Source organism: Grampus griseus (assembly GCF_964374135.1).
Source record: "Grampus griseus genome assembly, chromosome: 3".
Taxonomy (NCBI): domain Eukaryota; kingdom Metazoa; phylum Chordata; class Mammalia; order Artiodactyla; family Delphinidae; genus Grampus; species Grampus griseus.
In genome coordinates, this window is record NC_139019.1 from 164,248,713 (window position 1) to 164,354,473 (window position 105,761).

The following is a 105,761-nucleotide window of genomic DNA, read 5'->3' on the forward strand; positions in this document are numbered from 1 at the left end:
TCAGCACCGTCTTAAACATTTTAAGGGCATCATTTTATATAATTTTTGCAGCAACCCCATGAAGCCTCTATGGTGTTAGCCCCCATTTTACAGATAGGGAAACTGATCCCCAGGTACATTGAATCCCTATTTCACTCAGCTGGTAAGTGACAGAGCTGGCCCAAGTGGCCTTTTGTCACCACTGTGGCTACTGGTTACTGATTTCCCTGGTGACAGTGTGTACCTTCCATGAAATACATGCGGTCGTTTATTTTTTCCCACAACCCTGCGAGGCAGAAATTACTCTCATGTCATAGATGAGAAAATGAGGCAAGGAGAGGGAAAGTGACTTGTTTAAGGTCACACAGCAGGAGTCAGAGTGGGGATGTGAGCCGAACCTGTGAACTCTAGGGGACCACAGGCTCCATCACCTGGTAAATGGAGTGAGGGTCCCCTCCAGCCCAAGTGCGGTTACACAAAGTCACAGGGCCTGGGTCTTGGCCTCCCGACTTGGGGCTGGGGAGCAGCCCCGACTGACAGAGGCCAACCAGTGGTGCCATCTGTGGGTCCTGCTCTTGAAGCATCTTAGGACTGGTAGCCCTTTCCCATCCCAGGCTCTGAGCACCACACACCAGGGACCCAAGTCAGCCTCTAGGTCTCTCAGAGCTTGGGGACCCGCAGGCACCACCCTCACCTCGCAGGGGGTAATTAATGAACGCTAATTAGTATCTGTGTTCACAGAGCCAGCCAGGCCCCTGGGCCTGGAGCCTCCAAGGAAGGAAAGCATGAGAAGGCTGGTACCCTGCCAAGCAACAGGGATTATTCAGACCATCACGGCGGGCGAGCAGGGAAGGGCTCACGGTAACCAGCTGACCAGTGGGAAAACGGAGGCGCAGGTGAGGACCAAGCAGCGACGGACAGCTTCCGAAGTGGTTTGCCACTTGAGAGAACAAGGAGACAAGCCTTGGAGATCCAGCAGCTCCTGGCTTCGCATGAGCTCTGGGTCCCACCCCTGAGCTTCAGTTTCCTCATCTGTAAATGGGCCAATAATTTTTTTTCTATTGTGTGCGAGGAGATTCGTCAAGCTTTTATGCATGTGAAATGCTTTGCACGCAAACTCCCTTTCCCCGGCTGCCTACGGGAGAGGACTTCTGCTTCCACTGGCTTAGTTTCCCTCTTCCGCATACAATGAGCAGGCAGGGCACCCCCTTTGCTGCTCCTCCCTTTGGAAGGTTCCCAGGGGAGGGCCCGACTTCACAGAAGACTCTGAAAGATCATTTCTGATCGGCCTTGAATTGATGTCGCCGTCGTTGACGTGGTGATGAGACAGTTCCCTGGCCCCTGATTAAAAACAGAAGTTTCCCCCCCACGAGACAGAGCAGAAGGGAAAACAAAGACACGCACGCTCGCCGCCAGATAAATACAGACTCAAACACAGGCACGGCAGATAAACACACACTGGCACACCAGATATACACACAGCCGGCTGCAGAATTCCGGTGGGCTGGAGCAGCCTGGCTCAGACAGCCCAGAGACCCCCAGGAACGACCACACGGAAGGTAAAGAAACCCACCTCCCACCGCACACCCCCAACCCGACCCCTACATGGATGCTGCCAAGCCTGGACCACATCCGGGCCCCTGGCCACTGCAGTGCCCCTGGCCAGGAGCCAGACATGAGGGAACGAACGCCCCTGGCAAGCAGTCCTTAGTCCAAGGTGGAAGGGACTTGGTGGATAGATACCTCTGCTTCCTCTCCCGGCAGCTGCATGGGCCAATGGTCTCCCAGAGGCCCCTGGAGCGTCTGCAAGCCCTGTCTCCCCTGCCTTCTCCCCGCATGCCTACCCTCAAGTTTCCCCCATCATCTCCTGCCTTCGTCTGTTCTGGCTGCTATAACAAAAATACTGGGTGTCTTATAACACCAGAAATTTCTTTCTCACAGTTTTGGAGACTGGAAGTCCGAGATCATGGTGAGGTTCTGGTGAAGGCTCTCTTCTAGGTTTATAGAAGGCCACCTTTGCGCTGTGTCCTCACACTGCCAAAAAACGGTGAGGGATCTCTCTGGGGTCCCTTTTATAAGGCGCTGACCTCATTCACGAGGGCTCCACCCTCATGACCTAATCACCTCCCAAAGGCGTTGCCTCCTAACACCACCACGTTGAGGGTTAGGATTTCAACATAAGAATTGGGGGGAAGGGAATCCCCTGGTGGTGCAGCAGTTAGGACTCCTCACTTTCACTGCCGAGGGCCCGGGGTTCAATCCCTGGTCAGGGAACTAAGATTCCCACAAGCCGCGCCGCCGGAAGCAAACAAACAAAAAGAATTGGGGGAAAACACAAACATCTATCTTATCTCCCAAACAAACCATGTGCCCTCCACCCTTGTGTCATGGTCCGCTTCTGGAGAAAGCCAAACCAAGGCACCCACAGAGAAGCACAAATGTACAAGTGTACACCCACCGTGAGCGTGTGTGTACCTATCAAAAGAGCTGCAGGTCTCAGTGGGGGGGATTCTGCCCCTCAGGTGATGTTTGGCAAGGTCTGCAGACATTTTTGGTTGTCACAATTAAGTATGTGCTACTGGTGTCTAGTGGGTCAAGGCAAGTGAGGCCGCTCAACACCTACGGGGCATGGGACAGACCCCACAGCAAAGAACGATCTGGCCTCAAACGTCAAGAGTGCTGAGGTTGAGAACTTCTGGTCTACTGGAACCCAACTGCCTCGTACACCCTGGCACCCAAACTGACCCCCATGTAGAAAGAGCTGCACGTACATCACAGACATGCAGTGGGGTTCACAGGCCTCAGACCACAGAGGTGCACTACGCACCAGGCCCTCATACTAGGGAAAGAGCAGGAACGTTCGAGAACGGTGTGTTTCCCACCAGGATGTATGGACTGCCAGAAGGGACCTTCACGATCTGGGAGTAGTAGCCTGTGTGCCAAGCTCTGTTCTAAGAGCTTTTCATGGGAATAACCCATTGGATCCTCACAGCCATCTGGGGAGATAGTTCAGTGACCGTTAAGCCCATTTTACAGATGAGGAAACTGAGGCCCAGAGAGAGGAGTTTATGCCCAGTGACCCAGCTAGAAATCCAGGAGCCCCCAGTGGTATGTGTAGACACCTGTGAAGACGGAGAAAGCAGGGTGGACGGGAACCCTCCCCACCACCGTCTGGGGTCTGAGGTGAGGAGGGTCAGGGAAGACTTTGACTTTCCAAATGGATTCCTACATCACTTGGGGTAACCAAGAAATCCATTTTTAATGGTTCTGTTTTTAAACCTTTTGACCCTGGAGTTGGACACACCTGTGGGTCCAACCTCAGCCTCACTATTTTTGGGCTCTGTGAATCTGGGCCTCCCGGAGCCTCAGTTTCCCCATCTGTAAAATGGGGATTCCCCCGTTCACGATTCCACAAGTATGCTCTGAGGGCCCACCGAGGCCAAGCACTGTGCCCAGCTCTAGCCCATAAAGGGTTAAGACAAGACATGCGCATAGTAAGCACTTTTTCCCCCACGTTCCCCTCCCCCAGGCATGGGGCTGCTTCACTAGTTTTGTGTGGAATGGGAGCAAACTGTAGGGCAGAGGGGCGGAGGGGCGGAGCCCTCAGCTCCTTCCACCCCTAGCCCACCATCCCCGTGCCTCTCAGAGCCCCAGAAGTTGGGACCCGAGGAGGCATCCAGATTGGGGCCAGGGACTGACCCCAGGTGGAGGACTGGGGAGGGGTAGCTGCAGGTGCCTCCCCAGCCACCAAACAAACGCTCGGGTTTTCCCACCTCTCCTTCCCGCAGCTAAAAGCACGCGGAGCGAGCGCCACCTGTGGGCCACCGGAGGGAGGTGCATGTGACTCCCCGGAAAGTGAGTCGCCCCTCCTATCTCTCCTCACCCAGGACACCCGCGGAGGGGGTGGGGAGGGTTGCTCAGCAATTTTGGATGCGACTTCCCCGCCTACAAAATTATCCACGTTCCGCTTTTCCCAGCCGCTGTTTCCACGTTGTAATCTTGTCCCCCGTGCATTCCCCTCCACCATCACTAGTTACCGAACACCTGCTTTGTACCGGGCTCTCTTCTGGGTTCAGAGAACACAGAAGGAACATAGTAGGTAAAACTCCCTGGTATTCTGGAGCCTATAGTCTGGGGGGACGACAGACGAGGAACGGGACAACCACCAAGGAGGCCATTGCTGGTTGAGGTAAGTGTTCTGAAGGGGAAAGTAAACAGAGGGATGTAACAGGACAGGGAGCCTGCTCTGGGTGAGGGGAGTAGAGAGGGCTCTCCGAGGAGGCAATATTTGCACTGAGGTCTGAGAGGGATAAGCCCCCGGCCATACCAAGACTACAGTAAGGCGTCCTGTGGAGGGCACAGCAAGTGCAAAGGCCCTGGGGCAGAAAGGAGCTTGGGGTGTGTTACAAGAAAGGGTCAGGGTGGCCAGAGCTGAGAGGTGGAGGGAGAGGTTGGGTGGGATGTCAAGGCCCCTTTTGAGGACAAACCTGACCCTATACTCCCCCTTGAGGAGTTGTCTCCTAAAAGCCTGAGAGGAAAAGAATAAACCTCAGACTGAACCAAAAGCCCTCTATCACCACTCAGCTCCACACAGATACCATCCTCCCCACCCACCACGAAGACCTGGGAGCAAGTGTTCCCCACAGAGAAAAGCCCCAGACCATGTGTCCTGCCTCCCCTCCCAGGCCTTTGCGTCTGACGATATTGGCTTCACTGTGCCGCCAAAGGGCACGTGAAGTGGAGAGAAATGGGACTCGGTGACTGACCTAGGGGCGGGGAGACCTAGAGTTGGCCTCAGAAAGCTCCTTGGAGGATGCCAGGGGCTAGATTGTTGGGGCAGGAACAAAACAAGGGGGTCTATGTGGACCTGCATGTCCCAGGGCTCCTTGTGTGCCAGCTGCCCCATGCCAGGTGGGCACTGGGGCAGGGGTTCGTCTCTGCTGGCAAAGCCCCCTCCTTGCTCCCTGGCTGCCTCCCTCGGGGACCCGGGAACCATACAGCCAGTCTGACTTCTGAGTCAAACGCCTCTCGGCTGTGTTGAGTGCCCCCACCAGAGGGCATCCGCTGTCTTCACTGAGCGCCCCCAGGACTGCCCTTATCCTCCCTGTGCCCAGCCCCTGTCCCTGGCATCCTCAGCCCCTTTGAGGCTGGGTTCTCTGCTTCAGCTCCCCTCAGCCAGAGAGAAAAACCCTTAAGGGTTGTCACCAGCCCCACACCCCAGACCCCTGCCCAGCCCCATCTCCCTGTCTTCATGCCCCCCAAAAGCAAAGTCCCCTTGTGTGGCCGGAAAACCCCAAAAGGGACTGTGCAGGGAAATGCCCGGGTCCCATAAGCACTGTTCCCGGGGTCCCTGCTTTGAGGGGTGGGCGCCCTGAGGGAGGCCGTGGGTCTCCCTCAGCCTCTGGAGGAGAACAGAGCCCTGTCCCGAGTCCCAGCTGGCCTCAGCTTTGGGGACTGCCTGCAGCTTGGGGCGGGGGCGGAGCCTCCCGGAGCTTCTAATTACGGTTTCAGAAGCACAGACTTAATTACTGCCTTGTGAAGGGTTAATTACCCCAGTAGGCTGGGAATCAGACAATTCTCCTGCCTTCTGAGAACCAAAATATTTCCCCTCCCAGACCCCCCCCACTACTTGGAATCTTCTCAGTTTCCCGGCACGGAGGTGTGTGGTGGGCTAGGGAGAGTGGGGGCAGGGGGCGAGCATGCGGATCTGAAACCACCAGTCTGCTGGCAGAGAATCCACTTTCTGGGCAGAGAGGAGACCCAGGGGGGCCCAGAGGTGGCTCGCTCAGCGGGAGCTCACTCAGCACCTGGGGCCACTCTGTTCCTCCCAAGAGCCCTCTGCCTGGGCTCCTGGTGACATGAGTATCAGGACCTGCCCACCTCCCTGCTCTTCTCTGGACCCCCTCCTTGGGCCCTAGATACACCCACTGCTTCCCGCCTCAGGCCCTTTGCCCTTGCAGGTCCCCCTACCTGGCTTACTTTTCCCCCCATGATGCTGTGTCTGAGAAGCTCTGGCCCTAAAATGTCCTCTCCTCCAGGGAGCCCTCCCTGACCACTGTCTCCCCAGGCACCCTTCCTGGGAGTTCTCCAGCCTATCACGCTTTAATCCCTCTGAGAAATTGCCTTGTTTATATGTGGGCCGAGGACTCTGTTTCCTCATCTGTAAAGTAGGGGTGATGTCAGCAGTCCCATCAGAGTCCTGGGCCGTGACTGTGGTGACCCCAGGGGTCAGGGTGAGTTGGGACCTTCTTCTGCAGGGTCCCATGGGATAGACTTGGAGGTTCTGCGCACAGCTCAAGGGCAGTGAGCCGAGGGCAGGTAAGAGTGAGCTTCAGGTGAGCAGTTCATCAGAAGAGGTTAGAAAGGAGGCCGACCTGGGAACAGTGGTCAGGCTGTTTGCCCCTGTTTTACAGATGGGGAACTTGAGGTTCAGAGAGGTGAAGTCACTTACCCAGGGCACAAAGCTGTCTAGTGGGAGAGCTGGTATTCACATCCACATTCGGCAGGTCCCACAGACACTGAATTAAGGAGGGGTGAGCCTGGGGAGGCAGTGATTGGAGGAGATTTGTTTCAGGGAAGGTAAAAAGTGCAGTTTGACTCGGCTGTGTTGGCTGTATTGGGCGGTGGTGGTGGGAGGCAAGAATGGTGGTTTAGGCCAGGATTGGGTAATGATTCAATTAGAGATAGAAGGGAAGAAGGGAGGGAGGGAAGGAGGAAGGAGGGAGAAAGGAAAGAAAGGAAGGAAGGAAGGAAGGAAGAAAGAAAGAAACAAAGAAAGAAAGAAAGAAACAAAGAGAAAGGAAGGAAGGAAGGAAGGAAGAAAGAAAGGAAGAAAGAAAGAAAGAAAGAGAAAGAAGGAAGGAAGGAAAGAAAGAAAGAAAGAAAGAAAGAAAGGGGAAGAGGGAGAGAGGAAGGAAGAATTGGTCAGGACTATTTCAGTTTCAAGTAAAAATCCAAACCCAAACTGACTTGAGAATTAAAATAATAATAATTTCTTGGTTCACGTAACTGAAAAATCTAGGGTATGTTGGCTTCAGGCACAGCTGTATCCAGGAGCTTAAACAAAGTAATCTCTCCCTCTCAACTGAGCTCTCCTCTAGGGAACTTCATTCTCAGGCAGCCATTTCCCATGGGGATTAAATGGCCTCAGCAATCCCTGGCTTATATCTTATCAGCCCAGAAACTCCAGGGAAGATGGCCACTTTGCCAAGAGCTCTGGCAAAAAGCCTGGACCTACCTCTCCTTGGACAGACCGAGATCCATGTCATTTAGGAGTCAGTCACTGTAGCCAGAAAAAGTGGAATGTGTCCATTGGCCAGGCCTGGTCATGTGATCACTCCTGGTGATGAGGGTGGGCCTGGCCCCATCAGACCTAAGTGGACAAAATGTGAAAGAGAAGAAGACAACTCATTCGACAAACATTTATTGAGCACCTACTGTGTGCCTGGTTCTGGTTTCGGTGCTGGAAATACAGCAGAAACACCCCTGCTCTCTTGGGGCTGGTAAAGACGTGAATTCCAGTGATATTAGGTGTGAAAATTAGAGAAAATTAGAAAAAAATTAAGAGAAAATTAGAGAAAATTAAGGCAGGGGAAGAGGATAGAGACTGCTGGGGAAAGGTAACTGAGATTTTTAAACAGGAGGTGGTGTGTGAGTAAAGACTTGAGGCAGAAGGAGTGAAAATATCTGGGAAAGGGTATTCCAGGCAAAGGGAAAAGCCCGTGCAAATGTCCTGAGGCTGGACTGTGTCTGGTGTGTTTGGGGAACAGCGAGGAGGCCTGTGTGGCTGGAGGGAATGAGTGAGGGGGAGAGTGGGAGTTGACGGGGCAAATTGTGCAAGGCCTTGTGGGCCATGGGGAGGACTTTGGACTTTACCGTGAGTGAGGTGGGAGCTGCTGAGTGTTCTGAGCAGAAGAGAGACAGGACCTGACCAGACTCAGGTGTTCACAGGAAGCGTAGATGGTCAGACCCACAAAGTAGCCATCATATATACACAGAGAGAGAGGCTGGGTCTCTACCCATCATGATCTCCGCTGATCTGCCCACAGCCATCCTCTCCTCTGTGTCTCCCTGAGGTTTGGTGTGCTACCTTTTCCTACGACCCACCGGGAGAGGAACAGGTAGGGTGAAGGGCTGGGAGGACAAGGTACCTCGGGCTTCCCCTTCCCAGGAGGACCCAGCCCCACCCTGATCCAGGATACACTTGGGCAGGACTGCTGGGCAATGTTTGCTTTTTGCCCTCTCCAGGCTTGTGGGAACAGGCGTGGCTGGAGGCACAGAGAGGCATAACCAAGCTTGGCTGGGGCAAGGCTGAGGGGAAGGAAGCTGGGTCACAGAGAGGTCACCCCAGCCCAGGAAGCCCTATGGAGACAGGGGCTGCTCCCTCAGACGAGGCACAGGGGTCCGGAGGTCAGTTTGGGCCTCTCTGGCACCTTGCTCTGTTTGAGTCTCAAGCCCGGGGCTGTAGGAAGGAGCAGGGATGGGGTGGCAGGCTCTGTGTTTGGGCTGCCAATGCAAGTGACGATAAGGACCCTTGAGGTTGGCTTTCAGCCCTGAGAGGCTGGGCAACATCCTGTTTGGGCAGGCTCCTATGGCTTTCTCTCCTGCAGCCCTGCCCTGACGCTGGTGGGAGAGTTACAGACAGGGAAACAAAAGCCAAGTACCCAGTCAACCAGGAACAGAAATAACCTCCCCTTGGAATTTTCCTAAGAATAGGATATACACATGTAAAAGAAAGAGGAAGGAGAAGAAGACGGGTAGGAGAGGAAGTACTTATACACTATTTCACATTCTACACAAAACGTCACTCTAAACAGATTGTAGACCTAAACATAAAAGCTAAAACTCTAGGGAATTCCGGGGAGTTCCAGTGGGTTAGGACTTGGCACTTTCACTACTGGGGCCTGGGTTTAGTCCCTGGTTGTGGAACTAAGATCCCACAAGCCGCACAGCGAGGCCAAGAGAAAACAAAAAACAAAACAAAATAAAAACCCCGAAAACTATCAAACTTCTGAAGGCTTTAAACAGAGACTTCAGCAAAGAGGATATCTGAATGGCAAATTAGGATAGGAAAAGATACTCAAGATCATTAGTGGTTAGAGAAATGCAAGTTAAAACCACCATGAGATACCACTACACACACCTTTTGGAAGAGGTAGAACAGAAAAGACTGATAATACCTAGTGTTAGGATGTGGAGGTACTGGAACCCTCAACCACTCCTGGTGGGTATGTAAAATGGTACCATCACTTTGGAAAACAACCTGGCAGTTTCTTAGAAAGTTAAACGTACATGTCCCCTGTGATCCAGAAATGAAAGTAAACTCTAGACAAAAACTTGCACACGAGTGTTCACAGCAGCCGTATTCGTAATAACCAAAATGTGGCAACAACGCAAATGTCTACTGACAGAGGAATGGATACAGAACGTGGTAGATCCATAGAATGGAATACTACTCAGCAATGAAAAAGAACAAAGAATTGGTAAACACACCAACGTGGATGGACCCCAACAACATTACACCAAGTGAAAGAAGCCAGATACAAAATACTACATCTGGAGCTTCCCTGGTGGCGCTGTGGTTAAGAATCCGCCTGCCAGTGCAGGGGACACAGGTTCGAGCCCTGGTCCGGGAAGATCCCACGTGCCCCGGAGCAACTAAGCCTGTGCGCCACAACTGCTGAGCCTGCGCTCTAGAACCCACGAGCCGTAACTACTGAGCCCGTGTGCCACAGTTACTGAGCCTGCATGCCTAGAGCTTGTGCTCTGCAACAAGAGAAGCCACCGCAATGAGAAGCCCGCACACCACAAAGAAGAGTAGCCCCCGCTCGCCACAATTAGAGAAAGCCGGCGCGTAGCAGTGAAGACCCAACGCAGCCAAACATAAATCAATAAATCAATAAAAATACTGCATCTTATATGATTCCAGTTATGTGAAATTTCTAGAGAAGGCAAAGCTAGAGAGACTGAAAGCAGACCAGCGGTTGCCTGAGCCAGGAGGCAGTGGAGACAGACTACAAAGGGCAACGAGGGAAATTTTGAGCTATTGAAACTGTTGCCAAACACCAGACTGTTGTGATGGTTGCACAACTCGGTGAATTCACTAAAAATCATCTGATGGTACACGCACACCCGGTGAATTAAACGATATGTAAATTACATCTCAATAAAGCTAAAAAACGCCACATTGCCCCAACAATCTTCAGATGAGATTGTCACAATTCAGTTGATTAGATCAATAAGTACCTATTCTTCGCACTGGGAACACCACAGGGAGTAAAACGGACATGGCCTCGTGGAACTGATGTTCTCATGAAGAGACCGACAGGAAGCAAGATGAGAAACGAAAATCTATACCGGTGTCGGATGGTGATTGTTACAAAATATTAAGCAGGGATGGGGAGAGTGCAATTTTAAGTCAGGGGATCAGGGAAGACTCTCTGAGGAGGTGATGTTTGAGGAAAGACCTGAAGGAGGTGAAGAGAGAGGCATGTAGAGATCTAGAGAAGGAGGGTACCAGGCAGAGGAAACGGCAGGTGCAAAGGCCCTGTGGTAGGAGCATGCCAGGATCAGTGAGGAAGCCAGCGGGGCAGAGGAAATAGTAAGGGGGGAAGTGGGAGGAGGCGAGGGCAGGGCGGGGACAGGGCAGAGTGTGCAGAGACTTGTGGTCACGGGGAGGACTTTGACTTTTGCTATGAGTGAGGTGGGAACCAAGGAGGGTCCTTGAGTAGAGGAGGGCATTCAAGGGTGTCCTCTGGCCACTGTTGGGGGAGCAGCCTGTAGAGGGGGCAAGAGTAGGAGCTGGAAGATCAGGGCAGAGGTGACTGGTCCATCATTTCCCACTGGTCCAAGTGGGAGATGATGGGGATGGTCCAGGGTGGGGGCCAGGAAGGAGATGAAAAGTGGTTGGATTCTGGATAGATTTTGAAAGTAGAGTCCTCAGGGTTTGCTGATGCAGGAGAGAAAGAAAGAGAGAGGACAGAGCCAGGAGAGACACAGATGACTCCAAGTATTTTGACCTGAGCGTCTGGGCCACTAGGAAGGAAACTAAGACTCAGAGAGGTAGGGGAGGTGCCAGGTTGCACATGGGTCCACAGTGACCCTCGTCCCCAGCTAAGGCAAGGCCCTGATTTGAGAGTTCTGGGGTGGTGGGTATCACTAGGGGCAGAGACTGCTCAGAGCCAGGAGCCCCCCAAATCCTCATCCCAGCACCCGCTCTGGCTCTGTTCTCATTCATTTTAGTCTTCTTTCCAGAATTTCTCCTCCCCGAGGAATCCAGCCCATGTGCTTCTGATTCCTTTGTCCTGAACTCATACGGCAGGAGCACCCCCTGAAAGCCTTATGTGGAAGAGAGTAAAGGCAGAGAAGGAGGTGGGGGGCACATTCCTCCCAGGGGGGCCAGGGCTGTGTCCAGCAGCACAGCAGCATCTCCAGGGCATCCAGCAGCAGGGGAGGCGTATTCCCAGGCCGGACCAGACCAGCTGCCTCCCAGAATAGGCTTTCTTTGGGCCTGGCAGTCACCCACCCACAGTCTGGGCTCCAGCTGTCCTGACCCCCACCGCCCCCCCAGGCCTCCCACGCATTTTCTCTTCGGAGCCACGACTGTGGGATTTGGTTTCCCCCACCCTCTCCTTCTCTTCCCAGCTCTGTCACTCCCTCAGGCTGCCTCCCTGGTGGCCGCAGTGGGGCTGGCTCCCCAGCGAGTCCCAAATAGCCATGGTAGGTCCTGTGTGCGGCCACAGCCACAAGTTAGGCATCCCACCTTCCCTGGCACCTCCCCATCCTCTGGCCTCTGTGTTCCCTCCCCTCCCCCACCACCTCCTGGGCATCTCTGGTCCCCTCCTGCCTCTCCATGTCAAAGGCTTCAGAGGGATCTCCTTAATTCATCTGCTCTTTGCTGACCACTGACCCACCAGACCATGCTCCCACTATTGGGGAGACAGACTGACCGATGCTTAAAAGCTGATATCGGGTTGGCCAAAAAGTTCATTCAGGTTTTTCCATAAAACGGTCCCGAATGAACTTTCTGGCCAACCCAATACTTGTAGAGTCCTTTCTGGTCATCAATAAATCAGCCCACCCGTCTCCTGACGACTCTGTGAAGGAGAAACATGGGTTCCTGTTTCCATTTACAGACAGAGAGGAGATGCTGCTTGCCCAGGGTCACAGTACCAGAAAGTGGCCGAGCTGGGACAAACCCTTGACCACTCTACTCATCTGCTTCTCCTGAGGGAGACAGATGAGGTCTTGACCTTCCAGAGTTCTCGATCCAGGGGAGAGAGACAGGAAATAGCAAATGAAGAAGAATACCGTTCAGCGACAAGGGTTTGAGGTCCCCAAGGTCACCCTCGGGGTAAGTGATTCACTAGGACTCACAGAACTCAGAAAAGTTGTTCTACTCACGGTTGCAGTTTATTACAGGCAAAGGATACGGATTAAAATCAGCAAAGGATAACGGCACATGGGTCAGAGTCCCAAGAGGCCAGGCATACATTTCCAATTGTCCCTTCCCAGTCGCGCAGACAGCTCTCAGCTCCCCCAGTAATGATGTATGACGGAAATGTGCAGGGTTGGAGCACCTCAAGCCCACCGAGTCCGTCGGTGCGAAGGAGGTGAGAACAGAAGGCCTCATGGACAGAATGACAGAAAGAGGGGAGTCCAGAAGGACACCCCCACTTGGAGCTTGAACAACTGAGTCATACACTGAGAAGGGGAAAGTCAGTGGACAGACTCCAAGGCAGCCCCTGTGATCCTCACCTCTTGGTATCCACACCCTGTGTAATCCCTCCTCCTTGAGTGTGGGCAGGACCTTGTGACTTACTTCTAACAGTAGAATAAAACAAAGGTGATGGGATGTCATTTCCAAACTTTGGTTACAGAAGATTGAGACTTCCAAGTCTCTGTCTCTCCCCCTGCCTCTGATGAAATTGTATTGTGAGCTGCTCCGTAAAGAGGTCCACATGGCAAGGAGCTGGGAGCCACCTCCTCAAAAGCCCGTGAGGAACCGAGTCCTTCCAACAACAGTGAGTGAGTTTGGGAGCAGATCCTTCCCTTAACAAGCCTTCAGATGACACTGCAGCCCCAGCCGACATGGAGATGGCAGCCCACGAAAGACCCTAAATCAGAGAACTCAGTGACGCCACACCTAATTCCCGGCCCATAAAAACTGTCAGATGTAACTCTTGGCTGTTATTTTAAGCCCCTACGTTTGGGATAACAGCAAGAAATCACTAATGCAGTAGGTCTGGCTGGAAGTTAGGAGGGGAACCAGATATCATAGTGTTTGTCATGTTGAAAAAAATTGTAATAGGCCTCTGCCTTGACTTTACTTCCCCCAGTTGCAGAGCCTGAAACAGGGATTTGAGTGCAGGTGCTTCCTTCAAACGGGATCCTAGAAAGCATGAGTGGAGAAGAAGGGAAGTGAGATAGGGAGGGGCGGGCAGCAAATACTGAGAGTCTGAAGGAGCACATCTTTGCTGTGAACATCTGGGACTCAGTCCCTGTGGGGCACCTCTGACAGAGTGTAGAGGACACACACCTCAGTTATCCCATATGAGGGGTGAGGGAGCTGGGGTATTGATCCACCAAAAATGATGAAGGGTTATTCCCAGGCATGTTAGCTTCCTATCAATTCAGACCTGTGGCCATGTGATCCATAGAAAGCTCCCAGGCAGAGCATCTGGGGTGTTTACCAGGGCTGGGACTAGACTGAGGTGAGTGAGGTGCACAGACTGATTTTTCCCTCTGCCTCAGGCTCCAATATGTCTTGGTACATCATGTTGACAGATCCCGTCTTCATTTAAAATTTTGCCTTTTTATTCACCCTGGAGGTTTTGCATTAATTTTGATTATTTAATTTTTTTTTATTTTTTGGCCATGCCACGCAGCATGGGGGATCCTGACCAGGGATCAAACCTACGCCCCTTGCAGTGGAAGCACAGAGTCTTAATCAGTGGACTGCCAGGGAAGTCGCCATTTTGATTATTTAAAACATTGCATTAAAATAATATTCATCTTGACTATTGAGTTCTTTGTTGCCCCCTTACATTTTGCTCTCTGTGATGAATGCCTCATGTCTCACCCTAGTTCCAGCCCTGGGGTTCATGGTCTGAGGCCAGCAGCACCCACAGGAGAGGACTCAGATGCCGGTTGCTGTATCAGAATCAAGGCAGCCTCAGTTCTGCTGCAGTAGCATGTGAGCCCCACATCTCAGGGGCTTAGGACATCAGAGAGTTTTACTTCTCACTCAGCCACTGTCTGGCATGTTGCAGGTTGCGCACTGCAGAAGGAAAAGGAACACAGCAGGGCCAGCACCAGTTCTTAAGGCTTCCACCTGGAAGTGTCATAACTGCTCACTTTTTTTTTTTTTTTTTGCGGTATGCGGGCCTCTCACTGTTGTGGTCTCTCCCGTTGCGGAGCGCAGGCTCAGCGGCCATGGCTCACGGGCCCAGCCGCTCCGCGGCATATGGGATCTCCCCGGACCGGGGCACGAACCCGCGACCCCTGCATCGGCAGGCGGACTCTCAACCACTGCGCCACCAGGGAAGCCCCACTGCTCACTTTTAATTGGCCAAAGCAAATCACATGGCCACACAAGTAGGCGGGGCAGTGCCGTCCTTCTGCTTGGAAGTAGAGAGGGCTGGGATGGTAGTGACAGAGCCCAGTGACCACTGTAGCAGCCCTGGGTGAGACTGAGGAGGAGCTGGGTGTCTGAAACTAGGTGGGAAGGTCCAGGTGGGGATGGAAACGTATGAGGTTTCAGGATATAATTGGTATTGACTCCCTGGAGGGCCTGTCCCAGGCTTTGTCATCTGACAGACTCATGGGACTGGTGGGTTCAGCCTCAGTCCCACCTCCCACCCTGGATTTTTATTCAATGTAATGAAATAACAAAATTGACCATCTTAACCGTTTTTGGTGTCCAGTTCAGTGGCATTAAGTGCATTCATAATGTACAACTGTCACCACCATCCATCTCCAGAATTCTCTGCATCATCCCAAACTGATTCTGTCCCTGTTAAACAGTAAGTCCCCATTCCTCCCTCCCCCAACCCCTGGCAACCACCATTCTGCTTTCCGTCTCTATGATTCTGACTACTCTATGTGCCTCACGTAAGTGGGGTCATATAGTATTTGTCTTTTTGTGACAGGCTTCTTTCACTCAGCATCATGTCCTTAAGTTTCATCCACGTTGTACCATGTGTCAGAAGGTCCTTCCTTTTTTTTTATTTTTAAGGAGTAAAAATCACATAACATAAAATTTACCATCGTAACCATTTTAAGTGTACAGTTCAGCAGTGTTAAGTATATTCACACTGTGGGGCAATCAGCCTCTAGAACTTATACGTCTTGCACAAGGTGTGCTCTATACCCACTAAACAACTCCCCTCCCCAGCCCTCCTCTCAGCCCCTGGCAACCACTACTTTCTTCTACGAATTTCACTACTTACCTCACGTGAGTGGAATCGTGCAATATTTGTCCTTTTGTGATTGGCTTGTTTCACTTAGTGTAATGTCTTCATCCATGTTGTACCATGTGTTATAATTTCCTTCCTTTTAAAGGCTGGATAATATTCCATTGTGTAGGTGTACCATATGTTTTGTTTATTCATTGATCCACACTGATGGAAACTGGGTTGCTTCCACTTTGGGGCTATTGTGAATAATGCTGTTATGAACATGGGTGTACAAATATCTCTTTGAGACCTTGCTTTCAAATTTGGGGGAGTGGGGAGTATATACAGCAACCCAGAAGTGGGATGCTCATTCTATGTTTAATTTTTTTTTAAGGAACTGCCATACTCTTTTCCACAGCATCTGCACTATTTTACACTCGCACTAACGGTGCACGAGGGTTCTGATTTCCCCACATCCTTGCCAACACTTGTTATTTTCTGTTTTCTTGATCGTAGCCATCCTAATGGGTGGGAGGTGGCATCTCATTGTGGTTTTGATTCACATTTCCCTGGTGGTTAGTGATGTTGAGCATCTTCTCATGTGCTTATTGGTCATTTGTTCCACCAGGGATTTTAACAACTCGGTTTCAAAGAAAGCCCAGGGCATGGCTGCCAGTCTCTTTGTCAATGCCAGGGCCTCCTGGCCTCATGGGCATCAGGAAGCCTGTGGCGTGCCCAGGGCTGGATCCTTGAGCCAGGCAGAAACTGGGGGCGAGAGGCAGGCATGGTGGTGGCATATTCACAAAGAGATTACTGCTGAGTTTCATCGCTTGGCACCATGACCCACGCCAAAGGCCACGGAAAATCCCAGTGACACCCACATCCCCAGATATGGGGATGCCGACAGGAAATGATCTCAGAAAAGTCATTTCTCCAACCACTCAGAAAAGACAGTGCTGTCTGCCCAGAGGGGCCCTTTCCCCTTCCCTCACCCCGGATCCCAGTGGCTTCACCTACAAGACAATTTGGGCTGAGGCGGCACCACTCCTGCACACAGGACACAGGTCTGCTGCCCCATCCTCACCTCCTGCAGCATGGAGTTGATTGACAGCTCACAAGCATCATTCATTCCTCTCTCCATCGACGACAGGTTGTTCCTTCAAGCAACTTTTCCTTTTTTTAAAGATGTTTTTTAATATTTATTTTTATTTATTTATTATTTTTATTTATTTCGGCTGTGCTGCGTCTTAGTTGTGGCATGCGGGATCTTTGTTGGGGGCACGTGGGATCTTTTTTAGTTGCGGCATACGGGCTTCTTAGTTGCGGCATTTGGACTCCTAGTTGCCCACACGAACTCTTAGTTGCGGCATGCATGTGGGATCTAGTTCCCTGACCAGGGATTGAACCCGGGCCCCCTGCACTGAGAGCAGGGAGTCTTACCCACTGGACCACCAGGGAAGTCCCCCGTTTTTAAATTCTTTATGAATTTATTTTGAAAGGAACCTTTTGCTGTACAGCTGAAACGAACACAAGATTGTAAATCAAATATACTTCAATAAAATTTAATTTAAAAAAAAAAGGAACTTTTATGCCACTGCCACAAAAGGAAAACAAGACCATTTCCATAAGTGGAGGGCAGCAGAAAAAAGAACATTGGCGGGGGCAGTGGGGAGGTGATATTAAAGTCAGCTAATGCTGCTGCCTTCATAAGACTCAGAGCTGGGACTAGGGTGAAGACAGTGAGGCACTCAGGAGCAAAATTTAGGGGGTTGCTGGCTCTCAGGGCTGGGCCTCATTCCCAGGGGCCTGAGAGCCATGGCCTTGCCCTCTAGTCCAGCCATGGATCAAAGACTGCTCCATTCCTTAAAAAAAAGAAAGAAAAAAGAAAGAAAGAAAAAAAGGAAAATAAATGAAAATGGAAAGAGATTACTGAGGTGTTGAAAGGTGTCAAAAACAGCTCATGCAGCTCAATATCAAACAAAACAAAACAAAACAAAACAGGGCTTCCGTGGTGGCGCAAAGGGCTTCCCTGGTGGTGCAGTGGTTGAGAGTCCACCTGCCGATGCAGGGGACACGGGTTCGTGCCCCGGTCCGGGAAGATCCCACATGCCGCGGAGCGGCTGGGCCCGTGAGCCATGGCTGCTGAGCCTGCGCGTCCGGAGCCTGTGCTCCGCAACGGGAGAGGCCACAACAGTGAGAGGCCCACGTACCGCAAACAAAAACAAAAACAAAAACAAAACAAAAAAAAAAACCCAATCCAAAAATGGGTGGAAGATCTAAATAGACATTTCCCCAAAGAAGGCATACAGATGGCCAACACGCACATGAAAAGATGCTCAGCATCGCTAATTATTGGAGAAACGCAAATCAAAACTACAGTGAAGGATCACCTCACACCAGTCAGAATGGCCATCACCAAAAAGTCTACAAATAATAAATGCAAGAGACGGTGTGAAGAAAAGGGGGCCTTCCCACACTGTTGGTGGGAATGTAAATTGATGCAGCCATTACAGAGAACAGTATGGAGGTTCCTCAAAAAAATAAAAATAGAGTTACCATATGATCCAGCAATCCCACTCCTGGGCATATATCCGGAGAAAACCATAATCCAAAAGGATGCATGCACCCCAATGTTCATTGCAGCACTATTTACAATAGCCAGGTCATGGAAGCAGCCCAAATGTCCATCGACAGAGGAATGGATAAAGAAGATGTGGTGTGTATATATATATATATATATATATATATATATATATATATATATATATATATATATATATATATATATATATATACATACACAATGGACTATTAGTCAGCCGTAAAAAAGAATGAAATAATGCCATGTGCAGCAACATGGATGGACCTAGAGATGATCAAACTAAGAGAAATAAGGCAGACAGAGAAAGGCAAATATATGACATCGCTTATATGTAGAATCTAAAATAAAATGATAAAAATGAACTTTTTTACAAAACTGAAATAGACCCACAGACATAGAAAACAAGGTTATGGTTACCGAAGGGGAAAGGGGGGGAGAGAGATAAATTAGGAGTTTGGGATTAACATATACACACTACTATATGTAAAATAGGTAAACAACAGGACCTACTGTATAGCATAGAGAACTATACTCAATATTTTATAATAATCTATATGGGAAAAGAATCTGAAAAAGAATATATATATGTATATATATATATATATATACATATATATATGTATATCTGAATCACTTTGCTGTACACCTGAAACTAACACAACATTGTAAATCAACCATACTTCACTTTTAAAAAAAGAAAGAAAAAAAAGAAAAGCGTCAAAGATATAACTACAATAAACTCAGACTTTGACTAACATCCATGCAACCATTTTTTTTTTTTAATTTATTTTTTGCTGCCTTGGGTCTTCGTTGTACTACATGGGCTTCTCATTGCTGTGGCTTCTCTTGTTGCGGAGCACGGGCCCTAGAAGGTGCGGGCTTCAGTAATTGTGGCTTGCGGGCTCTAGAGCGTAGGCTCAGTAGTTGTGGCGCACGGGCTTAGTTGCTCCGCGGCATGGGGATCTTCCCCGACCAGGGATCGAACCCTTGTGCCCTGCATTGGCAGACGGATTCTTAACCACTGTGCCACCAAGGAAGTCCCACGCAATCATGATTGAGCACAGCTGTGGACCAGGTGCTGTTAAAGGTACAGGGGACACAGCCTTGACCGCAGCAGGTGCACTGGAGTGATGCGGACAATGAACAATGCATAAAACAAGTGGAGGATTCTGGTCCCCACAGGCACTCAGAGGAGGCCCTCAGAGATTAGGGGAATAGGAAAAAACCCACATAGGCTAACACTTTTCTCGCTGCTCAGCTTCCACACCTTGCTAGGTGTTAAAAATATTTTAAATGTCACCTCTGGCTTTATAGCTGCTGCACACAATATCACCCCACGATCTCCCTGGCCTTCTCTCCTATTTCTCTCCCCGCCTAGTCACTTGGCTTCAGCCACACAGGCCTCCTTGCTCTTCCACACCAGCCTCAGGGCCTTTGCACAGGCTGTTCCCTCTGTCTGGACGTCTCTTCCCCAGATCTCCATGGCTCCTCCCTCCTCACCTCCTTCAGGTGTTTCCTCAACTATCATCTCCGAGAGGCCTTCCCTGACCACCCTATTTAGTTCAGCAACCCCCCAGCACACCCCCCTTTCATTAACCTGCGTAATGTTCCCATTCCTAACATTCTCCGTAATTTCTTATTTATCATGTTCACAGTCCTCTCCTGTGATGAAACGTCAGCCCCACAAGGCAGAGATTTGGGTTTGGCTTGTTCACACCTGCACGCCCCCAGTACCTAGAACAGTATGCAATAACATAGTCTGGCATGCTAAGTTTGTTGAGTGAATGCATGACTGTCAGATCTGTAAAAGGAGGAACGTAATGCCTAATTCATCTCAGGGCAGTGGAAAGATGAAATGAGGGGAGACCTATGAGCCACAAAGGAGAAGTTGTGACAGGAGAGATACCCATGGTGGGGTTGGGGGAACACTGCCGTGACCAGCTCAGGATATTTGGAAACTGGGGTGAGATTCACGTGACATAAAATTAATCATTTAAAAGTGAACAGCCCAGTGGCATTTAGTACATTCAACAATGTTGTGCAACTTCCACCTCTATCCATCTCGTAGCATGTATCAGAACTTCATTCTTCTTTATGGCTGAATAATGTTCCATCGTGTGGATGGACCACATTATTTATTTATTTATTTATTTATTTGGTGGCTCCAGGTCTTAGTTGCGGCACGCAGGCTCCTTAGATGTGGCACGTGAACTCTTAGTTATGGCACGCATGTGGGAACTTTGTGAGGAATTGCCAGACTGTTTGCCAGAGCTGTTGAAAGCAGACCCACATCTGAGAGAAGACTGCAGATGGGTTTATTCCTCCCAAAGTCCCTGCCCAGAACACAGCACTTCTTTCCAGGACTGGTCATGACCATCAGCAGCATCTGTGGTCTCATAGTCCATAACCCTGGAAACCCGTGAGGCGGGGGCCCAGATGGGGAAAATGAGTCATGGGGAGAAACTGACGAGGGCACTTAGCCTAAACCCCCTTCCTACCCCGCCTCACCCCACATTCCATGACCCCCTTGCAGTGGCCCTGGGAGGCCGGAGTCCACCCTCACTGGGCATTGTCGGCTCCCAGCCTGCGGCACCCAGAAGCCCTTGCAGAATGGGGAATAAGCCAAGAGCTGTGAGAAAGAGGTGGAAACGGCAGCGAGACTTGCACACTGTTCCCAGCTCAGGACTGCAGACCTTCCTGTTGGCGCCTGCCAGTTCCCCCCTCTCCCACCCCTACCGCCCACCAGCACCCACCACTTCCCCAGCTGTGCCTCCCCACCTCTGGCCACCTCCGGCTGTCTTTCTTTTGCTTCCTCTAAATGCTTCTCGTTAAAGCCTTTAAATATTTTAAAATTTCAAAATATTGTTTGCAGGGTCTGGTTCACAGAATTGATGATATGTCATTCTCATGACCATGGGTCTATCCATGACCCACTTTACTTTACTCATTAATTTTTTTTAATTCCATAAGGTATACCCACAAGCCCTCAACAAGAAGTGGGAGATGGCCCTGCCCTCTCCCGCCACCACCCTGAATTCTGTTTGTTATTTTCTCACTCCTTTATTTTTTTTATAATAATCACTTGTATTTTTATTTATTTATTTTTAATATTTATTTATTTGGTTGCACCGGGTCTTAGTTGCGGCAGGCAGGCTCCTTAGTTGCGGCTCCAGGGCTCCTTAGTTGCGGCTCGCCAGCTTCTTAGTGGTTGCTTGTGAACTCTCAGTTGTGGCATGCATGTGGGATCTAGTTCCCTGACCAGGGATCGAACCCGGGTCCCCTGCATTGGGAGTGCGAAGTCTTATCCACTGTGCCTCCAGGGAAGTCCCACTCCTTTATTTTTTTAAGTTTTCTTAGACATGTTGGTATGTTGAAAGCTTATCTTGTATCAATTTCTCTGTCTGAGCTTTATGACTCGGGTGGCTTTCAGATGGGCTTTGGGGACTTCTTTTTTGCTCAAGATTCGACTATGATCAAATCATCATATCACAGGCTTTAAATATATTACAATTTTATTTGTCAGTTACACCTCAATAAAGCTGGCGGGGGGTGGATAAAGATTCTACTATGAAACCTGTCCAGCTGCAAATTAAGATTTTTGCACTGCATCCAATTTTTAAAATGAAGAAAGGAGTGTGTTGCCAGGACCCAGCCATCTGGCAGCTGACCCCTGGGGTTCTTTTTCACAGCCGTGTAATATTCCACTGTTTCTCCAGTTGCTACTGAGGAAACATGAACGTTCTGTTAGAGTCTTAACAGCCATCTTGTTAATGTGCTGCCTTTAAAGAATCATTGGTGTTGCTCCTTTTAAGCAACTCGCCTCTCTGTTCTCTCTTACTTCCCCAAATCTTGGGGATCGCTGGGAGGGGGGGTGAAGTTGGCTACCCCTGAGGAGCCCTCTCTGACCCGAGGCCATCCGCTGCCCTGTTGGCCCTGCAGCTGCTTATAAACCAGCTATTTATAGCCCCACCCCGCCCCCAGCCCACGTCACTGCCCACTTCCTTGGGGCCACCAGTGAGTTCAATGCTGATGGGGAAGGGGAAGTGGGTTGCTAGGTGCTGGGGTTTGTTTAGGGTTTGAGGTGCCCTTACAGTTTCCTGAAGGTCTTCATTTCCAAGAAGCTGAGAACACTTATTTGATAGCTCAACCTACTTTTCTTACCTCAGTCAGTTTGGGGTGAGGGAGGAGGTGGAACAGGGCGCTGGGACCCCGTGCCCCGTCCTTGGCCCTAAACGCAGCCCTCTAAGGCATCACAGCTTCTTGCTTCACTTCTCATTGGCTTTGGGCTGCTCCTCCACATCTTCCTCTATCCCCCATTCAAATGGGGTACAAAGCGCCCCTGAGACCCCCATAGCCCCAGCCCCTGGAGACTGAGAGGCCTGGGCAGTCTTGGGGGCCCGGGCTAAATAGGTGCTTGTGCAGTGCTCCCCAGCACTCTGCCCCAGGGCCGTGGCCCCAAATAGCTCAGCTTCTATATTTAGAAGTTTGCTCAACAGTGCCAGGGAACTATAAATACGGCCCAGCTCTGCTACTGCCTCCCAACTCCCCAGGCTGGGCCAGGCCAGGTGGGGGCCAGGGCTTAGGAGGATGCCAGCTGGGCCAGGGCTGAGTCTGCACCAGGAGTCCCTGGTCAGGTGGATTCTGGAGGCCTGGGCTCAAGGGAACCCAGGTGTCCAGCCTGCAGGAGGAGACAATGGGCCCATTGTTGGGCCTTTCCCCAGGTTGAAGGCCACCAGTCTCTGGCCTCCCACCCCCTTCCCTCACTCCATGGGGTTTCCTGGCGCAGGGACAGCTGTCTGGCCTCACAATAGCTGTGCCGTCCTCCTGGAGCCAGCAGCTGGGCTCATCCGCGTGGGGGATGGCCCGGCCCCTTCCTCTGCCATTGTCTCCCTTCCAGGGGGCTTCCTGTTATGCCCCCTCTACCCGAAGATCCCATCTGACCCCCTCTCTCAGCCTGGGCTTGCGAGGGTGCTGGGCATGGGCTGCTGGCACAAGAAGCCAGGGGGCAGGACACTGGGGTCCCCTCGTCTCCCTCCCCACCGCAGAGGACAGCAAAGAAAAGGGTATCATCCTAAGAGCCACTGCTGTGGTTCACTGAGTGTCTATTCTCAGCGACATCCCTGCAATCCACTCACTCTCTTATGATCTTCACCAGCCCTGCTGCGAGGTTCTGACCATTTCACAGATGGGGAAACTGAGGCCCAGAGAGGCCACATCACCCGCCCAAGACCACACAGTCCAAAACATAGGGAATTCTCTGGCAGTCCAGGGGTTAGGACTCCATCCTCCTACTGCAGGGGGCATAGGTTCGATCCTTGGTCGGGGAACTAAGGTCCCGTAAGCCATGAGGTGCGGCCAAAAAAAAAAAAAGGTACATGATCTCCCACAGCACCACTTTCATTTATTACTAAATATTTTAAAAAAATAAAAAGAGGAAGAGGCTGGGTTTGCCCAGGACCTCTGCTATGAGATGGTGATGCCCTGTGACTGTGCATGTCATTTTACTACTCTGTGCCTCAGTTTCCCCATCTGCCAAGTGGAAATCACAGCACCTGCCTCCTAGGCTACTGGGAAGATAAGTGAGTTCAATCCCTGCAAAATGATTACATACAGTGGGCGCTGGATGAATACTGTCATCCACTGTGATGATGTGTTACCATGGCAGCTATAAAAATAAAAATATAAATATAATATAATAAATAATACTATCATTATGATTGGCTGACTAGTCCTGGATCTGCTACTTCCTAGCTGAGGAATCTCAGGCCAGTGGCCCAACCCCCCAGGTGCTGGTTTCCCATCTGAAAAACAGGGATGCATGTCCCTACCTCACACTGTTGTGGAACAGAGGTCTCGAGATTGTCCAGGGCTTTGGGGCTGGAACTTCAGGGCAGAGGAAAGGGGGAGAAACACTGTGCCATCTCAGCAGGGGCAAGATAATGAAGCCTGTAGTGGGCTTCCTTCAGTGGAGGGTAGTATGACTAATTATGCAGCCCTACTGGGTGCAGGCTTTGCTCTGGTTCTACAGAGACACAAATGGACCAAAGTCCTGTCCTCCAGGATGACAGTCTAGGGGGGGTGGGGGGCAGACAGTAAACAAATTAAGTAGGTAAATTTCGTGATGGGGGGATGGTGAAGGGCTACAGAGAACTGAGAAAGTAGGGAATATTCGGAGGATTACATTTATGACATGGGGATGGGGGGTGGGGGGTTGGTCAGGGAATGTTTGGGCAAAAACATGAAGGAGAGGAGGGAGCGAGCCGTGAGGTTATCTAGTTCTCTGGGTAAGAGTGCTCCAGGCAGAGGCAACAGCCTGTGCAAAGGCCCTGAGGTCACCCCATGCCTGGTGTTTTCCATAAGGAAAACTGTAGCCAAGCTACCGAGGAAAGAGTGGGAGGAGGTGAGGGCAGGGAGGTGACAGCAGAGCAGGCCGGGCCTTATGGGCCGAGGAAGGACTTGGGGTTTGACTCTGAGTGAGGTGGGAGCCATGGAGGGTGCTTGAGCAGAGGAGGGATGAGATCTGACTCAGGTGTTCCCAGGCACCCTTGGGCCACTTGGAGGGGAAAGGAGTGGGGGGTGGGGTGGGGGGGGGATGTCCCTCTTCGTGCCTTCCCCAATCCTTCTCTCCTATGTCATTCATTCCTTCCTTACCCTGCTCTGTGAGGCCAGTAGGCAGGAATTAAAATCCCATTCACCAGAAAGGAAAACTGAGTCCCAGGATGGTTAGACCTGCTCCAAGGGCCCAAGACACATCTCTGGGGGAGGAGAAGGCATGATTGCAACCCTTGGGCAGTGGCTCCCCCAGGCTGGAACCCCTACCCCCCAGCTTTTTCAAGCACCAGCTGTCAGACCTGTGGGCCTGTGGTGGGGGGAGGTGGGGGCATGTCCAGCCCTGGAATTTCCAGCTCTAAGGGAAAAAAGCCAAAAATCCACCTTGGGCCTTGTCTGTCCCCCTCCCCTCCCAGTCTCCTCCCATGTCCACACCCCTCCCCCTGAGGAAACTGAGGCACAGAGAGACCTCAGTTACCCTGATGGGACCCCTTTCCATGCCCTGTCCAGGTCAAAGGGACAGGAAGAGCAGGAAGGGGTTAATTTTAGGACTGGGGGTGCTCCACCATCCCTGGGATAATGCTTCTCTGCCTCTGGCCATGAGTGACCTTTTTTTTCCATGACTGCAATCCTAACCTTTTAAACTATTATGTACTTAATATTTTATTTAATTTTCTAAGCTTTTGCATCCTTGAATCCATTCATTTAAAAAAGAATCTTTATATTGATGTCCTGATTGGGAAACCCTTCTCACTGCCTCAAATAGTCTGTAAATTTACAAATAAATAAGAACACAAGGAACATAAACCATGGATTCTAGCTGGAAAAACCTCAGGGCCACCAAGGTGTTAGCACCCAGTAGAGACTTTCTCCTGGACCTTGGGCTCATTGCAGGGACCTGGGGACTGAACTGCCTACCTGTGGATCTCTGCTTAGCCACTTGTTACCTGCACCTCAGTTTCCCCCTTCTGCAAAATGGGAATCATAGCAACACCTGCCTCGAAGGTATTTCGAGGAGTAAATGAGTTAAAATAGATAAAGAGATAACGCTAGGCAAATCAGGCCTGGCTCACATTAAGTGCTTTCTAAATAATAGTGTTTTTTAAAACAAATGATCAGAAGGCTTGAGATAAACCAGTCATATGACTTATTTGAAAAGGAAACAACTCTCCTATCATGTGATTCTCTGTTGATTAGTGCAGTACCCAGGAATGCCCAAAATATAAGTTTCCTACCAGGTGAAACGCTGACCCAGAAAGGCCAGCTCCAGGAGCACGGTGGCCCCGAGATTCTGCAGTTTCTCTTCTTGGCATCAGCCTGGCATCCGTGAGGACCCCTTTGTGCCCCTCCCCCAGCTCTTCTTTGGACTCTGGCCTCTCTGTGCCTCAGTTTCTTCATCTGGAAAACAGAGGAGGAAGGTCCTGTTAGCTCAGAGGCTGGCCCTGGGGACTCAGCACGACGAGGCAGCGAGCACAGGGTGGTCCCCCAACGTGGGTGCCCTGAGCTATTATTTCTGACGTGGCTCCTCCCCAACCTCAATGCCAGACAAGGAAGACTTCCTCCTTGCCCCTGGGATCAGCCAATCCGAGTACACAGGGGCCAGAGAGTTCAGACACTCAACGGGCAGGTTGTGCCTCTGTGCCACGTGTGAGTGTGTGTGAGTGTGTGTGTGTGTGTGCGCGCGCGCACCCGCGCGCAACACACAGCGCCCCTGGGTCTGTGTTTTCACTGCACTTTCCTGTTGGTTTTCAGCTGCCCCGCCAGCTCCAGGGAGGGCACTGGGCCAGTGGCTGTCCCCGCCTTTATAAAGGGCTGGCGGGCCTTGGGGAAGCCTGCACAGCTGCCCAGCCTGGAGACACAGAGAAGCCCTGCCCTATCTTCTGCTTGCCCTGCAGGCAGCTTAGACCATGGGAGGCCCTCACAGCGTTGCATTGTTCGTCTTTCATGGTGAGAATTTTGCGGCCCCGTGGGGTGGGGGGCAGGCAGCAAGGGAGCTCCTGACAGCACTATGGGGTTCTCCGGCCCCCTCTTCCCCGGGGAGAAACGCAAAGTGCGGCTGGCAGCTCTGGGGCCAGGCCCGGAGGAAGCCACATGGTCAGGCAGGGGCTGAGGGCACATGGGGAGAGGGGCTGGTAGTGCCCAGCACCCCCAAGCCGTGGCAGGATCCCTTAGGGTGCTCTAAGAGCCTGCCCCCTCTCCCAGAGAAATCTCTGAGCGCTCCCAAAGCGGGGAAACAGGTTTGGGGAAGGAGAGGGGAAAAAAGCGAGTGCTGGGACTCCTGAAGACAGCCGGGCATAGGGGAGCGCTGCGGCGCTGGAGGGCTGGGGGGTTGGGGTGGGACCTCCCCATTGAGGGGGTACCCCCAACCTGTCCCCCACTGTCTCAGTGGCATGGGGCAGCCCCAGAGACCCTCATTCTGGCTCCCCTGGGCCCAGCTTGGACTCAGCCGTGGGTGGAAAGGACTTTGCCAGTGGACGGTTTGAACTTGACTTTTGCTGCGACTTCCCCAGGGCCTCCCTTCCCGCCCCACCCAGGGTGGCTCTACCGGTTATCGTGGGCAGCTGGTTGCCAGGGCGACCAAGCAACAAAGAGAATGAAGAAATGGCATTTGGGGTACCAACCAGAGCTTCCCCAGGCCACAGGGACGGGCTTCCCTGTGCTGGCCCGGGATGGCGGGCGTGAGCCCAGTGGCTCCCAGACTGGGAAGCAAGAAACTGGAATCTGTGTGGGGCACACCTGATGGGGGGCGGTGTGTCACCGGAGCCAGATCTCGCAGCCCCTGAATCTCACTTTCCACATCTGTAAAATGTGGCAAGACTGGTCTTCACTTTATAGGGCTGTGTTAAAGGTGAACTGAGTTCGTATGCAAACTATTCCTGGTTCCCAGAATTAAGTAAACGGTATTTATTATTATTATTATTTCACTGGCTGGTCTGGGGGGTAGACTGGGGGGTCCTTAGCAGGAGGATCAAGGAGAGGACGACTGCCCCATCCCCACCCCAGGAATCTTACGCCTCAGGGCTCGGCGGGGGGAATGCAAACCAGATGGGACTGGGAGCAGATGACCAGCGGCTCCACTCCCAGCTCCTGTTTGGGCGACTTCCAAGGACCCAGATGGAGAAGTCCTGGCCCAAGAGCCTCTGTGGTGGGGAAGCAGTGCCCAGCCTAGGCAGAGGTCACAGGGCACAAAACAACCGTCCCATCCCCCTGCAGCAACTGGGAACCTTGACCCCCATCAATTCCACCTTTTCCAAGCTCCTCTGTTCACCAGATTCTTCCTGAATCTTTTTCTGGGCTCCAAGCCTCAGTCTATCCATCTGCAGAATGGACACAAACAGGGCAGTTGTGAACGTGAAAGTTGCTACCGGGGACTTTGGGAGCTGGGGACAAATCAGCCCAGGTCCCATCCTACCAGGGAAGGCCATTTTGTGGTGTGTCATGCAAAGAAGAACTGAGCCCCAGCCAAGGGGGAAACTAGCCAAGCCCGGTGACCAGAGAGGAGGACGAGAGAAATCCTCACACGAGGGAGGGGAAGGACATTCCAGCCTCAGTTTACCCTGGCTGGGAGTGCTTCTGGGAGGGACTCTTGCCCACCGCCAGCCCGAGGGGTATCAAGTTTGGACCTAGGGGCTGAGTGGTCAGGGGACCCTCCAGCCTGCACCCCTGACAGCCCCGCAAGCTTTGCGCATGATGCTGGACCCCAGAATTCCCCTGGGAGCTCCCTCCAAAGGCAACGGGCTATGAGTCATCCGTTCCCTTGGCCCAGGAAGTGACTCATGCCTGCCCTTCCTCCCGGCCCCCATCCCTCCGCCCACCGCCCCTTTTGGGTCTCCCAGGATCGTTGGGGTCTGCGCTGCCTCCCTGGCATTCCCACGTGGGCAGGGACTGGCCGCCTCCCCCAAGCCCTCCCCATGCCTCCACCTGTCGCTGAGCTGCCCTCACCCCCTCACTCCCTTTCCCTCTGTTTCCATCCCACCGCCTTTCTAATTGTTTTTCTCTATCTTGCTCTCAATCTCCATGTCTGTGTCTCTCTGTCCGATCTCTGCCATTTCTGTCTCTCTCTGAGTGTCCTGTTTCTCTGTCCCTCTCTATCACTGTCTTAACTTCTGTTTCTCTCCATCTGTCTCTCCTCATCTCTCTGTCTCTGTTTCTTTCTCCCTCTCTCTCATCTCTGTTTTCTCTCCATCTCTGTCTTCTTGTCTGTCTCTGGTGAACCGTGAGGAGATCCCCATCTCTAAAGCCCCGGATGACTTGAGGAGGCCCCGAGAGTGGGGTGCCCCTGAGCAGCAGGTACAACCGGGGAGGAGGTGCTCGTCCAGCACCACCCCCAACGTGAGCCCACAGCATCTTCCTGTGCGCAGGGGAGGCTAGGGTGAAATGTCACCACTGGGTCTCAAGACAGCCATCAGGGCTGACAGATATTGTGGGCGTGGTGTGCATGCACCTGCGTCCCCAAGGACGGCTGTGTGGACTGGAGGATCTTAGATTCGGGGGTGGGGAGAATCTGAGAAAACACCCAGTCCTTTTCCTCCAACCCCCTCATTCTTACACAGAGAAACGTTACACGGGGAACTCTACTCAATATTCTGCAATAACCTCTATGAGAAAAGAATCTGAAAAAGAATGAATACATGTGGGACTTCCCGGGCGGTCCACTGGTTAAGATTCTGAGCTTCCACTTCAGGGGGCGTGGGTTCGATCCCTGGTCGGGGAACTAAGATTCCACATTCTTCGCGGTGCGGCCAAAAAAAAAAAAAAAAAGAATGAATATATGCATATGTGTAACTGAATCACTTTGCTGTACGTCTGAAATTAACACAACATTGTAAATCAACTATAATCTCATATAATTTTTTTTCAAAAAGAAAAGAAACGTTGATGACAGTAAACACTTTGACACACCAGGTGATATTCGGAGGCTTACTTCTCACACTACTCTAGGAAATGGGTCCCGTCACCATCCCCATTCTACAGAAGGGGAAGCTGAGGCTCTGAGAGATGAGGTAACCTGACCACAGTCCAGAATTTGAACTGTGGCTGCCAGGCTCCAGAGTGTTTGCTGAACTGTTGCCGACAGAGCCCACAGGTCCGTGGGAGCCAGGACCCCCTCGGTGCTTGGGCCCCTTCTCCATCCCTCAGTTTCTGAAACCCACCTCCAGGTGACAGGTGGCAGAGCCTCTGGCCATGGGTGTCCAATCTCTGGGAGGTGCCACGTACTCACTCTCTCCTTGAGCAACGGACAGAGCCCAAGCCTGGGAGGGGCCAACAGCCCCCTTTCCACAGTTGCTTCTCTCTTAGCATTGCATCTGCCCTTCCCTGCTCTGGTGACCCCCTTGACCCTCCCCTTCTCTGTTCCAGTGCTGTGTGTCTTGCTGACTCTGTCGGAAGCTGGGTCCCGGAACACCACGGGTGAGTCTGCTGGGAGCAACTCAGTCCACAGCCGGAGCCTGGGGAAGGGGCCCTAGACCCTCACCCACCCCCCTCAGCCCAAACAGGAGAGAGGCCTGTTGCAGGGGGAAGGCCAGGGTCATGCCTCCCCAACACCCCTTCTTATGGAGATGATCCTGCCCCCCTCCCCAGTCCCTGACTCAGCCCTCACGTTCTGACCAAGGTCTCCATCCCCACAGCCTGTGCTGGGCGGTGCCCTGCAAACTCCTCATGTGTCCGTGGCATCACCTGCCGCTGCGCTCCGGGATTCAGTTCTTCATCTGGGGGGATCTTCACCGACATCTTCGGCAGCTGTGATGGTACAGAGGCTTGGGGGTGATGGAGGGACATGCAGAGATTGTGGGGTGCAGTCCAATGCCCGTGGGGGGACATGGGTGTTGGTTGGGGGCTTCAGCCTTTCTCCTCAGGACCATCATCAAGGACAGAAAAAAGAGAAAGGAAAAGCTATGAGAGAGGTGGAGAGATGAGACATGAATAAACATGGCCTCCTGGAGAGAGAGAGGAGCTGGGTCTCCAGGAGTCTGGAGTCTGTGCCTCAGTTTGCCCTTTCAGGACTGAGGAGGGGGATGCAGAGCTTCCACCCACCCCCCACTTCAGCACTTCCCACGGTGTCCCAATCTGGGGTGCCAGCCAGAGGGCCAAGAAGAGCAGAGCTGATTGCACAAGCTTCAGGAATGGCTTGCTCCAGCCGCAGCCCAGCCTCAGCAGTATTGCCTGAGAGTCTAATTCTTTCTAAAAAGACACTGATTAGCCATCAGGACCAGTGCTGGGGAGCCAGGTAGGGGATGGGGATCTCTGCCCTGACCAAACTCACGCCTTTGGGAGGTGACCCTTTGCCCTGCTGTGTTCCAGACATCAACGAGTGCGGACCACCCTTGACAGTGTCCTGTGGAAAATTAGCAGACTGCCAGAACACGGAAGGGGGCTATGACTGCATGTGCATCCCAGGATATGAGCTTACTTCTGGGGCAACAGTGTTCAAGAATGAGAGTGAGAACACGTGTCGAGGTAAGAATGACCCTGCATCTTCCACTTCTCCATCCATGAGGTTTGGGGTCACCCAAATACTGAGGCATTCCTGTAGCATCCAGGGGTCAGGGCTTTGGTTACAGGTGTAGCACCCAGGTCTGAGTTGGGACAGATGTACTTGTGCCTTTCCCACCTGCACAGAGAGGCAGGGCGGCATGAGCCAGGGACCCAAATCCTGGCTTTGCCACCTGATAGCTGTGTGTGTGACACTGGCCAGGATACTTATTCAGAAATCACCGTTAACATGTGGGATGTGATAATACTATTGCGAGAGTATGGCTTTTTTTGTTTTTGTTTTTGTTTTGCGGTACGCGGGCCTCTCACTGCCGTGGCCTCTCCCGTTGCGGAGCACAGGCTCCGGACGCACAGGCTCAGCGGCCATGGCTCACGGGCCCAGCCGCTCTGCGGCATGTGGGATCTTCCCGGACCGGGGCACGAACCCGTGTCCCCTGCATCGGCAGGCGGACTCTCAACCACTGCGCCGCCAGGGAGGCCCTGTTTTGTTTTTTTAGAGTCTCTATCTTTTACAGATAAAAACAAAAGGAGCTTTGCCTTTTATTAACTGTGTGATTTTGGACAAGTTACTTCACCTCTCTGTGCCTCGGTTTACCCATCTGTAAAAAGGGGGTGACCAATGGCGCTTATTACCTCATAGAATTGCCAGGAAGGCATAGGAGATCACAAAACACAAAACAGTGATGGCTGTTGGGTTTTTAAATTATAATGATTATGAGTTAATGTACCCTTTCCAGGACGGGCATCCCTGTGGTTTGTGCCCCACGGTGGGTGCTCGCGAGTAGCTGTCCCAGTCCATCTCCTTACCAGGGACCCCGGAGGAGCCTGGTCTCCACACATCACCAGGTTTTGCCCCCTTTCCAGAGGGGGCAGGCAGGCAGGGAAAGGGGCAGATGGGGCCAGCAGTGGACAGACAGGAGCCACGACTCCAGAGAGGGGTCCAGAGAGGGGATTAGACGCGAATACTGAGGACGGGGAGGGGAAGGTGGGAGGTGAGGAAGAGGCTGAACCCAGGGTCCAGAGGACCCTGAGTAGGGTCCACAGGCCCACCCTGCGGCTACCTTGGTCCCAGCGCCTTCCCTCCTGCCCTGCAGAGGGAGGGCGGCAGAGCCTCCCTGGTGGGAGGGAAGAGAGGACCTGCATCTATGTGGAGGTGCTGCTGGTCCACAGGGGCCTCTGTGGGGGTATGCTGTGCTTGAAACCTGTGGCCTGGCTAGAACCTTCACGTGAACTGGAAAAATGTCCCTCATCTCCAAGGTGAATACTGTGTGTTTAGGGAATGGAGAGTGAGCTGGTTTTCCTCTCCCACTTGCCTCCTTGGCTGGACACCCTTGTGCAGTCAGGAACCTGCACAACTGTACATGGTGGTCATGGAGCCCACTCAGTGTGCCTTGGCTGGGGGTGCCACCCACCCACTGTTGTGAGCCCCTGCAGAGACACAGATGAACAAGAGTGAGGTGTGAGAGGGAGCTCTACGGACCTCAAGGAGGGTGACTGCGAGAGAGCAGCCTGCTGGTTTGGACCAGAGTTTGCTGCCTGAAGACCTAGCTCTGTGACTGGCTCAGCTGGACTGTCTGTGCACCCCTTCCTCAGCATTCCAACCTTTGCCACACCTGAGGATGTGTCCGCCCGTGTCCTGGCCGTGGGGTCCGCTACGGGCAGGAGACACGGGCTGCTCCCTGGGTTCCTCATCCCACTTTCTCCAGGCATCAGAGGGCCGTCTTGTGCACGTACCTCATCTCCCAACCCTCTCTGAACCCCAAGGCTCAGAACCCTTTGCAGAGGGTCACTTCCAGATGTTTGGAACATCCCCCCGGCCACCTGGCATCTTATTTGCATGACACAAAAGAGTGGCTGGCATTCAAGATACTCAATGAGGTCACAGCACCGTGTGTTCCAGCACAGTATCTGCCCTCTTCGCCGCTCTTAGTGACTGCTGGGAGGAGACCTGCCCCTCTGGGGCCCTCTCAGACCCCCTGGGCCATGGGGGACCCTGGGACCCTGTCCAGAAATGCGGGAGGAGGGAGATTCAAGGACAGGTCCACCGTCCCTGGCCAGCCCTGCCCTGGCTCAGCAACCTGCCTGGAAGAGATGCCTCCTGGCACCCTGACCCCAATTCTCAGCCACTCAGCTTCCATCTATTTCCCCACACAAGGCTCCACCCTGACCCTCCCCAGTAATTCCAGTTCACGGACCTGAGGCAGCTCTGATGACTGGGGCCTGGGAGGACGTTGTGTCAGGGGTGGGCAGGGTGACATCGAGCCCCCAACACACTGGAAGAATCAGATGAACAAAGAGGCTCCCATCTGGACCAGATGACAGGAGAGGTTGTCATCAGGGACCATTGCCCCTGGCCTGACCCTCTACCGAAGAGATCAACCCAGGCCCCACGATGACCCAGACCACGTGGGGACAGAAGACGGAGGCTGAGCCCCACTCAGCAGGGTCCACGGGTCTACGTCCCAGGTGAGAGGCCAAGGGCCAAGATGACAGAAACACCTGCCACCCTTCATGCATGACACCTGCTCCCTGCTCCAGCCACCCAGCCATTGCCCACTGCAGGCCTTGCTCAGACGTGGATTCTCACCACTTCCTGCCAATCTAGGCGATGCCTTCGTGGGAATCAGAAAAAGGCCCCTTCAGAGGCCCAAGGCTGCCTGGCCAGACGTCAGCCCCACTGTCCAGCACAGCCTGGTGCCCACTGTCCAGGTGGCCCTGGCCTTTCCGGCATCACCCTCATTTTCTGTGCCACTGCCCAAAAGCCTCGTCCTTGAGGGGCGTGGCTCAGGGGTGGGTCTTGGGGCATCTCCATGGAGCTGGAGTCTCAGAGTTAGCGTGGACAGGAGAGTGCTGTCCCGCCAGGGTCACCAGGATCCAAGGAGAACTCAGCTGACAGCACTCCCTCTGGGGGAGTCAGGACAAAGCCCACCACCGGGAGCCAAGATGAGGCCTCCCTGCTCAGGGAACACAGCATTTCTCCTGCACTCGGTTCCCAGGAAGGCACGCCCAGGCCTGTGTCCAAATCCTTAGGCTGGGACACAAGCAGCTGTGATGTCCCCACCACAGCTGGGAGCTTCCCAGGGAGGCTGAGAGAGCCAGAGCCGGCAGACGGGGGAGGACTTGGGTCACTCCTGGCCACGTCTGGACAACAGAACATCTGGGCCACCATGCTCACCCACGGGATGCCTCCATGTGAATTAGAAAAGACCCACTCACCGACGGAGAGAGAGTGGGCCCGGAAGGCTGTCCACAGCTGCAGGCATCCATCGTCGTCTCCTTTCCCTTGCAGATGTGGATGAATGTCAGCAGAAACCCAAAGTCTGTAAAGGCCGCAGTGTCTGCATCAACACGCCGGGCAGCTACATCTGCCGGTGCCCACCTGGCTTGAAGCTCAACCTGGAGGACCCAAGACATTGCACAGGTAGAGGCCCTGGGAAGACAGTGTGAGGCTGGCCTGGAGCTGAAGAAGGAGTCGAGGTGGTCCCTGGAGCCTGAGGAGGAGGGAGAAGAGCCTCAGGTTCCTGCAATGCCAAGGGCCTGCCCGGGCCCTGCCCAAGGATTCGCCTCCCCGAAAGGTCCCACCACAGGCCAGGGAGGCGGCAGAGCCTTCTGGGCCTGGGGTTCCCTTGTGGAGTTCCCTGCCCCTGTGAACATCCCCAGACCTCGCCCCTTCCTCACCTGTCACATTCGAGCAGAGGAAGCTGTCACTTCCTGTTCCCAGAAGGGGAACCTCAGTCCAGGGCTGGACTTCCAGACCCCACGACTCAGTCTCCCTCCTGGTTTTACTATAAAGTGGGGACCATGGCCCCTGCCATGCCCATCTTGCAGGGAGGCTACCTTAAGGTGCTTTGAGGGTGAAGTTGAAGGTCACCAGGTGATGGCACGTGCAATCACAGTGGGGTCCTTGGTGCTGGGCAGTGATAAGCCCAGCTTACAGTGAGAAGTGGAAGTGGGGGCATCTGACCCTCTGGCTTTGTCCTCAGATGTGAATGAATGTACCTCGGGGAGAAACCCATGCCACAACTCCAGCCACTGCTTCAACCTCGTGGGCACCTATAAGTGCCACTGCCGTCCAGGCTGGAAGCCAGTTCCTGGGGCCCCCAGCAGCCCAAACAACACTGTCTGCGAAGGTTCAGAGCTCAGATGCTATGTTCTTGGAGACCCACACTTAAAACATCTGATCACATATTCAGTGGCACCCACCCAAACCAAACAGAAAGAATGCTGGGGGAGCCCTGCTGTGCCAGGCATTAATTTTTGGGGGCTAAATGTCAAAACATCTGGGGGTCCTGGAGAAGGAGCTGGGGTGCCAAGAGATAAGCTCCCAGGGACTCCAGGCAGCAGCTAATTACTGAGACGAAGATACTTCAGTATTTTCACAACCTGCCTATCTGTATGGGGCCCACCTGCTATGTGGCAGAACTCCGCACACTTCCCGTAAATAACCTCAGCGTCCACCGTTCGATGATGTGCAGTCAGCAGGTGGCATCACCTCCGGGCGTGGGAGGGGGCACTGATATGGGAAAAAGAGGGGCACAGAGAGGAGAGGGGCCTCATCAGGGCTGGGACAGAGCCAGACCCCCTTCTTCGTGTCCCCAGATATGGATGAGTGCAGCTCCGGGCAGCATCAGTGTCACAACTCCACCATCTGCGTCAACAACGTGGGTTCATACACGTGTCGGTGCCGCCAAGGCTGGGTGCCCAAACCCGGATTCCAGGATAAGCAAATGGGCACCATCTCCTGCGAAGGTACCTGTCCTGACCTGACCCCAGACCCCCTCCTACAACAAGCACAGACACTCTCACACCTAATGAACTGCTGTCCTGTCCCCTGCAGAGATCTCCTTCCCCACCTGGACCGCACCCCCTGAAATCAAGAGCCAGGTGAGTGGCCCCAGCAGGGAACAGGAGACAGGAAATCTTCCACCCAGCTCACCCTGTCCACCCATTTTCCCCAAGCTCCCCCATCCAGGATGAGGTTCTCTGACCCCCCTTCTCTCCCCTCTCTCCAGAGTCTCTCTGACTTCTTTGAAAGAGTCCAGAAAATGAGCATAGACTTCAACTCAGCCTTGCCTCAGGAAACCATCCAGGTAAGGGCAGGCCCTGGGGGGGAACCCCAGGACAGTATGGGGTGGCTGGAAGATGCTTCAGTGTGAGTGGAGATGCCCAAGCAGGGGCCTCTGTGTCTGTATGCACAATATACACACACACCATATATATACATTGTACAAACACAGACATACATACACACCCCAAAATGTACACACACACACACACACACACACACACACACACACACACACATTTGAGAGGGATATAATGGCAATAGAATGAAGCAGTTGAGAATTTCACCTCTGGAGCCAGGCCTCAAGGTTCAAATACACCCCATCCTACCCGCTGCCACTTCCTGCTGTGTGACCTCAGGCAAGTGACTCCCCCTCTCTGGGCCTGTCTCCTCACTTCATAAATGGTGCCTGCTTCATACAGGTGGTGAAAAGGTTTAAATGAACTAATAGAAGTAAGGCTCAAAGAATAGTGCCTGGCACACAGTATAAGCAGTATACGTAAGCTTTGGCATATGTCCTTAGCCTGGTAGAAATATTGAGCCCCTAAAAAATAATAATAATAACTTTTAAAAAGAGAAATATATGAGGAACTTCCCTGGTGGTCCAGTGGGTAACACTCCACACTCCCAATGCAGGGGGCCTGGGTTCCCTGGTTGGGGAACGAGATCCCGCATGCATGCCGCAACTAGTAAGAGTCCTCATGCCCCAACTAAAGATGCCGCATGCCGTACAAAGATCCCATGTGCTGCACCCAAGACCCGGTGCAGCCAAAATAAATAAGTATTAAAAAAGAGAGAGAGAGAGAGAGAGAAACATGTGAGCCCCTTGTGTCATTTAAAATTTTCCTGTAGCTACATTTTTAAAATATAAAAGTAGGGCTTCCCTGGTGGCACAGTGTTTGAGTCCACCTGCCGATGCAGGGGACGCGGGTTCGCGCCCCGGTCCGGGAAGATCCCACATGCCGCGGAGCGGCTGCGCCCGTGAGCCATGGCCACTGAGCCTGTGCGTCCGGAGCCTGTGCTCCGCAACGGGAGAGGCCACAACAGGGAGAGGCCCACGTACCGCAAAATAAAAATAAAAAATAATAAGATATAAAAGTAAAGAATAAATTTAAGAGTAAAAGTAAACAAGTGAAATTAATGTGAAAATTGCATATAACCCAATAGATTCAAACTATTACCATTTCAACGTGGAGCCATATTTCAAGCGACACCTGTGGCTCGGGGCAACCGTTCTGGGGCAGGAAAGGGCCTGTGCCTGATAAATGTTAAGCGCTGTCGTTGTTATAATACGTGCACGCAGGCATATACTCAGTCCCCTTACTTGTCTTCTGGCTACTGCAGTGTCTTGAAGATTCCCCTGTGTCTGTCCCCCAGGCAACCCAGGTGGTTCTCCAGTGTGTACCCCAGTTGTGGGGGCGGGGTGAGGGGAGGTGAGATCAGGGTCCTTCAGGCAGCCCCTGTGGTGCAATGACCCAGCAGCTGTCACCCAACACCCACAGTACCTCATCATGTCACTGGATGACCTGTTGAAAACCCCAGGGGACCTGGAGGCCTTGGACCTGTCTTCCAGGCACCACACAGCCACCTACCTGTTCTCAGGCCTTGAACAAATCCTGAGGACCCTGGCCAAAGCCATGTCTAATGGCCCCTTCATCTACCATTCTCCTGGGGACACAGGTGAGACCCCGTCCTGCTCCGCCCCAGCCCCAGGCCCCCCTCATACACCCAGAGCCCCTGATCACTGCCCCCTGTCCCCTCAGAGCTGTCCCTGATGGTCCAGGAGCAGGGGAATGGAAACATCACCGTGGGCCAGAGCCAGGCACGGATGCTGCTGGACTGGGCCGTGGCAGCTGGAGCCGAGAAGTCCGGTAATGGCAGGATCCGGAGTGGGCACCTGAGGGAGAGGGATGGAGAAGCTGGGATATGGCTAGGGGTGAGATTCCGAATATGCAGCAACTGAAAACTGACCCATGGGGAGGGACTCCAGGCATCACAGTGGACTGGTGAGCCTGAATTAGACATCTTAGGAGGGAGGATGGGGCACAGAAGGAAGCAGAGCAGAAGGTAGCCAGCGTGTCTGTCCCCCAGGTCCCACCGTGGTAGGAATCCTCTCCAGCCCGAACATGCAGAAATTGCTGGCCAATGCCTCTTTGGACCTGGACTTGGAGAAGCAAACCGAGCTGAAAGAGATCTACGAAAGTCCTGTCCGCGGTGCCCAGCTCAGGCTTCTTTCAGCCGTCAACTTGGTCTTTCTGAGCAACACGAACACAGATAAACTCAACTCCAAGGTCACCTTCGCCTTCTCCCACCCTGTGAGTCCTTGGGTGGGGAGGGGGGTTCAGCCCTACTGCTCACCCCATGGCCAAGGTCACCGTGGTCCCTCTGCAGCCTTTGTTTCCCCACTTCCACCCACTCTGCTCCTTCCTTACAGGTATCTCAGGGCCTTTGCACTTGCTGTGCCCTCTGCCTGGGACACCTTTCCTCCACATGACTCAGTCCTTTACCTGTCTCCAGTCTTTGTTCAAATGTCACCTCCTTTTCTAGGCCTTCCCTGACCTGCTTATTTTAAATTACAATCTGTAATCACGCCTCACCTTTTCCCTTTGCTCTTTTCTTTCTTTCTTTTGAACTCAGCACCTTCTAACACACTATCTAGTTTACTTATTGAAAATTTATTAGGTTTATTATTTTCTGTCTGTCTCCCCCACTAGTATGTCAGCCCCAGAAGGACAGGGACTTGTGTCTGCCCTGTTTACTCCCGTGTCCCCTGGCCTGACGCACACAGTAGGTGCTCAGTAGATAAAGGCCAAATGAAAAACAGCCCTCTTTGGGTTCAACCCAAGCCCAGTACCCAAGAGTGGGATCCAGGCTAACCTCTACCACCGCCCCTACCTGCTCACAGTGGGAGATGCCCGGGACAAGGCAGGAGCTGATCTGCGCCTTCTGGAGGAGTGACAGCAACAGGAGAGGGTACTGGTCCACCTCGGGCTGCCAGACGCTGGGCAGCGGGAATGGCAGCACCACCTGCCAATGCAATCACCTGAGCAGCTTTGCCATCCTCATGGCGCACTACGATGTGGAGGTGAGCAGACCAGGGGCCATCCGCAAAAGCCCACAGGGGGCACGGTTGGCTTCGGTGAGACAGGCAGCCGGTTCTTGGGGGTACGGTCCACCTGATTCTGTATGGCTGCACAGCCCAGGCGGCCCTACACCACACCTCCCAGCGCCTTCCCTGGGACCCCCCCAGACCTCCACATGACCCAGCAACTAAACAGAGTGGCCTGGCACTGCAGGCCCTGCTCCAGCCGGTGCCCCTCTGACCGCTCACCCCCTAACAAGTTGTTAAATATCCCTAAAAGCTCCTGAGGGAGCACAGCTTTCTGTATGTGGCCTCAGAGGGACCCATAGATACGCTGGGCCATGTGAGTACCTGGAATGGGCCAGGCAGAGGAGGGGAGGCTGGTGGTCCAGGCCCAAGGCCCAAGAAGGACAAAAACGTGGGTTTTGAGGAGCTCATAGGTGTGGCCAGGTGTAGGAGGGGCAAGAGATGAGATAGAGATGAGGGTCAGAGAGATGGGCTCATCAGTGTTGGGAAAGAAGGTTGCAGCCATTGAGGCCTCACTGGGGACGTTCTCAGGAGAGCTGTCTGGGTGTGTAGTGGAGAAGCCCATCCGGAAGAACTAGGGATCCCTGCTGCACCCATGGGGGTCGGGGGGGCGGTATTTAGGATGAGACACAGCAGGTTTACTCAGATGTTGATGGCAGAAGAGGTGGGGGGGAGATGAGCCACTGATCAGAGTCCTACAGGCCAGGTCCCAGGTGCCTGCTGGTGGTGGGGCCCACAAGGAGGGCAGGAAGGCCTCAGAGCACTAATCGAGTCCCGCCCACCCCGTCCTGCATCCAGGACTGGAAGCTGGCCCTGATCACCAAGGTGGGACTGGCTTTGTCGCTGGTCTGCCTGCTGCTGTGCATTCTCACCTTCCTGCTGGTGCGGCCCATCCAGGGCTCGCGCACCACGGTGCACCTGCACCTCTGCATCTGCCTCTTCGTGGGCTCTACCATCTTCCTGGCGGGCATCGAGAACGAAGGCGGCCAGGTGAGGCCCCGCCCCGTGGAAGGCCCCACTCTCGCCTGAGCGCTAGACCTACCTGCGAGGGCCCTGAGTGGAATAGCCCCGCCCACTCCCAGCTGGGTCCGGTGGTCGGGCCCGAGAAGCCCAGGGCCCCGCCCATTCGCCCGCTTTAAACCCCGCACGGCCACGCCCTGACTCCGCCTGCCATCCGGCGTCGGGCCCGCCCATCGCTGACGTCACCTGTCCCTCCGCCCCGCCCCCGCCCCGCAGGTTGGGCTGCGCTGCCGCCTGGTGGCCGCGATGCTGCACTACTGCTTCCTGGCCGCCTTCTGCTGGATGAGCCTCGAGGGCGTGGAGCTCTACTTCCTCGTGGTGCGCGTGTTCCAAGGCCAAGGCCTGAGAAAGCGCTGGCTGTGCCTGATCGGCTACGGCGTGCCGCTGTTCATCGTGGCCGTCTCGGCAGCCATCAAGAGCCAGGGCTACGGCCGCCCCCAGTAGTGAGTGCGAGGTGGTGGGAGAGGGCCAGGGCGTGGAGGCTGCACCCAAACACAGTGCCCCTGCTCGCCTGTGACCCCGCCCTCTGGGCTTACTGGGTGCTGACCAGACCCCTCCCTTCTCGCCCAGCTGCTGGTTGGACCACGCCAACGGCTTCCTCTGGAGCTTCCTGGGACCTGTGACCTTCATCGTTTTGGTAACTGCCTCACTCCCCACCCCACACCTGTGGAAACCTGAGGTGCTTGGCTCCACACTGAGCCGGCTCCACCGGCTTTCTCCCTGTGAGCTCCAAGGACACCCCCTAATCCGAATTCTGTGCTCCCCACCCAGTGCAATGCTGTCATCTTCGTGATTACTGTCTGGAAGCTCACTCAGAAGTTTTCTGAAATCAACCCAGACATAAAGAAACTAAAGAAGGCCAGGTGAGAGCAGGGGCAGGGAGGGGGCCTGGCAGGAGTGGGTGTGTGAGGCGAGGGCCTTACGCGGCAACTGCCCGCCTCCCCACAGGGTGCTGACCATCACCGCCATCGCCCAGCTCTTTGTGTTGGGCTGCACCTGGGTCTTCGGCCTGTTCCTCTTCGACCAGCGCAGCTGGGTGCTGTGCTACGTCTTCAGCGTCCTCAACAGCCTGCAGGGCCTCCTCCTCTTTGTGCTGCACTGCCTCCTCAACAAGAAGGCGGGCTGCAGGCCGGGCTGCGGGCGGGGCTGGGACCCTCGTCCCGGGGCCCCTCCTCCCCTGACCTGGCACCCTGTGCCCCACAGGTGAGGGAGGAGTACCGGAGGTGGGCCTGCATGGTCACCGGGAACAAGTACTCCGAGTTCGCCACATCCACCTATGGGTCTGGCTCCAGCCAGAGTCAGACTCAGGTAAGGGCTGAGCCTGGAGCGGGGGTGCAGGCCATAAGGCACCTGGGCCTGGGGTCAGTTCTCACGGGGCTCCTTTCTCTCCAGGCCCTCAGGCCCTCAGAGTCTGGCATGTGAAGGCGCCGTCCTGGCCGGGCCAGCGGCTCCCGTGGCCTCCGCAGCTCCTGCACATGCTGAAGACCTCCTCTCCTCTCCCACTGCTCTGCTCCCTCCTGCCCTGGTCCCCATACGCACCATGGAGAGGAGGGTGACAACTGCCACCTGGCACCGTACTCCAGAATACCCAGCCAGGGTGGAGAGCCGGACCTACTGGGCCTGCTTCTGGCTGCCTCTCAGCTCCACCCTAGCCAGGACCCAGGGCAGGGGCAGAAGCTGGCCCAGGACTGCAGCCCCTTGCCCTGGCACACAAGGCCCAGACAGACTGAGGGCTCCTGTGCCCAGCCTGGCCCTCCCCGCTCATCTGTCTTTGCTACAGAACAAGAGGCCAGGGTGCTGGGGCTCAGCACCGGTTAAGCTAAGACTGAGGTCAGGGGTGGGAGAAGGGCAGGGCCGAAGGCTCATGGTACAGAGGCCCATCTGCCCCCAGGGCAGAGGGTTCTCACTGATGTGAAGGCTGTGGATACTGTGTAATGTTTTTTATCTGTATAAAGCTTTCAGTGTTGACACTTAAAATTAAATATCACGTTGACATAGAAAGTGGCATTTCTTCCTGGCTAAGGGCTCGGAGACCAGGCCCATGGTTTTCCACCAAGTGCCGAGAGCTGACAGAAACAGACAGGGTGGGAGCCAGGCTTCCATAATAAAAATTTATTCTTACACAAATCTACAGCTTTTAAACAGTAAAAAGAAAGGCCCACTGTCACCTAGGAAGAGGACTTGAAGCAACATGTGGGAAGCAGGGAGGCTCCAGGACATCCAGGCACATGGTTACCGGCTCTGCTCAACTGTAGGACACACACAGGGAAGGTCAGTGAGGAGGGGGCGGGGGGAAGAAAGGGCCCCACCGCCGTGGCCCCCCAGCCCCGTCTGAGCCACTTACTGTATGTGGAGATGTCTATTTCTTCTGGAAGCTCTGCCACATTCACTTCAAACCGGTCCTGGACATCATTGAGGATTTTGGCATCATTCTCATCAGACACGAAAGTAATGGCCAGGCCTTTGGTACCAAAGCGACCCGCACGGGCCACCTGCAGGGAGACAGGAGCAGGGGTCAGGCCACAAGACACAAGCTGGGGATCTGAGAACAAGCAGGGAGAGGTCCTCATCCAACACCAATCCTGGGAAGGGGGCACCAGGGAGGGAACACCTCTGGGGGGCCACTCACGCGGTGGAGGTAGGTGTCTGAGTCCTCGGGCATGTCATAATTGAAGACAATGTTGACACGCTCAATGTCCATTCCTCGGCCAAACAGATTGGTGGCCACCAGGATCCGCCGCTGGAAGTCCTTAAACTGCTGATAACGTGACAGGCTGGGCGCAGGAGGAACAAGGGGCGGCCATCAGATACAGGGATCCTGGGCGGCGTTCCCCTCCAAGGGGCCTGCCTGGGGCTCTGAGGGCGGCATGCACTCACCGCTCCTCCTGGGCCATGCCCCTGTGGATGGCAATGGCTGGGAAGTTCTGCTCCACGAGGAGCTGGGCCAAGGCCATGCAGCGCTGCACCGACTTCACAAATATCACCACCTGTGAGGGAGGGGGCGGCAGTCAGGGCCAGAATCCCTCCCAAAGGCTTAGAGCCCCAGGACAGGCCCCAGGAGTGCGGAAGCATCACCTGGTTAAACTCCAACACATCCAGGAGGTCAAAGAGCTTGCGGTTCTTCTCACTGTCCTTAAGTTTGACGTAGTACTGCTGCAGCCCATGCAGCGTGAGCTTGGTTTCGTCGTCCACAAACACCTCCATGGGCTGTGCCGGAAGGAGAGGAGGAAGGGGCAGGCAGGGCTTACTTCTGGGCATCCTGCCTGCCGAGAACTTTCCAGGAGCGACTCCTTTGCTGCAATGCTTCCAGAGAGCCTGCTGTACCCCAGTAAATACTCCTCTCTCAGCAGCTGCATCTAAGGTCTGGTCTGGCTCTAGTGTAAACCAAGCTCTCAGCTCCCAGTGTGACAAGCGAGGAAGAGAACTCCGCTGCCTCCCAGCATTCGTGTGCCGTGAGGGCAGTGTGGGAGTGGGGGAGCAGCAAGGGCCTGGACTCTAGGAGGCCAAAGCTACTGCACCGAGGTCTCGGCCTCTACTCACGTCTTGCATGAACTTCCTGCAGACGGGCCGGATCTCCTTGCTCAGGGTGGCGCTGAACATCATGCACTGCTTCTCGTGGGGTGTCAGGCGGAAGATCTCCTGCACGTCCCGCCGCATGTCTGGGTGGGGAGGGCAAGAAACAGGTGGGCGTGAGCGCCTGCCAGACCACGACCCCCACCCGAGACCAGATCCAGCCCCTCCCAACCTGTGCCAGGGAGCCGTTGGCACCATGACGAGGGCGGTGTGAGCGAGGACTGGCTGGAGGGGAGAGTCCCAGGTGCCTGAAGGCCCGGACTCGGGGTGAGCACAGGCGCGGGAGGAGCGGCAATCCACTTACACGCTGCCAGAGCGGAGCAGCCGTGCCAGCGCGCCTCGAGCCACGCTTCAGGGAGGGGAGCCTGAGGCAGAGACAGCCGCTGGGGTGAGAGCTGCAGCCGCCTCCCAGGACACAAGCCCCATCTCCCACCGGCCCTGTCAGGGCTCACTGAGGGCAGGCAGGGGCCTAGAACTAACCCAACAGGCAGCGAGGCCACGGTACTCTGAGGGCTAACGTGGACATATGCCTGGACACGGCTCATGTGGGGTGCCATGGTCCCACTCAAGCTTCAGCTCAGAAGCAGCAGGTCACTCTGCCGACACCAGAACTCGCCCTAAAATCGCTTACAGGAGACCTGAGTGCTGGCCACCCACGGGATCCCACTTCAGGGAAACCTCCGGCCTGCCCTGTCAGGACCCGCCTAGCTCTGACATCTGGGGGGCTGCGAGGGCGAGGAGGGTGCGGCTGCGTGGGCCTCCACAGCCCCCAGGCCCAGCGAGGACACTCACCCAACTGCTCCAGCATCTTGTCGCACTCGTCCAACACGAAGTGCTTCACATTCTTCAGGTTGAGGCTCCTGTTCCGCACAAGCGCCAGGATCCGGCCCGGCGTCCCCACCACGACATGGGGACAGTTCTTCTTCAACACCTCCTCGTCCTTCTTGATGGACAGGCCCCCGAAGAACACAGACACCTATGCAGGCGGAAAGCTCCTTTCACCATCTGGCGGCCGAAAGCTCACCCCCCCACTCCGTGCCTACGGCCACTCAGCTAACAGCCCGCCAGCAGCCCCGCAGCAGGCCTGGTGCCTGGAGACAGTGGAGGCCTGAGTCTGGCCCCAGCTTCACCGAAAAGCAGCCCCAGGGCTGGGACCGGCACAGGCCTCTGGGGGCCATGCATAATTCATCAAGCTTTTAAGGAGCAGAAACCACCACAAACCTCAAAGGCAGCCGCTGCAGCCAAGCCTGGTTAATGCTGGCTGGGCTACAGCCGAGGCCAGCAAGGCTGCAGAGGACCACATGGCACCCAACCTGGCCTGAGGGGCTCACCTTGACGCTGGGCATGTATTTGGAGAAGCGCTCATACTCCTTGCTGATCTGGAAGGCCAGCTCTCGAGTGTGGCACATAACCAGGACCGTCACCTGTGGGGCCGGTCAGGGAGAGACACTCAAGACAGTCCCCTAAGTCCTCCCCCGGCCAGAGCCCACGCCGGTGCTCATCCCTTGGCGGCCCCCAGCCCTTGGGCCATTGGAAGGCGCAGTCCAGATGCCTCCATCTTCTCACAGCCCGCTCATTCTCTGTGTCTTCTCACAGCTACGCAGCTGTGACTCCCTACGCCAGGTCCTGCACTGAGGCCTCAGTAAGAGTTAGATCCAGCCTAGCTGGTGACACGCCCCATGCTAACAGCTTCCTGAGCCTGCCCTCGGGCTGGCCTGTGACCACCAAGGGGAAGGCTGCCCCTGCCTCTTGGCCCACAACACCAAGCACTGAGACCACACCATGGCCTTGAACAAAATCCTCCTCTCCTTGACCATCCAGCCTAAGGTGGGTAACAAGGGCTCATGCACCTATACGCAGCCCAAGGATGTGTGCCCCAGCATGTCAAGAATGAACACCAGCATGCACCTCAATTATCCCCCAAAACGGGGGACTACAATGTTCACGACATGAGAAGTACAGCTATGGCCTGTCAGCAATAACAACAGGAACAAAACCGTATTCAGTGTAAGCCCACCTTCGTAAGCGTGTACGATCTAGAAGAGCACATATGGAACGAGCAGCCGTCTTGCTGGATGGCCAAATTGTGGGCACTTTTTAGTTTTTTCTCTTGGCTTGTCGTCTTTGGGGCGATTTTGTTACAACTGAGTACTGTGTTTAATTTTAAAAGTCCAGAAAGAGGATGCAGGAACAGGGATTTTTAAAAAGAGGAGCCATGACTCCTGCTGCCTCAGGTAGCTTGGGCCTAGGAAGGAGGGTTCCCACCCACCTGTCCGTTGACGGGCTCAATCTGCTGCAGGGTGGCCAACACAAAAACCGCTGTCTTGCCCATCCCTGACTTGGCCTGGCACAGGATGTCCATGCCCAGGATGGCTTGTGGAATACACTCGTGCTGGACTGAGGGGGAGAGAGCATATGAGCTATCAGAAACCAGATGTTCCCTCTGTGCAGGCCCCTCACCGGGTGGCTGAGGGGACCACACTGAGGCGGTCAGAGGCAGGCCTCGGCGGGAAGGACCAGGGAGGCATACCCTCGGATGGATGCTCGAAGCCACAGTCCACTATGGCCCTCAGGAGCTCAGGCTTCAGCAGAAAGTCCCGGAAGCCAGAGCTGTGGATGGAAACGTAAGAACCCTTGACATCTTTCTTGGGAGCAGTTGGAGCGCTCTCTGGAGGAGCCTGGGGCTCTTCATCTTCCTCATAATCCAGAAGCTCGTTTTCCACATCCTGTTCCGCCATGGTGCTGAGAACAGAGGAGGGAGGGAAGGGCTCAGGGAAGCAACTAAGGTGACTGATGCATGCAGGTAAACCCACCCAGCGTGGGAGAAGAGGGAGATGGCTGCACAGAAGCTGCAGGCTGTTGACACAGGTCCGAGAGGGGCGAGGTGCTGGCGTCAGCTCTTGTGAGCTGGCACAGAAAGCCACCCAGCCACTGAAGTCAAGACCGGACATCGTTCTCCGATCCCTCTTTAGCTCACGCCCGACACTGACAACAACAGCAGGTCCCACCACTCCATGTGTGCAGCACCTCCCAGCTTCTGCCTGTTGTGGCCACATCTCCACCATGCCCCGCCAAGCCACCTCACCTCTCCCTGCGCCCTGCCAGCGACGCCCACACGTGCACCCACACCCTCCGCCTCCAAGGGCTTCCCACTGCTCTAAGCGAACCCCCAGTTCCTCTCCGCCCGCAACCCTCCCCACTGGCCCCTGCCCACCTCACTCCACGCCACCCCTTTCAAACCACCCCCAGCTTTATCGGGCTGCTGATACTCATCGAGCCCCTACTCCAGCTCAGGCCGCCCACCCCCACCCCTGGGAACACACTGCTGCACTGCTTCCAGGTCTCTGCACAAATGCCTCCTTCTCAGCATCAAGGTCAAGGCCTCAGACCAGCTAGCTTCAAGGAGTCCCCTCCCCTTCACTCCCCAAGGACCCCACCCCCACCCCGCTTTCCCACTCCCGACCTGGATATGTGGCTGCCAGGATGCTGGAGAGACAGGAGCTTGTGAGGAAGCAGTGTCTGCCCAGGCCCAGCTACTCCTGCTATTTGTGGTCTGCACAGGGGAACAATTAAGTGCTCTCATGGAAAGACCTCCCGTTGGGCCCAGAGCCAATAAGAATACAGCTGAGATGGTAAATGGAATTAATACAAAGCACGCTCACCGCCTGGCTTCGTTTAATCCAATACATACAGCGCGCCTACTGGGTGCAGGCTGCAAGGGACCCAAACATGAAAATACTGCCTTACTCCTCCCTGCTGCAACCCAGCCTCCAGACTAGGGGCTGGAAGTACTAAAGCAGTCCCTCTTCTTCCTGAGCTGGATGCTGAGCGTCCCGGGCCCAATTTCTGGCCCTTCTGCCACTCATTCTCTGTGACCATCAGCCCCGGCGCTTTAACCACCTCTGTGCAGCCTCCCAAACTGTGTCTCTATGGAGACACAGACTCCATACTCAGTTACCTAGCTGCCTCTTTCACCTCTCCCCCTGGGAATTGAGGCCTGTTTCCCCCATCTCAAAAAAGGCAATTCCATTCTCTAAACTGTTGTCTTTTCTCTCTCTCTCCCTGTTCTATCAGCCAAAAATCCCGCCAGGTCAATCAGACCACTTCTCACCCCTGCTACCTTGCCAGTCTCAGGCTGCCATCTTTCTTTTTAGATTAGAATAGCTTTATGGAGATATTCACATGCCATACAAGGCACCAATTAAAAGGTACAATTCAATGGTTTCTTGTACAGTCATATAGATGCGCAATCCCTGCCACTATCAGCTTTAGCACACATTTCCTCAAAAAGACGACATCCTTTAGCTACCATCCTATGCCACCAACTCCCTTTGGCAACCACTAATCTATCTTCTTCTTAGGAATTTGCCTATTTTGGACGCTTCATGTAATGGAATTACACAACACGTGATGGTCTGACTTCTTTCGCTCACGTTTTCCAGATTCGTCTACACTGCAGCCGTGTATCAGTACATAATTCCTTTTCATGGTTGGATGATATTCCTTTGTACTGCGATACCAGTTATTTTATCCATTGTCAGCTGATGGACATTTGGGCACCATCATCTCTTGCCTGGATTATGCCAAGAGCCTCCTTGTTGGTCGGTCTCCCTGCTTTCCGTCCCCGACTCCCCCTTCCATGCCCCTCAGCAGCTGGAGGGAGCTTATAAAAGCTAAGTCAGAAAACGTCACTCCTCTGCTCAAAACCCTCTACAGGTTCACGCTGCGTTCAGAATAAAACAGTCCTCACCACAGCCTACCAAGCCCCACACAACCTGACTCCCTTTACACTCAGACCTTATCTCCCCCATCACCCTCACTCACTGGCCTTGCTGCTGCGCCTCAAACATGCCTCAGCGCCTTTGCACTTGCTGTTCCCACTTCTTTCAGACCTCTGTTGCTCCAAAAAGGCCCGTTGGCCCGACTAAAAAAGAACCCCCTCCAGTCACGTCAGTCCAGCACCTAGTCCAGGGCCTGACATACATTGTGTAAGCACTCAACAGCAATGGCTGAATCAATGGATTTAGAATCAGGGCCTCAAAGCAGAGTTTAGGGGCTAACGTTAAGCATGTATCCTTATCTGATTCTTGAAAGAAGCAATCTGATACCAACACTGGCAAAGACAGGAAGGAGTCAGTCCCCAGGCATCAGAGAGAAGAACAGGAGCCAGCAAAGGCCAGTCCAGAAACCACCAGACCCTTTCAGGGAATGGAAAGCACTGGCTGCTTGAAGTAGAGGCAGAAGACAGAGCTGGAAGAGCTGGTTAAGCCCAGGGCATTCATACTTAATTTGCTAAACAATAAAGAATCGCTGACTAAGCTTTTGAGTTGTGACTCAATCAGGATTTGCCCAAGAACAAGTGACTCCAGAGAAGATGGAGTCGGGTAAGAGACCAGCAGCAAGGAAAACCAGACACCCAATTAACTACAGTGGTGGCATTGTTAAGTAGGGGAAAAGATGGTGGAACACCCTACAGGGTGGGACCACCCCCTGGGAGAAGCTCAGACAGAAAAGAGCCAGAGTCATCTACTCTGGGCTTCAAATCTGGGAGTAGATGGTGTATTAAAAAAAAAAAAAAATTAGGAATTCAAACAAAGTCTTTTTGTTTTGATGGGGAGACAAATTTGCGGACAGACTAAGTTTGATATACAAAATTTTCTAGACTAAGTGACTAGACAGGATCTAAAGCTCAAAACAAATTAGATCAGGAAAGGATCTGGCGGTGTTTGTTCCACCCAGAGAGGGTGGCCGAGACAGCTGAGGCCCCAAGAGTTGATGAACTTGAATGCTGACACCAGAATAATTAACAACTCTGACTCGCACGCGTACCCTTTCACCCTGAAGTGCTCCCAGCGAGAATTTCTACCTAAGAGTTTGTTCCTTACTGAACATCTTTTTTGCCCGAAATCTCTGGAACCACGAATCCACCCCCTAAACGCGAGAGTGGGGGAGGGGAGAGTCTCTCGAACTCGGAGAAGACCGTCAGGTCTACAAGCTCCGGCTTCTCCCACCGCGGCCCCACACCCCGGCGTCGCCCCCTGACGCCCTCCCCGAATCGCATCGGGGCTCCTCGAACAGGCAGACCTCCCCCAGAATCGGGCTCAGCCCGCGGGCCGCCATGACAGCCTCTGCCAGAAGCGGTCTCCACACCCAGCGCGCCAAAGGCCGGCCCGCCCCTTGCGCGTGCGTCCCAGCACCCAACGGCCGCCAACGCGCGCGCCGGACACCAAAGCCGCCCCGCCTCCCCTCGTCTCGCGCCCAGTCTTCGTCCTTCCCTCAACCCCTGACGTCTCCCATCGCCCGCTCACCCGCAGGTCCGACGTCTCCACACCGCGGGCCCGCACCTGGGCCCGCCGCTCACCTGATTCCTCGTTCACCTCCGCGTGCTGCGAGGACCGCCACCCGACTCCTGTTACCGGTCGCGCTCCTTGACACAAGCTATCGCGTTTCCTGTCTCGTGGGTCCGACTGCGGCTCGGCTCACTGGACCGCTCGCTTTTCATTCAAAAGAGACGGAAGCGATGATTGGATCCTGCGGGAGACGTCTGGAAGCTATTGGTGGAGAGTGGAAAGAGGGCGTGCCTCATGCCTCGGATTCATTGGTCAACCTGAAAGTTGGCGCCCGAGTGGGCTGATTGAGGCGGGCGTCTGCCAGCGCGCTGTCTTGTAATCGAGGTTGTGACCTCCGTAGGTGCCGCCATATTTTGTACGGGCAACTGAAGCCTGGATGTGGGCCCGGGGTGAGCGTCTCGCCCTTATGAAATATGGCTTCTACGCTTTGCTCAGAACTTGGTGTTCGAAGTGGATGTCCGTCCGCGATCTCCTGGTCCCGCAGAGTGGAGGCTCTGAAAGGGTTCTGAGAAAGCTTGGGAGCTTGGAATGACTCCAGCGTGGAGAGGACATTTAGCACCAGCAGTGGGAAAGGGGCCCCTCAGGGCGTGGGAGTGAGAGAAATGGTCCTAGGACACAATTCCCGTTTGCTGAGAGTCATTTCCTGGGTCAGACACTGTGCCAGTGACCATGCAGGTTCAGGCCAAAAAACCAAAACCAGATGTTTTCGTCATAAAACTTTTTTGTTGTTGTTAATTTTACTTTTCCTTGTATTAAATTTCCCCAACCTTTTTCTCCCCGCCCACCCAGTACTTTACTGAGTTGAGCTAAAGTGTATTGTAAAAGGAACGGGTCCATGAGTTTTGATGATTGATACCCGAGTGACAATTGCCTGGTGAAGATATGGAACATTTCCGTCACCCCAGAAAGTTCTGTTGTGTCCCTCTGAAGTCAACCACACCCCTTTCCTCCTGCCCCCACCAGGCAACCGGTATTTCTATCACTATAGTTTTGTCTGTCCTTGAATTTCATATAAATGGAATCATGCAGTAGATTGTCTTTTGTGTCTGGCTTCTTTTGCTCAACAAAATGTTTTGAGATTTTCCACATCGCTGCACATAGCAATATTCCTTCTTTTTCATTCCTGAGTAGTATTCCACTGTGTGGCTATACCAATATAGCTGGTGTAGTTTCTCCACTCACCTATAGATGGACATTTGTTTTTTCCCAGTGTTTGGCCATTATTAATAAAGCTTGTACAAGTATTTTTGTGAACACAAATTTACTTCTCTAGGGGAAATACCTAGGAATGGAATGGTGGGTGGAAGATCATGTGGGTGTTCAGCTTCAGTAGATCTTGACAGTTTTCCTGAGTGGTTGTTCCACTTTACACTCTCACTAGCACCCTGTGAAACTTCCAATTACTCCCAGTTCTTGCCCATACCTCAGTCTTTTCTCAGCTGTTAGGATTGGGGGATTTGGGGGGAGGGACAAGGAGGGAAAGTAAGTAGGACAAACTCAATAAGCCTGCTGCAGCATTCCAGTCTCCCTAAGCCCCTGACACAATTAAATCTTCCTCCACAGTTTTCCAAAGAGGTTCAAGCATTTCATTTTCATTTAGTATAAGCTATCTCAGGGTCCATGTTCTAGACAAATTCAGAGCTAAAGTCATCAGAAGTATGTAACTTCAGCCAAAAAGCCCAATGAAGAGAAACCAGTCAATCCAGAGGGAGACTTTACATAATATAAGGTAAATATTGTATGTACAATAATAATTACATCCTAACACTTATAGAGCACTTCCTGTGTACCCAACAGGGCCAGGATGAGGGTGACGCATGCAAAATTTAAGGGGGCACCAGGGACCTCCCGGGTGGCACAGTGGTTAAGAATCCACCTGCCAGTGCAGGGGACACGGGTTCAAGCCCTGGTCTGGGAAGATCCCACATGCCACGGATCAATTAAGCCCGTGCGCCACAACTACTGAGCCCACGTGCCACAACTACTGAAGCCCCCGCACCTAGAGCCTGTGCTCTGCAGCAAGAGAAGCCACCACAATGCGAAGCCCATGCACCGCAACCAAGAGTAGCCCCTGCTCGCCGCAACTAGAGAAAGCCTGCGTACAGCAACAAAGACCCAACGCAGCCAAAAATAAAGTAAATAAGTAAATTTTTTAAAGGGGGGGGCACCAAATGCCAAACCAAACAGAAAGAACCCAAAAAACTCAGTCATCAACATAAATTATATTTGAATGGACTATTTTAAAATCAAAATTAATTTTAAAAAAATAAATAAAAATAAAATCAAAATTAATTTTTAAAATCTATGATGAACAAAATATCAACATTTTAAATAAACATAGGGTCAGTAACAGTGCTGCGTGAAGCCGAGCCATATTGGCACCTGAGGCAAAAGGAAACGATCAGATCTACTGATCCTGTCTTTCTTTGGATTTTTTGCATTATTTTGATTTTTTAAAAATTGTGCTAGGACTTCCCTGGTAGCGCAGTGGTTAAGAATCTGCCTGCCAATGCAAGGGACATGGGTTCGAGCCCTGGTCCGGGAAGATCCCACATGCTGCGGAGCAAATAAGCCCCTATGCCACAACTGCTGAGCCTGTGCTCTAGAGCCCGTGAGCCACAACTACTGAGCCCGCGTGCCACAACTACTGAAGCCCGCATGCCTGGAGCCTGTGCTCTGCAGCGAGAGAAGCCACCGCAATGAGAAGCCCATGGACGGCAACCAAGAGTAGCCCCTGCTCGCCGCAACTAGAGAGAGCCTGCGTACAGCAACAAAGACCCAACGCAGCCAAAAATAAAGTAAATAAGTAAATTTTTTAAAGGGGGGGGGCACCAAATGCCAAACCAAACAGAAAGAACCCAAAAAACTCAGTCATCAACATAAATTATATTTGAATGGACTATTTTAAAATCAAAATTAATTTTAAAAAAATAAAATCAAAATTAATTTTTAAAATCTACGATGAACAAAATATCAACATTTTAAATAAACATAGGGTCAGTAACAGTGCTGCGTGAAGCCGAGCCATATTGGCACCTGAGGCAAAAGGAAACGATCAGATCTACTGATCCTGTCTTTCTTTGGATTTTCTGCATTATTTTGATTTTTTAAAAATTGTGCTAGGACTTCCCTGGTAGCGCAGTGGTTAAGAATCTGCCTGCCAATGCAAGGGACATGGGTTCGAGCCCTGGTCCGGGAAGATCCCACATGCTGCGGAGCAAATAAGCCCCTATGCCACAACTGCTGAGCCTGTGCTCTAGAGCCCGTGAGCCACAACTACTGAGCCCGCATGCCACAACTACTGAAGCCCGCATGCCTGGAGCCTGTGCTCCGCAGCGAGAGAAGCCACCGCAATGAGAAGCCCATGCACGGCAACCAAGAGTAGCCCCTGCTCGCTGCAACTAGAGAATGCCCGTGTGCAGCAACGAAGACCCAACACAACCTAAAATAAATAAATAAATAAATACATTTAAAAAAAAATTGTGCTAAAACATGTGTATCTTAAATTCTGTGTCTGAGGCAAGTGCTTCCCCTCCTCACCCCAGTCCCTGTCCTGGTTGTTCAGCCTTGTTCTAAGAAATCTAAATATATGAACAGACTAATCACCACCTGGAGCAGATGAGGTGCGTGTATTAGCACATCCATTGTCCATATCCATTGTCGGGTGGTTAACAGGAGCTCCAGAGAGGATTAATCTCAGTCCCAAAGTCACACAGCTGGCAGGGATTCAAGGCCAGGCCATCTCTCATCATTAGACATGGCCAAAACCTCTACAGGTGGAGATAGAGGCCAAAGCCAGGTAAGTTGGAAGCCTGGAGAAAACCAGTCCCCAGGGACAGAGGAGGTGCTCCAGGAAAGCAGGTGGGAGGTGAGCTTGGAGTAATTAGATCATCTGAGATGATGCAGGAGGAGGAGGAGACCGAAGCTAGTTGAGTCCAGTAAAGAAGTCTGAAAAAAAAAAAAAAAAGAAGTCTGGAAAAACAGGAAAAAAAAAAAAAGCCCAGCACACCCACCATCCATGCAGCCATGGGCGGGGCAGGGGGGCAGGTTTCTATGCTTCAAAACAAACAAACAAACAATTACAAAAAACACAAGAAACAAAAAAACCCACAAACTTTAAATCCAGAAAAGATCAGAGCCTGCTAAAGTACTTCCACCACCCAAGATGAACAAATAGTAACATTTGTCACATTGGCTTGATTCACTTCAGAATTATTTTAAGATACAGAAAATTTGAAAACACCCACCCAAATGGCTAAAAAGGAAAAGACTCACAGTACTGAGGCTGGAGGAGAGGCTGTGGAGAAACCAGAATTTTCACTGCTAGCAGGCTTGTAAAATGAGAAAACCACTTTGGAAAACGATTTGGCAGTTTGTGATAAGGTTAAGCAGGGTATCTCAACCCCAGCACTCTTGACGTTTGGGCTGGATCCTTCTTTGTGGTGGGAGCCATCCTGTGCATTATGGGATGTTTAGCATCTTTGGCCTCTCAATGCCAGTAGCACCCACGCCTCAGTGTCTCCAAACCAAAAATGCCTCCTGACGTTGGTAATGTCCCCGCCCCTGGCGGGGGAGGGGATCATCCCAGATCAGACCCATTGGATTGAACAGGCACCTATGTCATGACTAAGCAGTCCTCCTCGGTATAGACTTAACAATCAATGAAACCCTTTTTGTCCACAAAAAGATACGAACAGTGAACATTCTCTATGCATAAGAGCTCCAAACTGGAAACAACCGAAATGTCCATCAACAAACGAATGGATAAAGAAACTGTGCTCCATCCACACCATGGAATAACACTAGAAATAGAAAGGAATAAACTATCGATATACACAACATTATGGATGCATACCAAAAACATCATATTCTTTGCAAACATACTAAAAATCACTGGACTGTACATTTAAAAAGGGTGAATTTTATGGTGTGTGAATTTTATTCTAATAGAAAACAAAACAAATGTATTGAGTGAAAGAATCTAGACATTTAAAAAATTTTTAAATGATTCCATTAGGTATGAAATTCGAGAACAGGCAAAATTAGTCTATGGTGATAGAATCTACATGAGGAGGTTGCCTGGGAAAGAAAACAGGCAAAACTTATGCAGCAGGCGAGTGGCCTGGGTGGTGCCACAGGGGTGTGTATGTATGTACAAATTCACGGAGCTGCACACCAAAAGATTTGTGTGCTTTACCATATGTAAGTTATACCTCGATCAAAATAAAAGACATAACACCTTATTGTTAAAGTGGAAGTCACTTCTGTTCACTTCCCTCACTCCACTCCCCTCCCCCACTACACAAACATCCTCAATAAAAATGATACTGAACAATTACTTAACGCCTATTCTGTGCTTTACAAGAATTAATTCATTTAGGCTCCCCAGCAACCTATGAGGTAGGCGCCACTATTATCATCCCCTTTTACAGATGAAGAAACTGAGGCACAGAGCAGTGAAGTAACTTGCTCAGGGTCTCACTGTTCATAGGCAGTGGTGTCAGGAATTGAACCCAGATAGCCTGGCGGGCCTCAGCCAGGATGCCAGGCATACTACAAGCCTGCTACTCTGAACATTCCACAAACTTAATACACAGTTTCACTTTCTGGTTTTTAGTAATTGATATAAACAATATCAAACTGTATCATTTTTTAAACTTGCTTTTTTATCCCCCCCTCCCAGCCCCCCCACCCCCCACACACATGGTGTTTTTGAGTTTAGCCTTGTTGATACATTTAGTTCTTCTGGTGTCAGATTAATCTACTCCCATTTCTTTTCTCTGGCCTTGACTGGTGGAGACTTGGTTTGCAAAGAACCTTATCTTTTGAGAGATAACCCTCACTCAGTTCCTCCCCTTCTAAGAATCCACCAGTGGTTCCCACAGTCCTCAGGGTCAAGTCTGAATTCCACTCCCACCATCTGCAACATCTGGAGCCTTCCCTCTACTCCAGGTTCATCAGCAGTAAAAAAAAAAAAAAAAAAAATCCAGCCATGCTTTATGATACCTGGTTTGTTCACCCATCTATTCATCCAGCAGCTATTTTTTGAGTACCCTGTTCTAGGAGCCAGGGACCCAACAGTGAACAAGACAATGATCCCTGCCCTCTGGGAGCTGACATCTTCCTGGTGAAGTCAGACAAGAAAGAAAACAGTAAAGTCAAATTTATTAAAATTTGCAAGGAGGAAAAATCAAACTATGTGAGGAATAGAGTTTGGTAGGGATGGGGTGGGCCTTGTTTTAGGTGGAGATGCAGTCAGGGAAAACTTCTCTAAGAAGGTGACATTTAAGTAAAGATGGAAATAAAGTGAGGAAGATAGAATGCCAAGATGAGAAGGAAAAGTACTGCAGGCAGTGAGAAAGCCAGAGCAAAGGCCCTGAGGTAGGAATCAGCATGTGTGAGGAGCAGTGAGGAGGTCATGCAGCCAGGGTGTGAGTGAGGGGATTGGGGTGGGAGATGTAGGCAGAGGAAGTAGGACATGCCGAGTTCTACCTCACCCACCTCTAGGCCTTTGCCCTGTTTCTTCCACCAGACACCCTTTTCCTCTTTTTTTTTTTTTTTTTTTTTTTTTGCGGTACGCCGGCCTCTCACTGCTGTGGCCTCCGCCGCCGCGGAGCACAGGCTCCGGACGCGCAGGCTCAGCGGCCATGGCTCACGTGCCCAGCCGCTCCGCGGCACGTGGGATCCTCCCGGACCGGGGCACGAACCCGTGTCCCCTGCATCGGCAGGCGGACTCTCAACCACTGCGCCACCAGGGAAGCCCTTCCTCTTTAACTATTTTGTAATTTCCTAATTTGTCCCTTAGTGCCAGCCGTTCTGCCTCCTCTATAAGTGGGGCACCTATGTCCTCAAGGCATTCACTGGACTGGGATATCTTTCTCCTGACAGCTCACAGTGTATGCATTCACTCATTCCACAAAGACTGAGCGAGCTTAGGCCAGTTACTGGGAAATTTCAGAGAGGAGTGATATTTAAAATAAATAAAACAGAGCCATGGACCAGAGATGACAGGGCATGGAGGTGCTCTGGGAAGCAGAGGAGGTGACATTTAAACAGAGATCTAAATGATCAGAAGAGGCCAGCCTTGGGGAGATGTGAGGGAAGGGCATTAAAGACCAGGGAACAGCTAGTGCAAAGGCCCTGTGGTTGGAAATAAGGTGAGAATATTTGAGGAACACAGAGAAGGCCAGTTTTGCTAGATGGGGATGAGGAGAGTGGAGGGGGATGCAGCTGGACAGGTGGGCAGAGGCCTGACAGGACCATCCTGCAGGCCAGGTGAGGAGTGGTGTTTTTCTTAAGAGCTCCAGAGAGCCAGAAACAGGTTTTCCAGCAGGCAGAGCTGTGGGGGTGGGTGTGATTTAGGGTTTCCAAGGCCCCAGAGAGGACTGGAGAGAGGCCAGAGGAGCTACAGGGCGGTGCTGGTGCAGTTATCATATTTGGCTGAGATTATACAATAAGTCCTTGGTCTCCCTGTTTCAAGCCCAGAGTGCGACTGTGTTTCCAGTGCTACCAAAGTCCCCAGTGGGTGCTGATAAATATTCACTGAGTAAATGAATGCCGGAAGCTTGGAGAGAGAATTTGGCAGGGTTCCCCAGCTCCATCCGGGGAGGCAGCCTGGAAACCTGGCAGGCAGCAGAGGGCCCATCCTTGGATAAGGTGACCCAGTTCCTGGGCTGGCTCTCAGCCTTGCTTTGCCCCCTCATCCCCATCTGTAAAATGGGTGGGCTGGAGAATTAGAGGAAGACAGGGCAAGGACTATAAACATCCTGACTTTATAATTGGGGTGAGGGGCTTCTCTCTGAGCTTCAGTTTCCTCATATTTAAATCAAGAGAAAAAGAACTAGCTCAAAGGTTTCTTTAATTCAGTGGATGAATATTTGAGGAACTGCCAGGAAGCAGGTGTAGCTGGAGGGAGGGAGCAAGGGAAAGAGGTGGGAGAAGAGGAGAGAGGGAAGGTGAAGGGGGCAGATCGTGCAGGGCCTTGTGGGCTGCGGGTAAGACTTTGGCTTTTACTCTGAGGAAAGTGGGAGCCAAAGAGGGATCTAGGCAGAGGAGGGACATGACCTGACTCAGGTGTTCCTAGGAGTCCTTGGGGTGTTGTGGGGAAAAGAGACTACGAGGTCGAGGGAAGAGCCGAAAGACCTGGGAGGAGGTGACTGCACTGGTCCAGGCGAACGATGATGAAGACTGGACCCGGTGCAGATAGTGGAAGGGTGAGAAGTGGGTGGATTCTGGATTGGTATAATTTCTCCTCCTCCTCCTTCTCATTCTTTCTCTGTTAACCACCACCACCAACAACCAGCCCCAAAGAGTCGCCCAAAGGAAAAAGGGAGAAAGAAAACATCCCGCCCCGGCCTCTGGGACGGTGCAAACCACTCACAGCTGCGAGTAACCAAGGTACCCGCAGCCCTCCACGCTCTGGCGGGTCCCAGGAGGGCGCCAATGAGGCGGCGCTGCCAGGGAACGCTCCCCGCCCCGCGCCCCAGGGACCGCGGCTTGGCCCAGTCACCGGATTTGAAAGGGAGTGCGGGGTCGGCCACGAGCCCGCCTGCGTGCTACAGAGACTCCGGAGACCCTGAGAAGCTCCTCAAAGGTCTCCACCTTCTGCCTCCGATAGGGCAGGAGTGTGCATTGTGGAGCGCCACCTGCATGCAGCAGCCCCGAAGAAGAGGCGGGCCCCCATTTTACAGCAGGGAAAACTGAGGACTCAGCGGCCACGGGGCCCGCAGCGAGTCCGTGACGGATTTAGGGTTCAAATCCCTTTTCATAACAACGGCAAAAACACTAAAAATCACAGAAGCTAAACTTTATTGAGCTGTGTGTTCACAGCACTTGGCATGTATTGTCTCATTTAATTTTGCCAACACCTAAGGGGTGGGTAGGTAAATCCTTCCCGTTTTACAGATGAGGGGCTTTTAGGGCTTGGGGACTCCCCCAAGGCAGGCGGGGATTTGAACACAAGTCTGCTCAGAGCTTGTCTCCAGCCTATGGGGAAGCTCCGGTGCCTTAGAATGACGGACCGTTCCAAGAGGCCTAAAATTGCAAACACAGGCGGGGATGAATTGGTTTTGTTTTTTGAGAGATCCCGGGAGGCCCAAAGGCCTCCACAGCTCCCCGCTTTAACGTGGCTCACTCTTTTCTTCGGGTTCCTGCGCGCTCAAACGGAGCACCCGTGGGCAGAAGGAGGATTCAGAAAGAGGAAAAGGCTGGGGAAGAGGACAACGCGCTCTCGGCCGGGGAGGGGGGCGTCCGGCAGGCAGGACCCCGCAGCCCCGGGGGCCGCCGGGAGCCGCACCCCCTCGGCCCCGCCCCCTCCTCGGGCGCCGACCTAGGCGGTCACGTGACCGAGCCAAGCGGCAGCTGGGGCCGGAGGGCGAGGCGCGCGGACACGGCGGCCAGGCCAGGCGGGGCTAGAGCCGAGCAGGCCGGAGAGGGCCGTGCGCCCGGGGCGGGGGGGTCGCGCCGCGCCCGCCCCCTCCCCGCCCCGCGTGGGGCGTACGCACGCTCCTCTCACCGCCCCTCTCTCCGCGCGGGGACCCCTGGCGGACGGCGCGTGGACATGGCCAGCGATGCTTTGCAGGTAGGCGCACCTGCGTCCTCAGCCCCCTGGCGGCCAGCGGGCGCCGGGGACCCCCGCCCGCGCGCTGCCGGAGCCCCCGGGATCGGGGCGGCCAGGGCGGGTCCCCCCCTCCCCCCCTCCCCCGAGCACTGGGCGCCCCCTCCCTGGGCCGGCACCGTGGAGCCAGCACAGTCCCCTTCTCGGCTGGTGGAGGTACGCACAAGGGGGGAGCGGGGAGGTCCTGAAGCACCCCCAAGCTCCGCCCTTCCCCAAGAATTAGAGGGGGCGCGGCGGAGGCTAGAATTCAGGTGTCTGTGGCTGGCTGTGCATCCCGGTGCCTGTCGACCCTGCCACTCGTTCTCCCTCCCAGCGTTCGGTTCCGGGCAGGTGCAGCTCCACCTGAGCAGGTGCCTGGCGCGGTGCCCCGGGAAGGGAGGAGGCCGCCCGGCCCGTTCCTCTCCCCCGCATAACAAAGCTCCAGCCGCCCCCACCTCCAGACTGAGCTTTACGATGGTCCCGACGCCACCCAGATTGTCACCTGTTGCCGGAAGTGCCAGAGTCACCTCATTAGGTCGGGGGATGGGGGACCCACACGGCCACCCGGCTGCCAGGTGGAACCTTATCCCAGGTGGGGAGTGTCCATGTCAACAGACTGGGGATTCTCTTAGACCTGGAATCCCACCTGGGCATGGGCTGGGTCACCCCACAACACACACACACACACACACACACACACACACACGCACGCAGAGGCACAGCGGACTGACACCAACCTGCCGCCCAGCCAGGTTCTTCCTGTGCCACCTTGTGGACATCACAGCCCTGGACCCACCTTCCCTATTTGTGGCTAGCAGGGCCAGGGTGACTTCTAACACTTCTTTCGTTCAGTGACCCAAATCTGAGACATGTCCTGTACCTCTGGTGCCCCCATTAGCACCTCATCATCCCTCCGTCGTCCTGTGGTTGCTGTGTAACTGGGTTCTCGTCTCCTTCTGCACCTGCCCCCACATCCCCTTTGTGTCTGTCCCATGACCCCCATCCCCCATCCCAGTCCTGCTGATGGCCTGCCAGCCTTGCCGAGGAGCTGGGCGTATCTGGTGTTGCCGATCACACAAGGTCAGACCTTGGGGGCTGGGGAGGGCTGGGGTCTCTGCCTCTACACCTCAGCCCTGGGAGGGCTGTGTAGGAATCCCCTGGCGCATGCATGCGCTTGGCGTGTAGCAAACATGACCTGGACGGAGGCTGTGATTCCTGGAACGAGGCTGGACCTGTGCCCTGGTCCCCTTTCCCATCTCCTTCCTGCTCTCTTCCCCTGTCCTGGTCATTCCTTTCTCGTGGCTGCTTGGGTCTGCTAAACTGTCCCTCTGTCTGTCCCAGTGTGTGCCTGTCCGTTCTGTGTCCAGCAAACGGATGTCCTGTCCAGATTCCGGAAACGCCCAAAGCATTGAAATCTCCGGACATGGGGTCTAGGTCCCTGGCCACTCTGGGAAGAGGGGAATTCTGGAAGATGGACCCTCTGGACCTGGGGTCTCCTGCTTCATGGTGGGAGTTGGGGGAGCAGGGATTCTCCAAGGCCAGGCCAGGTTCCTGATTCATGGGTTCATCGTGCTGGCCCTCAGGTGACCCCTGCCCTAGGTAGGAGTGAGTCACCCAAGAGAGGAGAACCCAGGAGGGCGGGCCTCCCTCCCTCCCTGCTCTGCATATTCTCAGGCCTCAGCTGCTGGAGGAGGTGGGGCTGAGGGAGCCTGCCTGGACTTCCCTCATTTGACCTGGCCCTGCTCCTGGCTGTACCCCTGCTCTGCCTGCTGGGGATAGGGTGGGGCTGGGTGGCAGGTGGGGCCTGGTTGGTAGCAGGTGGTATTAGGTGAGCCTGGGTTTAAATTCCAGAGCTGTCACTTCCTAACAGTGTGTCCTAGGCCCCGTGCCTTTCCCTCTCTGAGCCTTGGTTCTGCCGTCAAAAAAATGTAGCTGGAGGGTTTTCATGGTGGGGAAAGACGTAGACCAGGCCAGCACCTTGCAGGTGGGGCTGCTGTGAAATCCTTCCTGGGTCACGGTCAGCAGCTCAGCGTGTGCATCTGTGTCCTTTAATCCAGGGTTTCTAAGCCTCAGCACTATTGACATTTGGGGCTGAATCATTCTTTGAGATGGAGGCTGTCCTGTGTACTATAGAATGTTGAGCGGCACCCATGGACTCGACCCAGTAGATGCCAGTAGCACCCCCAGTTGTGACAACCAACCAAAAATGTCTCTGGATATTGCCAAATGCCCCCCAGAAGTGGGGTGGTCGTGGAGGCGATCCCCTCCCCCATGGAGAACTGCTGCTGCCACCTCTCTGAGCCTCAGTTTCCTCACCTGTAAAGTGGGGGAGAATTATAGCAGTTGCTCAGGATAAATGTGAGGGGTCAGGAGGATCATGGGAGTGACGCTTTTGGCCTGAAGTAAATCCCTGGGGGCAGCTGCCCTTGAGGTTGGTCGGGAGCCAACCATGACTTTCTTCATCTCTGAAATGGGTTCTCATGGCGGCGGCAGATAATGTCTGTGGGGCTCTTCATGCCACGCTGACACCTAGCTCAGATTCTGGGCATTCCCGTTTGAAATCCTAGCTCTGCCTTCTGCTGGCTGTAGGACTTTGGGCAAGTTACATCACCGCTCCAGGCCTCCGTTTCCTCACCTTGAAAATAGGGTGATAATAGGGACTTCCCTGGCAGTCCAGTGGTTAAGACTCTGTGCTTCCACTGCAGGGGGGGCATGGGTTTGATCCCTAGTCAGGGAATTAAGATCCGGCATGCCATGCGGCATGGCCAAAAAAAAAAGAAAGAAAATGGGGTGATGATAGCACCTCCTGGGGTTGCATTAGTTGACCTGGGAGCAGCTTGCAGTAACTGCTACCATAATTGAGCTTTCATAGAGACACTCTCACCGCAACCCTCCAGCGCTGCCTCCTCACAATGTGGGCCTCAAGGAGGTGCCGCTGGGCTGGCCAGGCCCCTTAGGCCTCTAAGCTGTGGTCAGCAGCAGCGAGAGACCGAGCTGAGAAGAATCCGGAAGCTGGGACAGGCTGCATCTGCAGGAAGGGGGCTGGGCCACCCATATAAGCACTCATGGGTGTTTGCATATAAGTGTGCACAGGGCTAGACGCAGGGGGTGTGCACACACTTGCTAGCCTGCGATGCGTGCACATGCCTATAGGTGTATGAGAGCGTGTGCACACCCAAGCCAGCCCCTGGAGCCTGTATACATGGGGGAGGCTGCTCTTCACGTCCACACTAGTGGGCCTGTGAACGTGTGCACGCTGTGTACGCCTTGGGCATCCTCTTGGGACAGGGAGCAGGGGCCATCCCTGGGGTGCCTCCAGAGAAGCCGGCTCAGGCCTGGAGTGGGGCCTGAGAGGAAGGCCCTCTAGATGCCCCAGAGGCCCAGAGCTGGCCTTTTGCAGGGGTTGCTGGGAGCTAGCAGGAAAGAGGAAGTAGCAGGCGAGAGGCCCTGGCAAGGCTGAGGTTCAGGAAGAGGGCGGGGCCCTCAGCCGGGACCCAGGATGGCGGAGGCCAATCCCCCTTTGGACCGGGAGCTGGAGGTGCGGGCTGGGGTCCTTGTGGGGGGCCAGCAGAAGAGGACCCCAAGTGGCACAGGCCAGAGGCTCTGCCCTCGGTACCTCTCGGTTTTGGACTGAAGGGAGGAGATGAGGTGTTAGACTTGGAGTTTTCTGTTTGAGAGATGAAACTGTTTGGGGCCCTTTGGGCTTCCAGGCTGGGGAGATAGAGGAGGAAAGGGAGAGGCCTCTGCTCTTCAGGGTGCCGGTTGTAGAGGATGAAAGGAGGGGAGATGGGGCCTGTCCCCGGGATCTAGTTTGGGGGTACAGCAGGGGACAGATGAGGCCTCGCCCCGTGTCCTCCTCGTTTGGGATTATAGCAGAGGGAAGGTGAGGCCTGCCCTCAGTACCTCCTGTCCTAGGTTGAGGGCACAGCAGTGAGGAGAAGGGGCCTGGGACCCCAACCTTGTGGTTTGGTGGGGCATCAGAGGCCTGCCCTTGATACTTCCTTGTTTGGGGAGCAGCAGAGGGAAGATGAAACCCGCCCTCAGGACCTCATAATTTGGGGGACAGGGGAGTGGAGATGGGGCCTACCCTTGGGACCTCCTAGGTTAGGGGGGCAGCAGAGGAGAGAAAGGGATCTGCCCTCAGGATCTTGTCATTTGGGGGGCGACAGAAGGGAGACAAGGCCTGTTCTTGGGACCCCCTAATTTGGGAGGACAATGGAAGGGAGATAGGGCCTGTCCTTGGGGACCCCCTAGCTTGGGGGGCACAGTGGTGGGGTGATGGGATCTGACCTGAAGAATCCCACTGCCTGAGGACAGATGAAGGGAGATTGAACTGTATTTGTGGTCCCCTAGTCTGAGGGGACAGGGAAGGAAGAAGCCCCTGCCCTCGGGACTTTGCGGTTTGGGGATGTCTGAAAGCAGGGACAGGGCCTTGCCTCACCTCCCACTTTTGGTGGCGGGGCGGGGGGGTGCCGATCAGAGGACATAGAGCAGCCCTGTGTCAGGAGTTACAGTCTGGGAGGGGACCAGGCCAGGTCGGCTGAGCACGGCTGAGCACTCCGCACCCCAGAGTCCTCCTGGCCCCACTGACCCTGCTCCGTCCTCCGCAGAGCGAGCCGCGCAGCTGGTCCCTGCTGGAGCAGCTGGGCCTGGCGGGCGCCGACCTGGCAGCCCCCGGGGTGCAGCAGCAGCTGGAGCTGGAACGGGAGCGGCTGCGGCGGGAGATCCGCAAGGAGCTGAAGCTGAAGGAGGGCGCCGAGAACCTGCGGCGGGCCACCACCGACCTGGGCCGCAACCTCGGCCCCGTGGAGCTGGTGCTGCGCGGCTCCTCGCGCAGACTCGACCTGCTGCACCAGCAGCTGCAGGAGCTGCACGCCCATGTGGTGCTGCCCGACCCCGCGGCTGGCGTGCACGGTAAGCCGGGCTTCCCCGGGGGTGCGGGACAGCAGGGGGTTCCACTGCCCAGGGCTCACCCGCTGTGTCCTAGAGCGAGGCCAGCCCATCGCCTCTGACCTCCAGGGAGACACACTGGGTCACAACAGCACCGAGCCTCAAAATACAGGCAGACCAAAGGCCAAAAGCAACACCCAGAGAAAGGTACACACAGTCACACCCACACCTGGACAACACCAAAGGGCTTACACGGGGTCACACGAATATCTAGGCTCACAGAGTCATACCAGCACCCGGACAACCCCCAAGACTCTTTCTAAAATATCTTTAATTTTTATTGATTAAAAAAATTTTCAATTGGGATCAAAAAACACATAACAAAATGCGTCATTTTTAAGTGTACAGTTCAGTGGTGTTGAGTAGGTTCACATTATCGTGCAAGGGATGTGCAGAACTTTTTCACCTTGCAACCAAAGACAAAGGTGTAACACACACCACATCAGTAGCCAGAGACATTCACACACGGTCACACCAGCACCCAGACAACTCCTAAGGGCATACGCACTATCATATGAATACCCAGAGACTTGCCTACCGGCACCCAGCACCCAGAGAAATGCACGCACAGTCACACCGACACACAGACAATACCGAGAGACTCGCACATGCTCGCGCCAACCCCCAGAGATTCACACACACACAGAGCTGCCCAACCCCTGCAGACGTCCACCGACCTGTCAACAGCCTGAGACTTATACACACAATCGGACAAGGCCTGAAGACTCAGCACCACTTAGCCCAACACCCATATACCACTTAGGTGTGTCAACAGCTAGAGACCAACATTGTCATGTCAACACTCAGAGATACAGTTCAGCCGACCCCCAAAACCTCATCCGGTCACAGCTGCACCCAGAGTGACCTGGACAGTCACACCACTCGCTAGAGACTCACAGAGCCATGCCAGCATCCAGAGACACGCATGTCCGGCTGTACCAGCACCCAGACACGTGGACACAGTTGTACCAGTGCCGGGAGATCAGAAAGCACAGTTGTGCCAATAGTCGGAAGCATATGCCTAGAGTCACCCCCAGCACCCAGAATCTCACACAGTCCTTCTAACACCTCGAATCTCACAGTTACACTAGCACCTGGGGAGACACATACTCGCTCAGTTATGCCAACACCCTGCGGGTCACAGACCTAACCACCGCCACACCCACGGATGCCCACACAGCTGTGTAAGTAGTTGGGGACTTCCGTATGAAGGTAGATACAGTCACACCAGCACCAAGGACCCAGCGCACACCTGGACACTTGCCTGTGCTCATTCATGCTGGTCCTGCCCCAGTCCTGCAGGGGTTTCCCTACGAGGGCTGGGGTGGTTGGGCCCTCTGGACCCTGGTCCCCAGCTCTTCCTCTCCCTGGCCCTGGGGGTGGATCCTCTCAGCTGGGGCAGAACCACCTGGGCAGATGGAGGTGAGGGCCGTGGTGACTCTGCCCCATCTACCCCCTCCAGATGCCCCCCAGTCCCCCTGTGAAGGTGGCCCAGCCTGCTCAGCCACCAACCTGAGTCGCGTGGCCGGCCTGGAGAAGCAGCTGGCCATCGAGCTGAAGGTGAAGCAGGGGGCGGAAAACATGATCCAGACATACAGCAACGGCAGCACTAAGGTGGGGGCAGCGCGAGTGCACCCCGCCCCGTGTGCATGTACACCCGCAAGCGAATACAGTCTGGGGGGGGCAGGGTGGCACCTACATCTGCTCCCTTGGGAGTCTGGGGTCCTCTGGGTTGGGGACAGAGGGGCTGATGGGTGGCTTTGCAGCAGGACTGGGGTGCGGGCAGCTCATGGGGGCATATGGGAAACAGGGTAACTGTGGGTGATGTCAGACAGACACATGACAGAGACTGTCCCCCCCAAACTCAGTTACCCCCAGAGATGGTCAGGGCAACACGCAGCCTCTCACTGCTGGTGGTCTCTCTCTGACACTTGTACACGCAGATCAACACCTCGGGGCACACACATCATCGTCCTAACATCTAGAGACACAGCCATGGTCACAACAACACCTAGAGACTCACAGACACACATGCACCGTCATAAGGTCTAGAGTCACATCAGTAACAACGCTCATAAGCACGTGGAGGATGACCACCAGAGCAACCTCTAGATACAGAGAGACACACACCATCGTATAACGCCCGGACACACAGCACAGGCCAACACACCGCCTAGACAGACAGACACACACATTATTAAATTCACACTCAGAGACCAGAATTGTCACACAGGCGCTCCCCCAGTTGTACCAGTACTGAGTACACAGTCACAGGTTTGCACCAACACCCAGAGATACACCCACAGCGCAGTCAGACCTACAGCTAGAGACCCAGAGAGCACCCATGCCTGTGTGCACACACAAATGCGAATGTTATGTGGGAGGGCACAAGCCATGCAGAATTTTTTTTTTTTTTTTTACCTTTTATCGATGTGTAACAAATGGACGTAAAGTGCAGAAAACTTAAGTGTACAGACCAATGAATTTTTATCTAGGTACACATCACCCACATCGAAATACAGAACACTTCCTGTCACCCAGAAAGGGTTCCCTCCTGCCCCCTTCAGTCAGTACACAGACTTCTTTGACCACAGGTTAGCAGTGCCTGGTTTTGAAACACAGCACCAGGTAGATGGAAAAATCCACAACCAGTGTCCAGTGCATGTACACAACACGGGGTCCTTGGCTATGCCCAGTCATCGCTGTGCCTTGACCTGCACACACAAACATCAGGACTCCACTTACTGTAACTGTCTCACATCCAGCCACCCTTGGACTCACCCACGTGGCTACAGTCAAGGCTACGCCCACCACGGGGAACACTTACACATGCACGCCATTCTGACAGCTGACACAAACGCAGTGCCTGCTGGTGCAAGGCACGGCTCTGAGCCCTCCACACAGGTTAGCTCCTTTAATCCTCAGCCCAGTGTTGGTTGGTGCTGTTAGTACTCCCCTTCCTGCAGATGAGCAAACAGGCCAGAGTAGTTGAGCGGCTTGCCCAAAGTCACACAGCTGTTAGGCGGCAGAGCCAGGATTCAAATGCCACGGGCGACATCTCCCATCAGCACCCAGGAACACACGGAGGCACGTGTTATCACACCCACACATGAATGCTCTGTCACAGGGTCACCCAGGGCCTGCACGATGTAGACAGCAGGACTGGTGGTCAGACCCTCATCTGCCCAGCCTTTCCCTCATGGCCCATCTCTGCCTCCAGGACCGGAAGCTGCTGCTGACGGCCCAGCAGATGCTGCAGGACAGTAAGACCAAGATTGACATCATCCGCATGCAGCTCCGCCGGGCGCTGCAGGCCTGCCAGCTGGAGAGCCAGGCGGCCGCAGACGAGGCCCAAGGTGAGTCCCTTGCCCTGAACAAACCTCACCTGCATTCCACCCTGGAGAGTTCAGCTCCCAGCCCCACGAGGGGTCCCTCTCTGAGGCAGGGAGGTGGGTGCTGTGACTCACCACGTGACTGGAGCCCATTCCTGACCCTTGCCAGGCCTCAGTTTCCCATTTTGTCCTATTTCAGATTTGCATGTGATCATGTATTGGCAAACTACGGTTCTTGGACCAAATCTGCTGCCGCCTTTTTTTTTTTTCAAATAAAATTTTATTGGCACCCAGCCATGCCCGTTCATTTACTATCACTTAAGGCTGCTTTTGCACTGCAACAGCAGGGCCAAGGAGTGGCAACAGAGCCCGTGTGGTCTACAAGGCCAAAAATATTTACCCTTTGGCTCTTTACGGAAATAATGTGCGGACCCCTGGACTAGGTGGTTGCCTTGTCACGTTGGCCCCTGTGGGTGTCCACGGTGTGTGTGTGTTCCTTTGTGTGTCTCAGTGTATGAATGCCTGGGGGTGTCTCAACCCCATTGTTAGCCTGAATTTGTCACCGGGTCTTGATGTATTGTGTGCAGAGAAGATTATCTGTGCTACTGATGTGTGTCAGTGTATCAGCTACTGATGTGTATCAGTGATGCTGACCATGGGGACACAATACATAATAACATCATGGTGCCGCAGCTCCTCCGTAATAATATGGTGCCGCAGCTCCTCCGTAATAATATCCTGCCCTGTAACTATGGTAGTTTCTGTGTCACTACGAGAGGTAAGTGTCAGCTCTTGGTGGGTGTTAGTGCATTTGGGCTGCTGTACCGCAATACCACAGACTGGGGGTGGGGGCATGTAAGCGACAGACATTTATTTCTCACCGTTCTGGGGGCTGGGAAGTCCAAGATCAAGGCGCCGGCAGATCCAGCGTCTGGTGAGAGCCCTCTTCCAGATTCATAGACAGCTGCTTTCTTACTGCATCCTCACTGGTAGAAGGGGCAAGGGAGCTCTCTGGGGTCCCTTTTATAAGGACAGTGATCCCATGCATGAGGGCTCCGCCCTTATGACCTAATCACCTCCCAGCGGCCCCACCAACTAATACCATCATATTGGCGGTTGGGTTTCAACGTACGAATTTTGCAGGGACACAAACATGCAGTCCATAGCAATAGGGCTTGGAACTCGGGTGACAATGTGTGTGTCTTTGTAGCGGGGAGGTGTTGGCGTGACTGTGTGGTTGTTCGTCTGAACTCTGAATGCCTACGGGGGCTTCTCAGTGACAGTGTGTGATGGTATGATCACGTCCCTGTGCTTTGGGGTGACATTGTAACTTTTGGTGACAGCCTGATTTTGTCCCCATAAGTGTAAAAGCCTTGATGACTGTTTGGGCACATATGACAGCAGTCCCGGTGGGTGCCACACAGCTGTGGGTGACTGTGACTGTCTGAGTGCCCACGTCTGAGTCTAGGTCGTTGTGCAGGACAGCGAGACCGTCCTTGGAATCTACAGCCTTGGATAAGGGTGACCGTGGCCTTGTTTCTCTGAGTGACAAGTTTCCTGCACCTGGGTGACAGTGTATCCTTGTGCCTGTCCCTGTGCCATTGGGCCTCTGTGTCTGTGGGTATCAGTGATGCTGCCCTGCCTATGTGACAGTATGGTGGCATTTCTTTACCTGTCCCTATGCCTTATCCGTGTGGCAGTGTGACTGTGTTCCTCTGATTCTCCCTGGGCTGGAGATAGAGCCCTGGGAGTTTTGCCACTCTGTGACTGTGTCCTATAAGGGCATTTATGTTCTGTGACCATTTCCCTCTGCCCTTGTGACTGTGTCCCTTTGCTGGGGGTTGACAAGGCATATATCTATGTAATAGCCTCATCACTGTGACAATATCCCTATGTGGCAGTGTGATGGCATCTTTGTGAGAGTGTGTGTTCCTCAGCGTGTGTGTGTGTGTGTGTGTTCCAGTGCCTACACTGGTGACAAAGTGATAATGCCACTGTCACCCTGTGAGTGACAGTGTGACGACGTCTGTGTGACACTGTTCCTGTTCTCCCAACTACATGGTATTTCATGGGGTGGGTGGTCACTATGCATTTATCCAGACCCCTGCTGGAGGAAATGAGGTTGTTTCCAATCTTTTGCTCTTAGAAGGAAGGCTGTGAATAACCGTGTAGAGGTGTTTTTTTAAAAAAAATTAATTTATTTATTTTTGGCTGCATTGGGTCTTCGTTGGTGCGCACGGGCTTTCTCTAGTTGCGGTGAGCGGGGGCTACTCTCCATTGCGGTGCTCGGGCTTCTCATTGCGCTGGCTCCTCTTTTTGCGGAGCACCTAGGTGCGCGGGCTTTAGTAGTTGTGGCACATGGGCTCAGTAGTTGTGGCTCGTGAGCTCTAGAGTGCAGGCTCAGTAGTTGTGGCGCACGGGCTTAGTTGCTCCGCGGCATGTGGGATCTTCCTGGACCAGGGCTCAAACCCGTGTCCCCTGCATCGGCAGGCGGACTCTCAACCACTGCGCCACCAGGGAAGTCCCTGCAGAGGTGTTTTTTATGGGATAAAGTCCCTGAACTGGGATTGCTGAATCAAAGGGTAAATACATTTTTGATTCTGATAGAAACGGCCAAACTGCCTCCATTGGAAAGCCACTTGTATTCCCATTAGCAATGAATGAAAGTTACTCTTTTTTTTTAAGTGTTCCTGTGTCTGTGTGACTATATCCTATCCAGTTGCCATGGTATCCCTGCGACAGTCCCTGGGGATGAAGTGGGACCCTGACAATGTATCTGTCCCTAAGACTTTGTTAATGGTGTGCCTGTATATATGACTGTCCCCGGGTGACAGCTTAACTACATCCCTGGGACTGTCCATGTGGGTGTGAGAGCGTCTGGATAAAAGAGGGACAGCATCTGGGTGGAAGTGTGGTCGTCTGCCTGTGGGTGACAGTGTGACTGTGTCACCATGACCCCTCACCTTGGGAGAAAGTGATGCATATTGACGGCCGTCTGTGGCCAGCGCTTGTTCCTGCAGATGGCTGCGTGTCTGGGACCGGACTGGTTGGACCTGGGCCCAGGCTAGCCTCACTGCCTCGTGTCCTACACCCACAGGGAGTCCAGACCTGGGGGCCATGGAGCTGCGCATCGAGGAGCTGCGGCACCACTTCCGAGTCGAGCACGCGGTGGCGGAGGGCGCCAAGAACGTGCTGCGCCTGCTCAGCGCTGCCAAAGCCCCAGACCGCAAGGCTGTCAGCGAGGTGAGGGACGCGGTGTCGACCCAGAGGGGTGGGGCTTCAGCGATGGGTGGGACCTCATTTTCAGGGAGCCCAGGGGTAGGACCCAAATGGCTGAGGGCTTGGGCTTCCAGGGAGGAGCTCCAGGTAGGACTTAGCCAGTCTGGGGGCGGGGCCTGGGTCTGCACTTGGGGAGGGGCGTGCTGGATCCCGCCCCCAGCCCGGCCAGGCTCCTCCCACCGCAGGCGCAGGAGAAGCTGACCGAGTCCAACCAGAAGCTGGGGTTGCTTCGGGAGGCGCTGGAGCGGCGGCTCGGGGAGCTGCCCGCTGACCACCCGAAGGGGCGGCTGCTGCGCGAGGAGCTTGCTGCGGCCTCGTCCTCAGCCTTCAGTGCCCGCCTGGCCGGGCCCTTCCCCGCCATGCATTATAGCACCCTGTGCAAGCCCGCGCCGCTCACAGGTGGGTCCCGACGTCCCCCACCCAATCCGGACCCTACCTCCCGCAGCTCTGGACTCCTGACCCCTCTGAGTCCCCCAGCCCCGAGACCCCCAACCGGGATCTCCACTCTCCCCAACCCTGGACTCCCATCCCACTGTTCCCTCCCTTCTCCATTCACCTCAGCCCTCTGGACCTGGGCCCCATTTCCCATGCCAGACAGCCGTATGCACCTGGACTTCCCACCCCGCCTTGCCCTCTGAGGGACTCTTGTCCCCATCCCCATCCTCACTTTCGCCACCCCTCCCCAAATGGCCCTGCCTTTTTTCTCCAGCCAGAGTCCCCCAGCCCAGTCTCACAGTCCCTTGCTCTCAGAACCCTCAGCCCTGAACCTCTGTCCCCCAACGCCCAGGCTAGCCAGCCCCTCCCTCCTTAGATCCCTCAGCCACTACCTCCCCAGACTAGCCCTACCATAGACCCCAGCCCCAGTGTCAGACCTCAGATCAGCCCGCCGAATCTAAGCCCGGACTCCTAGTCCTACCTGGCTCACCACCGCCTGGACCTTCAGCCTACACCCTGAACCTCTCTTCTGTCACTAAACCCCAGCATCCAGACCCCCTCCCCAGATTGACCCACCCCTCCCCTTGTCCCATGTTTTTCACTTCCGGACACAGCCATCCCTGCATCAGACCCCCTGCCTCACCCTGACAGTCCTTCACCACCTCCCACTTGCATGTTGGCCACTTCTGCACATGCCCACTTTACCTGCAGGCCCTTCCCCTCGTCCTGCCCCAGATGTGACCCCCCCCCCCCCCGTCATGAGCCTGCTCCTCTCTCAGGGACCCTGGAGGTGCGTGTAGTGGGCTGCAGAGACCTTCCAGAGACCATCCCTTGGAACCCCTCACCTTCAGTGGGGGTGCCTGGGACCCCTGAGAGCCGCACCCCCTTCCTGAGCCGCCCAGCCCGGGGCCTTTACAGCCGAAGTGGAAGCCTCAGTGGCCGGAGCAGTCTCAAAGCGGAATCCGAGAACACCAGTGAGTGGGCATTGAGGGTCTGGAGGGATGAGATGGGGTGGGGGGTCCTGGATTTCCCACATTTGTAACATTCTCAAAAATTAGTACATCACACCCGTTAGGATGGATACCGCAAAACAAAACAAAACAAACACAGCTGTTAAGGAGGATGTGGAGAAATTGGAACCCTTCTGCTCTGTTGGTGGAAATGTAAAATGGTGCAGCCACTGAGGAAAACAGAATGGCAGGTCCTCAGATGATTAAACAGGGAATTACAATATGATCCAGCAATCCCGCTTCTGAGTAAATATACAAAAGAGTTGAAAGCAGGGTCTCGAAGATATATTGGTATACCCATGTTCATAGCAGCATTATTCACAATGGTCAAAGGTAGAAGCAACCCAGTGTCTGTTGACGGATGGATGGGTAAACAAAATGTGGTCCATCCATGCAATGGAATATTTCTCTGCCTTGAAAAGGAAGGACATTCTGAAACATACTGCAACATGGATGAACTTGAGGACGTTACGCTAAGTGAAATAAGCCAGTTATAAAAAGACAAGTAGTACATGATTCCACTTATATGATCCAGAGTGGTCAGATTCATAGAGATGATGGTTGAGGGTGAGGGGGGAATGCAGAGTTATTGTTTAGTGGGGACAGAGTTTCAGTCTGGGAAGATGAAAAGAGTTCTGGAGATGGATGGTGGCGATGGTTACACAACAGTGTGGACGTACTTGATACCACTGAGCTGTACGCTTAAAAAGGATTATGACGGTAAATTTTATGTTACGTGAATTTTACCACAGTGTGAAAAAAGCTAATACGTACATGTTTAAAAGTATGAATAAAAGAAGAATCACAATAGAGTAACCATCTGTGTTGCCACCACCCAGGTCAAGAAGTAGAATTCTCTGAGCCCCCTCATGCCCCATCCTCAATTCCAGCCCCTTCCTCTGTCCTAGAGGTGGCTACTCTCCTGACTCTCACGGTTATCATTTCCTTGTTTTGCTTTGTAGTTTTAGCACCCATGTACCATCTCAAAACAATGTAGTTTAATTTGCCTGTGTTTGAACTTCATATATGTGGAATCATACAGAATGTATTTTATGGTAATGGCTTCTTTCAGTCAACATTGTTTGGGAGACTCATCCCGATCGTTGCATGAAACTGTAGTTCATTCATTTTGCCATGTCATGAGGCATGTCAGATTGCTGTCTTTTTTTAGGTAAAAAATAGTTGAATTCAGCCATTTCATGGTTTAGCTAAAGACTATATTACAATTTATATATTAATTCCTGGACAGTGAGCTGTTTCTAATTTAGGGCTGTTATATAAGCATTATATTTATGCATCTCCCGATGTATACTTGCCTGCATTTTTCGAGGGTAAATACTTAGGAATATATTGCCGGAACTTGCATACAGCATAAAAGTGAATTTGGATCCCCGCCTCACACCTCGTGCAAAAATCAACTGGAGATGGATTAAAGGCCTTAATGTGACAGGCAGAACTGTAAAGCTTTGTCAGATAGCACAGCAGAATATTGTGGGGGGAGGAGAAGATGTCTTTAATAAGATACAAGAGATTACCCTCGGCCTGCAAGAATCTCCTGACGGCCTACCCCAACCCCTGTTCCAGGTGAGGTGAGCACTGTGCTCAAGCTGGATAACACAGTGGTGGGGCAGACGTCCTGGAAGCCGTGTGGTCCCCACGCCTGGGACCAGAGCTTCACCCTGGAGCTGGAGAGGGTGAGTTGGGTTAGGGGATGACAGGGCTTGGAGGAGGAGGAGTTTGAGGCCTCGGGCGCCCCAAATGACGGCCCTCTTTCTCTCCCTTGAGGCACGGGAGCTGGAGTTGGCTGTGTTCTGGCGGGACCAGCGGGGCCTGTGTGCCCTCAAATTCCTGAAGTTGGAGGATTTCTTGGACAACGAGAGGCATGAAGTACAGCTGGACATGGAACCTCAGGGCTGCCTGGTGGCTGAGGTACAGCCTGACCCCGACCCCTGAGAAAATGCTTTGGCATCTCCTGCTCTGGAAGGGGAAGATGGGTTTTCCACTGGTCTCTGAATCTCGATAGAAAAGTACATATAATTAGTCACATCAATGCATGACTTAAGCTGGGATTGGTTTTGTTCTGAAACAAGATATTAAAAAAAGAAAAACAACAACAACAACAAAATTTTGTCAAGCTAGAAAAGCAAAGCAAACCCTAGCAACATATTACGGAGATTGCCACCAGAGCCACAGCTGAGCAGAGAGATTCCTTCCACAGTGATGTCAGGGTTAGGGTCCAAATCAGGGTGGCCCACCCTTGGCACTATGGACATTTGGGCTGGATCATTCTTGGTTACAGGGGCCGTCCTGTGCACTGCAGGGTGCTGAGCAACACCCCCTGCCTCCACCCACAGGATGCCAGTAGCAACCCCCCCGCTCCAAGTTGTGACCACCAAAAATGTCTCCAGACACGGCCAGGGTCCCCTGATGAAGAGCCCGTAGTCTAAGTAACGTTCCTAGCTGACCCCTTGTAGTATGGCTGGGCCCTGTTCGCAGTGCTGTACTGGCATTGACTCGTTAGTCCTCACAATAACCCAGTGCAAACAGGACCATTATTAGTCACATCTGATAGAGGAGGAAATGAGCCACAGAGAAAGAAAGTCACTGGTGCCCTCATTTAACCAGAATCATCCTCAAAAATTCTTCAAATTTGCCCCTAACATATACATGTGTCCTGTTTTTTTGTCTATAGGTATATGTGTGTGTGTGTGTATGTGTGTGTCTCCCCATGTCCTTAAACCCAGGAGGAAATGTGTTTGTTTTTTTCTTTTTTGCTACTTGCTTAGATTTTTAAATACCGCTTCTCTTTGCAAGAAGATCAGACCATGTGAAAGAGATCAGAAATGAAAGAGAAACAGTTCACAATGCACAGTATAAAATACAGCTGTATAATGAACTCTGTTTTCGGGAGTGGGTTAAATACCAAGTGAGTCACTGGGTTCAAGTGAGTTTAAAGATTAACCTGAAAGAAGCTTTTCCTTGGTTGCCAGAGACCAAATACATATTACTCTAAGTTTTCACTAAAAAGTGCTTTCAAAATTAAAAAAAAATTAGTAAATTTTCACTAATTCCCAACACGTAGTTTTTTCTTGAAAAAGTATCTAGAAAAATTCTGAAAATATTCAAGGGCTGTTTTACTATCCAGGTGGAAATTCTTATGTGATCTCATAATCGAGGACTCCTGAAGGAAAGGAGCAGAGAAGGGCAGACTTCAGATGGTAGGGCCACGAAACTATTCTTCTATTAGGAAGACTGTCCAAAACCCAAGTGGACGATAGAGGTGGGTGGCCCGGGGGACAAGTTCTGAGGCAGTCCTTCTTGCCTTCAAGGTTTACTTATAACATTCTATTTTGTTCTCCCCGAAGCGCCAGCCTGTAGGACTTTCTGCAGTTCTGTTGTCAGTGAGCCTACAATCGTTGAGTTCCGTTGTAGGTAGAAATGTTCCATATCTGTGTCATCCAATACAGTAGCTGCTAGTCCGTTGAAGTGTGGCTAGTGTGACTGGGGGAACTGACGTTTTCATTTTACTTAATTGAAATAGCCACATGTGGCTAGAGGGGACCAGATTGGACACCCATAAAGCCACACAGTTCTGTGACTCCGGCACCTTCTAGAAGATGCGTTGGAGTCGGGAGAATTCAACTCGGCCAGTGGTTTCCCCACGTGGGTGGGCGCCAGCATCACCTGGAGGGCTTGTTGAAACACAGACTTCGGGGCTCCAGCGCCGGGGTTTCTGATTCGGTGGGTCCAGGTTGGGGTGGCGGTGCTGAGAATCTGCACTTCCAGCAGGTTCCCAGGTGATGCTGATGCTGCTGGTCTGGGACAACACTCGGGCGATCGGGACACTAGGTGAAGTGTAGGACCTGTTTGCTGGAGTTGTATGCGCATCTCGTTGGACCAGACCCACTCCCCACCCCTGGAGGAGGGCCTGCTTGCCTCCTTCTTGCCTTTCCAAGGTAGCACTTCAGGAGATGGTCCCGTCGAAGGATGGACTGGCTTTATGACCCCTTAATACGATGCCTAGTACTCTGTGGTTGAACGCAATGCCACAGCGATCAGAACCCCCGAGACATATGGGCGTGCACACCTATGATCCTAAGGGCTTCCCCACCAAGCTGCCTGGAGGTGGGCGAGGGTCCTCACGCCAGCCCCTCCCTCAGGTCACCTTCCGCAACCCTGTCATTGAGAGGATACCGCGGCTCCGACGGCAGAAGAAGATCTTCTCCAAGCAGCAAGGTGAGGGGATGGGCTGGGGCAGGGGAGAGACCAGGGGTCCCGGGAGTGTCACAGAGGGTGACACCCGCCCCTGTCTCCCCAGGGAAGGCATTTCAGCGCGCTAGGCAGATGAACATCGACGTCGCCACCTGGGTGCGGCTGCTTCGCAGGCTCATCCCCAATGCCACTGCCACAGGCACCTTCAGCCCTGGGGCTTCTCCAGGACCCGAGGCTCGGTCCACAGGGTAAGGAGGGAGGGCCCCGGAGTTCCGGCTGCCTCTGGTTGCTTCCCGGAATGCTAGGTCTTAGATGCACCCTCTTCCCTTTGCCGCAGCGACATATCTGTGGAGAAGCTGAACCTCGGGGTTGACTTGGACAGCTCACCCCAGAAGAGCCCTCTGGGTCCTCCTTCCAGCCCATCAAGTCTGGTGAGCTTCCCCCTTGGCCTGGGCAGTGTTAGGGGACCTCCACTGCCACTCAAGGCCCAGAGATCGCCAGGAACTTCCCTGGTCACACAGCACACCTCTGCCAGAACCGGGGTCCTGTTCTCTATCCCGGATAAAAACATGAGCTTGGGAGCCAGGCTACCTGGGTCCCGTCCCTGCTCTGCTGCCTCCTAGCTGTGTGACTCACGCCAAGCAGCTTCACCTCTCTGTGTTTAGTACGCTGCCCTGTAAAATGATCACACTTAAAACTCATGTCGATGACAGAAGTCCAGTTAGTGGTTTTCTCTGGGTGGGGGTTTATTGATAGGAGGGGGGACACAAGAGAGCCTGGCAAAGATGATAAAAATGTTCTGCATCTTGATCTAGGTCGGAGGTCAGCACACTTTTTCTGGAAAGGGCCATATAGGCAGTATTTTCAGCTTTGTGGGCCAGAAGGTCACAGTGATGACTAGTCAATGCTGCTCTCGTAGAAAGCAGCCACACCTGATACAGGCAGACGTGAAGGGGTGTTGCTGTGCGCCAGGAAGCCTTACTGAACGTCTGTCACTTTCATGGATCGTGAACTATTAGTCTTCTTTTGATTTTTTTCCCCCAGCCCTTTAGAAACGTAAAAATCCTTCTTAGTTTACAGACTGTACAAAGCATGGAGTTTACCGACCCTTGGGCTAGGCGACGGGCATCTGGATAGATTCGTATGTAAGAGCTCTTTCCATTGCCCACCTCACCGAGTGCACTTTATACCTCGTTTTCTAAAAAAATGGAAACAATAATATATGCTTCGTGGCATCAAATTAAAACGAGATGCCTCATTAAATTAGATGAGTTTGTCAAAAAAAAAATACAAAAGTTGAATAACATTGAACGCTGGGGAGGATGCAGGAAAAGCGTGAGAATCACTGCATCTCCTTCGGACGGCACAGCTGGCTGAGTTAAAAAGATGGGCATTACCTTGACCTAGAAGTTCCAGTCCAGGACATCTATGATGGACATTCACACACGGCCACCAAAATGCTTGAATGGTATAAAATACATCTAGAAAGGTACCCACGAAATCATGAACAGCAGCTGGCTCTGGGGAGGGCAGCTGGGGCAGGAGAGGACTGTGTTTCCTACCGTACACCTGTTGGCACTGATTGAATCTTTAGAACTGTCTCTATAGTGGAGAATGATGGACCAGTAGGTAAATTTTTCCCACTTAAATTACTAATTTTGATTCTTCTCAAAGTTATATATGCTTATGATGTAAAGAATTAGGTCACTCCGTGGTATTCCCTAATACCAATAAAGGGAATAAGTAGATAAATGATAAAATACAGCATAGAATGTGCTGGGAAGAAAAATAAAGCAGAGAAAGGGGACAGGGAGCGTTGGAGCTTCTGTTAGTTAATATGGCGGTCAGCTGGCCACCTTCAAAGGTGACGTTTGAATAAAGGCCGGAAGCAGGTGAGGGAGGAACAGTGCAGGTGCTGAGAAAAGAGAGTTCCTGGTGGAGAGAACAGCCCCATGCAAAGGTCCTAGGGTGGAAACACGCCTGGTGTGTTCAGGGCACAGTGAATGGAACAGTGTGGCTGAAGGGGGATTGAGTGAGGAGGGGTGGGGGAGGAGAGGTGAGGTCACATTGGTGACAAGAGCCTTGGTGGCTCTTGTGGTTATGGGTTATTGTACTCTGACCTCCTCTGTCTGCCACAGACTTCTCTGATCCAGGAAACTACCACCACTCCTGAGCTGCCTTCAGAGACCCAGGAGATCCCAGGCCCCACCCTGTGCAGGTGACACCCCTCCCCTGGCCACCACCCACCACCCCTGCCCACTGTCCCTTTCCCACCAACCTCCTCTTTCCACAGCCCTCTGAGGAAGTCACCCCTGACCCTCGAGGATTTCCAGTTCCTGGCGGTGCTGGGCCGGGGTCACTTTGGGAAGGTGAGGCGGGGGGCAAGGAGTTGGGGGTCTGGGGGGTCCAGACCTCCAGGTCCTTGGACTGGCCACTAAGGCCACCCCTGCCCACTGTGGTTCCAGGTGCTGCTGTCCGAATTCCGGCCCAGCGGGGAGCTGTTTGCCATCAAGGCTTTGAAGAAAGGGGACATTGTGGCCCGAGACGAGGTGGAGAGGTGGGGACCCTGCTCAGGCCCTCTGAGAACTTTGGTCTTCTGGGAAATGGGAGACAGAGCAGTCCCCTCCTTGGAGCTGCTGTGAGAGTGATTCGTAACAGTCACTTGTACTTATTAAGCTAGTATTGGGGTGGCCAAAAAGTTCGTTCGGGGTTTCCTGTATTACAGGAAATCCCGAACGAACTTTTTGGCCACCCCAATACTTACAATAATAACGACTCCTAGAAAGCACCCACCGTGTGCTTTACATGTAGTAACAAATTCCTCACAACGGCTCTAAGAGGTAAGGACTGTTATTGTCCCCATTCTGCTGATGGCACAGAGAGTTTGAGCAAATTGCCCAAAGGTCACATAGGCAGTAGGCAGCAGGTCTGGGATTTGAACTTAGGGACTCGAGTTCTGAAGCCTGTGCTATTAATGGTGCCATTGTACTGGGGTCAGGACCCTGAGTTCAGATCCTCCCTCTGCTACAGATGTGCTTAGAAACCTTAGGGAGTTCATTTCACCCTTCTGAACCTCAGGCTCCCCTTCTAGAAAAGGGGAGTACTAATGCCTTTCTTGCAGGGTCGCCGGGTGGAATGAATGAGAGGATGACTCTAGAGCATTCTGCACAGTGCCCTGCCCCCTGTAGATACCTGAGATTGTCCCCAATCTTCTTGACATCCTTTTATTAACCAGGAACCCAATTTAGGCTTAAGCAAATACAGGAATTCATTGCTCTGCATCAGGAAAGTCCAGGGGTGGCCTACCTCCAGGCATGGCTGTACACAGGTGCTCAGTTGATATCTCTCCCTTCTGCTTTTGTCCGTGTGGGCTTTGCTTGCAGTCCCCTCACAGGGACAGAGATGCCCCCCACCCTAGCAGTTTAAGGCTCATCTGCAGACTTTAGCTCTTCTTCCTTAATAATTCCAGCAGAAACCCTGAGATTGAGCCCCATTGGCCTGGCTTGCCCTTTTGTGGGCCAATTCCTGGCCAGGGAGATGGGGTGCTCCAAAGGGAAAGAACAGTCCCTCTGGTGGTTTCCCAGAGGGAAGTTACTAGGACTGTTACTAGGACAATGGATGGATTCTGGGTGCCTGGTTAGCACGTTCAGAAGCATGAAGCAACTTGCCCAAGTGTGCACAGCCATGCAAGGCCCTTGACAAACAGCTGATGATTGAGGACTCTAGGGGGTGGGCGAGTCGGTGGTAGGGAGCTGCTGTGGTCTTTGACCCCTGCCCCACCCCCATCCCGCCCAGCCTGATGTGTGAGAAGCGGATCTTGGCGGCTGTGACCAGCGCGGGACACCCCTTTCTGGTGAACCTGTTTGGCTGTTTCCAGACACCAGAGCACGTGTGCTTCGTGATGGAGTACTCGGCCGGCGGGGACCTGATGTTGCACATCCACAGTGATGTGTTCTCGGAGCCCCGTGCCGTGTGAGCCTAGTCCCCCACCCCACACCTCCACCCACAGGCCCTGCCTCCCCCCAGCTCCTGGAGTTATGGGGTAATGGGGGGCTTTTGAGGATGTGAGAGCCTTATGTGACCCTCTGCCTTTCCTGGAAGCCCAGCTCCCTCACACCGGCCTCTCTCTGCAGCTTTTATTCGGCCTGTGTGGTGCTGGGGCTGCAGTTTCTCCACGAACACAAGATCGTCTACAGGTGTGTATGTGTGTGCGCGCGCGCATATGCCCGTGCATGCATGCTCTGCCCACTGGGGGACGCTGAGGCTTCAGGCAGGACCCAGATTCCCACTCATCCCTCTTTACATCCTCCCGTCCCCTCCCCCACAGGGACCTGAAGTTGGACAATTTGCTCCTGGACACCGAGGGCTATGTCAAGATTGCAGACTTTGGCCTCTGCAAGGAGGGTGATGAGCGGTGGGGGGACTGGGATCTGAGGGGCTGGCCTCTGGGGTTTAGACAGAGAGGGGAGGGAGTGGAGTCCCCAGCCTTACCTGGGTTATCCCCTACCCTGGTCCTGGGATGGGGCTGGCTGTCTGGACCACCCCGTGCTGGGCTGGGCTAGAGCTGTGACCACCCCCATAACCTCACATGGTCCTGCTGCCCCCAGGGATGGGCTATGGGGACCGGACCAGCACTTTCTGCGGGACCCCGGAGTTCCTGGCACCTGAGGTGTTGACAGACACATCGTACACTCGGGCGGTGGACTGGTGGGGGCTGGGCGTGCTGCTGTATGAGATGCTGGTCGGTGAGGTGAGGCCCCAGGCCGCTCCGCCCTGCCTGTCCCCGGTAACCTGGATATGCCCGGTGGGGGAGAGGGGGGTCGGAATTGGCCTCCACTATGTGCTGTCTGATTGAGGACAGGTGGCTTTGCCTCCCTAGCCTCGGTTTCTGCATCTGTAAATTGGGGTACTTACCCTCCCACGTGAGCCTTGTAAAAGTGCCACGGGAGCCCAGGGTGGAGCTGGGTGTGGTGTGGCCAGAGGGGCCTAATTCACCCTGGCTCTTCCTGTCCCCAGTCCCCGTTCCCAGGGGACGACGAGGAGGAGGTATTCGACAGCATCGTCAACGATGAGGTTCGCTACCCCCGCTTCCTGTCAGCTGAAGCCATTGGCATCATGCGCAGGGTGAGGACCCCCCCAACTTACGGTGGGCCAGGGGAGTGGCTCTGGGACTAGGAAGAGGAACACTGACACAGAATTCCCTCCCCCCAGCTGCTGCGGAGGAATCCAGAGCGGAGGCTGGGATCCAGCGAGAGGGATGCAGAGGATGTGAAAAAACAGCCTTTCTTCAGGGTGAAGTCCCCCACTCCCAGGACCCAGCCATCCCCCCCACCCAAGACCTAGTGGCTTCACCTCCAACACTGTCACCTCCCCTTGACACCTGCCTGCCTTTCCTTCCCCCTCCCTTACCCTCACTGGCCCTCCTACACCCACATCCACTCCAGGCTGGCCTGCGGGGTGGCGGGGCGGGGGGGGGGGGGGAGCGCTGCCCTGTGTATGAGCCCAGGCCCCTCCCCCCACTCCTACGGTGATCCTTCCTGAGCCCCCAGGCCCGCCACTTTCCCTCCCTCTATCTTGTGACTCCCTGTGTTGATCCCCACAGATCCAAGGCCAGACAGGGTGCAAGGAGCAAAGCCTTCCTGCGCTCTGCTCTGAGCCTCCCCTGCTGACCTCTCCCCTCTCTGCCCTGCAGACACTGGGTTGGGATGCCCTGCTGGCCCGGCGCCTGCCGCCGCCTTTCGTACCCACGCTGGCTGGCCGCACTGATGTCAGCAACTTCGACGAGGAATTCACAGGGGAGGCCCCCACGCTGAGCCCACCCCGCGACGCTCGGCCCCTCACGGCCACAGAGCAGGCAGCCTTCCGGGACTTCGACTTTGTGGCCGGGGGCTGCTAGCCCCCTCCCCCACTTCTGCCCCCACCGAGCTGTCAGTTTTTAAAAAGGCCTTTGGGATTTGCTCTATCCATGCATCTCCGTCCGTTCTTGTGCAGTAATGGGGGTGGGGGGCGTGCTTGGAGGTGGGGAGAGTTGGGAGGGGATGTGATGGATGGCCGGTGGCGTAGGGAGTGATGGGGAGAGGCCCTGGATTGTGGTGGGGGATCGTTTGAAGGGGCCAAGGGATGGTGGAGACTCGGGGCTGTTATTGTGGTGGGGAGCATGGGCAGGCCGCCATGGGAGGGGGGCTCGGAGCTGTGTTGAGGAACTTCCGGGGTTAGAGGCCAGTGATGGGGCGTAGTTTGGGGGGTAGGGACTTGGGGTTGTGTGGGGGAGCTCAGGGCCACAATGAGCGAATGGTTGCGGGAGCCACTCATGACGGCAGCAGGGGCGAAAAGCGGCCCCCAACCCTCCCACTCTGCTCCCAGCCGAGCCTCCGCCCCAAGACTGCGGCCATGGCGTTGTGCGCGTGCTCTTGCGACTCCGGCTCTGCGTCTCTACGCCCCCGCGTGGCTAGTCCCGGAACTGCACACCCCGGAGGCGTACACAGCACCTCTGCCGCTCCGGCGCGGCCGCGAGGGTGCTGCAGCCCCGACGGGACGCACCGCCCCGGGCTTGTCCGCAAAAAGCGTTTATTCCCCGAAGTCTCCGAGCTGCGGACCAGAGGCCGGCCCCGGGTGGTCTGGCTTAGCCGCCGGGCGCGCCTAGAAGTGACTGAGGCCACTGTGCCGGGAGCTGCGCAGCGAGTTGCCCTCCCAAGCGCTCCTCATTAGGCCCAGCCCCCTGGGGCTGCCCTTGGCACCTGCCCTTGAAGGCAGGAGGCACAGCAGTTGGCGAAGCACAGCCCGGCGCAGCAAGATGTACACCCAGGGGTCCAGAATCTGGTTCCACGAGGCGAGGCGCACGGCCAAAAACAGTGGCTGCTGCAGGGAGCTGGAGCCCCAGCCCGCGATGGCCAGCACCACCAACACCTGTGGGAGAAGACAGTGTGAGCGGTGGGTGGTGTAACAAAAGGGCACCGGCGAAGGGTAGGGCTGAGATGGATGGGAGAGTGTCTGAAGGTAAGGAGGCTGTGAGGATGGACGGAACGTCACGGGGAGGGTAAATGGGAATCTAATTGGGAAGGAGCTGTGGAGAGAGGGGAGAAGAAGTGGGGGCCTTAGAGAGCGTGGCAGAAGCAAAGGCCTTCAGTGGGTGTGTGCTTGGGCAGGAAAGAAGTCCCAGGTATCCCAAAGGACAGGGGATTGAAGGGGAGAAGAGAAAAGGGGTGGTGATGGTGGAAGGAAGCTAGGGAATGGAAGCACTTAGGTGGGTGGGGTTGGAGGAGAACCTTGCCTGGGTCGGGTGAACTACAAAGACCCCAGGAAGGAGTAAGATACGGGGACTGGGAGGAGGAGTGGGACGTCAGAGGAAGAGGGCAAAGGGTGGACTCTGGCAGGTGGGGCCTCGAGGGGGCAGTGCCCTGGCTGGGTCAGGGAGAGAGGACCCAGGTATCCCAGGATGGAAAAGGGTGGGAGAGGTCACGGAGAGCGTGGGAAGGAGCAGGGTTGGAGGGGCATGTGCGCCCCTCACCAGCAGGGGGCTCCAGCAGATGCACGACACCACCATGATGCCTACGAGCTGGCCCACCATCTCCACATCGTGGGCACGGGCTCGCCGCGCTGAGCCGCGGCCCAGGGAGCCGCCGGGGGCGGCGGAGGCCGAAGCGACGGACGAGGCGGACGAGGCGGACGAGGCGGAGGCCGGGCGGGGTCCGTGCCCTCCCCAGTGACGGCGGCTGTCGGGGCCTCCAGCCGGGAAGTGCCGTCGAGAGCGGCGGCACCAGCGGGCGCGCAGCAGGGCAAGGCCGCTGAGTGTGTTGCACACGAGCGCGGCGAGCAGCGAGGCCAAGCCGAGGCCGGCGAAAAGGCCGGCGAGCAACGACTGGCGCCAGCCTCCCGCCGGGCCCAGACCGATGAAGCACCACGTACCCGGGTACTGCAGCTCGTAGCGGCCCACGCGCGCCAATGGCAGCAGCGCCACGGCCAAGGCCAGAGCGGCCAGCGCGGCCAAAGCCAACCGCGCTCGGGCCAGCGAGACGCCGGCTGCGTGCAGCAGCGGCCGCGTGACGCCCACGCAGCGCTCCACGGCCATGCCGCAGCCCAGCAACAGCGGGCACAGGCCGAAAAAGACCATGCATCCGCCCAGGAAGTGGCAGGCGCCGCCGGCCGGCGAGCGCCCCGCCGCGTACAGGTGCAGCACCAGCGCACCCGGGATCACGTGGCCCACCAGGTCGGTGGCCAGCAGGCTGGCGACGAACAGCAGGAAGGTGGCTGCCGAGCGGCGGCGCCGCAGACGGCCCGCGACCTGCGCCAGCAGTGCCAGCGCCAGCACGTTGGACACGGCGCCCAGCGTCATGGAGAAGATGGGCAGCGCGGGCGACGCGCCCGCCAGGTCCGACAGCGGTCCGGCGGAGGCGTTGGAGGCCCCAGGTGCTGTACACGTGGTCGCCTCACCCGCCAGGCTCAGGTTGAGGGGCCCGTAAGGGCTCATGTCTGGTGCCGGGGGTGGGGCTGGGGAGAGGAGAGGAGGGGAAGGTGAGGTTCCACCATTGGCCTGGGACCAGCTGGTGGTCCCATCTCAGATCATCAGGACCCATCTCACCCTCCATGGAGTTCTTCTATGGACCCTCTGTCCATGGCAACTCCAAATGACTCTGGCTGCCCCATTCCTGATCCATTTGTCCTCTTCCTCTTACCAGCCCATCTCTTGCTCCAGGCTTCAGTCTTCCCTCATTGCCCCGTCCACCAGGGTCACCTGGCTTCAGCCTCACCTGTCTCTGACCCCACCTCTGGGCTTTACCCACCCACTTCTGACACCCACCTCCCATTTTGACAGCCAATTCCTGGCCCCCGGCCCCATCTGATACCCACTGACCAATTTCTTTCTTTCTTTCTTTCTTTTTTTTTTTTTTTGCGGTACGCGGGTCTCTCACTGTTATGGCCTCTCCCGTTGCGGAGCACAGGCTCCGGACACGCAGGCCCAGAGGCCATGGCTCACGGGCCTAGCCGCTCCGCGGCACACGGGATCCTCCTGGACGGGGGCACGAACCCGTGTCCCCTGCATCGGCAGGCGGACTCCCAACCACTGCGCCACCAGGGAAGCCCCCCACTGACCCATTTCTAATCCCAGGGCACCATCTGACCCCACTGCCCCATCTTTGACCATCACTATGTCACCTTTACTCCAGTCCCATCCTAGATGCTCACAACCCCACCTCTGCCACCTTGGGCACATCTCTCCCCGCCACACTGTCTCTTTCCCCAGGGCCACATCCCTGTTCCCATAAACCCATCCCTGTCCCCTTGGCCACATCTCTGTCCACACAGCCCCGTCCCTGTCCCCAGAGCCCCATCCTTGTCTCCCACACTCCCATCTCTGTCTCTCATCCAAGCCCTACCTCTGCCCACTGCTGCCTTACCCTGGATGCCCACAGTTCCGCTCCTGCCAGCTTCATGTCCCTGCCCCAGAGGCCTCAAGGCTAACCCGTCACCACCTACTCCTTGATAGCCCCTGGTGAGGGCTGAGAGGTCAGAACTGCCTGCTAGGTCATATGGGAAGGGAGGCTGGACAGACAGTAAGATCAACAGGGACAGAGAGATGGGCTGAGTCAAGGAACACAGGAAGGACAGGCTGGGGGAGCCATGGCCCCATCCTTTCATGCCTTCCTCCCCCACTGGAGATCCTCGTGCCCCAGCCTTCTTACCCGGAGCTGCCTGGGACGCAGGGTCCCCATCGCCTGCCGCTTGGTCCCTGCTGCCCCGCTGCACCGGCTGCCCTGCTGCGCCCTAGCCTGCTGCGCCCGAGCTCTCCGACAGGCCGCTCCCTCCCTCCCTCCCTCCCTCCCCGGGCGGCTCCTCGCTCCCAGCCTCCTCCCGCTGCCCGCTCCAGCCTCCAGGGGCCGTTCCACCCAGCGCACGCCTTCAGGGGGCCTGGGGTGACAGACACCCCCTTTTTGTACTCCTGGCAATGGTCATGGGCCGCTCCAGGCCCCAGCTCCCCTGAGTAAGGGGGGCTCTGGGAAGTTGGCCTGGCCCCCGTGACCCGCTCCCACTGGTGGGGCGGGAGCAGCCCCATTCCCTCCCAGGCGTGGGCCTCTCGCCTACCTCATTAATAAAGCGGATAAAATCTAAACAGTGGAAAACCTGAGTGTCGCCCAGGGCAGGCCGGGGCGGCTTAGTGGTGCTACTACCCCCACCGGGGCCGCAAGGTTGGAGGGCTAGCCCTGCGTGGGGACAGCAGCACCCCCTTGCCCTGCCAGAACCTTCATGCATGTTGGGTGGGTGGCGGTGGGCAGTGCCCTGGGTGGACCAGCTTGGGTCATGCCCAGCCTGACCAGGAGATCCGCCCATTATTTACACAGGGGCTTAAAGCCTAGGCAAGGGCAGCGAGTCAAACTCTGGGAGGGAAGAGGGAGGAGGCTGAAGGGGGGCAGGGGAACCGGGAAGATCGGTGACCAGTGGACTGTCTCCTAGATCCTGCTTTAGGATGTGATGAGCACACACACGTCCCAAGCCACAGACAGCCACACCTGTGGGCACTCAGCTGCATCCTCACCTCCTGCCCTGAGAAGAAGGATCGCATCCCTGAGGGGCACACACACGGCCACACACCTGAAGATACACAATCATATCCCTTAACGCCCTGAGACCCCCCACCGTCATGGCCTGTTCCCAGCTCAGCAGCAGCCACGTGCCTTGGGGTCAGCCATCGTCACACTGAGACAGTCTCACCTCTAGCACCAGAGATGGGCCCACAGTTACTGACGATAACACCCTGAAATAGAGCCCCCTGTGAGAGAGACCATCACACCCCTTAGTGCTGGCAAATGTAGTCTCACTCAGCACCTTGAGCGGTGCACACAACTGTTACCACTGACACAGCCCCCAGCCACACCCCAACATCACCCAGAGACGCCCCCTAACAGTCCAAGACAGGCCCCACAGGTACACACCACATACACCCAAGACACAAGGAGTGGCACCCCCTGGACACCCCGAGATCTGGCTGGTCACCCCCCGACCCTAGCAACAGCAACACCCAGAGGCACACATGCTATCGCACGGCCACACTCCACACAGAAGCCCTGCCAGTGACATCCACAAACACCCTGGAACGCGAAGACAGTCATCACGCCCCATTCCCTCAACAGTCACAAACCACCAACACTCTGAGAGACACAGTCCTACCTCCTCAACACCCAGACTCACACAGCCTCACCCCTTCACAACCAGAACTGTATATTAGCACAGACACACGAAGTGCCCACAGGTGCCCATTGATGCCCAGAGTAACCCGTCCCAGCCCCCATCCAGGTGGTCCTCCCCACTGCCCCCTCCCACGGCCCATTGCCTGCATATTGGAAATGGGGAGCGGGCGGGCTTAGACCTCCCCTCTCAACTTGCCCCCAAACATTCCTGTGGGGACCTCTGGCCTGCTTCCCTCCACTTCAATCCTTGCCCTTCCCTCCAGGTCTGGCCAGGACGCCACCCCCCACCCCACCCCCGCCCTTCCCTGATCCCTGCCTTAATCCTTAAGGATGAAGCGGGTTGTCAAAACAAGCACATCCGGTACAAAGTATGGCGCTCCACGGGCGCTGGCGGACCCCCCATGTCCAGAGTCAGCTGAGGTCGGGGTGCATCGTGACTCCCCCCCCCAGCCTCGGGGTGGGGTTCCTCTCCATCAACACACAGCGGGGCAGGCCTGAGACTCCATCTTCAGCCCACCCCATCTTTCTTTGTCCATGCCTCCTGGCCCTGGGGCTCTCCAAGGCCCTGGGGCTCTCCAGGGCCCTGGGTTGGAGCAGGCAAGGACCCACAGCCTCCCGCCCACCGTTCCCATCAGGCCAGGGGTGGCAAGAGCCTTGTTCGAGAGGAAGCAAGATTTGCACCCTCAGCAAGCCGAGAAGCTCCAGCCTTGCCTGGAAGCCTGGTGGCTTGCGGCCAAGAGCTTCCTCAGGCGGAACGGGTGGGAGGGGGCGGGCGGCTGGGGCCAGCTCCTAATTCAATTCGGAGCCCAAAGAGGATGGATTTCAGCTGCTGCATTCTTTCCCAGCCCCGGCCCACCCCCCTCTCCCATCCCGAAGCCGCCACGCAGGTCCAACAGCAGATTCTTTATCTTCCAGACGGCAAATTCAGATATGAAAGCCCACCACCATCATCCCTCCTGCCCCTTCTGTCCGGGGCTGAGCGGAGGGAGACACAGGGGGGCAGGAGAGGGAGGGCGTCTGGGGGCTTCACAGCAGACTCATGTTTCAAATGCAGAGGTAACAGACTCCATAGTGGGGGCTCCTCTGGGGGGACGGAGGTGGCGCAGGGGGAGGGTATTATTGCGTTTGCTGAGGGGGACACCCCCCTTCTGCATGCCCTGCGTCAGGAAACTAGGGAGGTCACGACCCCCCAAACAGAACCCAAGGCCCCAGGGAGATAGAGGGACCAGTTTGGCAGCTGAGGCGGAAAGTACTGGGGGCGGGGGTGGCCGCCCAATCTGGCTGGTCCCTCCCCGCGCCTGACCCGGCTGAGGTAGGTGGGGAACAGGGCGGGGGTGGGGTGGGGGGCTGGGGACCCCAGCCAGGCTGGGAACTGTTGAGGGGGTGGTACCGATTGGAGGTGGGCAGAGGTCGGGCCCCACTTCCGCTCCGCATCATCTTCGGGCTACTGAGCTGGGCCCGAGCTGGACGCTGGGGTCCAGCCCATGGTGTCTCCACCACAGAGGCTCCCACCAGGCCTGGCCCAAGTCATCTCAAGGTCCAGCGGGAGGCCTAGTAGCGGCCAACCTTGGCATCCCCAATGGCTCCCCAGACGTCAAAGACAAACTCATCCGGGAAGGCGAAGTCACCAAGCCGTTCATCCAGGGCCTCAGCCAGCTCGTCTGGGTTCCTTTTGTCCTTTCCAAGCTCTACCATGGTGGCCGCTGCGGGGGGCGGGGGGGGGGGCAGCAGAATGGAGGCACAGATGACAGAGGTGCTCAGGGTGGACCCAGCCCCACAGGACCTAGAAGCTCCTTCCCCTAAACTCCACCCATCCCCAGACCCAGGCGCCGCCCACTCACCCAGCTCTGTGTCCCTGATGCCCATGTAACTCTCCAGCAGGTCATCCACCTTCTCAATGGCCTTCTCCTCAAAGGCTGACGGCTGGGGGGCGGGAAGAGGGACAACAACATCATAATAATGTGAATATAATTGTAATTGTACTTACTAAGTGCCTTGTACAATTTTTACCACTTTCGGTATAGAAACACACAGTTCATCCTCGTGACAACCGTGAAAGTGTCAGTATCACTATCCCCATTTTACAGATTAGGAAACTGAGGTCCACTTGCCCAAGAAAGGTCCCAGAGCTGGGAGGTGGGTTTGCATCCAGTGCCCAGAGCCCCTCAACTAAGAGGTGATGCGGCCGCCTATGAATTTCACAGGGAAGGGGGGCTGGGGCCCAGCTGGAACAACTCACCAGATCCTCTACTGTGGCAGGACCCCGGGATCGGAGCCGGAGGGTCCCTCGGCCAGTGCCCAGCTGGGGACCGGAGCCTGGGCGGCCACCCCCTGAACGCACACTGATCATGTCTGTGGGAGACAGGGAAGGGGTGAGGGCTGGAGAAGCCCAATTCCAGCATGTTCTGGGCAGGAACCCAGGCATCCCGGCCTCAGACAATCCTCCACCTTCTCCAAGCTTCTGTAGGCTTTGGGGGAATTGGAGGCTGAGGTGACCCCAGGAGGGCATGACTCCTGACTCAGGCTTGGGACAGGTATAGGAGGTGCAGCCAGGGGCTAGGAATGGAAAAGGCTGGAGGGGAGACTGGAGGGGGCCACTTCTCTTCCCAGGGCCTGAGGGACAGGAACGGGGTGGGTCCTGGGTCCCCAGCTGCTTTCCCCAAGGCCAAGGGGGTATAGCTGCTGGGCCACAGACCAGCCCTATCTGCCTGGGGAAGTGTGTCAGAGTCCCCCACCACCACCCCAGGGGCCTTGGGCCCATTCCTGAGAGTTAATGAAGCCAGACAAAAGAGTGGGGGCGCTGGCACTGGGCAGCCAAGCCTGGCTTCTTGCGGGGTGGGGAACTGGCCAGGGTTGGGGGCGCTTGGCTGGGCTAATGGCTCCTGGAAGCTGGGTGTGTGGGCAGCTTCCTCCTCGCCTCCATCCTCCTCCCAGGCTGGGCGGAGAGCCAGCAGCCCCTCCCCAGGGCAGGGTGGAGCTGCCCCCACCTCCTTTCCACTGTGACCCGCTGGGCTTGAGCACCACCTGCTGGTGGCCCTTGGCACTGCAACCAGGGCCCAAGTGAAGGGGACCATCCAGGCTGCAGGAGGCAGCTCCTCACCAAAGGCCTTTCGGGGCTCTGTGAGCTTCAGCGTGAAGGTGCGGCCTCGGGGCAGCTCCTTGAGCAGCCGGGCCACCTCGTAGTGCCGGCAGCCCAGCAGGCTCTGTCCGTTGATGGCCTCGATCATGTCACCCACGCTGATGAGCTGGATGTGGTCAATCACGCTGCCCTCCTTAATGCGCTGTGGGGAAAGGAGCTGTCAGCCCCTGTGGCTCTGCCGTTGGGTCCCATGGGTAGGCCTTACCCTCAGGACTCTGGGCGCCCCACCCCCAGGCACCTTGATGAAGGCATAGCCAGCCCCGTTGTCTGTGATGGTGAGCCCCAGCGCTTCCTCCGACTTGAACACCTCCACTTCCTTGCGCTGCCCCTTGACGTGGGCGAAGATGAAGTCCTCCAGCCCGATCTGGCCCCCCAGGAGCTTGTCCATGTCCACTTTGTGGGTGTTGAGGGTGCAGAACATCACCTACAGGGGTGGGAGATATTCAACCCTCGCCTCCTTCCTGTGCCCTTTGCTAATCGCCACCTGAGGGGGAAGCGAGGAGAGTTGGGAAAGGCCTGGGGGTCCCCATCACAGTGTCTGACCACCCCAGAGCCAGGGCAGGGCCCCACTAGGGCTGGCTTTCTGTCCTAGCAAAAACTCCCTGCTGTTTCCGGGGTACAGAGCCTGGCACACAGTGGGTGCTCAGAAAATGCTTGTGGAATGAATGAAGGGGCACAGATACCCATCCTGCCTACTGAGACCCCTGCATCTACTTCCTGCTCAGTCCCACTGTCACCTTCCTTGCTTCCCTTCCTTTGGCACCCAACGTCCTTGGGGTGGGACCTCCCAGTGAATCATGGAGAAGTGAATGTGGCACCTGACCTCCAGTCCCCACAATCCGCTGGGCTGCAAACCTCTCAATGTATGATGGGAATGTAGCATCCAGCCCTGGCCATCCATTCTCACAATCCACCGGGGCAGAGGCCTCCCAGTGCCTGATGGGGATTCAGCATCCAGTCCTGATCTCCAGTTCCCCACAATACATTGGGCTGCAGGTCTCCTAATGCCTGATAGGAACTCAGCATCCAGCTGTGGCCAACTGCCCCCACAATCCCCTGCGGCACAGGCCTCTCAAAGCCTGATGGGAATGCCGCCTCCGCCTGTGGCCTCCAGTTCGCCACAAACCAATGGGGTACAGGCCTCCCAATGCCTGATGAAATTCAGCATCCAGCCCTGGCCTCCAGTTCCCCATAATTCACTGGGGTAAGGCCTCAGTATCTGCAGCTTCGCCACCTGAGCCACAGCTCACAAACAGGATGCCCGCTCAGGCTTCTCTCTAGCTCACCATCAGGGACCCTGGTGCCCGGCTCCCTAGTGGGTACCTCAGCGGCTGGCAGCCGGAAGGCCTCAGCAATCTTGCCGTACAGCTCCTTGACGTTGGTGAAGCCCTCGATGCGGCCAGTGGGGCTGCCATGGGCCAGCTGGGTGTGGAACACAAGGCGGGGCCGCAGGGCAGGGGGAGGGGGGGGCAAGCCCATTTGGGGGGCCCCTGCCCCACCTCCGCCCAGGGGCCCCGGCTCCCCCACACCCAGCCCACCACGGCCTGGCTCTGCCTCCTCATTTTCCACCAGAGGCGGCGCCTTTTTCCGCCGCCCCAGTCCCAGCGGCATGAGCAGCGAGAAGAGAGGGCACGCCCAGGAGATCTGCAGGACAGGAAAAGGGGCTCAGGGCCTGGGCAGTGGCCTCAGGCCGCCTCGCCCCTACAGGTCCAATGAAATATTTAGAGAACAGACTGGCCTCAGTTCGAAATCCGGTCCCAGCTCAGAGCCAGGCAAAGCAAGATGATTGGCCAAAGGAAACCCAGAAGAAACGCCCCATATAAGCGATTCAAACTACCACGAAGGCACGACTCTCTCTGAGTCCGCCCGTGTGTACCTATTTACACGTACTCTTTTTCCTCCTAATAAACACTTTACTTGTTTCACTTAAAAAAAAAAAAAAATCCGGGGGCTTCCCTGGTGGCGCAGTGGTTGAGAGTCCGCCTGCCGATGCAGGGGACACGGGTTCGTGCCCCGGTCCGGGAAGATCCCACATGCCACGGAGCGGCTGGGCCCGTGAGCCATGGCCGCTGAGTCTGCGCGTCCGGAGCCTGTGCTCCGCAACGGGAGAGGCCACAACAGTGAGAAGCCCGCGTACCGCAAAAAAAAAAAAAAAAAAAAATCCGGTCCCAGCACTTGCACAGAAGTAATAATATCAGCTAATATCTATCATAACCCCATGCTAACTGCTTTGTATCTTAACCCTCACACCACATCATGGGGACCATATTATCACCCCCACGATGTGATTATGTGATATACCGTAATATGTGATTATGCCCATTTAACAGATGCAAAAATGGAAACTCACAGCCTACATTTTCTCTTTTTTGTTCTACTGGTCACAGTCATTAATGCTGTGTGCTGAAAATTTCTGACTCCCCCCTTCAAAGCATGTAGGCAGATGGCACTTACTGGCCTCCTCGTGACTGGACAGGCATGTGACCAGTACTGGCCAGTGAGTTGTGAGAGGAAGTGACACATGACATTTCTAGGCTGAAGCATTTAATTACTGGAGCAAGAGCCTCCAGAAGTCCCTTTCTCCTGGTAGGGTGACCAGCCTCATTTGAGGTGGTGGTGGCCTCATCAGGCCAGGCTCTGAGTGATGACAATGAATGGAACCCCCCGCTGAGCTGCAATGGACATGTAGCAGGAACAAAAAAAAAAATAAACCTTTGTTGAGTTTGGCCACTAAGATTTTGGAGATGTTTGTTATTGCAGCAAAACCTGCCCTGACTGACACACTTTTCTCTTTCCTCTCCCTCTACTCTCTTTCTTTCTCTCTTTCTCCCTCCCTCCCTTCTAACAAATGTTTTGGGCACTTACTATATCCCATGCACCAGTATGGATATTGCCTTCAATAAGACAAGCAAGGTTCCACATTTCCTTACCCGGAGTAAATAAGGAGCCTCTGATGAATGGTTGATGGATGAAGAAAACAACCCTATATGGATAAATCCTGAGAGTTTACAAATACACATACATACGTATGTGTATATATATAATATGTGTATGTGTTTAAGGAGATACATACACGTGTGTGTATATATTTTAAAAAGCTTTAATTAGGGAATTCCCTGGCAGTCCAGTGGTTAGGACTCAGCCCTTTCACTGCCGGGCCTGGGTTTAATCCCTGGTTGGGGAACTAAGATCCTGCAAGCTGCATGGCACAGCCAAAAAAAAAAGAAAAAATCTTTAATTAATTATAATTCAGACTTCCCTGGTGGCACATTGGTTAAGAATCTGCCTGCCAATGCAGGGGACATGGATTCGAGCCCTGGGCTGGGAAGATCCCACATCCCGCGGAACAGCTAAGCCCGTGTGCCACAACTACTGAGCCTGTGCTCTAGAGCCCATGAGCTATAACTACTGGAGCCCACAATGAGAAGCCTGCACACTGTAACGAAGAGTAGGCCCTGCTCGCCACAACTAGAGAAAGCCCACATGCAGCAACGAAGACCCAACACAGCCAAAAATAAATTAATTAATCAATTAATTAAAAAAACTATAATTCAAAGCTGTAATTAATAATTTCATAAAAGTGTGCTACCAAATGTACCTATGAAGGTGAGAAAAAATCTCTGAATAACTCAAGCTTATTATTGAACCACTGCACAAAATGTATGCTGGCAATATTTTAAAAACTTCTATTATTAAAAAAAAGAAAGAAAAAAAAAAAAAGACAAGCAACAAGGTCCATGACTAGGGCCACCATGAGCAGTTACACTGGTTGTTCACTGTGCAAAAGCACCAGACCCTGGTCTGGTGATGTGTCTGATGGGAGGAAGCGTGGCATTTTTCTAATTCATGCCTAAGGTGCTGCAGAAGGCTAGCTAGCTGGGGCTCTGTCCATGCTGTGCGGAAGCATAGTCCAGAGGAGAAGATATACAGTGAGCAAGCAAACATGTAAATATCTAATATAATTTCTAAGAATGCTATGAAGACAATAAAACAAGACAAGTTCTACAGACAAGGTCAGGGAGGGCCTCCCTGAGAAGATGAGGATGAATCTGAGACTTGAAAGACAGGAAGAAATATCCATAGGAGGATATGAGGCAAGAACATTCGGGCAGAGAGAAGAGCCAGTGCAAAGGCCCTGAGGTGGGGATGTGCTTGGCATGTTTGAGGAACAGCAAGGAGGCATATGTGGTTGGATCAGAGTAAGGGGGACAACAGGAAAAGGTGAGGGCAGAGAAGTAACAGGCAGACTGTGCAGGGCCCTGTAGGCCAGAGGGAGAACTTGGGCTTTTGGTCTGAATGAGGTGGCAGTCAGGGGGGGTTCTGAGCAGACTCACAGATCAGCTGGAGACCAGTGTGGTTGATCGGAGTGAAGTGAGCAATGGGAGAACACGAAGACGGCAGGTAAAAGAGGTGACTCGGGGCGGGGTGGGGGGGGAGGCTTGCAGGCTGGGAAAGAGTCCAGATTTAATTTTTAAGACACACGTCCAAAGTCACAGAAGCTGGCTGCACCCTCAGGTCTGATTCCCAAGCCCAAGTTCGTCACTGTGACGCTGTCCCATAAGTGACTCAATCTCTCTGGGCCTCAGATGCCTGGTCTGCAAATGGGGACGTTCCATCCGCCTGGTTGTGATGAGGATCAAATTATGCCAAATTATCTTTTTCTGTGTAAAGGGGACTTTCTGCTCCTCTTCCAGGGGGCCGTCCTGGATTCAGATGAGCCCCAGGGCTGCACCATCCTCATTCATTCATTCATTCATTCATCTGTTCTCCAACACCTCCTCTCCTCATTCATTCATTCATTCATTCATCTGTTCTCCAACACCTCCTCTAATATCACTGATCCAGCCCCATCAGCACTCACCTAGATCAGTGCAGTTGCCTTCTCTGTGTCTCCCAACTTCCACCCTTGCCCCCAACAGTCTCTTGTCAATCCAGCAGCCAGAGTGATACTGTAAAACATAACTCGTATCACATCTGTCCTCTCCTCCAACCCCTCCCTGGGCTCCTACCTCACCTGGAGTAAAAGTCAATGTCCTCCCCTTGGCCCACAGGCCCCAAATGATCTGCCCACATTACCTGCATGCCCTCATCTCCTCCCACTTTCCCCCAGCTCATTCCCTCCAGCCACATGGGTCTCCTCCCTGTTCCTTCAACACACTAGGCGAAGTTCAGCCTCAGGGCCTTTGCACTGGCTGTGCCCTCTGGTATCCACACAACTCACTCTCTCACCTCTTTCAGGTGGAAAACATATTTCATTCATTTAGCTTGTTCATTGTCTCTTTTCTGAAAGGGCAGGGAACTCTGCCTGTCTTATTCATTCCTCTCTTCTTAGTGCAGAAAACAGTGCTTGGCATATAGCAGCTGCTTAATAAATATTTGTGGAATGGATGAACGAATGATCCTAATATTCACCAGCCCACCAGTCTCTGTGCCCAGCTTCTCTGCAGCTCTGGGGAGCCACAGAAGCACAGGCTGTAGCATCTGCCCTCAGTAGGGTCTTGTCTCCCTGGCAAAAGTACGAGTCCTAACTCTGTAGTCCCTCATCCCTTGCTTCCCAGCATAATTCTGGACAGAATAAGTGCTTCATTTAGCAACGAAGATATTGTCATTTTGTTTTTCACTCCCCTCCTAATCAACGATGCTAAATGACTTTTAATACATTTATTAGCCATTTGGATTTGCCCTTCTGTGAACTGCCTGTTTAAGTCTTTACCCATTTTTAAAAACTGCGTTTTTTATTGGTTTTTTGTTTTTTTTTTGCCACGCTGCATGGCTTGTGGAATCTTAGTTCTCCGATCAGGGACTAAATCTGTTTTTTTTTGTTTGTTTTTTTTTTTTTGGCGGTACACGGGCCTCTCACTGTTGTGGCCTCTCCCGTTGCGGAGCACAGGCTCCGGACGCGCAGGCTCAGTGGCCATGGCTCACGGGCCCAGCCGCTCCACAGCATGTGGGATCTTCCCGGACCGGGGCACGAACCCGTGACCCCTGCATCGGCAGGCAGACTCTCAACCACTGCGCCACCAGGGAAGCCTCTGAATCTGTTTTTAACTGCAATGCAAGCTATATGTTCTAGATACTAGAAATAAAATAATTCTGAATGAATAAACCAGTACTGCTCTGTCAAGTTATTTTACTACACTCAATGATGCTACCAAAACAAAATCAAAAACACCCAAAAAAACTCCCCCACATCAGCACCTCCTCTGGTTCCCCTCCAACCACCCCCCATACCTCTTAGCAGAATGCTAAGAACATAAATCTGAAACCTGGATTCACCACTTACTAGCTGTGTGACCTTGGGCAACTGTCTTAACCTCTCTGAGTTCCAAGGAAATCATACATGTGCTTGGAACAGTTCCTGGCACACAATAGGAGTTCCATAAATGCTGGTGACAATTACTACTATTTCCATCTGTATCATCTTTCAGTCAGTTGCCAAGATTCAAACTCCCTCCTTTCCCCAGGGTCCCTACATCCTGATCACCAATTCCCAACATCCTTACTCTGCCTACACTTGATGCCCTGGTTCATGCTGGCTTCGTGTCCTCACCCGGGAGAGGGTAATAATGGTGGTGAGGAAAGTGGGTGATTAATGAATTTGCTTTCCAGGCCAGAAGAAGCACAGTAGTGTGGGTTCAACTCCCACCCCTGTTACTTACCAGCTGTGTGGCTGTGGGGAAGTCACTTCACTTGATGGGGCCTCAGTTTCCTCATCTGAAAAACAGGCAGAATTCCTGTCTCTCAGAGTGCTTATGGGAATCCAAAGAGATTATGCAAGTAACTCAATTATCACTTTGCCTGACATCAATCTAAGGAAGTTGTTATTATTATTGTCATTATTGCTTCTTCCCTTGCCCTGCCCAGGAACATCCCGGTCCTCTCTGCCTGCCAAGGCCTACTCCAGGCCACCTCATCCAGGAAGCCTCCCCAGCTTGCCCCAGCCTGTTGGAACCGGCCCTGTGGTCCAAACTACTCAGGCCCATGAACTTAATTACATGTTGCCCTGGCAGAACTCTTGTCTTCCAGTCTTAGGTTGTTATTTAACTTCATGTCTCTATTTTAAAACATAAACCAGATAGCGTCACTCCCCAGCCTCAAATCTTACAACGGTTTCCCACCTGATGGAGGAAACCCCCAGACCCCTGCAGAATCACCGCTTTGGGTCCTCTCCTGCCCCAGGCACACCATGCCAAGATTGGTCCATCCTCAGAGCCTTTGCCTTGGCTGTGCCCCCTGCCTGATCTTTACTTCTTTCTGTCATTCAGATCTCGGCTCCAAAGTTACCTCCTCTGAGATTCCCCCTTTGCCCACAGATTCTACCATGCCACTCCTTCATATTCTATTCATAACATTTCTCACCCTCTGCAAGTATTTTCTTTATTTACTTGTTAACGTGTTTGTTGCCTGTTTCCCTCCCATTAGAATGGCAGCTTCCCAAGAGCAGGGATTTTTGTTGTGTTCACTATTGTATCCTCTGTGCCAAGAACAGTACCTGACACATAGTTGGTGCTTAATAAATATGTGTAGAATGAATGAATGTGTCTTATGCCCTCATTCTGACCACTCTCTGAGTTCCCCTATCCTCAGAACATGCCCACTGTAGACCTGCTAACTGCCACCTCCCCACCACATTCCCAATCTCCCCTCAAACCTGAACGCAGGTACGGAGAAAAGGAGTTTCAGCCCCGGGCATCGAGCAGGTTGGCTACAATCCCAGCATCCCCACCCTCTCTTCCCTGGGAAGGGCCTGAAACTCAACAAACTCACAGCCATACAGAGTTGCAGTGAGGGGAGCAAAAAGTGGGGAAGGGGGTTCCTGGGAGCTCACAAAAGCTGGCGGGGGGATACCACGCCCAGGCTCCTCTTTCAGCAGGGTATTGCTTGAGAGAGGAGGGCAGGAGGGCCTCTGAATCAGTCTTGAAAAACCGGCTCCTGGGTGTTTCCAGGGAGAACGCCTACCGTCCTGGGCCCAGGCTTACCAGGGGGGCCCAAGAGGCACAGAACCTGGACCCCTGCCTATCTCTCCCGCAGATGTCACTCTCTTCTCAGGACCTAGGTATTCTGGCCTTGCCTTTCCAGCTCAGAGCACAAGGGCCATGGGGACAGCTTCCTGTTTGAGCAGCTGGTGAAAGCAAAGACCGGCAGGTGTGCCCCAGATGGCGTGTCTGGCTGGAGGGAGTGGAATGGAAGGAGCTGGTCAGAAACACCTGAGCTTTGGAGCCACCGGGCATCTCGTATAGTGGTGGAGACTCCAGTTCTGGACTCTAAGGCATGGGTTTGAGTCCCAGATCTGCCACTTACTCGCTGTGGGACCTTGGGCAAGTCACTCCACCTCTCTGGGTCTGCTGCTTCAGCTCTGAAAGAAGTAACAGCATCTTCCATGAGGTATTGAGAATCAATGATAAATATGTGGTAAATACCTGACACGGAAGTGTTCAATAAATGCTAGCCGGGGTGATTTTTTCATTATTATCTTCGGAACCTCGGTCCTCCCAAGGTCCCCGTAGGCCCTGGAGCATTGGGACTGGGCCAGCTTCGGGGAGTTGCCCGGGCAGGGCTCAGAAATACCGATCCTGAGCCTGTCCCCGCCGGGATGGGAACTGTCCAGAGGTGCAGGGGGCTGAGGTGCGGCTGGAGACCCCATCCCGGTGGCGGGAGGCGTTTACCCCTGCCCCCAGCGGGAAGGCAGGCGGCCCTCTGGGAAGGGGCCTCGGGCATCCCCCCGCTCAGCCTAGACTTCCAGCCGCGTCCATGGGGCCGGCCCCATACCGCAGAATCGGCCGGATCCCCGCGGGTCCGCGATCCCGCGGGTCCGCGCCGGGATCCCCCAAGCGGCCGCGATGCGCCCCGCCCGCGCGTGACACTCACCTGCGGCGCCGCCGCTACCGCCCTGTGAGCGCCGGGTTCGGCCCTCCGCAAACTCAGGCCGGGGCCTCTCCCTCAGCCACGACCGGGGGGCGGGGCCAGGGCCCGCGTCCGGTCAATCAGGAGCGGCCGCCCGGCGCTCGCGGCCAATCCGCTCCAAGCCGCGCCGCCCCGCCCCGGGGGACCCGAAGGAAACATTCCAGAGGGATCCCTGCTCTTCGTGACACCTCCCCCGCGCCGCGGGGCGTTGGACCTTCCCGCCCCTCCTAAGCCGCGGCGGGCTGTACCACCGCAAGGCTGCGGAGGGGGGAGCTGCGGCTGGGGCCGGGCCAATCTCGGGGAAGGAAGGAGGCCAGCGGCCAATGGGAAGCTGGAGCCCCTTGACCACGTGCTGTTGGCTGGGTGTCCGTGTGGGGTGCCCTGGGTGGTAAGAGGGCGGGAGGCTGGTCGTGGGAGTCAGCTGACCGAGTTTGAGTTTCGGGGAGGGGATGCAAACTCCCAAAGTCCAGAAAAACGGACCCTTTAGGAGACCCTGGAGGGGGCCAAGGGCAGCCCCCAATCCAGTCTTCTGCCTGGCCTGCACATGCCCCAGCCCGGCCGTCCTCGGGGCGGTAAAAAGATGCATTCATTCTGGGCGGGCGGGGGACTGAGATGAATAGGGAGGGTCCCGAGTGTCCCTGCGTCCTGGATGGACAATGGACAAGGGCATTCATTCATTCATTCGCTCATCAAATATTTAATGTGCCCCTGCTCCGTGCCAGGCTCTGTCCTATCTCTACAGACACATCGACGAATAAGCTGACTGAATGTGTTCCTGGTAAAGGGAACAGGGCGTTTAAAGGCTTGGAGGTCGGACAGAGCGATACAGCACACTTTAGGAGAGTACAATATCGTAGGAACTAGCAAAGCAGCTAGCAAAGCACCTTTCGGGTGCAATGGAACGGAAAACAAGGGCAAGATAGCCTGTTCGCTTGCTGGCTGACCAACGAATATTTATTGAGCACATACTAAGTGCTAGATTACAAAGGGTGCCCAGCCAACCCAAGCCTCTGCCCTCAGGGAGCTGACTTTCATGAGCCTGTCTATTACATCTCTGTTCCCGCTCCCCGCAACCTCCCTGCTCCCGTCCCACTTCCGAGACTGGCACAGAGCAGGGTCTCAGTACACATGTGTGAATGAAAGAACTAGGTAATCTCACCATCTCCAGGTTTGGCTTGAAACCGGGATTTCTCCGGCAGGAGCAGGTCCAAGAAACAAAGACCCAAACGCACCTTGCCCAGGCGGGGAGGCTCAGTTCCTAGGACAGGTGAGATTGCCTTGTTCTAGGAACAAGCCAGCCACTCAGACAGCTGGGGCCGGACCAGGAGTTCGCTGTGTGTTCTGGGAATTGTAGTTCTTGGAGACCTCTAACTGTTCAAACCTCAATGAACGATTGGGTCTTTGCAGTTCCCTGGGTGAGCTGCTGCGTTTTCCAGGCCTCGCTAGGGCTTGCAGAGGGACAAAGTGAGAGGGGAGAGTGGGCCCTGGGCTTAGTTGCTGAGGGCTGCCCGGCCGGCCCCACCCAGCTGGCAAATACTGAAACTGCTGTGGCAACAGGCACAGCTATTGTCTTTCTCTTCCTGTTCTGCTGACCTCTGCCACCCCCACTGAGTGATCGGTTGCCTCTGGCTAGGCCAGTGCCCTCTGTGGGACTGTGTCCACTGCCCTGCTTGTGCCTGGCGTCTGAGCTGCCTCCTACACACCTGGAGAGGACAGTATGTGGGACATGGGGACAGCAGAGTTCTGAGCAGAATCCACCTGAATCCACCTGTTGACTGATGAGGACGTGCCCAGGGAGGGGGGAGGGGTTGCCCAAGGGCACAGAGCAACACCGGACGTCTCCTTCCTACTTGATTTTTATAGCTCAAGAGGCTGGAAGCCTCAGCTGGTGAGGAGCTCAGATTTTAGTGCTACCTCTGTCCCTTTTGGGGGATGGAGGGAGAGAGTTCTGCAATGCCAGCTAATACATACAGAAGGCAAGTTTGAGTTAGAAAAGCACCATTGTGCAGCCACCAGATGAATGATTGATTCAGGCAGTGCTTTGTCAATGGGGAAGTGGATATTCAGTCTCAAAGAACCAGCCCACAGATTACTTGTTAATTTCAATGGCGAAAAGGTACCTTGGAAAAGGCACAGCGGAGAAAGCTGGCAGTCACCACCTCAACCAAGTGATCAAAAAACTTCACCACTGCTGGAACAGGCTGTCCTCACTGTGTTCCCTGCTGTGATGTGTTACTGAGAAGGGCACAACATCACTTTCAAAGAACTTGGTCCTGCCCAAAGTGTTTAACCTGAATCTAATAACTAGGAAAAACCCAGACACATCCTGATGGAGGGACATTCTTTATAAAACAAAAACACAAACAAAAACAAAATGGTCTGGACTCTTCAAACAGATCTATGTCAGAAAGGCAAAATCAATCCATTAATTAAACAAATGAATGACTGGGAAACAGTTCTAGATTGAAGGAGACAAAAGAGAGAAGACAGGGACTTCCCTGGTGGTCCAGTGGTTAAGAATCTGCCTTCCAATGCAGGGGATGTGGGTTCGATCCCTGATCGGGGAATTAAGATCCCGCATGCTGTGGGACACCTAAGCCTGAGCGCCACGACTACTGAGCCCATGTGCTCTAGAGCCCGTGTGCCACAACTAGAGAGAGAAGCCTGTGTGCTGCAGTGAAAGATCCTTCATGCTGCACCGAAGATCCCACGTGCCGCAACTAAGACCCAATGCAGCCAAATAAATAAGTATTTTTAAAAAAAGTGAGAGAGAGAGAAGACAACCAAAATCAATGTTTGATCCTTGATTGGGTCCTTGATAAAAATTTCAAAAAAACGGTAAAACAGCAATGAAGCATATTCTAGGGATAACCTAGGATATTTGAATGTTAACTGGACATTATGGGGTTGGCTAAAAAGTTCCTTCGGCTTTTAAGTTAAAAATAAAGACACATTTTTCATTTTCACCAAGAACTTTATTGAACAGTGTATTCACAGTTTTGTTCCACTACCTTCTGCCATTTTTCAGGCAACTTCATAATTCCATCTTCCCAAAACTTTATCTTTTTGAGCCAAGAACTGTTACAGGTGCCTTTTACAGTCTTCAAGGGAATGGAAATTTTCTCATTAAGAGAATTTTGTAAAGACCAAAATAAATGGAAATCCGAAGGTGCAATGTCTGGTGAATACGGCAGATGAATCAGAACTTCCCAGCCAGGCTGTAACAGTTTTTGCCTGGTCATCAAAGAGACATGCAGTCTTGCATTATTCTGATGGAAGATTATGTGTTTTCTGTTGACTAATTCCAGACGCTTTTTGTCGAGTGCTGCTTTCAGTTGGTCTACTTGGGAGCGGTACTTGTTGGAATTAATCATTTGGTTGTCTGGAATGAGCTCATAATAGAGGACTCCTTTCCAATCCCACCATATACACAACATCACCTTCTTTGGATGAAGACCGGCCTTTGGTGTGGTTGGTGGTGGGTCACTTTGCTTGCCCCAGGATCTCTTCTGTTCCACATTAATGTACAGTATCCACTTTTCATTGCCCATCACAATTTGTTTAAAAAATGGAATGTTTTTGTTACTTTTCAGTAGAGAATCACATGCAGATATAAGGTCAAGAAGGTTTTTTTCAGGCTTCCCTGGTGGTGCAGTGGTTGAGAGTCCGCCTGCCGACGCAGGGGACACGGGTTCGTGCCCCGGTTCGGGAAGATCCCACATGCCGCGGAGCGGCTGGGCCCGTGAGCCATGGCCGCTGAGCGGGCACGTCCGGAGCCTGTGCTCCGCAACGGGAGAGGCCACAACAGTGAGAGGCCCGTGTACCAAAAAAAAAAAAAAAAAAAAGAAGGTTTTTTTCGCTTAACTTACATGGAACCCAGATATCAAGGTGGTGCAAATGATTTTCAATGCTTGATTTGAGTATTTTGAGTATGCCTGCTATCTGGTATAACGTTGATTGCTCTCAATTAATGCCTCGATTTGACCTCTGTCAACTTCAACTGGTCTACCCAACCGTGGAGCAACATCCAGCGAGAAATCTCTTGCACAAAACTTCACAAACCACTTTTGACACATTCGATCAGTCACAGCATCTTCTCCATACACAGCACACATCTTTTTTTTTTGCGTTTCAGTTGCGTTTTTACCTTTCTTGAAATAACGAAGCGTAATATGCCGAAAATGTTGCTTTCTTTCCTTCCATCTTCGAGATTAAAATGGCTACTACACAAAAATTCACCAATTTTGATGTTTTTTTTTTTAATGCACGCTGATATGACAGCTGTCACAATACAATCTGAAAAAATTGTTTTGAATGAAGTTAAAGACAACTAAGTGCTACTAGAGCCATCTTATGGAAAAAACCGAACGAAATTTTGGGCAAACCCAATAGATAATACCATATCCATGTTAAACTTCCTGAGTGTGAGTGTTGTACTGTGGTTAGACAAGAGAATGTTCTTATTCTTAGGACATACTCGCTGAATTATTTAGTGTTAAATTCATGATGCCTGCAACTGTCAACATGTTTCAGAAAAAAATTATATATATATACAACATTTTATATACAATATTATAAGATGGTATACATTCCTATTAACATATAGGGAGATAGAGAAAGCAAATATGGCAAAATAGTAACAACTGTCACTGAATCCAGGAGAGTGGTATATGGGTATTCATTTTACTATTCTTTTTTTTAAAATTAATTAATTTATTTTGGTTGCACCTGGTCTTCGTTGCAGCATGTGGGATCTTCACTGCAGCCTGTGGGAATCTTTAGTTGCCACGTGAGGACTTCTTAGTTGTGGCGTGCATGTGGGGATCTAGTTCCCTGACCAGGGATCGAACCCTGGCCCCCTGCATTGGGAGCTCAGAGTCTTACCCACTGGACCACCAGGGAAGTCTCTCATTTTACTATTCTTGTAAGTTTTCTATAGCTTTGAAATTTTTAAGATAAATACCTGAAAAAAATACCCCTATTCCCCTCCCATCCCCAGCGGCAACCCTCCAGTAGGTTTAATAGGCACCCTTGCTTGTGTCTTTCCTTGAAAATGTGCATTGCTTTATATGGGTGTTCTATCATATTTGGTTTTTTACTTTTTTCACCCACTCAGTACTGTACTGCTTGTTTGTTTGTTTTGCATTCTGCTTTGAAGATCCATCTGTATTGCTAATCTCTTGAATCTCTTTTCTTCTAACTTCTGCTAGGTGTCTCAGGGGGTGCGTCCCTCACATCTTACTCCTCTGTCCCCCAAGGATGGAAACCAGGCAGCCTCCACCTCCCCACAGCACAATGAACAGCCTTGGACACGCCCCCTTAGGGACCTGGTGAGAATCTCCCTAGGGGAGAGTACTGGATGCAGAGATACTGGGTCTCTGGGCACACTCGGTTTTGCTATGTGGCCTTCCGCACTAGGTAGCCCCATCACATCCACTGGCTTTGCAGGAGGGTCCCATGTCCCCACATCTCCAACAGCCGTTGGCATTACCCAACTTCTAATTCTCGCCACTCTGACTCACTGTCAAGTGACATCACCATTGCTTTATTTTACATTTCTCGGATTTCTAATCGCTTTGAGTATCTTA

The 105,761-nt window shown here is 54.0% G+C and overlaps 5 protein-coding genes across 14 annotated transcripts; 2 read left to right on the forward strand and 3 right to left on the reverse strand.

The window, feature by feature from the left end:
- The first annotated feature begins 26,357 nt into the window (after window positions 1-26,357).
- ADGRE5 (adhesion G protein-coupled receptor E5) lies at window positions 26,358-42,206 on the forward strand. Of its 3 annotated transcripts, XM_082652466.1 has the most exons (20): window positions 26,358-26,472; window positions 29,884-29,934; window positions 30,153-30,272; window positions 30,826-30,981; window positions 34,307-34,438; window positions 35,001-35,147; window positions 35,617-35,766; window positions 35,855-35,901; window positions 36,030-36,107; window positions 37,585-37,762; window positions 37,846-37,953; window positions 38,174-38,397; window positions 38,988-39,167; window positions 39,990-40,181; window positions 40,428-40,654; window positions 40,782-40,848; window positions 40,983-41,074; window positions 41,160-41,328; window positions 41,415-41,519; window positions 41,604-42,206. In XM_082652466.1, the coding sequence occupies exons 1-20, from the start codon at window positions 26,433-26,435 to the stop codon at window positions 41,631-41,633; spliced, it is 2,493 nt and encodes an 830-aa protein (XP_082508592.1). In that variant the 5' UTR covers window positions 26,358-26,432; the 3' UTR covers window positions 41,634-42,206. The 3 variants fall into 3 exon arrangements, with proteins under 3 accessions (XP_082508592.1, XP_082508593.1, XP_082508594.1); XM_082652467.1 differs by lacking the exon at window positions 35,001-35,147; XM_082652468.1 differs by lacking the exons at window positions 34,307-34,438; window positions 35,001-35,147.
- A 108-nt stretch (window positions 42,207-42,314) lies between these two features.
- On the reverse strand, window positions 42,315-50,216 carry DDX39A (DExD-box helicase 39A). Of its 5 annotated transcripts, none has more exons than XM_082652325.1 (11): window positions 50,146-50,216; window positions 46,315-46,526; window positions 46,054-46,181; window positions 45,116-45,208; window positions 44,577-44,760; window positions 43,752-43,870; window positions 43,287-43,418; window positions 43,089-43,198; window positions 42,841-42,985; window positions 42,556-42,703; window positions 42,315-42,460 (listed from the first exon to the last, which is right to left on the reverse strand). In XM_082652325.1, exons 2-11 carry the CDS (start codon window positions 46,520-46,522, stop codon window positions 42,444-42,446), a joined length of 1,284 nt encoding a protein of 427 aa, XP_082508451.1. In that variant the 5' UTR covers window positions 46,523-46,526; window positions 50,146-50,216; the 3' UTR covers window positions 42,315-42,443. The 5 variants fall into 5 exon arrangements, with proteins under 5 accessions (XP_082508451.1, XP_082508452.1, XP_082508450.1 ...); XM_082652326.1 differs by having other exon boundaries at window positions 50,093-50,206; XM_082652324.1 differs by lacking the exon at window positions 50,146-50,216 and adding an exon at window positions 48,609-48,659.
- Window positions 50,217-59,502: 9,286 nt separating this feature from the next.
- On the forward strand, window positions 59,503-82,909 carry PKN1 (protein kinase N1). Its single transcript, XM_082652284.1, has 22 exons — window positions 59,503-59,714; window positions 64,340-64,643; window positions 66,142-66,293; window positions 67,900-68,035; window positions 71,109-71,254; window positions 71,476-71,689; window positions 72,505-72,699; window positions 74,320-74,429; window positions 74,521-74,664; window positions 76,896-76,971; window positions 77,054-77,195; window positions 77,285-77,378; window positions 79,086-79,165; window positions 79,241-79,316; window positions 79,413-79,504; window positions 80,743-80,919; window positions 81,081-81,143; window positions 81,275-81,351; window positions 81,555-81,697; window positions 81,964-82,071; window positions 82,159-82,239; window positions 82,640-82,909. Exons 1-22 carry the CDS (start codon window positions 59,694-59,696, stop codon window positions 82,841-82,843), a joined length of 2,835 nt encoding a protein of 944 aa, XP_082508410.1. The 5' UTR covers window positions 59,503-59,693; the 3' UTR covers window positions 82,844-82,909.
- A 616-nt stretch (window positions 82,910-83,525) lies between these two features.
- On the reverse strand, window positions 83,526-86,756 carry PTGER1 (prostaglandin E receptor 1). Its single transcript, XM_082652375.1, has 3 exons — window positions 86,628-86,756; window positions 84,455-85,434; window positions 83,526-83,853 (listed from the first exon to the last, which is right to left on the reverse strand). The coding sequence occupies exons 2-3, from the start codon at window positions 85,412-85,414 to the stop codon at window positions 83,587-83,589; spliced, it is 1,227 nt and encodes a 408-aa protein (XP_082508501.1). The 5' UTR covers window positions 85,415-85,434; window positions 86,628-86,756; the 3' UTR covers window positions 83,526-83,586.
- A 2,291-nt stretch (window positions 86,757-89,047) lies between these two features.
- On the reverse strand, window positions 89,048-100,213 carry GIPC1 (GIPC PDZ domain containing family member 1). Of its 4 annotated transcripts, XM_082652616.1 has the most exons (10): window positions 100,138-100,196; window positions 99,571-99,625; window positions 97,929-97,983; window positions 96,131-96,218; window positions 92,593-92,913; window positions 91,508-91,693; window positions 91,231-91,411; window positions 90,370-90,482; window positions 89,972-90,053; window positions 89,048-89,833 (listed from the first exon to the last, which is right to left on the reverse strand). In XM_082652616.1, the coding sequence occupies exons 5-10, from the start codon at window positions 92,878-92,880 to the stop codon at window positions 89,682-89,684; spliced, it is 1,002 nt and encodes a 333-aa protein (XP_082508742.1). In that variant the 5' UTR covers window positions 92,881-92,913; window positions 96,131-96,218; window positions 97,929-97,983; window positions 99,571-99,625; window positions 100,138-100,196; the 3' UTR covers window positions 89,048-89,681. The 4 variants fall into 4 exon arrangements, with proteins under 4 accessions (XP_082508742.1, XP_082508744.1, XP_082508743.1 ...); XM_082652618.1 differs by lacking the exon at window positions 99,571-99,625 and having other exon boundaries at window positions 100,138-100,213; XM_082652617.1 differs by lacking the exon at window positions 96,131-96,218.
- Between the last annotated feature and the right edge of the window lie 5,548 nt (window positions 100,214-105,761).

Bases quoted from the DNA above. Each gene is read 5' to 3' on its own strand.
- GIPC1 (XM_082652618.1), bottom strand. From the start codon at position 92,880: ATGCCGCTGGGACTGGGGCGGCGGAAAAAGGCGCCGCCTCTGGTGGAA. The intron at 91,412-91,507 runs GTGCCTGGGGGT...CTTTCCCCACAG, and splicing joins CTGGCTATGCCTTCATCAAG to CGCATTAAGGAGGGCAGCGT. The intron at 89,834-89,971 runs GTGAGTGGGCGG...CGCCCCCCGCAG, and splicing joins CATCAGGGACACAGAGCTGG to CGGCCACCATGGTAGAGCTT.
- DDX39A (XM_082652324.1), bottom strand. From the start codon at position 48,634: ATGTTTGAGGCGCAGCAGCAAGGCCA. The intron at 46,527-48,608 runs GTGAGTGAGGGT...CTCTGTTCTCAG, and splicing joins GAGGCGCAGCAGCAAGGCCA to CACCATGGCGGAACAGGATG. The intron at 43,199-43,286 runs GTGATGCTTCCG...CCTCCCTCACAG, and splicing joins ATGTGTTGGAGTTTAACCAG to GTGGTGATATTTGTGAAGTC.
- ADGRE5 (XM_082652466.1), top strand. From the start codon at position 26,433: ATGGGAGGCCCTCACAGCGTTGCATTGTTCGTCTTTCATG. The intron at 35,767-35,854 runs GTACCTGTCCTG...TGTCCCCTGCAG, and splicing joins GGGCACCATCTCCTGCGAAG to AGATCTCCTTCCCCACCTGG. The intron at 40,849-40,982 runs GTAACTGCCTCA...CTCCCCACCCAG, and splicing joins CTGTGACCTTCATCGTTTTG to TGCAATGCTGTCATCTTCGT.
- PKN1 (XM_082652284.1), top strand. From the start codon at position 59,694: ATGGCCAGCGATGCTTTGCAG. The intron at 66,294-67,899 runs GTGGGGGCAGCG...CTCTGCCTCCAG, and splicing joins ACAGCAACGGCAGCACTAAG to GACCGGAAGCTGCTGCTGAC. The intron at 79,317-79,412 runs GTGAGGCGGGGG...CTGTGGTTCCAG, and splicing joins GCCGGGGTCACTTTGGGAAG to GTGCTGCTGTCCGAATTCCG.
- PTGER1 (XM_082652375.1), bottom strand. From the start codon at position 85,414: ATGAGCCCTTACGGGCCCCTCAACCTGAGCCTGGCGGGTGAGGCGACC. The intron at 83,854-84,454 runs GTGAGGGGCGCA...CTTCTCCCACAG, and splicing joins TCTGCTGGAGCCCCCTGCTG to GTGTTGGTGGTGCTGGCCAT.